The following is a 144,179-nucleotide window of genomic DNA, read 5'->3' on the forward strand; positions in this document are numbered from 1 at the left end:
CCATTTTTTTGGTCTTTATTAAAATGAAAAGGTTGATCGAAAAGTTTGAGGGATCTAAGAGTGTGGCAACCCAGTAGTCATGATTACTTCGAATTCTGACAATATGAGGGTCATGCTGCAGGTAGTGCAGCAAGAAGCCACTTATGTGTCTTGCGCATCTCGGAGCCCCAAAATTATTTTCCGGGCTAGATGCAGCTAAAAATTATTTTTAATTTTAAATCTGGTGAAGCTTTAGTATAGATGGCCTAATAGGATCAGTGCTGCACACTGCTACAAAGCCCAAATTATTTTCCAGTCAAGATACAGATAAACATGATTAGTAATTTGAAAGCTTAAAACGGTTGGTAGGGTGATTTTAACCAATCATCAAGCTTTTACTCTCCCCAGGATGACACAGGGGTAGAAAAGTCGTTTCGGATCCATGAACGTGAGTCTGTCTACATTATCAGTGGAGAGCCGCGTGCGCTTATCTGTCAGCACACCACCAGCAGCGCTGAACACACGTTCAGACAGAACGCTGGCTGCGGGGCATGACAAGATCTCCAAGGCGTAAGTGGCTAGCTCCGGCCATTTATCCAGATTGGAAGCCCAAAAAGAGCAAGGGTCCAGTGACACAGTCGTGGCTTCAATGTTTACTTGGAGATACTCCTGTACCATCGTCTCTAGGCGTTGACTATGTGTCAGACTTCTTGTCTCCTGTGGCCTTGCAAAGGATGGGCTAAAAAAGTGGTGAAATGATTCCGCAAAATTGATGTTACCAGCAGATACTGTGGTTCTGTTACGGTTTGAGTGCTGAACACTTGACGGTCCCACGGTTGGCAAGTTGGAACTGTGAGATTCACTACGTGCACCACTGGTATTTTGTGGAAAAGCACATGTAAGATTCTGCAACAGTCTCTGCTGATACTCCTGCATGCGTGCATCCCTTTCTATGGCAGGAATAATTTCTGCAAATTTACTTTTGTACCGGGGATCTAACAGTGTGGCAACCCAGTAGTCAGGATTATTTCTAATTCTCACAATTCGAGGGTCATGTTGCAGGTAGTGCAGCAAGAAGGCACTCATGTGTGTTGCGCGTCCAGGAGCACCAAGTCCCTGTTGTGTTGGTGGCGAGGTAACAATCATGCTTCCTTCCTCTGTCCTCTCCCCCCAACCTCGCACAACAGAAATGTGATCAAGGTCTCCCTCATCTGATGAGTCTTCCATCAGTTCGTCCTCCACTTCTTCCTGGGCTCCTGCACCTTCCTCACTAGTTTGGCTGCTACCATGCGCCCTGGTAAAACCATCTCCCCCACCCTCACATGCCTGCCGCCTTGGTGCTGCCGACCGTCTGGACCTTGCAGATGTTAGCCCTTCCGCATACAACTCCTCCTCCTCTACTTCCTCCACCTCCTCTTGTGCCACCACCTGACTCCGAATTCTGTTTAACATGTGCTCCAGCATGTAAATCACCGGAATAGTCATGCTGATAATGGCATCGTCAGCACTAAACATCTTCGTCGCCATTTCAAAACTGTGCAGAAGGGTGCATAGGTACCTGATCTGAGACCACTCCTCCAGCGTGATTTGCCCCACCTCTGAATCTCGTTGGCCCAGGCTATACGTCAGAACGTATTGCACCAGGGCTTGTCGGTGCTGCCACAGTCGCTGCAACATGTGCAGAGTTGAATTCCACCGGGTAGGCACATCGCATTTTAGCCGGTGAAGTGGCAGGCCCAACGACTTCTGTAGAGATGTAAGTCGCTGAGCTGCGGGATGCGAACGGCGGAAGTGAGCACACAGCGACCATGCCCTCTGCAGAAGGCCATCTAGTCTGGGATAGTGGGCTAAAAATTGCTGGACAACCAGGTTCAACACGTGAGCCATACAATGCACGTGTGTGACATTGCCCCGGCGAAGGGCCGCACCCAGGTTTGCAGCATTGTCGCACACGGCCTTCCCTGGTTTCAGGTCCAGTGGAGACAACCATTCATGAAATTGGTTCTCCAGAGCTGACCACAACTCCTCAGCTGTGTGACTCACATTTCCCAGACATTTCAATGTAAAAACCGCTTGATGACGTTGAGCCCTACTGCCAGCATAGTAAGGAGGTGTGCAGGATCCCTTCTGCGCAGTTAGAAAGCTTGTGGCATGACCAGACAGGCTTTGGGTGCAGGTGGAAGACCGAGAGGAGGTTGAGGAGGCAGAAGCAGTGGAGGATCTTTGACATAAAGAGGATTGACGCACAACTCGTGGGGACGGCAAGACTTGGACAGCAGCCCCTTGTCCTGCTGTCACCATAGTTACCCAGTGCCCAGTCAGCGACATGTAACGCCCCTGTCCATGCCTACTCGTCCAAGTGTCTGTGGTGAAATGCACCCTGTCACACACAGAGTTTCTCAAAGAAGCGGTGATGTTGTGTGTGACATGCTGGTGGAGCGCAGGCACACCTTTCTTTGAGAAGTAGTGCCGACTGGGCATCTGGTACTGGGGCACTGCGACGGACATAAGGTCTCGAAAATCCTCTGTGTCCACCAGGCGGAAAGGCAGCATTTCTGTAGCCAAGAGCTTGCAGATGGTGAAATTCAACCTCTTAGCTTTCTCATGGCTAGGAGGAAATGGTCTTTTACTTGTCCACATCTGAGGGACCGAGGGCTGGCTATTGTGCTTAGACGGGGTTGATAAGGGTGTCCCCGGCAAACTGCCGGTCTGTGAGGAAGATGCAGGCGGACATGTTAGGTTGCCTTGATCCAAAGGTGGTGCTATCGATGTCGGACAGCGCTCAACACCAGCTGTTGTTACCACCTCCAAAGAAAATGATGACCTGCCAATCACGCTGGCTGTTGCGGGTAAAGAGGTGGCAGGTCTGCGCCCCAAAACAGGTGTGACTGCTGTCCCCCCAGTCACAGAGGATGAAGAGGCCGTGGATGCACAAGATATGGCAGACGGCGGTTGGCCCGGCCGGCTAGGCCGCATTGTAGCACACTGATCTTCCCACTGCAACTTATGCTTCATGTCCATGTGCCGGTTCATGCATGAAGTACTCAAACTATGTATTTTTTGGCCTCTACTTAGCTTTTGCTGACAAATGTTACAGATAACACGAGTTGGGTCATCTTTATCGATCTGAAAAAATGCCCAGGCTATGCAAGGCTTAGCACCCATGCGACCTGAAGAGCCACCACGACTTGTGGTGAGAGGCAGAGTTGTGTTTGAGGATGCAGTTGTTGACGTGCTTCCAGTACTACGTCTCTGTCCAGGAAGGCGCAACCTGACCTCGTCGTCACTAGCATCTTCCTCCACCTCCTCTGCTGACCTCATCTCTTGGCTGACTGTGGGTTGACAGTAAGTGGGATCTCCAACCTCATCATCATCACCCTGTGTGTTATCACACCCGTCGTCCTCAGAGCCAACCTGTTCCTGCCCTGACAAAAAACTAAAGTTGTCGCTCCAATCAGGTATTTGAGTCTTATCATCGTCTTCCTCATTGTCTCCACCAACAGGAGTTACAGTTTGGGAATGAGGGTCTACATTATGGTCAGAACCTTCTGCGTCTGGTCCTGGATCCGACTCATAAAGATTCTGGGCATCAGTGCAGATCATTTCCTCGTCTGGATTCACAGAAGCGCTGGAGTCGACCTCTGATTCCCAGGCTATAGTATGAGTAAACAGCTCTGCAGACTCAACCATCTGTTCTACCTCATACTCAGACGGGCAGCTGGAGATTTGGGAGCTGTGAGGAAGCAAGTGCGATTTGGGTGACACCTTTGAGGACTGGAGTATTTGTGATGTTGAAGTTGATGTGGAGGAGAGCCCACTTAAAGGAGCACTTGATATCCGTTGAAGCACCTGCTGTTTTTGTGCCTCATCTGGAATTTGTAGCGATTGGCGTGGCCGTAAGAAAGGGATCTTATCACATTGTCCGCTAAAAGAAGTAGACATTTTAGTTTGGCTGGAAGATGGTCTTTCTTCTGCAGATGTTACTGTTGCTTTAACACCTACCCCACGGACACAACCTTTTTTCCCCTTCCCAACACGCCTATTCCCCTTTCCACCAGCAGCAGGCCTTTTTCCACTCATTTTGGTGGTTAACTAATTCACAACTCTGGAGTTGTTTGCACAAAAAAACAATGGATGGTAACCGAGCAGAGCTGAGTGGCCAAACTGTGGTATTAGGCCAAAACTATTGGCTGGGTTAGATGCAGAAAAAAATATATTCAGTTTGCAACCTGATGGAGGTCAGTATAGATGGACTAATACAACAAGTCCCACACACAGCTAGAAGCACAAATATTTTTTCAGAGGTAGATGCAGAAAAAAATATATTCAGTTTGCAACCTGATGGAGGTCAGTATAGATGGACTAATACAACAAGTCCCACACACAGCTAGAAGCCCAAATATTTTTTCAGAGGTACTGTAGATGCAGATAAAAATTATTTTTAATTTGCAACCTGATGGAGGTCAGTATAGATGGACTAATACAACAAGTCCCACACACAGCTAGAAGCCCAAATATTTTTTCAGAGGTACTGTAGATGCAGATAAAAATTAGTTTTAATTTGCAACCTGATGGAGGTCAGTATAGATGGACTAATAGAGAAAGTCCGACACACTGCTAGAAGGCCAAATATTTTTTCAGAGCTAGATGCAGAAAAAAATTATATTCAGTTTGCAACCTGATGGAGGTCAGTATAGATGGACTAATACAACAAGTCCCACACACAGCTAGAAGCCCAATATTTTTTCAGAGGTAGATGCAGAAAAAAATATATTCAGTTTGCAACCTGATGGAGGTCAGTATAGATGGACTAATACAACAAGTCCCACATACAGCTAGAAGCCCAAATATTTTTTCAGAGGTAGATGCAGAAAAAAATATATTCAGTTTGCAACCTGATGGAGGTCAGTATAGATGGACTAATACAACAAGTCCCACACACAGCTAGAAGCCCAAATATTTTTTCAGAGGTACTGTAGATGCAGATAAAAATTAGTTTTAATTTGCAACCTGATGGAGGTCAGTATAGATGGACTAATAGAGAAAGTCCGACACACTGCTAGAAGGCCAAATATTTTTTCAGAGCTAGATGCAGAAAAAAATTATATTCAGTTTGCAACCTGATGGAGGTCAGTATAGATGGATTAATAGAACAAGACCCACACACAGCTAGAAGCCCAATATTTTTTCAGAGGTAGATGCAGAAAAAAATATATTCAGTTTGCAACCTGATGGAGGTCAGTATAGATGGACTAATACAACAAGTCCCACACACAGCTAGAAGCCCAAATATTTTTTCAGAGGTACTGTAGATGCAGATAAAAATTAGTTTTAATTTGCAACCTGATGGAGGTCAGTATAGATTCACTAATACAACAAGTCCCACACACAGCTAGAAGCCCAAATATTTTTTCAGAGGTACTGTAGATGCAGATAAAAATTAGTTTTAATTTGCAACCTGATGGAGGTCAGTATAGATGGACTAATAGAGAAAGTCCGACACACTGCTAGAAGGCCAAATATTTTTTCAGAGCTAGATTCAGAAAAAAATTATATTCAGTTTGCAACCTGATGGAGGTCAGTATAGATGGATTAATAGAACAAGACCCACACACAGCTAGAAGCCCAAAATTTTTTCAGAGGTAGATGCAGAAAAAAATATATTCAGTTTGCAACCTGATGGAGGTCAGTATAGATGGACTAATACAACAAGTCCCACACACAGCTAGAAGCCCAAATATTTTTTCAGAGGTACTGTAGATGCAGATAAAATTAGTTTTAATTTGCAACCTGATGGAGGTCAGTATAGATGGACTAATAGAATGATGCTATGCCCAAAAGATTTTACTTCACTAGGTGCAGTAAAAAAATTGGTATTCTATACACAGGTGGTATATCTTGCAACACAGATAGGCTACTCCACTGACTAACACACTCTGCAATAGGCCAAAAAGGATTAGCTTTGCTAGATTCAGCCAAATGCTGTGAAAAAAACTTGCACAGCACTGGCACAGACCTGCCTGGCAAAAACTGATAGGAACTGATGTAACCTAGTCCTGAAAAGGACTCCAATTACAATTAGTCTTTACTCCCACAACCTATCTATTTAAGAGCACAGACCTCCCTGATAAAAGTCGTAGGAAATGCTGTAACCTAGTCCTTAAAAGGACTGCAATCACAACTATTCCCTACTCCCAAGCTATCTGTATATTTGTGCGAAAATTGGCTTGAAATTAACAAGGTATAGCGCACACAGCAACAGCGGTGCCGTCTAACACGCAGCTGCAGCAGTGAGAAAATGGTGGCGACGGGGAAAATGGCTTGGTCTTATAGGGCAAGGACATGTGACATACACTGCCAATGACACATGCCCTTGCTTGTGTGAAAAAAAGCACTTCGCTCCGTGTGTGCGCTGCTGATAGGCTGACAGATTGCACCTCCCCACTGCAAATGCGGGAAAGAGAAAAAAAAATGGAGATCTTCATTGTTCCTGCAGAGATCCATCCCCTGCCCCTCCCCCCACCCCGCTGTACACTCAAACTGCGTATTAACATTAATTTTCATCATTACTGAGAAAAAATCCAGTTATGATTTTGGTGCACGAACAGTTATCGAACATAACCTCGAACAGCCAAATTTTTATCAAATTGTTTGTGTTCGCCGAACGGCTCGAACACCGCCCAAAACAGCTCGAATTTGAGATTGGCGAACAGTTCGAGTAGAACAACGCTCATCTCTACTCAGGACATCCACGCTGAACAGACAGTATGACAGTTCTGCAGGTAGTACTGTCTATAGCGCAGGAAACTATCTCCTGTTCTTTCTCCTCCTCCTCTTCTTCCTCATTGTCATCCAATCCATGTGAGGATGAGATGAGGCTGGGCTGTGTGGAATCACCCTGTATGGTCCCTTGCTCCATCTTATCATGCTCCGCCTGCAATACATCCTCTTTGATTGTGAGCAGAGAGCGTTTCGGAAGACAGAGAAGCGGGATGGTGACGCTAATTATGGCGTCATCGCTGCTCACCATCTTGGTGGAGTCCTCAAAGTTTTGGAGGATGGTACATATGTCTGACATCCATGTCCACTCTTGAGATCTTATGTGTGGAGTCTGAACTGAATACCGACGGCTTTGTTGATGCTGGTACTCAACAACTGCCCTCTTCTGCTCACAAATCCTTCCCAAGATCTGCAATATTGAGTTCCAACACATGGGGATATCCCAGATCAGTCATTGAACTGGAATCTGCAAACGCTGCTGAAGCACGGCAAGGGCGGCGGAAGCTATAGCTGACTTTCTAAATGGGCACACAGGTGGCGTACTTTAACAAGCAGAACCATCAGATCATGTTAGTTTTTGAGAAACCGCTAAACAACGAGGTTAATCACATGGGCCAGGCATGGTATGTGTGTGAGCTCACCTCGCCTCAGAGCCACCACCAGGTTCCGGCCATTGTCACACATGACCATGCCTGGCTGTAGGGTCAGCGGTGTCAGACACAGATCTGCCTGCTCTTTCAGAGCTGTCCACAACTCTTCAGCATTGTGCCGTTTTTCACCTAAGCATATTAGCTTCAGCACAGCCTGTTGCCGCTTGGCCGAGCCAGTGCTGCAGTGCTTCCAGCTTGCGACTAATGTGGTTATTTCAGAGATGGAGGCTGAAAAGGATAAGGAGGTGCAGGAGCAGTAGAATGTGCGGGCAACCCTGATTGACGCAGGGCCCGCAATCCTCGGCGTCGTGGGGACGTGTTCCGTCCCAAGGTCTGACTGGGTCCCAGCTTCCACTATATTAACCCAGTGTGACGTCAGCGAGTTGTACCGTCCCTGCCAAAAAGCACTTGTCCACGTGTCCGTGGTTAGATGGATTTTCCCAATAACTGCGTTGTTGAGGGCTTGTCTAATATTGTGGGACACAAGCTCGTGTAATGCGGAGACGACACAAGGGGAGAAATAGTGGCGGCTGGGTCCCGAGTATCGATGGACGGCTGCCGCCATCAGGTTGCGGAAAGCTTCCATCTCCATGAGCCTGAAAGGCATTATTTTGAGCGCAAGCATTTGCGAAATGTGTGAAGTTAGCAGTGTGGCCTGTGGGGCGTTGGCTGTGCATTTGTGCTTGTGTTCCAAGGACTGGGGTAGGGACAACTGAAAGCTGCACTGGGACAAGTAAGTGGATGTGCTTGCTGATGGTGCCCACTTAGTCGGGTGCTTTGCTTCCATGTGCCTGATCATGCTGGTGGTGGTCAGGCTGCTAGTTTTGCTACCCTTGCTGATGCTGGCCTGGCAGGTGGTGCAAATGGCCTTTTTTGGGTTATCTGCAGAGTCTTTAAAAAATAACCAGACTCTGGAAGACCTAACAGTTGTACTGGCAACTTCCTTCGTGTTGGGGTTACAAGGAATGCTTTCCCAACTACTGTCTGCTGTCACCACACTGCTTCTTCCTGCCTGTTGTGGTGCTACGCATCCCTCCCACTGTGTGCTGCTGTCCTCACTCTGTATGTCCCCCTGCCAGGTTGGGTCAGTTACTATATCGTCCACCACCTCGTCTTCCACTTCCGCTCCCTGATCCTCCTCCTGACTTTCTGGCAATTGTGTGTCATCATCATCATCCACCTCTTGCAAAAGTAATTGCACTTTTCCGCCGTTGCTTTTGTGACCGTGGATGCTCCAATATTTGGGCATCACTACATGCGTTCTCCTCTTGACTCGCTTGAAGCTGGCTGGGTGAGAGGCCCGAATCTACAAATGGAAAAGTGAACAGCTCTTCTGAGTGTCCAAGTGTGGAATCAGATGTCTCCGGGCATTCGGCATGGTGGGAGGAAGGAGGATCAGGGTGAGGAATATGTGGTCCAGACTCATGGCTACTGAGACTTGACCATGTGGAAGCAAGGGTGGTGGTGGTGGCTAAGTGACTGGAAGCATTATCTGCTATCCAACCAACAACCTTTGGGTGTTTGTTGTGGCACAATTTCAGCTTGCCCACGTCCACGTCCTCAGCCTTGGCCTCTGCAAGCACTATCACCATCACGTCCACTTCCCCGTCCCTTGCCACGCACCTTGCCCATTTTTAATGGAGGACAATATTTTTCACGTTCACGAGAAATGGCTGATTTTGGAACGCAGTTATATGTGTGAATAGCTTGACCAACACACTGCAACAGAATGGAAATGAAAGAAAGGTCTGATTTTGGAACAGTCTTATAGGTGATATGTCTGACAGAGAACCACGGTTTTAAATAGCAGACCTGTAATTTACTAATGCTATTCTTCACAGACACCTAGTGTGAATAACTTGACCGACACACTGCAACAGGTTCCATGTTCAGTTTAAATTTCTGGATTTTTATCGCTGAAATATGGAACAGATCTGGCTTTATTCTGCACTGAGAACAAGCAAATGGAGCAGAAAAATTGTGTACTCTTGATTGCTTTTTAAGCAAATAACCAGGATTAAGATAAAAAAAAAATTGCACTGGACCCTGATATCTGGGGCTATGTCTACAAATAGCTGTAATTATTACAGCAGCAGCAGCCAGGATGTTCAATGGACCCTCTTGTGCGGTATCATACACTGCAGTATGCCACATACACTGCCTGCCTGCTTAGCACTGATTATATGCAGCCTGATTAGTCCTCATTAGGACTGTTAGTTCAGATAAATATATATATATATATATATATATATATATATATTTATGTTGTGGAATACCTATACTAACAGGACGTTCAATGGACCCTCTTGCACTATATGCACTGTAGTTTGCCACATTCCCTGCCTGCCTGCCTAACTCCTGCTATCACCACTGAATATAAGCAGCTGGATTAGTCTTCAGAAGGACTGTTAGTTCAGTTGGATATATATATACAGTGGTGGGCAAAAGTATTGGCACCCCCTGCAATTCTGTCAGATAATACTCACTTTCTGCCTGAAAATGATTGCAATCACTAATTTTTTGGTATTATTATCTTCATTTAATTAGCTTGCAAGGAAAAAACACAAGAGAATAAAGCAAAAATCAAATCATTGATCATTTCACACAAAACTCCAAAAATGGGCCAGACAAAAGTATTGGCACCCTCAGCCTAATACTTGGTTGCACAACCTTTAGCCAAAATAACTGCGAACAACCGCTTCTGGTAACCATCAATGAGTTTCTTACAATGCTCTGCTGGAATTGTAGACCATTCTTCTTTGGCAAACTGCTCCAGGTACCTGATATTTGAAGGGTGCCTTCTCCAAACGGCCATTTTGAGATCTCTCCACAGGTGTTCTATGGGATTCAGGTCTGGATTCATTGCTGGCCACCTTAGAAGTCTCCAGTGCTCTCTCTCAAACCATTTTATAGTGCTTTTGGAAGTGTGTTTTGGGTCATTGTCCTGCTGGAAGACCCATGACCTCTGAGGGAGACCCAGCTTTCTCACACTGGGCTCTATATTATGCTGCAAAATTTGTTGGTAGTCTTCAGACTTCATAATGCCATGCACACGGTCAAGCAGTCCAGTGCCAGAGGCAGCAAAGCAACCCCAAAACATCAGGGAACCTCCGCCATGTTTGACTGTAGGGACCGTATTCTTTTCTTTGAATGCCTCTTTTTTTTTCCTGTACACTCTATGTTGGTACTTTTTCCCAAAAAGCTCTACTTTTGTCTCATCTGACCAGAGAACATTCTTCCAAAACATTTTAGGCTTTCTCAGGTAAGTTTTGGCAAACTCCAGCCTGGCTTTTTTATGTCTCGGGGTAAGAAATTGGGTCTTGCTGGGTATCCTACCATACAGTCCCTTTTCATTCAGACGCCGACGGATAGTACGGGTTGACACTGTTGTACCCTCGGACTGCAGGGCAGCTTGAACTTGTTTGGATGTTAGTCGAGGTTCTTTATACACCATCCGCACAATCTTGCGTTGAAATCTCTCGTCAATTTTTCTTTTCCGTCCACATCTTGGGAGGTTAGCCACAGTGCCATGGGCTTTAAACTTCTTGATGACACTGCGCACGGAAGACACAGGAACATTCAGGTCTTTGGAGATGGACTTGTAGCCTTGAGATTGGTCATTCTTCCTCACAGTTTGGTTTCTCAAGTCCTCAGACAGTTCTTTGGTCTTCTTTCTTTTCTCCATGCTCAATGTGGTACACACAAGGACACAGGACAGAGGTTGAGTCAACTTTAATCCATGTTAACTGGCTGCAAGTGTGATTTAGTTATTGCCAATACCTGTTAGGTGCCACAGGTAAGTTACAGGTGCTGTAAATTACACGAATTAGAGAAGCATCACATGATTTTTCAAACAGTGCCAATACATTTGTCCACCCCCTTTTTTAGGTTTGGTTTGGAATTGTATCCAATTTGGCTTTAGGACAATTCTTTTTGTGTTTTTTCATTGAAGACAAATTAAATGAAGATAATAATACCAAAGAATTTGTGTTTGCAATCATTTTCAGGAAGAAACTGAATATTATCTGACAGAATTGCAGGGGTGCCAATACTTTTGGCCACCACTGTATGTATGTATGTATGTATATGTATATATATATATAAATATATATATATATACAGTACAGACCAAAAGTTTGGACACACCTTCTCATTTAAAGATTTTTCTGTATTTTCATGACTTTGAAAATTGTACATTCACACTGAAGGCATCAAAACTATGAATTAACACATGTGGAATTATATGCTTAATAAAAAAGTGTGAAACAACTGAAAATATGTCTTATATTCTAGGTTCTTCAAAGTAGTCACCTTTTGCTTTCATGACTGCTTTGCACACTCTTGGCATTCTGTTGAAGAACTTCAAGATGTAGCCACAAGAAATGGTTTTCACTTCACAGGTGTGCCCTGTCAGGTTTAATAAGTGGGATTTTTTGCCTTATAAATGGGGTTGGGACCATCAGTTGTGTTGTGCAGAAGTCTGGTGGATACAAAGCTGATAGTCGTACTGAATAGACTGTTAGAATTTGTATTATGGCAAGAAAAAAGCAGCTAAGTAAAGAAAAACGAGTGGTCATCGTTACTTTAAGAAATGAAGGTTAGTCAGTCCAAAAAATTGGGAAAACTTTGAAAGTGTCCCCAAGTGCAGTTGCGAAAACCATCAAGCGCTACAAAGAAACGGGCTCACATGAGGACCACCCCAGGAAAGGAAGACCAAGAGTCACCTCTGCTTCTGAGGATAAGTTTATCCGAGTCACCAGCCTCAGAAATCGCAGGTTAATAGCAGCTCAGATTAGAGACCAGGTCAATGCCACACAGAGTTCAAGCAGCAGACACATCTCTACAACAACTGTTAAGAGGAGACTTTGTGCAGCAGGCCTTCATGGTAAAATAGCTGTTAGGAAACCACAGCTAAGGACAGGCAACAAGCAAAAGAGACTTGTTTGGGCTAAAGAACACAAGGAATGGACATTAGACCAGTGGAAATCTGTGCTTTGGTCTGATGAGTCCATATTTGAGATCTTTGGTTCCAACCACTGTGTCTTTGTGCGACGCAGAAAAGGTGAACTGATGGACTCTACATGCCTGGTTCCCATCGTGAAGCATGGAGGAGGAGGTGTGATGGTGTGGGGGTGCTTTGCTGGTGACACTGTTGGGGATTTATTCAAAATTGAAGGCATACTGAACCAGCATGGCTACCACAGCATCTTGCAGCGGCATGCTATTCCATCCGGTTTGCGTTTAGTTGGACCATCATTTATTTTTCAACAGGATAATGACCCCAAACACACCTCCAGGCTGTGTAAGGGCTATTTGACCTAGGAGGAGAGTGATGGGGTGCTACGCAAGATGACCTGGCCTCCACAGTCACCAGACCTGAACCCAATCGAGATGGTTTGGGTGAGCTGGACCGCAGAGTGAAGGCAAAAGGGCCAACAAGTGCTAAACATCTCTGGGAACTCTTTCAATATTGTTGGAAGACCATTTCTGGTGACTACCTCTTGAAGCTCATCAAGAGAATGCCAAGAGTGTGCAAAGCAGTCATCAAAGCAAAAGGTGGCTACTGTGAAGAACCTAGAATATAAGACATATTTTCAGTTGATTCACACTTTTTTGTTAAGTATATAATTCCACATGTGTTAATTCATAGTTTTGATGCCTTCAGTGTGAATGTACAATTTTCAAAGTCATGAAAATACAGAAAAATCTTTAAATGAGAAGGTGTGTCCAAACTTTTGGTCTGTACTGTATATCTTGTGGAATACCTATGTAAACTATAAAGAAGCAAATCTCTCCCTACTCTGACTGATTCTGGGGTACACCGTAACGAGCATAGCCGCGCCAGGCCTTACATAGACCTGATGACGCTGAGCGGCCAGCCAATCACTGTAATGCCCACAACCAACATGGCTACGGCTTTACAGTGCATGGCAGGCAATCCCTGCATGTTCATTGGCTCTCTAAAGAGCGCAAACATGCAGGGAGGGGACCTGACTTCCCCTCCGAGCATGCCAGAAATATTGAGTGCCGATATTGTCGAGCACCGTGATACTCGGGCGAGTACCAAGCAGTGGCGAGCACGTTCGCTCATTACTAATAATTAGTTTTGAGCGAGCATGCTTGACACTGCTCTGTACTCGCCCGAGCATCTCACTACTCAGGATGTTCGGCGAGCACTGACCATTTCCGGGTTACTTGGGCGGGAGCTCGGGTCTCCACCCTGCATGTTTGGCGCTCTTTACAGAGCCAATGAACATGCAGGGATTGCCAGTCAGTCACAGTAATGCCGCAGCCATGTTGGTTGTGGGCATTACAGTGATTGGCTGGCCGCACAGCGTCACCTCGAGTATTTAAAACCGGGCGCCGCCATCTTGGACACAGTCGCTCCGGATCAGACAGTGTAGGGAGAGTGCTGCTGAGCTAGGGAGAGATTTATACCGCAAAATAGGTAGTGTAGGGTCTCTAAAGCCTGCAAAATAAAACAAACAGTCCTTCTGAGGACTAATATCCATCCCAGATATCAGGCAGGCAGGCTGTATAGGAGATGCAGTGGTTATACCAACAAACACTGCATTACAGTCCTGTGTGCTGCTGCTGCTCAAATTGCAAGACTTAGCCCCAGGTGCACACTTTTAGGCAGTGACCTGGGGGTCAGAGATGCTTCCAGGGGTCTTTCCCATGCTGTTCCCATGTCTTTTCAGCACTGTATGCATGTGTCACACAGCACATGGCCAGATAAGGTTGTAAAATGTTAAAATGACATTTCCGGGTGAACGCATTTGTCACGGTTGAAAGCAATACAGAAGTGCAAAAACGCATAAAAAATGCTACTTGTGAACATAGCCCAAGGTTTGGCGGAGTATTTTTGTTTTTGGTTATTTATTTTACCTTATACACAAGTCTTTACCCTGGAAAGGATGTTCCTTAACATATTTCACAGGAAAGCAGTTTCAGTTTCGTTTCTGTATGTTTTATTGTAAGCCCGTAAAAGTGGCTTAATATCTCTGACCACGTTGTTTACAGCAGTGACCTGGGGGTCAAAAATGCTTCCTGGGGTGATCCCCATGCTGTCCCCATGTCATGTGAACACTGTCACTATCGTTTTGGGCACGTTTTAGGCTTTCTACAGACTGCCGGGGGTGCCGCCGCAAAAATGCTCGGGTCTCCCATAGAATAACATTGGGCTCGTTGCTCGGGTCGACCACCCGAGTATCACGGTGAGCTCGGCCCGAGCTTTGAGCACCCGAGCACTTTAGTGCTTGCTCAACACTACTAATAATGTAATGAAAAAAAAATCTAATTCTAGTTAAAATCCAAATTTACTCATTTATTTAATCATTTATTATACAGACTTTTCTTTCCATGTAATAAAAAAAAATTCATTACTACAAATCACCATTTGGTCTCTTCTGTCAAGTTAATAAAAATGCGTCTATTCTAAATCTAGGGGCCGATCATGCAGGATCCCATCATTGGCCATGAGAAGTGAGGACATGTCAACTCCTCCTTTCTCTCCAAGCATAGTTGCCAATGCATTGCCATAAAGAATGTCCAAGGCACAGCCATGTAAGTTGTGGGCATTTTTCCGATTGAAGTTTTTTTCAAGTTTCTTCTACATATCAAAAATCATTGCAACTACTCTAAAAAAATAAAAACTATGCTATCATGCTTATTTTTAAAGGAAAAAAAAAGTAATTTGATTAACATGTCCAAAGATTTAAAATTTTAAATAGTGGATTGTTGAAGTGCCATGACAATTGCCTCATTTACTTCTCTCTAGGTCCTGTATGTGTCCAACTTTAATTTTTATTACTCCTGTGGAACTTTTCTGAGTCATTGTTATTCTGTAAACTCTTTGTTGGGTCATAGGCATTTTGATTCTGTATGTGACATTCAGAACTGTTCCTTTCGTTTGCTGGTGGTTTATATATTTCAGTTTTTTTAGCCATCAGCTCATTTCAGGAAATTTGTACAAAACCGACTGACACTGACTGCAGACCAATATCTTGTATTGAATTCTGCTGCTTCTTTTAAGACATCAGCTCAAGCTAGTCATAGAGAAAGAGTCCACTGTGTCTCCCCCCCCAGTCAAAGGTAGCTCTAAAATGTCCGTGTACAATATAACTTGCACAAAGTGAAGAGTATGACATGTTTTATTCATCCGCCTTAAATAATTCAGCTGCTTCAGCTGGATGTGATTTCAATAATTCTGGGAAACTTCACTACATGAGCCTTCATATATAGTAGATGTGCTGGAAGAAAAAGAGAAACATGTGGAACTTATAATTGGGAAGACATGTGATATCACTGTCACTCAGGTAGCTAGAGGTTTAAAAGAGGTAGCAAAAAACCCCTGAATATCTGTGACTGTCGGAATTCACTACTTATGAGTTTGGCTGAAAATCAAGCATTATGGCAAACTTCCAAAATTAGTACATCTGTCAGTGGCGCACAAAGTTTTGAAAACTTTTTTTTTGCAAAATGAACACAACTGATGAAAATGACAAGTGAGAGAAAATAAAACTAGACTTGTATCTGATGACATATCACACCATATTCTTGTGTTTCTTGCTGTCTCAAAAAAAAGTTACGTGATAACAAGATGTAAACTTAGGGATTTTTTTAATTAATTGATAGTTGGTTCCATGATGGAAGGTGCAGGGTGAGAGATTTGACTACAGCTTGCATTGGCAAATATAAGGTAGTAATGGATTATACATGTGGCAAAAATCTTTAATAATGCAAAGTTCATTCTATTCTCTCTGTTTTCTTTTTGCAGGTCTTGAATATTCTGGAGAAATGGGATTTTGTTGCTCGTTTTCATAATTTATTTGTATCTATCTCAATCCATATATCTGTACTGTCTATCTATCTGTCTACAAAAAAAACAAAACAAAGACTGATCAATCAGCATCTCGTAACAGAATAAATCAAATGTGAACAGGTGCAAGCTGCTATGACTGCATTATACACAGCCCAAAGAATGCAGCAGCCACTAGGTGTCTTCCTGTTACTCCCACTGCAATGCCAAAATAAAATGTAAGTCATGCAAGATGTAAATCTAATACTAGTTGAAATCCAAATTGACTCATTTAATCATTTTTATACAGACTTTTTTTTCCAAGTAATAAAAAAAATCTATTACTGCAAATTATCATTTTATGCACATATTGAATATATGAAATTTAAACCGTATTACTGCTATAAAGACTATACTTAGTATCTTCATTTTATAAGTGCTCAAATTCACAAATTTGATTGTTTCCTTGTCTTGGTTGGTTAATTTGTGCTCTTAATACCCTAATTTTACAAGTATAATCTATGTATCAGTATTGCAGCCAAAACTTCATACATTCAATTTATTGCATACATCTTAGCACATAAAATCTGCTGCTGTATTCTTGGTTTGTGTCTATTTATTTTCTAAATCTTTATTCCATATCTTGTGTGGTAGGTCAACTCGCTCGGCTGCTTCCGGAACAAAACTCAGGAACTGGGTTTTCTCTGCAGGCTTTATTATAAGGCATAAAGCCCTGCAACACCAGCAGAAGTAAACACGGCCTTACTGGCAAAACAACAAAACAAAATATAAACGATAGCACAGTCCAAATATGTGTGTGTGTGCGGTTCGCTCACATAGGTTACGTCCAGCCTTCAGCTCCTCTCTGAGTTATGGCTATCCAGTCTGGAGACCTTGCCTCTCCAAACACAACAAAAAAACAGGACTGAACACTTAAAGCTTGCTCAGCCACACCCTGAGGTGAAGGTATGGGGAATGACTTCCCTCCCATCTCTACGTCATTCCCATAAAACCACACCCTTTCAAAGAGGTAACCCCCAGCATATAACATGCTGGCAGAAATTCAGTAGGTTTCAGTTCACACAGGAAAGCATCCTGAGTGACATATACGTCCCCTTGCATATAACACGAGTGACTCTGTCACACTTGTTATTTCATACCTAGCTATTTTGTCTATGTTTCATGTTTTCTTTTTAATTGTTATCTTCCTTTCTTCTATCCAATCTTTTCTTTCATATTTATGCCAATCCTTCATACTTCCTTTCCTTCATATTTCCTTTCCTTCATATTTCCCCTTCTTCCATCCTCCATTCTCTTACTTGTTACCTCATTTCATTCATTTTCCCTTCCTTCCTTTTTCCTTCTCTTCCTTCCTTCCTTCCTCCCTCACTTTCTTCCCTCTTTCCTCAAGTCCCTCCTTTTCTCTTTCTTCTTTCTTTCTTGTCTATTCTAACTTCATAACTAGGCTGCGAGGATGGGACTCTTGAGACATTGTTTCTATGGTTGTCTGTATTAACAAGCACTCACACCAAGAACTTCGTCAGACATTGACAACTTGACTACAGAGGCATGTATGAAAAATCCAGAATAAGTTTATTCTCATGCTGATATATGTACTTATGCACAATTACAGTAGGTGAGAAAACTATTCTGAACCAGAGCTGTATAGATATGAACATGCAACATGGCTGACATACACTATCTGAGGAAGAAGGGAAGAGTTATTGACATCAGTGAACATGGAACACCGTCCTTCTTTCCTCACTTTCTAATTCCCTCTCTTCCTTTATTCTTCTTTCATCACATTGTTCCCTCCCTTATTTCCTTTACCCACTTTTTCTTCTTCTTCACCTATATTCCTCCTTCATTTTTCCCTATCTTTCTTCCTCTATCCCTTCCTTTCTATTTCCTCAATTTTTTTTCATCGCTTCCTTCTTTCTCCCTTTATTTCTCACTTTGATTTTCAATCTCTTCCTTTCCTCCTTCCTTCTTCGATCCTCTCTCCCTTTTTTCTTTCTTTCTTCCTTTATTCCTTTCTTCTTCTTAACTCCCTTCTATCTTTCCTCCATCTCTTCCTTCTTCATCTTTCTTCTTCACTACCTTCCTTCCTTTTTTCTTTCACTAACATTTTTTCTCTTTCTCATATCTGTATCTCTTTAGCAAATTTTCCTGCAGTGTGTCACTCCTCTCAAAGGGCTTCAGGGTTGAGGTACACTTTCATAAAGAAAACAAAGGTATCCCGAGTAGAGATGAGCGAACCTTTCAAGGTTCGGTTCTGATCGGCGAACGTCCCAATGCTCGCCGAACAGTTCGCTGAACACGTCCGAACCACATTGAATTCAATAGAAGGCAAAACCAAATACATAGACAACACCTTCAGGGAGGCCTAAAAGCTTCCAAAACAGCTCAAATTAGGGGCAGACACCAGGAAAAGTGGCATCAATTGACCCAGAGTACAAATAGTATAATTGCACAGCATGAATGCATGGGACAGGGCCTGGGACAAGACTTGAACCAGCATTTCTAGCTTAAACATTGATCAGTAACAGGTAGATGAGTGACAGGTGTAGGCCTGGTTCTCTGAGAGTCCTACCAAATTCAGGCAACACACATGAAGGAGACCCAAATTGGAGTCCAAATATTTCCAAAATGGGAAGACACCAGGAAAAGTAGCATCAATTGACCAACAGTAGAAATTTTATAATGGCACAGCAGCAGTCAGGCATGGGCCATGCATGAGGTATCAGGGTCGGGGGCCAGCATTTACAGCTTTGAATTTAAGTTCAAATTAAGATGAGGTGGGTGAGGGACCGGTGTAGGCCTGCTGTGCTGAAAGCCTCATGCAACAGTTCCAACTGCTTTTCTGCTCAGACACACTCAGGTGGCACAAATATTTGCTTTGAAGACTACTGTAAGAAATATTTAAGGATAGTAACACAGGTAATTGTCTGATAAATTGACCAGCAGTAGAAATTTTGTAAGGGCACAGCAGCAGTCAGGGATGGGCCATGTGTCATTGAAATATGTGTCGTAGAATATATTAACATCTCTATGCCACATGAAATTGAAGGGGCAAAGATAGCTGACTCATAGTAACAGAGGTCCTGATACTAAACCCCTCTCCCTCCTCCCCTATCCCATTTGCAGTAAGGAAACAGGAGCTAGCAATCTAAAATCTGCCTTTATAGAAAATGGCAGTATACAAAGTGTAGCATCGGCGTCTCTGCCTCCTGCCCGGCAGAGACGCCGTCCCCCTTACCACCGCGGTCCTGCTCTGGCGTCTTCTGGCCACCCTGCAGCTGCTGCTGGTGCACACAGCTTCCCGGGCCCTGTGCTTAGGGCGCACGCACGCTCCCGCCATCTTAAAGGGGCCGCCCGCGCCGTCCTAAAAAGTCCCCGGCCAATGACCGGAGGACTTCCTCTATAAGAGGCACCTCCTCCAATATGGAGGTGCCCATGCAAGGTTGTAGCTTTGTGTGTAATACTCTGCTTCAGCCCTCAGGTCCTGCTGCTAGCCAGACTACAAGTCCAGCCCGCCAGCCGGACTACAAGTCCAGCCCGCCAGCCAGACTACAAGTCCAGCCCACCAGCCGGACTACAAGTCCAGCCCGCCAGCCGGACTACAAGTCCAGTCTGCCATCCGGACTACTAGTCCAGTCCGTCTGCTTGTCTACTCTCCAGCCCGACAGTCTGCCTACTGCCAGACCGCCAGTCTGTCTATGGGCTCTGCCCGCCTGCTTACCTGGAAGCACCTGCCTGTTACCTACCGTGCCTACCAACTAGCCTACCTGGAGGCTCCTGCCTCTTACCTGCCGTGCCAGCCAGCCCGCTTACCTAGAAGCACCTGCCTGTTACCTGCCATGCCTACCAGCCAGCCTACCTGGAGGCTCCTGCCTGTTACCTGCCGTGCCTGCCAGTCCGTCTGCCCGGATCACCCGTCAGCCTGCCTGCCGTGCTCATCTGCTGTACCGGTCAGTCCCTGCCTTCTGACCCGTGGGAGTCACCTGCTCTCATACAAGGTCGGTCCCCAGAGTAGCACCTGGTCCCTCTGCTCGGTCCATCCCTGGTCACGGAGTCGATTGAGCCGGCATACGACCTTGGTCGGTCCGAGTTGATACCTAGTTACGCCCCTCTGGTCCCTCCTTGCACAGCAGCACAGAGGTTCCACCACCCGGATCCGTAACACAAAGAGCATTGCCAACCCTAATTAATTAACATGCAAGACCTTCTTGTAGGATGAAGACCATGAGGATGTATATTATGTGTATTTAAAGAGGTAATTGAGGCAGGAGAAGTCTTTTCTGAGACTTGGACTGTTAGAACCCTCCTGTTAGTTTTTTTTCTATTTTGTTGGTCACATGACTTTCTGCCTATATAATCCAGCTCCGCCCTTCTGGCCTTGCTGGAATTCAGTGTTTCATTTACTCTTAAGCTAGCCAGGTGCCTTGTACCTAACTCAGTAGTTTGCTTGGTCCTTGGACCACTAGTACTTTTGTTTGTTTGTCTTTGCTCTGCTACAATTTCTGCTAGGAGGTGTCCATCTATATCCCAGTCCTTAGTTCTTGCAGGGACCCCTCCCTTATATCTATAGGTCTGCGTTCAGACTAGCCGAGGACTTAGGCGGGTCTGTTCACAAGGAACAGGTCCCCCGCTGCATCGAAGGGAATCAACTTAGTCCTATTGTAGTGACAGTTTTCCTATCTTTCCTTAGTGCTTGTAGCAGTTCATAACAGTAAGTCCAGCCCAAAACTAAAATAAAACACTCTAAGGAAAGAAATCCAGATATCAGCATGGTGTCGGTTCAGGACTTGGCTCATCGTCTACAGGGACTGTCTTTGGAGGTGGCCGAGCTCCAGCAACACGTGAGTAGCTGTCCTGGAGCGCATTTTGTCGAACCGAAGGTAGGACTGCCAGATTTTTTTTATGGTAAACAGCAAGATTTTTTTTCCTTTAAAAACGCTTGTTTATTATATTTTCATTTAAGACCCAGATCCTCTGGGAATGAATGACAGCGCATTGGGTTTATAATGTCACTTTTGCGCAAAGAACCACAGGGATGGGCATTTTCTCTCCAACCTAATGATCCGTGTTTTAGATCAGTGGAAGATTTTTTTTCTGCTATGGGGTTGTTGTATGATGATCCTGATCGAGTCTCATCTGCTGAAACTGAATTAAGACGTTTGAAGCAGGGATCAGGTGATGTGGAAAATTATTGTACATACTTCAGAAGATGGTTGGCAGAAGTGGAATGGAATGACTCAGCATTAAAATGTCTGTTTCTTGCTGGTCTAGGTGAAAGGGTTAAGGATCTGCTGATTGCCTTCCCAAAACCTAGAACCCTGCAGGAGGTAATGCAATTAGCTATACGTGTGGACAGGAGACTGCTTGGTAGGATTAATGAAGAGAAATCTACTGCTATGGCAGCTCCTAGTTTTCAGAGGGTCTGCTTGGAAGGTGGAGAACCCATGGAGATTGGGGCGATGTCACCCCATTCTCAGGAAAAAGACCGCAGGTTTGCAAAGGGATTATGTTTTTATTGCGGTAAATCTGACCACTTTATTAAGAACTGTGTGCTTCATTTGAACAAAGAAAAAAAAAAGGTCAGTTACACCCATATAGCCTGTTTAAACTCAAAGGGAGTATTTCTTTCTGGGAGCACCTCGTTTCAGGAGTTTATGCTCGAATTTCGGGTATTTTTGGATTGTGGTTCTTCACTCAATGTGATTGATAAGGGATTTTTGGAAAAACTTAAATTAGAATCCAAACCTTTGTCATCTTCTATTTCTGTGGTTGCTGTTGATGGCTCTCCTTTGAAATGTATTACTCACAAGGTTTTTGAATTTCCCCTCACCATTAATGGTATTCACCAAGAGAATTTGGATTTGGCGGTATTAAATAATTTGCCTTCTCCAGTGGTTTTGGGGTTACCTTGGTTAAAATTGCACAATCCTGTACTGGACTGGTCTACCCATGAAATTAAGTCTTGGAGTCCTAAGTGTTATGATAAATGTTGTAACGGTCGCATTGCTGCTGTGGAAAGAGGGGAATTACCTGTACCTATTCAGGATTTTTGAAAGGTTTTTTCTGAGCAGGAGTCGCAAGTTTTGCCTCCTCATAGGGACTATGATTGCACCATTGAGTTTGTCCCTGGAGCTACTCTTCCCAAGAGTCGCTTATTTAATCTGACTATCCCTGAGAGAAAGGCCTTGGAGGAATACATACAGACAAGCTTGGCCGCCGGTCACATTAGATCTTCTAAGTCTCCTGTGGCTGTTGGATATTTTTTTGTAAAAAAAAAGGACGGCGGTTTACGTCCATGTCTGGACTTTTGCGAAATTAATAAAATTACCGTACGCAATTCCTACCCACTGCCATTAATTCCTGACTTGTTCAACCAGTTATTGGGGGCCAAGTTGTTCTCTAAAATTGATCTCCGGGGGGCATATAATTTGTTTTGAATGAAGGAAGGTGATGAATGGAAAACTGCTTTTAACACTCCAGTGGGTCAATTTGAGAATCTGGTTAAGCCTTTTGGTCTTACCAATGCACCAGCGTTTTTTCAGAACCTTATTAATCACATCCTAAGACCATTGATCGGTAAGAATGTGGTGGTATATTTGGATGACATTTTGATTTATTCGCCGGATCTTGAGTCTCATTGGCAGAGCATACGTGAGGTATTGCAGTTGTTAAGTGACAATTCACTTTTTGCTAAGCTAGAGAAATGTTAGTTCGCTGTGCAGAGAATTAGTTTTTTGGGCTACATTATCTCCAGCGAGGGCTTTGAGATGGACCCTGTGAAGGTTCAGGTGGTGCAGGAATGGCCTAGGCCTATTGGCTTGAAACCAATACAGAGATTTTTGGGTTTCGCCAATTATTACAGAAAATTCATTAAGAATTTTTCTATACTTGTTAAGCTGCTGACCGATCTCACCAGGAAAGGTGCGAATACGGTTCAGTGGACTACTGAGGCCATTGAAGCTTTTGTGTATCTCAAGGAGAGGTTCAGTTCTGCCCCCATCCTTATGCAGCCTGATGAGACCAAGCCTTTTTTGGTCGAGGTTGATGCCTCTTCGAGGGGGGTCAGTGCTGTTTTGTCTCAGAAAAACAAGGATGGAGTACATCCCTGTGCTTTTTTTTAAAAAAAAAATTCTGAGTCCGAACTTAATTACGATGTTGGTAATCGGGAATTGCTGGCTATTAAACTCGCATTTGAACATTGGCGTCATCTCTTGGAAGGTGCTAAATTTCCCATTCAGGTTTTCACTGATCATAAGAATCTGATCTATCTTGATGCTGCCAAGCGCTTGAATGCCATTCAGTCTATGTGGGCACTTTTTAAAGCTGATGCTTTATCTCGCAGCTTTTCTCCCATGGTTGGTACCGAGGAGGATGAGACCATTTAACGGGAAGGTGTTGTGATAGCACCATTGAACTCCGTTTTGGAAGATGGGATTCTGAAAGCCCAAGAGGATGCCCCGTCTAACACTCCCCACGGGAGGTTGTTTGTGCCTAGGAACTTTAGGAGAGATTTGTTTGTGGAGTGTCATGAGTCTCGGTTGGCAGGTCATCCAGGAATTTCGGAGACTAAGAGACTTATAGGTCGCAGTTTTTGGTGGCCTGGGTGACAAAGAAAGAACCAGGATGTTGAACAGTTTTTGTGTTGTTTTGTGGCTGACAATCAGGAGGGGTGGTCTGAGTATCTGCCACTTGCTGAATTTGCTCTTAACAAACATCATCTTCTGCTGGGTGTTCTCCTTTTTTTTGTTGTACTGGGAGACATCCGTAGTTTGGGTCATTCTCCAAATTGGTATCGGCTGTGCCGGAGGAAGAGAATTTTTCTGGTGATTTGGAGAGAGTTTGGACTGATGTACATTGTAACCTTCAAAAGGCTAACAAAAAATCTAAGAGGTACTTTGACAGGAAACGTCAAGAGGTCTTGTTTACGGTTGGTGACATTGTTTGGTTGTCCTCTAAGAATCTGCGGTTGAGGATTCCTTCTAAGAAATTGGGCCCGAAGTTTGTACGGCCGTTTAAGGTACTTCAGGTAGTTAACCAATCTGCTGTTAGGTTGGAGGTTCCCACCTCCTGGAAGAATAATCCGGTGTTTCATGTTTCCTTATTGAAAAAAGCTGATATTTCGGATACGGACGCCACTGTCTCTGTTCCTCCGGTGGTGGAAGACGGTGAATATGAAATTTCTTGCATTCTTAATTCTAGATGGCATAGAGGGGGATTGCAGTATCTCGTCGCTTGGAAAGGTTTCGGTCCCGAGGATAACTGCTGGGTAAAGGCGGATGATGTCTCTGCTCCTAGACTTGTCGGAGCGTTTCACAAGAGGTTTCCTGATAGACCTGGGCCTGGAGGATTCGGAGGATTCTCATAGAATAGGGGGTACTGTTAGAACCCTCCTGTTAGTTTTTTTTCTATTTTGTTGGTCACATGACTTTCTGCCTATATAATCCAGCTCCGCCCTTCTGGCCTTGCTGGACTTCAGTGTTTCATTTACTCTTAAGCTAGCCAGGTGCCTTGTACCTAACTCAGTAGTTTGCTTGGTCCTTGGACCACTAGTACTTTTGTTTGTTTGTCTTTGCTCTGTTACAATTTCTGCTAGGAGGTGTCCATCTATATCCCAGTCCTTAGTTCTTGTAGGGACCCCTCCCTTATATCTATATGTCTGCGTTCAGACTAGCCGAGGACTTAGGCGGGTCTGTTCACAAGGAACAGGTCCCCCCCTGCATCGTAGGGAATCAACTTAGTCCTATTCTAGTGACAGTTTTCCTATCTTTCCTTAGTGCTTGTAGCAGTTCATAACAGGACAGCCATAGAGACCTGTGTTGACTGACTCATAGACACAGTTTAACATATGGGCCAGATGACTGAACAAGAATGTGTATTGCATATAGACAGAGAGTATAGATTGAATAGATAGGAAACAGCTTATTAAGGATCAAAGGGAATATATCACACTCTTTAGAATAGATATTGTCCTTCGCAGGTGCATATTCCTTTCATCTACACATATTTGCTGGACACTGAGGCACTGAAAGTAAATATGGAATAGGGGAATTTCTATTAATCCGATTGTGATGAGACATATATTTTAAGCGGCAGGGCTAATTGGGGAACAATAAGCATATTTTTTTTCATATCTGTAGCCCTGCTGTAAATCAACAGTGACAAAATAACTGACAACTGCTATGTCATGCTTGGTCTATAAGTAAAGATAAAATCTGATAAAAAAATATGGCATCAATCTCCAACTTCTAAGACCATCCAGGGAGAAGTTGTCACATAAGTTGGGAATTTCATAAAATCATGAAGGGCTGAGACCAACCCACAAACTGGACCATGTGAGGTCACCATAGGGGTGGTGTGGGTGGGACTCAGGGGCTGATAAAAGATCAAGCTGAGTTATGATCTTTGTTCGTGCAGAGAGCTACATATGCATGTATGTATGTAGGGACCCCATTCATGAAACAGCCAATAGAAGTGCTCTCCTTCGGCTAACCTGAATTGTCTCTGCGATTGGTATAGTAAGTTTTTCTGTTAATCCTTTTTATTTTCTGTGACTGTATCTTCTGTATTGTTTTGTCCCCTTTGGAAAAATTTTGTATATTTTTTCATAAACACTGCCTCCCTTAGGATTAAATATAAAATGTAATAGTTCTGTTTCTTTTGTTCTGTAATCGTGCCTCGCCCCAAAGTCATCACTACCAGAAATCGGCCTGTATTTTAAGAGCGGATTGGTGGTGTCGGCGAGTAGTGTGGGGTTATCATGGAGTTAGCAGTGATTGTATGCAGGTATATACACATATTTAATGCGTTGGAATCCAGAGGTGTATATGCCATACTCTCACTGTTAGTTTTATAATAACTAATTAGTGGGAACAGCCTGCGGCCTCCTCGGTTGATCGTCGGCCAACCGGGTAATTGTCCAGATGATAGGCAGCAGCAGAGAGCTGTTCAATCCTAAGATCACAATGGTTGGTGGCTGTGATAATTGGATCTAAATACCTGACAAATTAGTGGAAGCAGTGGGATTCTGCATGATATTTCCAGTGTCGCCTTGACACCATGCATGAGGTATCAGGGTCTGGGCCAGCATTTACAGATTTGAATTTAAGTTCAAATTAAGATGAGGTGAGTGAGGGACCGGTGTAGGCCTGCCGTGCTGGGAGTCCTGATACCCCATGTATCAGCTCTATCTGCTTTTCTGCTCAGCCACACTCAGGTGACACAAATACCAGCTTCGTAGACTATTATTGTAAGAAAAATTTAAGGATAGTAACAAAGATAGTTGACTGATCAATTGACCCACAGTAGAAATTTTATAATGACACAGCAGCAGTCAGGCATGGGCTATTCATGAGGTATCAGGGTTTGGGCCAGGATTTACAGCTTTGAATTTAAGTTCAAATTAAGATGAGGTGGGTGAGGGACTGGTGTAGGACTGCTGTGCTGGGAGAGGGTAGAGTAGGGTCAACATGACAAACTGCTGGACTGTGAGTGAGGTGCAGGCGGAGGTGTTATGGTGGATTGAGAAAGATGTGGTGTGCTCTGTCTGAGATCGGTCAAAAAGGAGGCATGTCCACTTCCGTAACAGCTGGGTTCTCACTCACCCTGACTGTAGGGGGGAAACAAGTGAAGGTTCTGCGGCCAGAGACCTGTGTGAGAAGACTTGCCACGATGATGGAGGAGGAAGAAGCAGCAGATGCGGTTGATGGGGTGGCCGGTGGTTGGCGAGGCCCGCTAGTCCGTATTTTAGTGCAGTGAGATTCCCAAACTAACACATGTTGATCGCGCATGTGCCGGTTCATGCATGTAGTAGTCAAATTATTGCAATTTTTGCCTCTACTGAGTCGTTTTATACAAAATGGGCATATAAAGTGAGTTGGGTCATCCTTTCTCAAAAAAAGCCCAGGCTAGGCAACCACTTCTGCCCCTGCGAACTGCAGACACATAGCCACTGCTGGCCACAGTCAGAGTTGTGCCTGGGATGCAGTGCTTGTTGTGGTTGCATCAATCTGTGTCTGTGCAGGAAGCCTCAACGTAACTTCCTCATCTTCCTCTTGCTCCACCTCCTGAGATGAGCTACTCAGCTGCGTGCCTCTGGGTTCACACCAAGTGGGATCTACAACCTCATAGTCATCCTCTCTGTTGTCCCTCTGCTCGTCCTGAGAGTCACCCTCCTCCTCTTCCTGCTCTGACAGCACAGTAGAGTCTGTGTATGCCTCGGGTATCTCAGTCTCAGGATCAACTCCACCCCCGATAGTTAATGTCTGGTGATGAGGGTCTGGATTCTGCTCGGACCATACCTCATCTAGCCCCGGATCCAACTGCAAAAAATTTGGGCATTGGTGCTGACGCTTTCCTCCTTTTGAGTCTGTGAATATTTGAAGCAGACCTCTGATGCCCATGGAATAGAATGTGTGAACAGTTCTGCATACTCACCCATCTGTCGTTCCCCACAGTCAGTTGGGTGGTTGAAGAGTTGTGATGCGGAGGAAACAAGGGTAATTGGGGTGCCACCTCTGAGAACTGTACTGTGTGTAATGTTAAGGTGGAGGAAGAGGAAGAAAGGCCACTTGATGTAATGCTTGCCATCCACTGGGGCACATCCTCTTTCTGGCCCTCATCTACAAGGCATACTGTTGTGTGGCTGCCAAAGATAGGGAGTGGAGTAGCCCATTCAGCAACAGAAGTTGTCAGTTGTCTTTGGATAGAACAAGCTGGTGTTTGTTCAGTAGAGGTTTCAGTAACATTACCACCTACCCCACTTAAACCAAGCTTATTCCCCCTTCCCCCATGACCTCACTTTTTCCCACTCATGTCGGATGTACCATTAACCTCTTTTAACCAGCTGTTTCACAACCATAGGCCCTGATCTGTCAGTCAACTAAATGAACAATCAGTATTTATTTGCTGAGATAGTGTGGCTGGACCACAGAATTAGCTCAAAAGATTTAGATGCTGAACTGTGGACTGGTGCCTGGACCACACAATTAGCACAAAGGATTTAAATGCTGAAATGTTGACTGGTGTCTGGACCACATAATTAGCACAAAAGATTTAGATGCTGAAATGTGGACTCCTGGCTGAACCACACAATTAGCACAATGGATTTAGATGCTGAAATGTGGACTGGTCTCTGGACCACAGAATTAGAAAAAAAAACTAATTGTTTAAATGTGGACTGCTGGCTGGACCAGTCAATTAACACAAAGGATTTAGATGGTGGATTTAGATGCTGAAATGTCAACAGGTGTTTGAACCATACAATTTGCACAAAGGATTTAGGTGCTCAAATGTGGGCTGGTGTCTGGACCACACAATTAGCAATAAAAATATAGATGTTGAAATGTGGACTGGTGCCTGGACCACACAATTTGCTCAAAGGATTAAGTGCACAAATGTGGACTGGTGTCTGGATAACACGATTCGCAAAAAATTTAGATGTTAAAATGTGGACTGCTGGCTGAACCACACAATTAGCACAAAGGATTTAGATTCTGAAATGTGGACTGGTCTCTGGACCACACAATTAGCACAAAGGATTTAGATGCTGAAATGTGGACTGCTGGCTGGACTACACAATTAGCAGAAAGGTTTAGATGTTGAAATGTGGATTGCTGGCTGGACAACACAATTAGCACAAAGGTTTAGATGTTGAAATATGGACTGGTGTCTGTGCTAAATAATTTGCACAAAGGATATAGTTGTTGAATTGTGGACTGCTGGCTGGACCAGTCAATTAGAACAAAGGATTTAGATGCTGAAATGTCGATAGGTGTCTGGGCCACACAATTTGCACAAAGGATTTAGGTGCTCAAATTTGGACTGGTGTCTGTGTGGCACCCCGAGGGCTCGGTTGCTACAGAGGTATTGCACCTCAACCATAGGTGTGATATCTCACTCTCAGGTAAGGATGGAGTGTGGATGAGGACCCCGACACCTGCATGCATTACACCACATTTCCGGGGGGGCAGGGCGACCGATATGCCCCTGAGATGGGCACGACAGTCCCTGTCCCTGGCCGAAGTGAGGGGAGGGAACATCGAGGAAGGGGGAACCCTGTAGTGCAGGAGCAGGGAGGAAGCAGTTTCTGGGTGCACTAAGAAGAAGGTATAAAAGATGGGCAACATGTTGGGAGTAGAGAGTGAAAAGAGGTGACAGGGAGCAGGGGCTCTGCACGAGCTCTGCTCCAGAGGCGTGCCTGGCAACTGATGCCCACACCTGGAGGAAGGAGAAGGAAGGAAGCGGAGTGGAGGAGCTCCAGGAGCAAGGAAAGAGGGGACCCTAGGGGTGTGGACCAGCTGGTAGCGACCACACGCCCGAATCTACCTGAGTGTAGGGGTCAGGCCAAAGGGAGAGACCGGTCCCCGAAACTAGTGGAGGCGGGGAACTACCCTCAGCTAGAAACCGGAGGCTGTGACACTTTATGTGGCACAGCCCCTTGCCATACCCGTTAGGGTAACGGAGGCCAACGTTACCCACCAGGGCCCGAGGCAGCCGGACAGAAGCGTGGTCACTGGTGGGGTATGATAGGCCAGAGAAAGGACACACGAAAGGGGGTCCTGTGAAATGCTCCAAAGTTATCTGGGAGTTGGCCGAGCCCCTTACCTAGTGAGCACAGTGCGACGTGGGAAGTTACAGCCGGCCGGAGTAACGTGGAGTAACGAACTGTGAGTAAAGATCCTGGACTGCATTACAGAGACTCTGAGTCATTATTCCCGCACACCATCAACCCCATCATCTGCCCTCACTGCTCTGAGGCTATACTCCTCCCATGGGGAGTTATACTGCACTCTGCTACACCCACAACACCAGCCTCAGCGGTCTGCCCTGCAGCGGCGGTTCACTCTGACCGCAATCCACGGGTGGCATAGTCGGACATTCAGCATATACACTATCCCTTTGGTTTGACCGCCCTGGGCACGGACCGGGTCCCCGCCACGCAAAGACTACAACCCCCAGCATCCACAACGGGTCCGGTTCCGGGTATCCCCACACACACAGCCCAGGGGGCGCGTCATCTGGACCACACAATTAGCAATAAAAATATAGATGTTGAAATGTGGACTGCTGGCTGGACCACATAATTTGCACAAAGGATTTAGGTGCTCAAATGTGGACTGGTGTCTGGACCACTCAATTAGCAAAAATAATATAGATGTTGAAATGTGAACTGCTTGCTGGACCACACAATTAGCACCAAGGATTTAGATGCTGCAATATAGACTACTGGCTGGACCACACAATTAGCACAAAGGATTTAGATGCTGAAATGTGTACTGGTCTTTGGTTCATACAATTTGCACAAAGGATTTAGGTGCTCAAATGTGGACTGGTGTCTGGATAACACAATTAGCAAAAAAAAAATATAGATGTTGAAATGTGGACAGCTGGCTGGACAACACAATTAGCACAAAGGATTAAGATGTTGAAATGTGTACTGGTGTCTGGACCACACAATTAGAACAAAGTATTTAGATGCTGAAATGTGGACTGCAGGCTGAACCACACAATTAGCACAAAGGTTTTAGATGCTGAAATGTGGACTGGTCTCTGGACCACACAATTAGCAAAAAGGATTTAGGTGCTCAAATGTGGACTGCTGGCTGGACAGCACAATTAGCACAAAGTATTTAGATGTTGAAATGTGTACTGGTGTCTGGACTACACAATTAGAACAAATGATTTAGATGCTGGAATGTGGACTGCAGGCTGAACCACACAATTAGCACAAAGGATTTAGATGCTCAAATGTAGATTGCTGGCTGGACCACACAAGTAGCACAAAGGATTTAGATGCTGAAATGTGGACTGCTGGCTGAACAACACAATTAGCACAAAGGATTTAGATGTTGAAATGTGGACTGCTGGCTGGACCACACAATTAGCACAAATGATTTAGATGCTAAAATGTAGATTGCTGGCTGGACCACACAAGTAGCACAAAGGATTTAGATGCTGAAATGGGGACTTCTGGCTGGACAACACAATTAGCACAAAGGATTTAGATGTTGAAATGTGGACTGCTGGCTGGACCACACAATTAGCACAAATGATTTAGATGCTAAAATGTAGATTGCTGGCTGGACCACACAAGTAGCACAAAGGATTTAGATGCTGAAATGGGGACTTCTGGCTGGACAACACAATTAGCACAAAGGATTTAGATGTTGAAATGTGGACTGGTGTCTGGACCACACAATTAGCACAAAGTTTTAGATTCTGAAATGTGGACTGCTGGCTGAACCACATAATTTGCACAAAGGATTTAGATGCTGAAATGTGGACTGGTGTCTGGACCACATAATTAGCACAAAGGATTTAGATGCTGAAATGTGGACTGGTGTCTTGACCACAACAATTAGCACAAAGGTTTAGATGCTGAAACGTGGACTGCTGGCTTAACCACATAATTTGCACAAAGGATTTAGATGCTCAAATGTGGACTGGTGTTTGGATAAAACAATTAGCAAAAAAAATATAGATGTTGAAATGTGGACAGCTGGCTGGACAACACAATTAGCACAAAGGATTAAGATGTTGAAATGTTTACTGGTGTCTGGACCACACAATTAGAACAAAGTATTTAGATGCTGAAATGTGGACTGCAGGCTGAACCACACAATTAGCACAAAGGATTTAGATGCTGAAATGTGGACTGGTCTCTCGACCACACAATTAGCAAAAAGGATTTAGGTGCTCAAATGTGGACTGCTGGCTGGACAACAAAGGATTTAGATGCTGAAATGTGGACTGCAGGCTGAACCACACAATTAGCACAAAGGATTTAGATGCTAAAATGTAGATTGCTGGCTGGACCACACAAGTAGCAAAAAGGATTTAGATGCTGAAATGTGGACTGCTGGCTGGACAGCACAATTAGCACAAAGGATTTAGATGTTGAAATGTGGACTGCTGGCTGGACCACACAATTAGCACAAAGGATTTAGATGCTAAAATGTAGATTGCTGGCTGGACCACACAAGTAGCACAAAGGATTTAGATGCTGAAATGGGGACTGCTGGCTGGGCAACACAATTAGCACAAAGGATTTAGATATTGAAATGTGTACTGGTGTCTGGACCACACAATTAGCACAAAGTATTTAGATGCTGAATTGTGGACCTGTGTCTGGACCACACAATTAGCACAAAGGATTTAGATGCTGAAATGTGGACTGGTGTCTGGACCACACAATTAGCACAAAGGTTTAGATGCTGAAATGTGGACTGCTGGCTGAACCACATAATTTGCACAAAGGATTTAGATGCTGAAATGTGGACTGGTGTCTGGACCACATAATTAGCACAAAGGATTTAGATGCTGAAATGTGGACTCCTGGCTGAACCACACAATTAGCACAATGGATTTAGATGCTGAAATGTGGACTGGTCTCTGGACCACACAATTAACACAAAGGATTTAGATGCAGAAATGTGGACTGCTGGCTGGACAACACAATTAGCACAAAGCATTTAGATGCTGAAATGTGGACTGGTGTCTGGACCACACAATTAGCACAAAGGTTTAGATGCTGAAATGTGGACTGCTGGCTGAACCACATAATTTGCACAAAGGATTTAGATGCTGAAATGTGGACTGGTGTCTGGACCACATAATTAGCACAAAGGATTTAGATGCTGAAATGTGGACTGGTGTCTGGACCACAACAATTAGCACAAAGGTTTAGATGCTGAAATGTGGACTGCTGGCTAAAGCACATAATTTGCACAAAGGATTTAGATGCTGAAATGTGGACTGGTGTCTGGACCACATAATTAGCACAAAGGATTTAGATGCTGAAATGTGGACTGGTGTGTGGACCACACAATTACAAAAAAAATGAAATTGTTGAAATGTGGATTGCTTGTTGGACCAGTTATTTAGCACAAAGGATTTAGATGCTGAAATGTCGACAGGTATCTGGACCACACAATTTGCACAAAGGATTTAGGTGCTCAAATGTGGACTGGTGCCTGGACCATACAATTAGTAATAAAATATAGATGTTGAAATGTGGACTGCTGGCTGGACCACATAATTTGCCCAAAGGATTTAGGTGCTCAAATGTGGACTGGTGTCTGGACCACACAATTAGCAAAAAGAATATAGATGTTGAAATGTGGACTGCTGGCTGGACCACACAATTAGCACAAAGTATGGCTGGACGACATATGTAGCACAAAGGATTTAGATTCTATAATATGGACTGCTGTCTGGACCACATACGTAGCACAAAGGATTTAGATGCTGAAATGTGGACTGGTGGCTGGACTACACAATTAGCATAAAGGATTGATATGCTGGAAGGTTAATTTGACACAGGATCCTACCTATCTGAATTAGCTGATAATAAACCGTCAAACTGTAGTACTGCAGGGATCTTGCCTTTCCTTAAAGAGGTGGTATATACTGTAAGTTGTGTAGGATATTACAGGTTAGTTCCTTTTATAGTGGTTGCAAAGTCAGAGAACAGAAGTTGTGTTGTGATCAAATGATTGAGGTATACATGAGAGAAAAAAAATAAAGAATTGGAGTCCTTTTTAACTATAAGGCCCAACAGAAAGGGGTCTACTGAAGGGCTCTTCAAAGAAGTTCTTCTCATCAAAGCCACGAGAGAGCATATTGTCACTGTACACTGAAAAGCTCCTACTGAGCATACGTCGGAATTGACAACCGATGCATGCTCAGTAGATCAGGGAGTAGGACAGCCCCAGAAATGAAGGTCATTGATGACACTTCGTTTTCAGGAGGGGGCAGAGACTGTGGCAGTGACTGCCGCCTCTGCCCCTGATGATGACTTTTAGCATCCCAACATGCACTAGGGATTCTCAAAGCAGCTTAACACACATTTTCATTTTGGATCATTCCTTTAACTCTATCCAATATATTTTTGACACATGGAACATAGACTGTGAACAAAACCTTCAAACAGAAGAACAATGCCTAACGCCACAACATTTTTTGGGGGTGAATGGGCACTAATTTTCCAGATATCCTCCACAATCTCATGAAAAGCCTTCCTAGAAGACAGGAGGCATTTGAAATAAAAGAGGAAGCCAAGTTCATTGAAATAAGTATGGTTTTGGCCTTATGGTGTTATGCAAAAGTGCGTTTTGTATGCCACTATATAAAAATCATTAAAACAAAAACACATTTTTAAAAATAAATACAAATGTGAAATAAATAAATTGACAAATTTCCAAAAACATATTTTTTTATGAGAAATATCACTATACTTGTTTGTGCAAAGTATGATAGAAAACCATAGCCATCATAACAGGGGTCAGTCATTCTATATACTGTGTTCACAATTATTAATCAGTTATGTATTTTTTATGATTATTTTTATCATTGAACAACTTCATTGTTGTCGGTCAATCCAAAAGGTTAATAAACCGGAAGTGTGAGTATTTAAGAAAGTAAAAGTAAGGTTTTGTCTTTCTTAGGAGAATACCTCATGAACAACTTTTTGAGCAGCATCAACCACAGCCTCCCAGAAACTGATCAGAGAGGTGATTGTTTTCCTTCATCAGAAATCTATTTAAGAAAGCCCCACAAGTTCTCAATAGGGTTTAGGTAACAAATAAAGCAGCACTCTGCAAAGATAAGTATGGGAATATGAAATATATTAAATTTTAATTGGATTACTGTTCTAGTTAATAGAAAAAACTGAGAAATCTTAGCGCATCAATCGGCCAATTCTTGTGTCCGTGGTATCCACGGAAAGGCGTTTCTCGATACCAGTACCCTGCCAGTCTGAACTCCTCTCTAAGAGACCAAAGTCTGCATATGTATGGGAAGGCAAGATCCTGCTGCAATTGGATGTGCGGGTCAGTTTTTTCTGTCTCTTTAGGGTTTAGATCCGATGAGGAAAGGGCCATGTCATTATTTTTTCATCTTTAAGGTCTTTACTGACAGCCGAGCACTGGAGACTTCGATGCTGCAATGAAGTATTGTCCTGCATAAAAATCATGGCTTTCTTGAAAGATGCTGACTTTTTCCTGTACACTGCTTGAAGAAAGTCTTCTAAAAACTGAAAGTACGTTTGGGAGTTGATTTTGAGTCCATTTCAACCCAAAAAGGTCCAACTAGCTCATCTTTAATAATACCAGCCCATAGCACCTCCACCTTGCTGGTGTCTGAGTAAAGTGGAAGTCTGTGACTGTTACTGATCCAGCCACTGGCCCATACAGCTGGTCCATCAAGAGTCACTCTTATCTCATCAGTGCATAAAACCTTTGCACAATCTGTCTTCAGATATTTCTTAGCCCAGTCTTGATGTTTCAAATTCTGTGTCTTGCTCAGTGGTGGTCGTATTTCAGCCTCCCTTACATCGTCCATGCCTCAGAGCACTGAACACCTTGAACTTCTGGGCCCTCCATCCCAAGTTGCAGTTCTGGAATATAATCGCACTGGAGGATAATGGCTTCCTGGTCACTTCACATTTGATTATTCTCATATCTTTGGCAGTTAATGTGTGGCTTTTATTTCAACAAGTTTTTTGTGACCCTGTTGACTATTTGCAGCAAAACTTTTTAGAGTTCTGTGACTATGTCGCAATAGCTTAGCAAATGCAAGTGTGGCACCCCAGGGGTCTGGTTGCCACAGTAATAGAAATATTATGTCTGAGAGCAAGTGGGAGGTTTCTCTGGTCAGGAGCCCTAAGCATGCAACACGGCCCACCCAGACCTGGGAGGGGAGGAATCTGCCCTTATAAACTGGGTCTGGGGCGGGATTAGGACAGACAGAGCCTGCAGAACAAGCAAAGCAGTCAGAGCCTAGAGTGAAGTCCCAGACAGAGACGCAGTCAGGTCTGGAGGACAGCAGACAGAGGGAAAGCAAGAACTAGGAGCTCTGTAGGAGCAGGAGCGAGTGCCAGAGGCTGGAAGCTAGATAGCTCGCCTTGGCTGAAGACACTAAACCCGGACACGGAGTCCGAGGCTGTGGGGACATCCAGGTCCAGCAGCAGAATCCAACCGGCAGGGGATTCCATGTCCTCTGGCCTTAGAAGTCCGGAGGCACGGTCACAAGCAAGGGACCAGCACCGCCATCGTGAAGCGGAGGCTAACGGAAGGCCCCAAGTCAGCGGCCATACGGGTGAGCACCACACGGTATACTCAGGGACGTGGGCTACTTCTACCCGCATAAAGCAAGGTAGCAAGGAAAGAGTGCAGATAGTCGGGGAGGCCTACAACTCCACCTGGCCAGGGGAGATCCTACTTGCTTACAGACTGACCAGGCCCTTACTGCTAACCAGTACTCCCGGGAGGGTCTGCGTTATACCATCAGTAAAGACCCTGAACTGCACCACACGTCTCTGTGTTTCATCGCCGCACCAGCACCATCAGTACTGGGACGCTCACACCATCACTCCCATCATCTACACTAGCTGCCCTGAGGCAATACTTCTCCCGTGGGGAGTCATCCCATACTTGGCTGCGCATACAACATCAGCCTCAGCGGTCTGCAGCGCAGCGGCGGTCCCCACTGACCGCAATCCACGGGTGGCGTAGTCGGACATTTGTCACATTACTAATACTACCACTGGTTTGACCGCCCTGGGCACGGACCGTGTCACAGCCACGGAGGACTACAACCCCCAGCGATCTGGCTCCGGGTATCCCCTGCACAGCACAGGCCCAGGGGGCGCGTCACAAGCGTGCTATATCCCTCTGTAAGACCTGTTATAATTTTTGACTTTTCAGAATCAGTTAAATCTCTTTTTTTGGTCCATTTTGCCTGAGGAAGACAAGATGCCTAATAATTTTGACTACCCTGATAAAGGATATTGTATCCTTAGCGCCAATCCACAATCTGCATAAAATGACGATATGGCCAAACTACTCAATAGCCTAATAATTGTTCACACAGTGTACCTGTTCCCAACAATTTTTCTATCATATGAAGGGGGAACTGCTAAAAAACATAGGATAGAACATGCTGAGAAGGTTGGAAAACAAGAAAACGAAAAATCTCTGCGGGGGCTAAAAGAGCACAGAGGACTATTACACCGTGCACATTAAAAATTCATAAAGTCCCATTCACTCATGTATAACATCTGACCAGAGCAATATTTGATATGTCAATGCACACAAAAAAACAACTTCCAAATGCCCTGTGTGAACTTAGCCGTTTGTCCTTTTGTAATTTCAATTTTCCTTGTTGCTTTTCCAGAGAATGAGATCTAAAGTTTTTTATATAGAAAAAAAAGGGACTATACAATGTAAACAAAAATACTAACTGTATTATTTTTTTTGCCGCGTAATAGCAAAAATATCAAAACAGTTTGGAAAAAAAAATCATAAAAATCTTTGCATGATGCGCTCAGCTATAAAGGAGCTGTTCCAATAGGACAACTCTTGTTTCATATGGGTGCCTCAGAGAATTTTATACCATTGGGCGGTGAAGAAATAATAATTAGATTTTTACCACTAAAACGTTGTTTAAGCCCCAAATTTTTTAATAGGAAAAAATGGACTGCACAGTTTGTTGTGCAATTTCTCCTGAGTATGCCAATACCCTAAATGCAATCAGGAAATACTTTTCAGGCACAGTGGAAAGCTCAGAAGGGAAGGCACACCATATTATAGTGCAGATTTTACTGTTATGGTTTGTGAGTGACTTGACCCACTAGAAGAGCCCCTGAGGTGAGAGAACAGCAGAATCCCCCCATAAGTGACCCATTTTTCAAACTATACCTCTCAATGAATTCATGTATGGGTGTAGTGATTATATTGACACCGCAGGTGTGTCACAGAATTTTATACCATTGGGCGGTGAAGAAAAAATAATTACATTTTTGAGACAAAAATTTTTTATAGCCCCAAATTTTACATTTTCACATGGGGATATAGATAAAAATGGCACCAAAATTTGTCACACTATTTCTGCTGAACATGGAAATACCCAATATGTGGCTGTACAGTACTGCTTAGCCACAGGGCGAGTCTCAGGAGTGAGGGAGTGCTATTTAACTCTTGTAGTACAAATTTTCCAAGAATAGTTTGCGGACTCCATATACAGAGCCCCTACAGTGCTGGCCAAAAGTATTGGCACCCCTGCAATTCTGTCAGATAATACTCAGTTTCTTCCTGAAAATGATTGCAATCACAAATTCTTTGGTATTATTATCTTCATTTAATTTGTCTTCAATGAAAAAAACACAAAAAGAATTGTCCTAAAGCCAAATTGGATATAATTCCACACCAAACCTAAAAAAGGGGGTGGACAAAAGTATTGGCACCGTTTGAAAAATTATGTGATGCTTCTCTAATTCGTGTAATTAACAGCACCTGTAACTTACCTGTGGCACCTAACAGGTGTTGGCAATAACTAAATCACACTTGCAGCCAGTTAACATGGATTAAAGTTGACTCAACCTCTGTCCTGTGTCCTTGTGTGTACCACATTGAGCATGGAGAAAAGAAAGAAGACCAAAGAACTGTCTGAGGACTTGAGAAACCAAATTGTGAGGAAGCATGAGCAATCTCAAGGCTACAAGTCCATCTCCAAAGACCTGAATGTTCCTGTGTCTTCCGTGCGCAGTGTCATCAAGAAGTTTAAAGCCCATGGCACTGTGGCTAACCTCCCTAGATGTGGACGGAAAAGAAAAACTGACGAGAGATTTCAACGCAAGATTGTGCGGATGGTGGATAAAGAACCTCGACTAACATCCAAACAAGTTCAAGCTGCCCTGCAGGCCGAGGGTACAACAGTGTCAACCCGTACTATCCGTCGGCGTCTGAATGAAAAGGGACTGTATGGTAGGATACCCAGGAAGACCCCACTTCTTACCCCGAGACATAAAAAAGCCAGGCTGGAGTTTGCCAAAACTTACCTGAGAAAGCCTAAAACATTTTGGAAGAATGTTCTCTGGTCAGATGAGACAAAAGTAGAGCTTTTTGGGAAAAAGCATCAACATAGAGTGTACAGGAAAAAAAAGAGGCATTCAAAGAAAAGAACACGGTCCCTACAGTCAAACATGGCGGAGGTTCCCTGATGTTTTGGGGTTGCTTTGCTGCATCTGGCACTGGACTGCTTGACCGTGTGCATGGCATTATGAAGTCTGAAGACTACCAACAAATTTTGCAGCATAATGTAGGGCCCAGTGTGAGAAAGCTGAGTCTCCCTCAGAGGTCATGGGTCTTCCAGCAGGACAATGACCCAAAACACACTTCCAAAAGCACTATAAAATGGTTTGAGAGAAAGCACTGGAGACTTCTAAGGTGGCCAGCATGAGTCCAGACCTGAATCCCATAGAACACCTGTGGAGAGATCTCAAAATGGCAGTTTGGAGAAGGCACCCTTCAAATATCAGGGACCTGGAGCAGTTTGCCAAAGAAGAATGGTCTACAATTCCAGCAGAGCATTGTAAGAAACTCATTGATGGTTACCGGAAGTGGTTGTTCGCAGTTATTTTGGCTAAAGGTTGTGCAACCAAGTATTAGGCTGAGGGTGCCAATACTTTTGTCCGGCCCTTTTTTGGAGTTTTGTGTGAAATGATCTATGATTTGATTTTTGCTTCATTCTCTTTTGTGTTTTTTCCTTGCAAGCAAATTAAATGAAGAGAATAATACCAAAGAATTTGTGATTGCAATCATTTTCAGGAAGAAACTGAGCATTATCTGACAAAATTGCAGGGGTGCCAATACTTTTGGCCAGCACTGTAAGTGCTAGAAGAGCAGAATCCCTCCTCAAGTGACCACATTTTGAAAATATACTCCTTTGGAAATTTATCTACAGGTGTAGTGATGATTTGACTCCATGGGTGTTCTCCAGAAACAAGCAGCAGTAGATGTAGTTGAGTGAAAATTGCAAATCTTCCATTGTAGTGCCCATACATTGTAGTGCCCAGTACATTGTAGTTCCCCTATATTGTGTCCAGCTCGTGCTTCTGGAGACATGAACCTGTAAATTAAGAGGGCTCCCATCGCTACAGAAATGCCAAACATGTAGATGCTAAATGTGGTTTAGGTCACACTGGGGCTCAGAAGGGATGGAATGACGTCGGAGCGCAGAATTTGGAGCACAGGACATGGGAGTGCAGAATTTGCTGGATTTCTTTTGGGAGGCGAGGAACCATTTCATTTTTACAGTGCCTTTGTGTTCCCAGTAATTAGATTAACAGATGAAGAACCTGAGTGGGGACTTGTTTTTTTTGTGGATTTGAAGCTTTTATTGGGAACATTTTACATAAATTTTGGATCACGTCTATCCTGATCTCATCAGGGTTTCCATCTAAATCTCAGAGTGACATGATTCAGATAAACTCCCAAGGGATCCATTCACTATAATGAGGCAGCAGAGTTACTCGGTCTCCCTCTGGCCTCTGTTCATCAGTGTCATTCTTTCCAGAAGTGCCCAAAAATGTGGCCTACCACGCTTTTATGCATGCTTAAAAAGATGGACACAGCAGGCTTATAGGCTAGACGGCGTCCACAGTGTCTCCATCTGCCTCATTATAGGGAACCTTCTGCCGTCTGAATCACGTATTTCAGAGATTTACACAGAAACCCCGGTGTAAGCGCTCAACGTAGAGCGCAGGATATATGTCAGCTGAGACTTACCATGATCTTTGGGAAGGAGAATTAACAAATCAACAGCAGGTCAAGGATTTGCTGTATTTATTTTTTACGCCATTCCTCATGCGGTATAAGTGATTAGACGACTTTATTCTTCGAGTCAGGGAGATTGCAGCGATACCAGATTTATATCCTGTTTTTATGTTTGGCTGATATCACACATTTAAAGACGCTTTATACAGTATTTGCAAAAACAAGTTTTTGCATCGCCATATTTTGAGATCTATAATTTTTCTATATTTCTGCCGACAGAGTCATGTGAGGGTTTTTTTTTGCGGGACGAGTTGACGCTTCAATTGGTTCCATTTTCAGGCACATGACATTTTTTGGGGGGGATAGGGGTTTTATGCCATTCCCCTTATGGTAAAATTGATAAGGCCACTTTATTCATCGGATCAGTATGATTACAGTAATACCACATTTATATAATTTTTTTATGTTTTGCCGCTTTTACAAAATCAAAACTATTTTATAGAAAAAATAATTGGTTTTGTATCGCTTTATTATTGGAGCTATAGCATTTTTATATTTCCATTGATGGAACCGTGTGGAAGCTTGTTTTTTTGCGGGACAAGATTATGTTTTCAGCGGTACCATTTTTATTTATATTCATCTTTTTTATTGCGTTTTTTTCCACTTTTTGTTCGGCGGTATGATGAAAAAGCAGTTATTTCCATCATTTTTTTTCAGTGTTTTCTGAAGGGGTTAACTAGTGTGACAGTTTTGTGGATCAGGTCATTCCGAATGCAACCATATTAAATATGTGTACTTTTTTTGTTTATTTTTATTTTTACATAAAATACCTATTTATGGGTATATTATTTTTTTCATTTTGTTTTAATTATTTTGTGATTTTTTAAAAAATATACATTTTTAATTTTTTTTTTACTTTTTTTTAACTTTTTTTACTTAGTCCCTCTAAGTGATTTTAACTTTTATTACTTTGATTGCTGGTATAATTCATTGCAATGTTTTATTCCTGCCAGGGTTTGCTCACATCTGCGTATAAATACGCCGAGAGCAATATGATAAAAAAATCGCATTGCACTCTAACCAGTGTTATTCAATGAGGAAGTGTTCATCTGCGAGTTTTTCCTCAGCTTCAATCAGGCTAAGGCTATGGCCCCACTATCAGTATTTGGTCAGTATTCGGTCAATATTTTTTCTCAGGAGTGGGAGACAAAACCAGGAGTGGGTGATAAATGCAGAATTGGTGACTTGTTTCTATTATACCTTTTCTCTGATTGCTCCTCACCTGGTTTTGACTCCCACTCCTGAAAAAAATAGTGACTGAATACTGAACAAATACTGATAGTGCGCCTGTGGCCTAAAGAGAAAATCGCACCATACTGCAAATGGCCTCGTAAAACGGCCAAGACTCGCCAATGCAAGTTGATGGGTGCTGAAAGAAAAATGGACCGCATACGGACCATGTGTATGCCATCCATTTTTTTTTCTCGCACACATCTAAAAGGAACCATGAAATTTCATCAGCCAAGTACAGTAAATTTACAGCCAGAACCCTAAGGATAGATAGATAGATAGATAGATAGATAGATAGTTAGATAGATAAGCTCTAGAGGCAATCATTGTCCACTGGACAGTTATAGTAAGCATGTGCCATCTAAACCAGAAGAAAAAGGTAGGAGACTGTTTCTCCCAGAGCAGTCCTCATATAACTGCTGCATCCATTAAGTGGCCTGCTGCAGAAAAGGAAGCAAAGAGACCAACATTGGACATGAGCTGCAGTGCGAGGGTATGGTGGGGGTCCAATCGCTGTATTTAGATTTTTTTTTTTAAAATGCAAAATTTAGTGGATAAACCACTTGGAAAAAAATGTTAGCAATCATTGATGGCTTCTGTAGCTTCTGAATTACTAGTGTGTATATATTGTGGTAGAGCGGCTCACTCAGCTGTGCATGTAGGTAGACACGGGAACACTGTCTCTTTAAGCTCTTCCCAGGTTTAATATACAGATGGCATAAACCGTGGTGAAGCAAAAACAAACTCGGCCCTTTGGGCAAAAACAGGAAAGCAGACAAACTAAGTGGTAATACAACACACAGTCTTTGTGGTAGCGGGGATCTACCTGCTCAGGGTTCAGCAAACACACTGTTCAGGTTTAGCTCAAAACAACTGAGTATATAATTCAGCATGTGTTAATTCATAGTCTTGATGCCTTCAGTGTGAATGTACAATTTTCATAGTCATGAAATTACAGAAAAATCTTTAAATGAGAAGGTGTGTCCAAACTTTTGGTCTGTACTGTATATATATATATATATATATATATATATGTATATATATATATATATATACACACAATACTGACCGAAAGTTTGGACACACCTTCTCATTTAAAGATTTTTCTGTAATTTCATGACTATGAAAATTGTACATTCACACTGAAGGCATCAAGACTATGAATTAACACATGCTGAATTATATACTTAGCAAAAAAGTGTGAAACAACTGAAAATATGTCTTATATTCTACGTTCTTCAAAGTAGCCACCTTTTGCTTTGATGACTGCTTTGCACACTCTTGGCATTATCTTGATGAGCTTCAAGAGCTAGTCACCGGAAATGGTTTTCACTTCACAGGTGTGCCCTGTCAGGTTTAATAAGTGGGATTTCTTGCCTTATAAAAGGGGTTGGGACCATCAGTTGCGTTGGGCAGAAGTCTGGTGGATACACAGCTGATAGTCCTACTGAAAAGACTGTTAGAATTTGTATTATGGAAAGAAAAAAGCAGCTAAGTAAAGAAAAACGAGTGGCCATCATTACTTTAAAAAATGAAGGTCAGTCAGTCCGAAAAATTGGGAAAACTTTGAAAGTGTTCCCAAGTGCAGCTGCAAAAACCATCAAGCGCTACAAAGAAACTGGCTCACATGAGGACTGCCCCAGGAAAGGAAGACCAAGCGTCACCTCTGCTTCTGAGGATACATTTATCCGAGTCACCAGCCTCAGAAATCGCAGGTTAACAGCAGCTCAGATTAGAGACCAGGTCAATGCCACACAGAGTTCTAGCAGCAGACAAATCTCTACAACAACTGTTAAGAGGAGACTTTGTGCAACAGGCCTTCATGGTAAAATAGCTGCGAGGAAACCACTGCCAAGGACAGGCAACCAGCAGAAGAGACTTGTTTGGGCTAAAGAACACAAGGAATAAACATTAGACCAGTGGAAATTTGTGCTTTGGTCTGATGAGTCCAAATTTGAGATCTTTGGTTCCAACCACCGTGTCTTTGTGCGATGCAGAAAAGGTGAACGGATGGACTCTACATGCCTGGTTCCTACCGTGAAGCATGGAGGAGGTGTGATGGTGTGGGGGTGCTTTGCTGGTGACACTGCTTGGGATTTATTCAAAATTGAAGGCAAACTGAACCAGCATGGCTACCACAGCATCTTGCAGTGGCATGCTATTCCATCCGGTTTGCGTTTAGTTGGACCATCATTTAATTTTCAACAGGACAATGACCCCAAACACACCTCCAGGCTGTGTAAGGGCTATTTGACCAAGAGGGAGAGTGATGGGGTGCTACGCCAGATGACCTGGCCTCCACAGTCACCAGACCTGAACCCAATCGAAATGGTTTGGGGTGAGCTGGACCGCAGATTGAAGGCAAGAGGGCCAACAAGTGCTAAGCATCTCTGGGAACTCCTTCAAGATTGTTGGAAGACCATTTCCGGTGACTACCTCTTGAAGCTCATCAAGAGAATGCCAAGAGTGTGCAAAGCAGTCATGAAAGCAAAAGGTGGCTACTTTGAAGAAACTAGAATATAAGATGTATGCAGTACAGACCAAAAGTTTGGACACACCTTCTCATTTAAACATTTTTCTGTACTTTCATGACTATGAAAAATGTACATTCACACTGAAGGCATCAAGACTATGAATTAACACATGTGGAATTATATACTTAAAAAAAAAGTTTGAAACAACTGAAAATATGTCTTATATTCACCTTTTCTGCGTCGCACAAAGACACGGTGGTTGGAACCAAAGATCTCAAATTTGGACTCATCAGACAAAAGCACAGATTTCCACTGGTCTAATGTCCATTCCTTGTGTTCTTTAGCCCAAACAAGTCTCTTCTGCTTGTTGCCTGTCCTTAGCAGTGGTTTCCTAGCAGCTATTTTACCATGAAGGCCTGCTGCACAAAGTCTCCTCTTAACAGTTGTTGTAGAGATGTGTCTGCTGCTAGAACTCTGTGTGGCATTGACCTGGTCTCTAATCTGAGCTGCTGTTAACCTGCGATTTCTGAGGCAGGTGACTCGGATAAACTTATCCTCAGAAGAAGAGGTGACTCTTGGTCTTCCTTTCCTGGGGCGGTGCTCATGTGAGCCAGTTTCTTTGTAGCGCTTGATTGTTTTTGCAACTGCACTTGGGGACACTTTCAAAGTTTGCCCAATTTTTCGGACTGACTGACCCTCATTTCTTAAAGTAATGATGGCCACTCGTTTTTCTTTACTTAGCTGCTTTTTTCTTGCCATAATACAAATTCTAACAGTCTATTCAGTAGGACTATCAGCTGTGTATCCACCTGACTTCTGCACGACACAACTGATGGTCCCAACCCCATTTATAAGGCAAGAAATCCCATTTATTAAACCTGACAGGGCACACCTGTGAAGTGAAAACCATTTCCAGTAACTACCTCTTGAAGCTCATCAAGAGACTGCCAATAGTGTGCAAAGCAGTCATCAAAGCTAAAGGTGGCTACTTTGAAGAACCTAGAATATAAGACATATTTTCAGTTGTTTCACACTTTTTTGTTAAGTATATAATTCCACATGTGTTATTTCATAGTTTTGATGCCTTCAGTGAGAATGTACAATTTTCATAGTCATGAAAATGCAGAAAAATCTTTAAATGAGAAGGTGTGTCCAAACTTTTGGTCTGTCCTGTATATATGTACATATAGTCATTCTCATCATTAATGGCACCCATGAAGTTTATATACATAATGTGGAATATCATCTGAAAAGAATGAATCAATTGAAACAGTTTTTTTGTATAGAGCATGCTATACAAAAGAGCAAATGATAAACAATAATTTAAAAGCAAAAACAATGTGAGGTAAAAATAGAAAAACCTAAACCTTGCTGTGACACTGGTATTGGCACTCTTTACATTAATTTAGTATTGAAACACATTTTGACTCGCCTGTGGTAAAGCACAAACGAAATTCTCCTGTGATTAATTGTCAGTGCTCATGTGGCATGAATTAGTCAATGAATGATGACTACGCTGTTTTAAAAAGCCACTTGGTAGGCCCTGATCTTTTGTCACAATGGTGAAGACAAAGGAGCTCTCTGAGGATATCAGAACTGTTATTATTAACAAACACAAGACTTCCAAAGGGTTTAATGCCATCTCTAAACACCTTGGTATCCCAGTTTTAACAATGCGCAATCTTATTAAGAAGTTTGCCAAGCATGGAACCGTCAAGAACTTCCCTGGACGTAGGGGAAGAGGAAAATTGTCAAGAGATGACTTTGAAGGTTGGAGCGAATGGTGGAAAAAATACCCCGTTAAACATCCAGAGACCTGAAGGCCAACCTGGAACAGTTTGGGATCATGATTTCAACAAGTACCATATGCCGCACACTAAACCAAGCAGAGCTTTATGGGTAAAGGCCAAGGAAGAAATCATTGTAGAAGAAAAGACATAAAAAGGAACGACTGATTTTTGCCAAGGAGTACCTTGACAAACAACAATCCTTCTGGGAAAATGTTCTGACAGATTAAACACAAATAGAGCTTTTTGGCAATGCAAAGCAACAGTTTGTTTTCAGACGGTGCAATGAAGCTTATGGGGAAAAGAACACCTTACCAACAGTTAAGCATGGTAGAGGATCAATAATGCTGTGGGGTTTCTTTGCTGCATCTGGTACTAGAGGCTTTGGCCATCTCACAGGAATCATGAAATCAGAGAATTATCAAGAGATTGTAGAGCGAAATGTGCTACCGAGTGTAAGAAAACTTGGTTTGAGTTGAAGATCATTGGTCTGCTAGCAAAACAATGACCCAAAGCACACATCCAAAAGTACACAGGAATGGTTCAAAAAGAAAAAATGGACTGTTTTAAAATGGCCAGCAATGAGTCCTGACCTCAATCCCATTGAAAATCTTTGGGGTGAGCTGAAATCTGCCATTGGGAAAAAGAACCCTGCAAACATTCAAGAGCTTGAACAAACTGCAAAGGAAGACTGGGAGAAAATTCCAGCTGAGAAGTGCAAGAAGCTTATAGATGGCTACAAGAAATGTTTGGAGGCTGTCATCAATGTCAAAAGGTGTGCAACCAAGTATTAATTAGGGAAGCCTTTATTGCTGCACATGCTGTTTATTCTGTTTCTTCTTTAAAATTGCAACATGGAAGTTGAAAAACAATGTTTTATTGTTGTATTAACTAATTAAAACATCCTGAGGATATAACTTTAGTACATTTCCATTTATTTCTGAAAATATTGTACAATCTATGAAGAAAAATTAAGGGGTACCAATAATGAGGACCAGCGCTGTATATACATACAGTATGCAGTATTTGACCATTTTATACATTTTGGGCTGAATCCTCTTATAGAATTTTCAGTCCCTGTCATTCATTATTGAAAATAATACTCTTCAGGTTATATTGTGTGAAATGACACTGTAAAAGTTGAAATCATCTTAAAAGCAAAGCAATCAAGATAAATTTTCTCTATCAGGAATTTATTTCAGAATAAAGCACCATCCACTATGAAGCTCAAATACTTTTGAGTTTGACATTTTAACAATCTCATTTTTTACCATTATCTGTTGTACTTCAGCTTGAATAGCTAAAATGCGCTTTACATGAGGTGCTTCTAGAACGTGTCATACCTTATTCAGCGATCTCATCCATGTACTTCATCTGATAACATTGATTTTCTTAAAATGATTTTGTTTTAATTCCTCCTTCAGACACCTACAGTTTCTGCAAGAAACACAAAAAAGGGTCTGAAGACTCCAGAAGTAACAAGTGTGCAGTGCAATGTAAAAAAAAAAAAAGTTTAAAAAGAAAATTGTTCATAAAAATGTAAGATGGACCAATGGTGAACTTAAGCTAAAAAACACCAACTTACCTATCAGACCTCTGCCATTCCAGTGCACCTCTGCCAACTTCCTTTTGCTTTCATTTTGGATATCATATGTCTAGTGAGTGACTGTTGCAGTCAATCATTAAAGGGCTTGTCCACTACTTTATATGATCCCCCAATGTATTCCCCCAGGGCCCATAAGTGTTTCTCTAAATACCTTGTGGTGCCTTTCCTGCCTGTGAGTGGCGCTATCACTGGCCGCTCACAGGCATCACGTGACCCCCAGCTGCAGCCGGCTCTGACATCCGCTGATGTCACGACAAGTCCAGGCTGCAGCCGAGGGTCCCTCTTCCGTGTTCCACCGGTGGATGCTGCGCTGTGGGCAGGGTTACCCCGCGCGTCACACCTGGTATTCACCACGCGCTCTCCCTCTCCTCATTCTCTGGGAAAACGCGCGGTGGATACGCCTTGACGTACACTTTGCCAAGCTTACTGGATGAAGTGGGCGGAGTACCAGGTAAAGGTTGCAGAAAAGTCTCTCTCCATCTGTTATCAGATTGCACCCCGGAGGATTCAGGAGGCAACTGGAGGTCCTCCGCCTGGTTTGAGGGGTGCAGGGACTTGGAGGTAGCCTCCGCCTTGATGTACTTATTGCCAGATTTGTTAGAGATGGAGGATCCTTGCCTAGGGACCAACTTCAGTCTGGTATCCAAGATGACACGTCTGCGAGGCGGGGCGGTGCCTAAAGCCAGATCATTGGTACAATCGTCGAGACTGTGTGGGGACAATGCCTCTGCTTCCCTTCCTTCAGAGACTTCAGCGCACAGCGAGTCAGCGACTAGCAGATCTGGTGAAGAAGAAGAAGAAACTGCTGACTGTCCTGAAGATATGGGGACTGGACACCCCTTGCACCTCAGCAGTCCCCCAGGAAACACCATGCAGGATCTCCAGACCTGAGCGGGCACTAGATCTCTTGGCTCTGGATTACCTGTGGGTAAACAAGACAGGACCTGGAATGTGAACTTCTTCATGTGTAATGCTCCAATCTGGAGCTTTATTTGTACAGACATATTTTGACTGTTTCTGAGTAGTGCTCGTCCTTCTGCTGACAATGCCCAAACCTGCTTCTGGAGTTGCCGGACGGGAATCAGACACCGACTCTTCAAGGCTTTAAGCCCATAACTTCCGGTTAATCCGAGGCCTTCACTTGCCACGGAGACAGTCATGGTCATGTGTGGAGAGGAAACACTAACGCCAAGGGCAGCATCTCCTACAGGCCTAATGTCTTGGGATTCTCCAACCTTCGCTGGACAAAGACCGTCAGGGGGTCCCAAACAACTGCAGCAGGACCGCAATCCGATTTTGTGACTGAGTTCTGGCCTCTGCTTTGCCTGACGAACATAGTCATCCTTCATGGATTCTGTTCGGATAGCTGCCTCTACAGGCCGGGGAACAGGAGGTCTTTGGGAGGACAGAACCTGGCATGACGGTTTACCTCTACGCCTTGCACGTCTGGACTGCCTCTTGAGGTTGGGAAGGGAAGTATTCTGTGGAGCATTGTTATCCTGTGTGGATTCTGTGTGGGCAGCAGTCTCTTCAGGCTGGAGAACTGGTAGGCTACCTACACATATCACCCATCGGGGCTGCTCCAGGATATTGGGAAGGGAAGCTTTAGCAGAAGCTTCAGGATTAGGGTCATTGAAGACCATTAAAAAGGCCACCAGGAAGGCCTGCAGGTCAGAGACGATAGGATCCCATGCTTCCCATAGGGGGGTGATCCATTTCAAGCCATCACCCGCTAGGTAGGACATCAGAAATGCTACTTTAACCCGATCGGTAGGAAAATAGTGAGCATAGAATTTTAAATGCAGCATGCATTGCTCCACAAATGCACGGCTTCGTTTTGGATCCCCATAGTATCGTGGTGGATCCGCAGGAACGAGTGCTGATAGCTCCATTTGGGCTGGTGAATAAATCGCCTGGACCTCAGCTTGCGAAAAAAAAATTCCTTGGTGCACGTATTCGCCAGACAAGGATTCAAATGTCTCTGAGAGCGAAGGGCCGTGGGGCTCAACAGGAACCATGGCCTGAGTAAACTGTTACGCACACGCCCGGACTGACTGGCGTGAGCATGATTAATGATCCCACTGTACCATGAACCCATGAGTGCCTGGAGGGGCGTAACTAAGTATCAATCCGATCCAACCAAGGTCGCATGGCGGCTCAGTCGACTCCGTGAACCAGGGAGGAACCGAACAGAGGGACCAGGTGCTACTCCAGGTCAGACCCCGGTCACAGCTGTTGACCCACACCGGGGAATGCAGGAACAGGCAGGTAAGACTGACATATTGACCGGTGGGTACTAGCAGGCACGGCTGGTATGCAGACAGGTGCATATTAACAGGCACAGCTGGTATGCAGACAGGTGGGCACTGACAGGCACGGCTGGTATCCAGACAGGTGGGCACAGGCAGGCACGGCTGACATGCAGACAGGCGGGTACTGGCAGGTAGGAACGTAGGCAGGATAGGGACCAGTACAGACTGGGGTACAGGAACAGAGCCGCAGGTGCGGTAGACAAGCAGAGCGGAGCAAGACCCGCAGGTGCGGTAGACAAGTGGAGCAGAGCAAAGCCGCAAGTGCGGTGAACAAGCAGAGCAAAGCAAAACCACAAGTGCGATGAACAAGCAGAGCAAAGGAAAACCCGCAGATGCACAGAACAAGCAAAGCAGAGCAAAACCGCAGATGCGGTGAACAAGCAGAGCAGAGCAAAACCCGCAGATGCGGTGAACAAGCAATGCAGAGCAAAACCGCAGATGCGGTGAACTAGCAGAGCAAAGCAAAACCCGCAGATGCGGTGAACAAGCAAAGCAGAGCAAAACCGCAGATGCGGTGAACTAGCAGAGCAAAGCAAAACCCGCAGATGCGGTAGACAGGACAGGGCTATGTTCACATGGAACAGACAGGAAAACACAAGAAGATAGCTGGAAAACAGGAGATAGATACAGAGGAAGGGAAACAGAACGAGCAGAGCCAAATACACACAAGGTACTTGCAATGAAGTAGCAAGTGGACACAAAACTCACAAACAGAAGTACAGAGACAATGAGTTGGAGTTAGGTGCAGGTTCAGATACTGCAGGAAAAAGGGAAGATACAGACATAGAGACCAACAAGTAACGGACTAGGACACTGTTCAGACAGGATCTGAACCAGGAACAAGATACAGGAACGAGCCTGGGAACTCAGCCCCCACGGAGGCAGAAACTGACTAGAAGTCACAGGTACAGGTAGCGGCCCTGGTTACTCAGCCCCCAGGTTGGCGGAAAAAGACTAGAAGTCAGAGATACAGGAAGCGGCCCTGGGTACTCAGCCCCCAGGGTGGCGGAAACAGACTAGAGTCAGGACAGGACCTGGCAACTCACAGTTGCACAGAACAAACTGTAAGAAAGTGTTGCTAAGGTGCCTCCTACTGGGTGGAGGGGGTTTAAGTATCCAGTGACTCACAACAATAGGCTGGAGACGCATTAGGACAGCGCACACTGTAGCTTTAAGAATCAGAAATCAACAGCGCTGACGCCCTAAGCCAGCAGACAAGAGACATACAAACAGCAGGTACTGGAGCAAAGTGTGCAGCCTGGCCTGATAGGTAAGATTGCAGTCTTGCATGGTGGGAGATGGTAAGCCATGCAAGCACGCCGCCAGGGATGTTACAAAATGTATCTATTTTATTTACTGGGTAGCTCACTTCCTTATTATCCTGGGGTTTACCTTACTACCAGGCTTTGTGTTTGTTGTCTCATGTATGTGGAAGTGCTATGATGTAGTGTTTTCGCTCATGAAAAGGACTTTGCATTGCTTTTTGTCAATCACTGCCAACTGATTGGCTGAAGGAGTAATACAACTGTGATGATGGTGGGTGTTGACCCACTGAGCCACTGGCCGGGCATACCCTGGAGGGGCATAACTAAGTGATTACCTGGTCTTCATCAGAGCATCTGATGGTGAGGATAGGCTTGGGCCATTAGTGTAGTCATCAGGTGCCACTTCAAGGCAGTCCCTGGGCCTGCAGCAGCTGACCAACGGGTCAAAGGCAGAAATACGAAGCATATAGGGTATAGACAAAGATGCTGTCAGAAATTCTGAGGTTGGGGCAGGCAGCACAGGTTCAAAATATGAAGCCGAGGTCTGGAGCAGAGAGATCAGACAAAATGAGTGAAGAAGCCGGGTCGGTAACAGGAGAGACAAAACAATAAAACACCTTAACAGGGAACTAGTAATGAACTGCAACTAAGACCTAAGCTCAGGCAAGTTGTGGAGGGAGGAGTTGCCTAATATATCCACTGCTTGCAGAGGATAGGTCAGGGAAGCAATTCCCCTTCAACACACAGTGTTTTTTAAATTTATTTTAAATTTTAGTCTCGTCGTGCCTCCCTAAAGCTGGGTGGAGACTCTCCAGCAACATGAGCATGTAGCAGTGCTGGAAGTATTGCAAGAGACATCTCAGTGAGATGATCTGTCACTGAGAGGAGCAGAGCAGTGCACACAATGAGTAGGACGGCACTAACAAACCATGCAAGTCACTGGCATGACAGCAGTGCCAGAACCTAAAATGAACTATTGCTCGTACACAGTAAATTGGGGACGGAATTGTTAAGAAGACCATGGTATAAGGCTTTGCCTGAGAGAAAAGAACTTTGGTGAGTGGTGGTCCTTGAAGCAAAGAGCATATACGCACTTGAGAGTAGATTCAGTAAGAGATTTGCAGTTGTAAAATGTATATCGGTCATAGAAGCCACATGAAAACCTATGGGAGCACTAGCTAGTCCTTGTCCGACTAGGAGTTAGAATCAAAATCTAGTGTTTGAGACTTTTCCATATATTTTGTGATGTATGCTATGTATTAATCATTACTGAGTGTGCTCCAGAAAATTTGTGTTTGCATCAGATTTACAAGCAACAATTAAGTGGACACGCCACCTGTTATATATTTTTACAGACAAAAAACTGACATAATGTCACTAAATAGATGTGTGCACAACAAAATATTGTTTGTTTCCCAAAGAGAAAACTGTTAATTGTAAAGAAAATAAGAAGGAAATGATTTGCAAATCTCTTATAGCCATATTTTATTTACCATAGAACATAAAACACTGATCAAAAGTTGATTAAACATTTTTATATAGGGAAAATATATTTATTCTTGTACCGTGTTAGCCAATAGATAGAAAAATACGACAGGGAAAAAACTTAGGACAAGGATGAATCATCATCGCCACACAATTAAAGAAAAAAGAATAGATCTACCAGTAGCTAAGCATTTTTGTTCCCCTGATCACATCATAAAAGAAATTACTGCTATTAAAAGGTAACTTCAAATCTCAAAGAGAAAGAAGAATCTTAGAATATAAACTGATGATGACCTTTAACACTTTCAGAGCAGGAATGAATGTGGCGCATGGATTTATGTCATTCTACATCAACTAAGGAATGTTCCCCTCAGACTTGTGAGGCCATCACAACACTGGACCTAGTCACAGGACAATAAAACCTTCACACTCCTTATCTATTAACTGCTAAAATATTTATAGCCAAACCTGTTTATCTCTTCCATAATAACTTTGCTTTTCATCACCTGTCTTATCTATTGCATTATTTTTGTGTCTTATTGTGTATAAATATGTGACTCTTCAGATTTTGTGGTATACTAGCCTGATGAAGCGACCATGGTAGTCTCGAAAGCTTGCAATTTTTTACCATCTTTTCAGTTAGCCATTAAAAGGTATCAACCACTGAGGACTCTCAAATCTAAATATTAAACATTTTTCCATTTTTTTAAAAAGTAACATTGAAAATTACATTGCAGCAACAAATGTCAAAAAAGTTGTGACAGGATTAACAAAAGGCTGGAAAATTAAAATATAGTCTCATGAGTATGTATAAAAATCGTGTTAGAGAGGCAAAGTCTCGCAGAAACAAAGATGGTCAGAGGTTCACCAATCTGTGAGGAACTGCCATTAAATATTGTGGAGCAATTTGAGAAAAATGTTCCTCAAGATAAAATTGACTATGAATATATCACCATCTGCAGTAAACAATATCATGAAAAAATTAAGAGATTAAGGAGAAATCCATGTACACAAGGGACAAAGCCAATGGTCAATATTGGATGCTCATGATCTCTAGGCCCTCAGATGCATTGCATTAAAAACAGACATGATTTGGTCATACAAATCACTACATGGGCTCAGGAATACTTTCAGAAATCAGGGGCATAACAATTGCAATCATAGAGGGTGCAACCACAACCGGGCCCATGTAGAAGGGGGCCCGACATCACTAGCACTTATTTCAACTGGATGTGCAACCAACACATTGCAATATAGAATGTCGTCAATCAGAGGCAGCAGCAAACGTCAGCGTGCCTGTCACAGGGGGGCGCATGGCAGTGGCATCATCCACCCATGGCAGGCATGGCGAAGTCAGCTGCTGGCATCTGCATCAGCTATGGAAGAGGACACTGTGCATCGTAGGAGCGGGGGAAGATAAGAAGAAATTTTATTCTTTTTAAATGTGTTGGAGACGAGCGGCCAAACAGGGGACATTATTACTGGAACGTGCTCAGGATGGGGTACATTTTATAGGAAGTGGCTCAGAATGAGGGACATTATACCAGGAAGGGACCCAGGATAGGGGACATTATACCAGGGAGAGGCTCAGGATGTAGGACATTTTACAAGGAAGAGGCCCAGGATGGGAGATATTATTTCTGGAAGAGTCAGAATGGGGGACATTAATACAGGAAGAGGCCCATGAAGGGGGGCATTATTACAAGAAGGGGCCCATGATGGGGAGATTATTACAGGAAGGGGCCAAGGATGAATGACATTATTACTGAATGGGGCCAGATTGGGGGACATTATTACATGGGGGGCAAACACATATGTCTTTATAGGATGCTACAAGGACCCATATATTATTATTATTATTTATTTATATAGCGCCATTGATTCCATGGTGCTGTACATGAGAAGGGGTTACATACAAAATAAAGATATCACTTACAGTAACAAATAAACAATGATAGACTGGTAAGGAGGGAAGAAGACCCTGCCCTTGCGGACTTACATTCTACAGGATGGTGGGGAAGGAGACAGTAGGTGGGGGGTTGCAGCAGCTCCGGTGTTGGTGAGGCGCAGGTCCGGTGTTGGAAAGGCAGCAGCTCCAGTGGTGTTGAGGAGGCAGTGGGGTCATGACAGGCTGTAGGCTTTCTTGAAGAGATGGGTTTTCAGGTTCCATCTGAAGCATCCGAATGTAGTGAATAGTCAGACTTTTTGGGGCACAAAATTCCAGAGGATGAGGGATATTCAGGAGATGTCTTGGAGGTGATTGGGTGAGGAACAAATAAGTGTGGAGGAGAGAAGGAGGTCTTAGGAGGACCGGAGATTACGTGAGGGAATATATCGGGAGATTAGTTCAGATATGTACAGAGGAGAAAGGTTATGGACTGCTTTGTAGTAGTTTGAACTGGATACGCTGGGCAATTGGGAGTCAGTGAAGAGATTTGCAAAGGGGGGTAGCAGAGGAGTAGCAAGGCGAGAGATGAACTAGTCATGCAGCAGAGTTAAGGATGGATTGGAGGGATGCGAGAGAGTTAGCAGGTAGGCCACAGAGGAGGATGTTGCAGTAGTCGAGGCGGGAGATGATGAGGGCATGAACAAGCAGTTTAGTAGATTGAGGGTTGAGGAAAGGATGGATTCTGGAAATATTTTTGAGCTGGAGGTGACAGGAGGTGGCGAGAGCTTGGATACAGGGTTTGAAGGACACGGCCGAGTCAAGAGTTACTCCAAGGCAGTGGATTGCCGGTACAGGGAAAAGTGTGATGTCATTTATTGTGATAGAAAGATCAGGTGAGGAAGATATGTGAGATGGAGGAAAGATGATGAGTTCAGTTTTGTCCACATTAAGCTTGAGAAAGCGAGAGGAGAAGAAGGAGAGTATGGCTGATAGACAGTCTGGGACTCTGGACAGCAGAGAGGTGATGTCTGGGCCAGAGAGGTAGATCTGAGTGTCATCAGCTTATAGGTAGTACTGGAAGCCATGGGAATTTATGAGTTGTCCTAGGCCAAGTGTATAGATGGAGAAGAGTATGGGTCCTAGGACAGAGACTTGAGGGACTCCAACAGAGAGAGGGCGAGATAAGGAGGTAGTGTAGGAGTGGGAGACGCTAAATGTGCTGTTGAAAAGGTATGAGGAGATCCAGGATAGGGCAAGGTCTTTGACGCCAAAGGAAGAGAGTTAGTGATGAGCCAGTATGTTCAGTTAACCCTTTCGGCGAGTATGCTCTCGCGAGGACCGATTATCTTCAGCGTACTCGGTGATATGTTTGAATCACTCCCATGTGCATGATTTGCGGCTGTTTGACAGCTTTAATACTTGTGAGGAATGCTGCTTTCTTAAGAATTCCTCATGTGTATTAAAGCTGTCAAACTGTCACAAATCATGCACACGGGAGTGATTCAAACATATCACCGGGTACGCTGAAGATACTCGGTACTCGCCCGAGCATACTCGCCGAAAAGGTTAACCGAACATACTCGCTCATCGCTAAAAAGAGTATCTGTAGTAGGAGGCATATATCTGTCAAACATTCAGATGGGAGCCCATGTCCTAATGTTCCATTGTAGTCCAACGGATTCTAGTTATGCTGTTTACTGTGCCATCCATTAATGCAAGTTAAAGCTCTATCATACAAAGAAGAAGCCATATATCAACACAATTCAGAAATGCTGCTATCTTCTCTGGACCAAAGCTCATTTTACATGGACTGAGGAAAAATGAAAAACTGTTCTGCAGTCAGATGGATCAAAATATAAAATTCTGTATGTAAACCTTGGACACTGTGTTCTGTGGACTCAGGAGCAGAGGGACAATCCAGCTTGTTATCAGCGCACAGTAACAGCATCTCCGATGGTTTGGGTTGCATTAGTGCCTATGGCATTGGCAGCTTACACATCTGGAAAGACGATATCAATGCTGAGAATTATTTAGAGATTTTAAAACAACTATGCTCCATCCAGACAATGTCTATTTCAGGTAAGGCCTTGCATATTACAGCAAGACAATGGTAAACCACATACTGCATCCAACACAACAGCATGGCTTCACAAAAGAAGAGTTCGGGTGATGAACCAGCCGCCTCTAGTCCCTACCTTTCATCAAAAGAAAGCATTATGAAACAAAAAAATCTGACAAAGAATCAGGAATAGAAACAGAGAGAATTCTACATCAGACTAAAATGGGAAAACATTAGAGATGAGCGTTTCAGTCTGCTGAGGATCACGTTCACATTCAATTTCCTGAAATTCAAAGTTTCATGCAAATTCAAACACTTTAAGATTTGATTTGCCGTTCACAAAACAGAAATAAAAATTTTTCCTGTCACCATTTCCCACATTGTTGAAACATCCGAGACCAGGTAAACGTTGTGTGTTCCTCCCCATAATGCCCTGCAGCTACAACATTTAGTGGTTTATCATACCTTGTACAGTGGATCATCAGAAATCAGCGGTTTCCAGTGGAGTATAATTTTGTATGGCAGAGTCATTTTCCATCTCAGGACACACAAACAGCAGTCAGGGCAAACACACCAGAACCAAAAACCGCAGTGCAATAGCATAAGCTAAGGTGAACAGTGATAAACCAAGCACAGGCACCACAGCATGAACCACCTCAGAAGCACACCAACCTTAACCACCCACCAGAACTGTAAATAATCACACACACCTGACCACGCTGAGGCAACACCCCATCTCCACCTCCAGACCACAGAGACACCGGAGGAGAAGAGAGAAGACTGGAGGGAACCTTCCACCATCTGACTGCAACCAGCAGGTATGGCATCCCGCACCCGCTGGAAGCAGCCAACACCAGGGGACCCGGCATCCCAAGGTCCCCGCACAGCATAATCACTGGGAGCTGCGATGTATCTCCTAGAATGCGATTTCTAGACTAAGCGAGCACCCCTGTTAGCGCCGCCCCCGGAGGTGACACCTCACCCCATGGCCAGTGAAGGCTGATGGGTGACCCGCCAGAGAGTCAGAACCCGTCCAGAAGCATGAGAGGCCCACTCAGGTACGAAGCTAGCATTCCTGACAACATTTCCTAATAAGTGACACATCCCTGAAAGCTGAGTCTCAGCCCTTACCTCATACTGTCCTCAGATTACATAGAAAAAACCTGCTGACAGATTCCCTTTAATAGGGGTTTTGGGGCTAATTCATCAAGACTTGCTGGAGTATATGGCGCCAAATTCATTAAGAGGTACAGGCTACTTAATGAATTAAGTGCATCTCCTTTGTGGGGGGCAACTCCTTGTGCAATGCCAAAAATCCTACTCTAGTAGCATTTTGTACCATACAAAATTCTAGTATTTTTTTTATTAATTTGATGAGTGGAAGTGGCCCATTTATGCAGAGCTGATTTAAACTGGCATGAAGACTTGAAAAATTGCACAATTTTTGCACAACTCCGCATTGAGGAAAAATGTTGCAACTTTTCAAAGCTTTTACGGCACTTTTAATTAATATACATATATATGTATATTTACATGGACAAAATTGTTGGTACTCTTAAAGTAAGCCGAACCCACAATGGCATGACTAACGTAATTTTTAATCTAAATTTACTTGTTATCTACTAATGAAAATCAGACATTTCTTTTCGATTGTGTTTCTAAAGAATTTTTCACAAAAGAATGAAAATAAGTTGGAAAGCAGTGATGATACCCCTAGAAAATATTGAAAATATTTTAAACATACGGGCAAGTTAAACTAACGTGCCCTTTATTTATGACCACAGATGTCTAAAAACTTGCAATCAGTCAGTTTGCCTATTTAAAGGATGAAAAGTAGTCATTGTGCTGTTTGATATCAAGGTATATACCACAATGAACATGGCCCAAAGAAAGCAAAGGTTGTCTCAGGAGATTAGAAATAAAATTATAGACAATGATGTTAAAGGTAAAGGCTGTAAAACCATCTCCAAACAGCCTGATGTTCCTATTACTAAAGCTGCCCATATTATCCAGATGTTCAAGGTGTATGGGACTGTAGCCAAGCTCCCTGGGATGGTCGAAAGTGGAAAAATGATCATAAACTGAAGAAACGGATTACACAAATGGTAACCAAAGAGCCTGGAACAAATTCCAAAGAGATTAGAGGTGAACTCCAAGATAAAGGTACATCCGTGTCAGATAATAACATCCATCGCTGTCTTGGCCAAAGTGGACTTCATGGAAGACGACAGAGAAGAGAACCACAGTTAAAAGCAAATCATAAAAAAGGGATACTGGAATTTGCCAAAATGCATATTGACAAGCTACAAAGTTACTCGAAGAAGTTCATTGGACAGCTGAGACAAAACTAGAGCTTTTCGTCAATTACACATCAGTTCAATGTTCACAGATGCAAACATGAAGCTTCCAAAGAAAGGAACATTGTACTTACTATGAAACATGGAGGATGATTGGTTATGTTTTGGGGCTGCTTACTACATCTGGAACAGAGTGTCTTGTATCTGTGCAGGATAGAATGAAATCTTAGGAATATCAAGGCATTCTGAAGCGAAATGTGCTATCCTGTGTCTGATAGCTTAACTGAGTCGAAGGTCATGGGTCTTCCAACAGGATAATGACCCAAAACACTCAGCTAAAAACATTCAAGAATGGCTAAGAGCAAAGCATTGGACTATTCTGAAGTGGTTTCCATGAAAAATGCCACTCATTCCACTATTTATCCATTCTATGCTGCAAGTTAATTTAGACATCACATACCAAGCCTAAGGTGTAAACCAGTGTCTACACAAACCATCAGAAGGTGTTTGCATGACATTGTGCTACAAACAAAACCTCCACCTATCGGTTGAGCATTGACCTCATGACACTGCAGATGAAGATAACAATGGAGGTCTATCCTCTTCATCCATAAGTTCCCCTTTTGTCTTGGCATAACAATAACCAGAGATTAGTCTGGAGACCACATGGGCAGTGCCATGAAGAGGGCTTCACAAGATAATATCACACCGATCCTAGTCATGGGATTATGATGTGGTTTGGCATAATATACAGAAGCTGGACCATTCAAATCTTTATTCCTGGTACACTAACAGCACAATGTTGCATTAATTTGGTTGTAGTATTAGGGTATGGCCACTTTTACAGAATTTCCCAGGAGTCAATTTTCAATGCAACTCCCGGCCGCATGTTGCTTGTGTTACTGTGAGCAGTCATGTGGCCTAATCGTGCTGCCATGACCTGCAACGTCTCCAAACTTGTCTCTTATCGGGCACACCTGGGATGTCATTTTTTGGCATTTTCAAAGGAGCTGCAAGCAGAGAATCTTGATGATTTGCCCAGAGGCATTCAGCGCAGCAGGACCTTACTTGGACAACCATTAATAACCTCATTGATAGCAGCCAAGGCTGTAAGTGTGGGGATTTCAGCATGTTTTGCTCAGACTCCATACTGAAAAAGAGAAATGCTTTGAAAATATAGTTTCACTTTTTTATCATTTGCATATCATTAATATGCCTATCTATCCCACGATTTCCATATTTCCACAACTTTTCTTTCTTGTTGTTGCAATTTCAATGTTGAGGAGTGTACAGTATGTAAATATGTATGATACAAACATCAACTATCATATAGCGTATTCATACACACACCACCTACATCATATCAAATTAGCTCATACTTCTGCTTTCATTTCTTTTCTTCCTTCCACCTTTTTACATTTACACTTCAGCTCACTGTTCATTTTCCCACTGACCAATTATGTAAATTCTGCTCTAATTCTCCTCCATGTGAATCTGGAATTCCTGTGTAGATATAACAAATCACATAAGGTTCAGTTCAGAACTTTATCTATTATAACCGCCCGAGGATCCTAAATTCATATGGAGAGGAATTAAAGCAGGATTTGCATAATTGGACAATGGGGACGTGTGCAGTTTAGTGACAGAACTGGGCTGGTGCTATGACTGTAGAAAAACAACTTGTAGTACCATTTTCACTGCAGCTTTAAAAGACCGACTAATTATTTAAATTACTTTTTTATGTAAAACAAGAGTTTCAAAACATTTCAGAAATTTTAGAGCTTTAAATTTTCTCAGTCGTTTCCTATTAAAATTCCTGAAATCTTCCAGTTTTGCCTTTGATTACTGAGCCTCATAACAAGTTGATACTTCCTGATCTGAGCTCACTTTTCAGTGTTCAGCCCATTATCATCCCAGGCAGGAAAGAAAGGTGACAGCTATATATAATATAGATAACACAGGATCCACAGTATGTGATAGGTGATGTCAATAGTTAACATCCTCCCCCTCTCTGCACAGTGAACTCTGCACAGATCATATAGCATGCCCACAATATAAGTCAAAGAGTCATTTTCTTATGTTTATATGATTCGTCTAAAAGCCCTGGGGCCATGAAGAAGGACAATTATCCAAGAATTCTCCCTATTCATGCTCCAATTTTCATATGCATATTCTATTTTTTTTTGTGGATCTAACTCTTACCTTTGAGTTATATCCCATACCCATTTTTATCTGACATATCCAATGATTCACAAAAAAAAACAAAGACAAGTCTGATTTTGATCCGATTTGCGAATCAAACTCACCCAATTCAAGGGAATAGTTTGGCTAAAATGACAGACAGCGCAGGAATGTCATCCCTGATAAATGCTAGGAAAAGATAGGAAACCTCTATTAATATTTTTTCAAGAAAAACTGGATGCCACATGAGTGGTAAAAATAGACACACGGGTAAAAAATTAATGAAAATTGGATCCACTACACTGATGAAAAATAATCACTTTTTTTTTGGTTGCAGAAAAAAAATTGACTTGTGAATTCACACACTGACTGTCCTTCATTTCTTAAAGTAATGATGGCCACTCGTTTTTCTTTACTTAGCTGCTTTTTTCTTGCCATAATACAAATTCTAACAGTCTATTCAGTAGGACTATCAGCTGTGTATCCACCAGACTTCTGCACAACACAACTGATGGTCCCAACCCCATTTATAAGGCAAGAAATCCCGCTTATTAAACCTGACAGGGCACACCTGTGAAGTGAAAACCATTTCCGGTGACTACTTCTTGAAGCTCATCAAGAGAATGCCAAGAGTGTGCAAAGCAGTCATCAAAGCAAAAGGTGGCTACTTTGAAGAACCTAGAATATAAGACATATTTTCAGTTGTTTCACACTTTTTTGTTAAGTATATAATTCCACATGTGTTAATTCATAGTCTTGATGCCTTCAGTGTGAATGTACAATTTTCATAGTCATGAAAATATAGAAAAATCTTTAAATGAGAAGGTGTGTCCAAACTTTTGGTCTGTACTGTATATATATGAGGCATTTTGCTCAGGTCTGGAGTCACGGTGGTCAGGCCAGGTTTTCCCACATGGACATGAACCATGTGAAGTCTTCGAAGAATTACTGTACATAAGCAAAAATTATGAGAAGAGTTTTGTGCTTCCCCTGGCAACTTTACAGTTAATTCCTCTCCTAACGCTATCTCAGTATTCTGACTTATTCATCTCTTCTGAGATTATTTTTTTCTTAATCGCCCCACGGCTATTCCTTAACGCTGAAGCAATTCTCTTGAACTGTTCCTCAGCAGCTCAGGTGAGACGGTCTACTCCGTAATCGTATAAAGAACACAGAATAAAAAGATACACGGTCAGAAAAAAAAAACAAATTGTAAAAATACAATATGATTCTGAGTGTATTTTCAGTTATTAATGGGAATGGTCTAAATGTAAAAAATTATCTACTGTATTGTTTAAAGAGGTTGCCCAGAACTTTAACATTGATGCCCTAACCTTAGGATACATCATCAATGTCTGATTGGTAGGGGACACCTAGCACCCCCGCCGATCAGCTGTTCCCGGTGTCGGTGGAAGTTGGAACTGCTCAGTTGTGGAGATGTACAACACAGCTCTGTCGACAGAATAGTGGCCGCGGCCGAGTACTGCACATCCGCCCCTATGGATTTGAATAGGTGGCGAATGTGCAGTACCCAACTTAGACCACTATACAGTCGACGGAGCTGTGCTGTGCAGCTCCACAACTGAGCAGTTCTGACCGCCGCCAACAGCGGGAACAGCTGATCGGCAGGAGTTGCAGGGTTTCGCACCCCTAACAATCAGACATTGATGACCTATCTTAAGGAGAGCCCATCAATGTTGAAGTCCCGCACAACCCGTTTAAATCACTTTTTTATGTTAAGCAGATTTTATTTTATTTTTTGGCAAAGGTATTTTTTTTATTCAATTCCCCATATCACTTCTTATGGCATATAAAAATGTTATTGAACTATTGCCATGCTCCCCATTTTCCTGATAAAATAACAATTCTGAAAGATCTTTTATTAGAACTCGCTGGCTGTTCCTCTATTATTATGTCTGGAAAGGAATAAATGAATAAATAAATTGAAAGTCGGGCACTACCGTTCACGTTATCAATTGAATATCAAGATAAACAGCATCGCCCAGTTGTCCATTTAGTCATACATTTCCAGGAGGAATAAAAGAGGAATATAGAGCTCTAGAAAAATATTATACATCACTTTTATCTTAAGAAAATGTTTGCTACCCCTTTAAGAAGATATTATACATTATATCTATATCACAAAAAAAGTTAATAATCACAGCTAGTAAGCAATATCTCAGTTTACAAGACTAATATAAAAGTTTAGAGGAAGTAATCATAAAATCAATGTACAATGAGATGACTATTAACACAATTTACTGTTTATATGAAAAAAGCGAATGATGCGATTTTTTACCTCCAGAATGACGTTCAGCCGCCTATAGCTGCTATAAGTTAATCACTGCATGTGAAAAATGTAAAATAATGAATTTTACAGTAATGTTTTATCTTCATATTATATTATTTTGATTTTTAATACTTTTTTTATTTTATTATTTTACATATCTTTTTTTTATATTATTATTTTGGTGTTCTGTTTTACTCAGCAGAATGATGACAGAAATCCCGAGACTGATGACTACGTCTTAAATCATATACTGTGACACAGCGCCATCTAGTGGACAACACAAAGTAAACACAGCACATGCTGTACAGCGCACAATCTATTTTTCATGAGCTTGTCATAACCTCATACATTTTTAATCTTATTATTTTATATTCTTTATATGATGGAATAGACAATGAGAAGACCAATTGTCATATTTTCCATAGATTGTGTTTTTTCCCCAGGGTAGTTTGAACATTTAGAGAAGCAATGGTTGTTAGAATGAATCCTATGTATGCTATGGACTCATTTACTTCATTATATTGTTATTCAATTAGTTGGAAATACCCATCATGCACTGCTCATGTAGTAATAAGGGATGTTTCCATTTTTATACACAGGTTTTTTCCTCTTGAGTTCACTCAATTTGATGTTTTATTGCATAAGTATCTTCTCTAGTCATTGCTTCCAGGGAGGAATATCTCAGTAATTCAGTACTGGATTGCGGCACTATATGGTGACACTATATGGCAATGTATGAAATGCCAATGGCTCAAAACTACAGACCTATAGGGGAAAAAAGTACTTTACAGGTTCTGTGCACATGACTATGCTTTGTATAACACCTTAAAGTGTTACCAAATTTCCATAAAAATACAAGTGCTTCTCACTAAATTAGAATATCATCAAAAAGTTAATTTATTTCAGTTCTTCAATACAAAAAGTGAAGCTCATATATTATATAGAGTCATTACAAACAGAGTGATCTATTTCAACTGTTTATTTCTGTTAATGTTGATGATTATGGCTTACAGCCAATGAAAACACAAAAGTCATTATCTCAGTAAATTCGAATAATTAACAAAAACACCTGCAAAGGCTTCCGAATCGTTTAAAAAGGTTTTTACAAACTCACAATATGTACTCTTTTTTTGAGGATTTAGCATTCCTATGAATCACTAACCTAATATTTAGTTGTACGAGGGTCAGTCAATAAGTAATGCCTCCTATTTTTTTCTTCTTTTAATTGGCAAGAAATTCAAATGCAATTACATAGGTTGAAAACCACAACATTAACGATTAATTTGTCACTTTTCAATATAATCTCCATCCATTTCCACAGTCTTGGTCCACCGTTTAACAAGGGCATGTATTCCAGCATGGTAAAAAGCATTCTTGGGACCCACCGTGCACAAACTTTTCTGTATCCCAGTTGTCCAATAATTTTCATCACACTGCCTTTACTGAGGCAGATAATGGCACACAATTCATCTGCAGTCACCCGGCGGTCACCACGAATGATGTCATCGACTCGCTGAATGTTGCTTGGAGTCACTGCGGTTACTGGCCTGCCACTCCGCATTTTGTCAGCCAATGGTGATGGCCCTTCAGCTGTGTTACAGCGACGAACCCATCGTCTAACAGTACTGACATCCACTGTTGCATCACCGTACACATTTTTCAGTCTCTCATGAATTCGAATGGGAGTTTCACCTTCTGCATGCAAGAATTCAATCACAGAACGTTGTCTAATACGAATATCGATGTCAGCCATTTTGCAAACGGATACAGTCCTGCCTCCTGTTGGTGCAGGAAGTTGCAATTGCTGTGGATTGGAGAAGAAGGTTTGAGGAATTGTGCCAAATTTGAATATTTAACATAACTACCTTATTTAAGGAAAAAAAAAATAGGAAATAGGACCCTCGTATACCCACAGTATTTTAGAACCGCTTCACATCTTTGTTGCACAGAGTCAACCAACTTCTGGCATCTGTTAACTGTTATTCCAGCCAAGGATGCTTTGACTACATCCCACAATTTTTTGACATTTGTTGACTTTGCCTCAGAAATGGCATTTTTGATGTCACCCCACAGGTGTTCTATCGGATTAAGGTCCGGGAATTGGGCTGGCCACGCCATAACCTCAATTTTGTTGGATTGGAACCAAGATTTTGCTCGTTTACTGTTGTGTTTAATGTCGTTGTCTTTTTGAAACACCCATTTCAAGGGAATATCCTCTTCAGCATAAGGCAACATGACCTCTTCAAGTATTTTAATATATGCAAACTGATCCATGATCCCTGGTATGCGGTAAATAGGTCCGACACCATAGTAAGAGAAATATGCCCATATCATGATGCTTGCATCACCATGCTAACAGAATGGGCTGAAAAACTTTTACCCCTGGGGGTATACATGAATATACTGTATAACATACAAAATGTTAGAGGTAGGCCTGTAAAAAAAATGTGAAAAAATTATGTGGGTGTTGCTTCACCCTGGTGATATGGTGGTGAAGGATGAGGAGAAGTAGGAGGACAACAGAACATGGACAAAATCAGGAGGCATATACCCATGTCTGGGTGTAAAGTGGTGCATGGGAATAGACCCCCCAAAAAAAGCCACTGGATTTGATGAGCTCCTGTTCCTCCTCCTCCTCCTCATTATCACCCAATCCGCATTGGGATGGGATGTGGTTGGCCTGTGTGGCATCACCCTGTATGGTTCCTTGCTCCATCTCATCATGCTCCTCCTGCAATGCCTCTTCTTTAATTGTGAGCAACGATCATTTTAGTAGACAGAGAAGAGAAATGGTGACACTAATTATGGCGTCATCGCCGCTCACCATCTTTGAGAAGTCCTCAAAGTTTTGACGGATGGCATAGATGTCTGACATCCATGCCCACTCATCAGCTCTTATGTGCGGACCCTGACCTGAATAACGACGGGCGTGTTGAAGCTCGTACTCAACAACTGCCATCTGCTGCTCACAAATCCTTCCCAACATCTGAAAAGTTGAATTCCAATATGTGGTGACATCGCACACCAGTCGGTGAGCTGGTAGCTGCAAACGCTGCTGAAGCACGGTGAGCTGTAGGTGATTTTCGAAAATTGGCACACACGCGGCGTACTTTGACAAGCAGCTCAGGCAAATCCAGGTATATTTTGAGAAACCACTGAACCACTAGGTTGAGCACATGGGCCAGGCATGGTACATGTGCAAGCTCACCTAGCTCTAGAGCCGCCATCAGGTTCCGACCAGTGTCACACACTACCATACCTAGCTGTAGGTTTAGTGGTGGCAGCTACAGATCTGCCTGCTCTTTTACAGCTGTCAACAACTCTGCAGCGGGGGGCGTTTTGTCACCTAACAATATTAGCTTCAGCACAGCCTGTTTCCACTTGGCCAAGGCAGTGCTGCAGTGCTTCCAGCTTCCGACTAATGTGGTCACTGATGTTGGTGTTCCGGGGAACAGTTGCCCGCCTTGTGTCTGTGGCCACCCCACTGCTTGTTCCTGTCTGTTTTGGTGCTATGCCTCCCTCCCCCTGTATGCTGCTGTCCTCGCTATGCATGTCACCTTGTCAGGTTGGGTCAGTGACTTCATTGTCCACCACCTCGTTTTCCACGTACGCACCCTGGGCCTCCTCCTGACTTGCTGGTAATTGCATCTCATCATCATCATCCCATCGTCGCCTTTGTGTGACCGTGGCTGCTCAAATATTTGGGCATCACTACATTCAATATCCTCTTGCCCCATTTGAAATGGGCCGGGCGAGAGGCCCGAATCTATAAATGTAAAAGTGAACAGCTTTTCGGAGTGTCGAAGTGTGGGATCAGTTGTCTCTGGGCACTCAGCATGGTGGGAGGTAGGAGGATCACAGTGAGGAATATGTGGTCCAGACTCACGACTTACTGAGTCTTGACCATGTGGAAGACAGGGTGGTGGTGGTGGCAAACTGACTGGAAGCATTATCTGCTATCCAACCAACAACCTTTTAATACTGCTCTGGCTTCAAGAGTGGTGTTCGCGGCCCCCTAGTAATTGTGACAGGAAGGTAGTTTGACATGATGTGGGTGTTTGTTGTGCTCCCTCAGCAGGCACAGCTACATCTTGCTCATGGCCTCGGCCTCTGCGTGCACCATCACCATCACGCCCACTTCCCCATCCCTTGCCAAGCACCTTGCCCATTTTAAATGGAGTGTAATATTTGGCCCGCTCCAAAAAATGTGACAAATATTACCACAGTAATATGGGATCATGTCTGATGACCACGGTTTTAGGAAGTGGCCTTATAGATGTGGTATTGGTCAGCGACCAAGTGTGAATAGGTTCAACAAAACACAGCTGACTGAATTTTAAATGTAGTGTAATATTTGGCATGCTCCGCAAAATGTTTGTATTATTACCGCAGTAATTTGGGATCATGTGTGATGACCATGGTTTTAGCCAGTGGCCTTGTAGCACAGTATTGGTCAGCAAAAAAGTGTGAATAGGTTCAACAAAACACAGCTGGCTGACTTTAAATGGAGTGTAATATTTGGCACGCTCAACAAAATGTCTGTATTATTACCGCAGTAATATGGGATCACGTCTGATGATGGAAAAGTTTCTCTGCTTCCACAATACAGCTATGTGAATAAAATCACAAAAAAACTGGCTGTATTCTGCAAGCAAGCAAATGATGCAGTAAAATGGTGTACTGTATTGCTTTTTAAGCAAATAATCAGGATTAAGAGCAAAAAGAAAATAGCCCTATTATGTAGGACTATGGATATCTGTAACAGCAGCAGTAGACAGAACATGCAATGGACCCTATTGTGCTGTATACACTGTCCACAAACCCTGCCTGCCTAACTCCTGCTATCACCAGTAATATATGCAGCTGGATTAGTCCTCAAAAAAAATGTTAGTTCAGATAAACATATATCTTGCTGTGGAATACCTATATCTAACTATTAAACTGCCAATTCTGTCCATCACTCAGCAGCACCTCTACCTATTCTGCCTGTTTCCGGGGTAGACTGTGACGAGCATAGGGTCCCCGGGTCTTATATAGACCCGATGTCACTATGCGGCCAGCCAATCACTGTAATGCCACAACCAACATACAGTTCAAATCATTTTAGATTTTGATAGATTGAACTTTTTTGGACATAACAATACCACATATTTAAAATATATACTGTAAGTACACACGTGGTCAAAATTGTTGGTAGCCCTCGTTTAATGAAAGAAAAACCCACAACGGTCACAGAAATAACTTGAATCTGACAAAAGTAATAAAAAATTAAAAATCTATGAAAATGACAAATGAAAGTCAGAAATTGTTTTTCAACCCTGCTTCCACAGAATTTAAAAAAAAATTAAACTCATGAAAGAGGCCTGGACAGAAATGATGGTACTCTTAACTTAATATTTTGTTGAGCAACCTTTTGAGGCAATCACTGCAATCAAATGATTCCTGTAACTGTCAATGAGACTTCTGCACCTCTCAAGGTGTTTTGGCCCACTCCTCATTAGCAAACTGTTCCAGTTGTCTTGTGTTTGAAGGTTGCCTTTTCCAGACGGCATGTTTCAGCTCTTTCCAAAGAAGCTCAATAGGATTTAGGTCAGGGCTCATAGTAGGCCACTTCAGAATAGTCCAATGTTTTCCTCTTAGCCATTCTTGGGTGTTTTTAGCTGTGTGTTTTGGGTCATTATCCTGTTGCAAGACCCACGACCTGCGACTGAGACCAAGCTTTCTGACACTGGGAAGCATATTTCTCTCTAAAATCCCTTCATAGTTTGGAGATTTCATTGTACCCTGCACAGATTCAAGACACCCTTTGCCAGATGCAGGAAAGCAGCCCCAGAACATAAAAGAGCCTCCTTCTTTGGATCAAACAACGACGGATGGTGCCATCTGACACTGATGTTGCTTGAGCTTGAAGTTCACCTTTAATCTCTTTAGAAGTTATCCTGGGTTCTTTTGTTATCATTCGTATTATCCATCTCTTTGATTTCTCATCAATTTTCTTCTTGCGGCCACATCCAGGGAGGTTGGCTACAGTCCCATGGATCTTAAATTTCTGAATTATATGTGCAACTGTAGTCACAGGAACATCAAGCTGCTTGGAGATGGTCTTATAACCTTTACCTTTAACATGCTTGTCTATAATTTTCTTTCTAATCTCCTGAGACAACTCTTTCCTTTGCTTCCTCTGGTCCATGTTGAGTGTGGCACACACCATGTCACCAAACAGCACAGTGAGTATCTGTAGCCCTATATACAGGTCCACTGACTGATTACAAGATTGTAGACACATGTGATGCTAATTAGTGGACACAACTTGATTAAACATGTCCCTTTTGTCGCATTATTTTCAGGGGTACTATCATTTCTGTCCAGGCCTATTTCATGAGTTTAATTTTTTTTTTTAATTCTGTGGAAGCAGGGTTGAAAAGCAATGTCTGACTTTCATTTGTTCATTTTCATAGATTTTTTATTTATTATTACTTTTGTCAGATTCAAGTTATTTCTGTGACCATTGTGGGTTTTTCTTTCATTAAAGAGGGGTACCAACAATTTTGATCACATGTGTATATCTACATATAATATAATTATTTTTTAATTTGTAAAATTCTTTGTTTTGGAAGTAGGTTATTTAAACTCGTACCTTTTTAATTTTTTCAAACATTTTGATTTTAATCTTTATTTTTTTATTCCCCTAGGGTTCTTGAACCTGCAATCATTTGATTGCTTATACCATATATAGAGTAGCACATAGCGAAATCATGGTTCTTATATGAAGCCCAGACTGTGGTTGAGCTTCACAAGTGGACTAACATGGCACTTATGGTGGCCTTCTGCAGGTCCATGGCTGCCAGGATAATCCATTGAGATAATGTCATGAAGGCCAATGATAGCAGATGAGCGCGCAATACTACTGTCAGAGAATGACAGCGGCATTTATATGGTTAAACTTCAGTGATTGGAGCTGGTTTTGTTGCTGCAGTTGTAAGGTTCACATGGGCCAAGATGTTCTGATGTTCTTTCGTGACCCTAAGTACAAGTGACATGGGTTTATCTTGGTGTGTGATATTATTTGATACTTTATTCTGTGGTAGAAAAACTAGCACCAAAACTCGCCTTGTTATAGAAAATCTTGGGACAACCTTCCAAGCAGCAGGGATCCCGGGTACCAGTGAAAACAAACAAATATTTCGGAATGTGAGAGAAGAAAAAAATGGCACTTACTGTCCCTTAAAATTTTCCTTTATTCATGAAGTTTAAAACATGGCAGCAGACTGAGAATGCAACTCCTTTCGTGCGAAACAGCCTTCGTCCTTAGATAGTTGCATTCTCAGCCTAGTTGCATTCTCAGCCTGCTGCCATGTTTTAAACTTCATGAAAAAAAGAAAGATTTTAAGGGATGGTAAGTACCAGTTTTTTCTTCTCTCACATTCCACAATATTATTTGATACCATTTAGAGATGAGTGGACCGCTTCGCACAACTCTAATCCACAATCCAGGTCAGTGATCTCTGAGAGCACTGACCTGGACCGTGGACCTTGGTTGTGCAAAGTCATCCACACATGTCATATGCTGTTGTTTCCCAATCTGGTCATATACCCTTAGATGTAATAGGAACCTTTAATGTAAAACATTAGCAAGTTAGGATATAGTTCATTTTATAGAAATACAGTGAACTTAACCAGTGGAACTGGTGGACCATATATACAGTAGGTAGAAGGTATAAAGTTTGTTCTTCACATCTTTGATATATAGAGGCATCGTCATATCAGTTTCATGTGGCGGCACTGCACTTGCAAATAACATTTCAGCAATATAACATTGATATCTCGGATCCTCCATTTCACCTACAGTATCTCTCCTTCTCCAACTACAGCCCACTTACGTGAAGTACCTGTGCCCCAGTCTGGCAAGTTTAGTCTCCTTTCATTAACACTTTAGAGTCCTGCCTTCACGTTGCCTCTTCAACCCACTCCTTCAACTCTCCTTCAACCGCAGTATTCAGTCCAGATTTTGGCCATATAAATGTTAGCAAGTATGCAAAAGAAACAAAACAAAACAATAAATATTACAGTTCCTAAATGAAATAGTACATAGTATTCCCAAGCTAAAATAATCAAGATGTGTATGCATCACCGGAGCCAAGTACCGGGGCCAGCAGCTTCTGGTGAGCCTACTTTGCTCAGGTTTAAAATTGTAACATATGTCGTATCAGCCACTCTATAGAGAATGGGTGGAAGCAGTGTAATACAACAGGCACCTGAATCTAATTGCTGTGATTGGGGCTAGATCTGATGCCAGCAGTTGAATCTCTTAGATGCCACTGTCAATTGTCACAACAGCATTTAAGAGGTTATAAATGGGAGGTGTCATGGGTTTATCGTGACAGAGAGGTGCCAGAAGACCGCATCTTCTGATTTTCCACACTCCTGCACTCATTAGAAGTACCTCACCATCATATAAAATGGTGTAGGTTTCTGCTAGCAGTGCAGGAGTTAAACTGTTCAGTTTAGAGTTTCAAGAGCTTTTAGTGTTGGCCACTTCCCTCTTCTATATATACTCGACTGTGGCTATCAGGGGTGCCAATGTTAGTTTCATGCTGCCTGGCTCTGGTGCTGGAGAAATTAGTTGTTTTAGGAGGCATTTGGACTGTTTGTCTAAAGACTGTACCTTGGTTATTCAGTTGTACGCAAATCCTCATCCTCTCCTTTTTGTTTTTTCCTTCCTTCACTCCCTGGTGTTCCGTGCTGTTGTTTGTGAGTTCATATTTGTGTGATTGGTATTTTCCTTTATCCCTGTACATGTTCCATTGTTAGTGTGGCACCCCTGCGGGGGATTACCACAGGATCTATAGGTGCAGGGAGAGATGTACACTTGGGCACACACAACACCTTCCACCACAGGTCTGAGGGGAGGAGTCAGTTTCCAGAGAGACAGCAAAGTGGCAGTTAGTCTAGAGACGGGTGAAGGAGGGAGAGACACAGGGAGCTGTTGGCTGAGGACCAGTTAAGCCCTGAACTAGGAAACAGGTCTGTGTTGTGAAGCGCCCTAGAGAGAGGGACGGAAGAGAGATAAAACTATTATCCCTTCCGCTCACCCGGACACCGGAGTCCGAGATTACTATTAATTCAGGAATAGCATAGAAAACCCGGACAGATCAGGAGGATCTACTCCCCCTGAAGAAGAAAGGGAAAGAGTTGCCAAACTTGACCAAGTATAGGACCAGGGGCCCAGAAAGAGAATTGGCAGCCCCAATGAAAGGTCCTCATTGTCAGTTGTGGAGTAGGACCCCAAAGAAAGTAAAAGGTGGCAGGTTCAGCTTAAGGCAGGACTGATCCCAAACAACACACACATTGTTAGAGGAGGCCTCACAAATCTCCAGAGTGAATATCTCTACCTGCATCGAAAACTTGATTACCCTCCTGAACTGTACCTGTTACCGGACATCAGTGAAAGAAAGGTACTGAAACAAAGACTTAATGTGTGTGCCTACTTTGACATTACTGCCTATAGCGTTCGTACAAGCCGTATGCCGATCAACTCAGCAACCATACATAGCGCTGGTAACCGATTTTACCAGTTACCACAGGAGGCGACAGGACACAATACTCCCATCATCCTCACCCCTATCCCTTTACTGACGGTCCAGGGCACAGAACCGGGAACCGACCAACCGTGATCCCCACAGAAGTAACCCATCCATCCCGGTATCCGAGTACCCCTAACCCTGTCGACCGAAACAGTTTGGCGTCACGAACAGGATACCGGGCCTGGTAGGACCGGGTACTGTGTGCTTAAATTAGACTTTATTGAAAGTTTGTGTACTGTAAAACGGGCCATCATTACTGCTTCATAGAGAAATTGAGCTGCGTCACAGAGTGGGGAGAGAGTCGCGGTTGCGCGGCTAAAGAAGCGCGAGGATAGCCCCGCTATTTTTTTTGTTTGTTTTGTTTGTCCTCTTTCTTCTTCGCTCTGCCGGAGATTGACGAAGGGGAATGGCTGGTTCTGAAAAGACTCGAAGTGCTCGACCTTCTCTCATAGAGTCACCGATTACTGAAGGAGTTGATCGTAGCGGCTGGCAACGGTTAACTAGGGGGGCACCGTCATGAGTGAAACAGATGATGTCCGAGACCTTGAGGGAGGGGATGCCCAAGACGCAGCAGCAGCCGGTTCCTCAGCTGGTGAAGGAGCCGTAGCATCTGGAGCGATGGCCCCGATAATGCCCATTGCCTTGCCGTATGTACCGGGGGGCAAATGGTTACCGACGTATGAAGGCAAACCCGGTACCTTAGCAGCTTTCAAACGTAAAATGTGTGCGATGCTGGACATGTATGCAATGACAGGAAAGCAGCGAGCCTCCGTTGTGCAGGGACAATTAATAGGTGCAGCGGAGCTAGAAGCTGAGACTTGGAGTGATGCTGATGGAGACTCTATAGAAAATGTGTTTGATAAGCTCAAAGCTGCTTTTGAAAAATGCACACAGTCTGAACTAAGGATGCTATTCTACCAATGCAAGCAGAGACCGCAAGTTACCATCAGAGACTTTGCCCTACGTTTACAAGTGGCACTCCGGTCCATAAAACAGGCAGATCCAGCAAGTGTGCAAGACGAAGATAAATTGCTTGCAGAACAGTTTATGAATGGGTTGAGATCAGACTTTCACCATCAGCAGGTGCACATGTGGGTCCTAGATCATCCAGATGTGGATTTTAATACCTTAAAGGACCATGCTATAACTGTATTACGAGACCCATTACCTGCAAAACCTGCAATCCCATCCTGGCAGGTTAATACTTCTCACATGAATTTAGAGCCTACCCCTAAAGACTCTGTAAAAGCGGTAGGACAAGCTGTCGCACCCGAATCTGCTGATAACCTATGCAATCAGGTGTTACAACTAACCAAAAACATGGACTATGTGTTAAAACTCTTGCAAGCCAGACCGGAGGCACAACCACCAAGCAAAATCCACTTAGCTGAATTGTTATGATCTGCTACAAGAACTAAGGAAAGGTAGGAAAACTGTCCCTACAATAGGACTAAGCTGATTCCCTACGATGCAGCGGGCAACCTGTTCCTTGTGAACAGACCCGCCTTCGTCCTGAAAACCTGAATGGGAAATTTAGCACCTTCCAAGAAATGACGCCAATGTTCAAATGCGAGTTTGATAGCCAGCAATTCCTGATTACCAACATCGTAATTAAGCTCGGTTTCAGAAATTTTTTTCGAAAAAAAAGCACAGGGATGAACCCCATCCTTGTTCTCCTGAGACAAAACCGCACCGACCCCCACCGAAGAAGCATCAACCTCGACCAAAAAAGGCTTGGTCTCATCAGGCTGCATAAGGATAGGGGCAGAACTGAACCTCTCCTTGAGATACACAAAAGCTTCAATGGCCTCAGTAGTCCACTGGACCGTAATCGCACCTTTCCTGGAGAGATCGGTCAGCGGCTTAACAATTATAGAAAAATTCTTAATGAATTTTCTGTAATAATTGGCGAAACCCCAAAATCTCTGTATCGATCTTAAACCAATAGGCCAAGGCCACTCTTGCACAGCCTGAACCTTCACCGGGTCCATCTCAAAGCCCTCGCTGGAGATAATGTAGCCCAAAAAACGAATTCTCTGCACAGCGAACTCGCATTTCTCCAGCTTAGCAAAAAGTGAATTGTCACTTAATAACTGCAATATCTCACGTACACTCTGCCAATGAGACTCCAGATCTGGCGAATAAATCAAAATGTCATCCAAATACACCACCACATTCTTACCAGTCAAAGGTCTCAGGATGTCATTAATAAGGTTCTGAAAAAACGCTGGTGCATTGGTAAGACCAAAAGGCATAACCAGATTCTCAAAATGACCCACCGGGGTGTTAAAAGCAGTCTTCCATTCATCACCCTCCTTCATTCGCAACAAATTGTATGCCCCCCGGAGATCAATTTTAGAGAACCACTTGGCCCCCACTAACTCGTTAAACAAGTCAGGAATTAACGGCAGTGGGTAGGAATTGTGTACGGTAATTTTATTAATTTCGTGAAAGTCCAGACATGGACGTAAACCGCCGTCCTTTTTTTTTACAAAAAAAAATCCAACAGCCACAGGTGACTTAGAAGGTCTAATGTGACCTGCAGCCAAGCTCGTCTGTATGTATTCCTCCAAGGCCTTTCTTTCAGGGATAGTAAGATTAAATAAGCAACTCTTGGGAAGAGTAGCTCCAGGAACAAACTCAATGGTGCAATCATAGTCCATATGAGGAGGTAGAATTTGCGACTCCTCCTCTGAAAAAAACTTCCAAAAATCCTGAATAGGTACAGGTAATTCCCCTCTTTCCACAGCAGCAATGCGACAGTTACAACATTTATCATAACACTTAGGACGCCAAGATTTAATCTCATTAGTAGACCAGTCCAGTAAAGGATTGTGCAGTTTTAACCAAGGAAAACCTAAAACTACTGGAGAAGGTAAATTATTTAATACCACTAAATCCAAATTCTCTTGGTGAATACCAATAATAGTGAGGGGAAATTCAGCAACCTTGTGAGTAATACATTTCAAAGGAGTGTTATCAACAGCAACCACAGAAATAGGAGATGACAAAGGTTTGGGTTCCAATTTAAGTTTTTCCAAAAATCCCTTATCAATCACATTCAGTGTAGAACCACAATCCACAAATACCTGAAATTCAATCAACTCCTGCAATGATGTACTCCCTGAAAGAAATACTCCCTTAGAGTTTAAACAAGCAATACGGGCGAAACTGACCTTTTTTTTTTCTTTGTTTAACAGAAGCCCACAGTTCTTAATAAAAAGGTCAGATTTACCACAATAAAAACACAATCCCTTAGAAAACCTGCGGTCTTTTTCCTGAGAGCGGAGTGACATCGCCCCAATCTCCATCGGTTCTCCGGCGTCCGAGCAGACCCTCTGATGAATAGGGTCTGATTTTCAACATCACCCCACCCCTGCTTTAAACGTCTCAGCTGTGTCTCAGCAGAAGAGACTCGATCAGGATCGTCATACATCAACCCCATAGTAGAAAAAAAATCTTCCACTGATCTAAAACACGGATCATTAGGTTGGAGAGAAAAGGCCCATCCCTGTGGCTCCTTGCACAAAAGTGACATGATAAACCCAGTGCGCTGTGATTCATTCCCAGAGGACCTGGGTCTCAAACGAAAGTATAATAAACAAGCATTTTTAAAGGAAAAAAAATCTTGTTGTTTACCATAAAAAAAATCAGGCAGTCCTACCTTCGGTTCAACAAAATGCGCTCCAGGACAGCTACTCACGTGTTGCTGGAGGTCGGCCACCTCAAGAGACAATCCCTGCAGGCGTTGAGCCAACTCCTGAATAGACACCATGCTGATCTCCAGATCTCTTTCCTTATGATTTTTTTTTTTTTTTAGATTTTGGGCTGGACTTACTGTTATGATCTGCTACAAGAACTAAGGAAAGGTAGGAAAACTGTCCCTACAATAGGACTAAGCTGATTCCCTATGATGCAGCGGGCAACCTGTTCCTTGTGAACAGACCCGTCTTCGTCCTCAGCTAGTCTGAACGCAGACCTATAGATATAAGGGAGGGGTCCCTAAAAGTACTAAGGACTGGGACAAAATTGGACACCTCCTAGCAGAAGTTGTAGCGGAGCAAAAATACAAACAGACACAAATACTTAGAGGTCCCAGGACCAAGCAAACTATAGAGATAGGTACAAAGCACCTGGCTAGATTAAGAGTCAAAGTAACACTGAAGTCCAGCAAAGCCAGAAGGGCGGAGCTGGAATAAATAGGCAGCAGGTCACGTGACCACAAAATAGAAAAACTAACAGGAGGGTTCTAACATGAATTCCCTGAGGATGTTCTGTAGATGAGGAGAAAGCTCATGTCGCCCATGCAGGGGACCAACGCACCATTCCGACGCAGAGCCATGTCGCCCGTGGAGGGGATCAGCAAGTCGACCTTTCAGGGGACCAACGCACCATTCCGACACAGAGCCACCGACCACACGGATTCTTCAGGACAACCCGTTTGCCTTCGTTGCAACAAACCGGGCCACTTTGCAAGAAGATGTCGTTTAAACCCGAGATTCCTGGGTCCCAGGGCCAACCCCCAGGAATAAAACGGCAGGGCCCATATGACTGGCGTAGTCGGTATGTGGGAGGCCGCCCATACCTCAACATTACGCTAGAAGGAATCCCCACATCGGCCCTATTGGACACTGGGTCACAAGTCAGCACCATCCCACATATCCTTTACAAGCAATTTTGGTCTGATGCTGATTTTAGCCCCCCAGACTCTAGTCTTGTCATTTTAGCAGCTAATGGTTAACCACTGAATCAGGTGGGGTTTAGGGAGGTGACAATAAAGCTGGGGAGGGTGGAGTTGAGAGGTCAAGGGTTATGTGTGGTAGAAGATGACCACAATAACAAATGTCCTTACATGGTGCTTGGTACTAATGTGATTGAAAACTGCCTTGAAGAAGTGATGTTTTTACTCCAACAGATTACAGAGACTGCTGGCATTGGGCGGAGGAGAGTCCTTCAAAGAGAAATCCGTGCCTTAATTCACAAGCAACAGGTAAATCTGTCTGGGGGCGAGATTGGCAGTGCGTGGGTAACAGACCCGTTTCCCATTGTATTACCACCAAACAGTGAAATGATGGTATGGTGTCGAGCAGCTATGGGTATCAGAAGAAAGGAATACCAGGCAATTGTTGAACCGGTATATTCATAGCATAGACCTACACTGCTGACAGCTAGAGGGGTGGTGGATGTACGCAGGGGAAGAGTATCAATCCGTGTGTTGAATTGTGGTGAGGAAGAAGTGAAACTACCCCGGTATGCTACTGTAGCAGAGCTGTACACTGTCAGTAATAACAACATACAGACATTAGAGCCCTTGCCCCCGTCAAGTCAGGCGGAGGACAACAACCCCAAGGGACAGCTGGTGGAGTGGTGTCAGCAGCTGCACATAGGGACTGATGCCACTCCCGACCACCAGAAGCAAGGAGTTTACCGGGTAGTACAAGAGTTTAGCCAAGTATTCAGTAAGCATCCATTAGATTTTGGGAGGATAAAAGGGGTACACCATCACATACCCACAGGAGATCATCCCCCGATTAAAGTGAGACATAGACCCATCCCACCAAACCACTACCAGTGTGCTAAAGAGATGCTGCAGGACATGAAGGAGGCCGGGGTTATAAGAGATAGCTGTAGTCCCTGGGCGGCCCCCTTAGTCTTAGTCAGAAAGAAGGATGGCACTATGAGGATGTGTGTGGATTACAGGGAGGTCAATAAGATCACTCACAAAGATGCTTACCCATTACCCCGGATGGAGGAGTCTCTTGCTGCATTAAAGACTGCTAAGTATTTCTCCACATTAGATCTCACTAGTGGGTATTGGCAGGTCTCCGTTGCAGAAGAAGACCGGGAGAAAACAGCATTCACAACACCAATGGGCCTATGCGAATTCAATAGCATGCCATTTGGGTTATGCAATGCACCGGGGACGTTTCAGAGACTCATGGAGTGCTGCCTGGGACACCGGAATTTTGAGACAGTACTTTTATACCTGGATGATGTCGTAATGTATTCCAAAACCTATGAAGAACATCTGGAACACTTAGGGGAGGTATTTACTAACAAAGTATGGAATGAAGCTCAAACCATCTAAATGTTACCTGCTGAAGCCAAAAGTCCAATACTTAGGGCATGTGGTCAGCGCGGATGGCGTAGCAGCAGATCCGGAAAAAGTGACAGTTATCCAGGACTGGCAGAGGCCGACCACCGTCAGAGAGGTACATCAGCTCTTAGGTTTGGTTGGGTATTACAGAAGATTTATTAAGGGCTACACGAAGATGGCAGCACCCCTACAAGATTTTCTAGTAGGCCAAGCTAAGAAGAGAAGGTCTTCAGAGCCGCCATTGGAATGGGGAAAGAAACAAGAAGACTCCTTCCAACAAATGAAACAGGCCCTGACCGGTGAGGAAATCTTGGTGTACCCAGATTATAACCTACCATTTGTCCTCTACACGGATGCAAGTAATGTAGGCCTGGGAGCAGTACTGTCCAAATACAAGAAGACAAGGAAAGAGTAATTGCCTATGCCAATAGAAGACTTCGACCTACCGAGAGGAACCTGGAAAATTACAGTTCCTTTAAGTTGGAGTTCCTGGCCTTGGTCTGGGCAGTAACGGAGAGGTTCAAGCATTACTTAGCAGCTTCAAAATTTACCATCTTTACCGACAATAATCCGCTAACACACTTGGATACTGCAAAGCTTGGTGCATTGGAGCAGCGCTGGATGGCCCGGCTATCGAACTAAGACTTTACCATCAAGTACCGAACAGGCCGTGGAAATGCAAATGCTGATGCCCTCTCCAGAAACCCTCAAGTACATTTGCAAGGGCTTGAAGAAGAAACAGATAACTTGGAGGAAATAGAACTTCCAGCTTTCCATAAAAGTAGAAAATGGAAAATGACAGAAACCCATATCTACCAGAACCGTCAGAATGTGGCACTAAACCCGCTGCCTCATTATGGATGGAAAGAAACCCAAGACAGCAATCCGGCAGAGAGCCTAGTGAAGAGGCTGGTAACCCAACCGGATTCCAAAATTGAGAAGAATGCTCCCCCAGAGGCCAAATACCTGTGGAAAGAAAGAATCAGGTTATTTATCTATAAAAACCAATTGTGCAGACGGTATATCAATCCAAGGACACATGAAATTGTATGACAAGTTGTGGTTCCAAAGAGAGACGTCCAAATGGTATTGGAAGCGTACCATAATGGAGCAGGACATTTTGGATGGAGAAAACTGGAAATACTGTTACGTGAGAGGTTTTATTGGATTGGCATGAGTTCTTCCATAGAAAAATGGTGTAAAAATTGTGGCCCATGCTCATTAAGAAGAGGAGATCGTAACAACCAGAAAGCACCACTCCAGCCTATCATAACCCAACAGCCCTAGGAACTAGTAGCCTTGGATCATGTCAAACTCACACCCAATAGATCATGCTATACTTATGCTCTTACCATGGTGGACCACTATTCCAGATTCCTAGTGGTAGCTCCTGTGAAGGATTTGACAGCTCAGACAGCAGCAATAACCTTTCAAGCTTATTTCTGCAGGCCACATGGATATCCAGAACAGGTATTGACAGATCAGGGTCCTGCCTTTGAAGCAGAAATATTTCAAGAGTTCTGTAGCTTGTATGGATGCAAGATAATTCGTACCACGCCTTACCATCCCCAAACTAACGGAATGTGCGAAAAAATGAATCACGTGGTAATAGAATTGCTGAAGACTCTACCCTTGGAAGACAGAAATAGATGGGCAGAGAAATTACCAGATCTTATTGACATCTATAACAACATCCCAGTAAGCTCAACTAATTGTACCCCGGCATACTTGATGAGAGCGAGATCAGGAAAATTACCAGTGGACTTTGAAATGGGCATTGTAGTTCCTGAGGAAGACCACTCAAGTGCCGATTGGGATACTAGGAGAAAAGTCTAGCAAAATCCAGAGAAAGACAAGAAACCAATTTTAATAAAAATGCACAAAGAATCCCGTTAAGCCCCGGAGAATTGGTTTTGAAAAGGAAAAAGAGACTTCATAAGCTAGATAATCAATGGGAAGAAGAACCATACACTGTATTACCATCCAATTTTGACAACCAGAAAACCTGTCTAATCAGCAAGGATAACGGAAAAACAACAGCAACAGTGTCCCAAGACCACTTAAAGAAGTGTCCTCAACCCTTACAACAAAAAGAATATATCCCTTGTCCCATACCAGAAGAAGAGACGCCAAGGACAATTAAGACAGTCTTAGGAGAGTTACCCGCAGATTGGCCCCAAATAGAAGGAGCCTATTTAATTCCCATGTTGACATTCCCACAACCAGTAAAAGGATCAAGAGCAGAAGAACCACCTGCTGCAGCCGAGCTAGGGAATCCTGCAATATGTGTACCTGCCATTCCCACTAGGGGAGCAATCATATATTAATTTTGGACACCCACCACTTAGATACAGGGCGTAAACCATAACAAAAGGGAAATGTAAATAGGTTCAAAAATGTAAATATGTAGTTAAAGTCAGTATATAGAAGGGTGATGAGTAGACCAAAACAGGTTACACCAGGTACACAACATAAAAAAGGGATGAGTAGAGTTGGCGTAAGAAGCTGTCTAGGGAGATCAAAATCTTGGCCAATAGGTGACCCCAGGGCCAAAGGGTCTACAGTGCTTATGACCGGAAGAAGCCACTGCAGTAACTAGGACCCTTGCGCCGAGGCACACGTAGTAAATGTTTTGTTGTGTATTGTGAATTATTAAGTCTATTTGAATCTTTAAGCCTAAAGAGATGTAACATACCTGGCAGCGTCCTTGCATAGTGGTCCATCTCCCACTGTGCAAGAGCGCGCACTTGATCTCCAGTCCAGTCTGCTAGCCTGGCTTCCCTCCATGCTGTCTGTTTGCCTCTGTTTCTGCTGCTTAAGGGCGGCACCCGATCACTTCCTGTTTCTTGTACCTGCTGCGGGCACACCCCTTGTGCGTCCTCAGCCTATTGCTGTCTGTCATCTGGTATTTAACCCAGCTCCTCCCAAGAAACCCTGCCTGAGCATTGTGTTCTGTCAGTTGGCTTCTGGTCACTGATATGCCAGGTTCCGTTTATGTTTCCTGCCTTCGGTATCAGTTCCCGTGTCTGAACTGTGTCCTGTCTGTATTATCTTCTAGCCTGTTGTCTTCTGCCTATCCTGGAGGCTGTATTTCCAGGCCTGTGTGAACACGCTCCTAGCCTGTTCTTTCTGCCTTCTAGGGGCCGCATACCTAGACCCGCTCCTGTATCTTGCTGCTGTGTCTGTTCTTATCTGAATACTCTCCTAGTCTGTATCCTGTTTTTCTCTATGTCCGTACCTTCCCTTTTTCTGCAGAGTGTGAACTCGTACCTAACTCCTGCTCGTTGTCACTGTACTTCCGTTTGTGAGTTTGTGGTCCACTTGCTATTTCACTGCAAGTACCCTGTGGGTATCTGGTTCTGCCTTTCCCTTCCTGTCTGTTCCGTGTGTACAGAGCCCTGTCCCTCCTGCTCTGCCTTGCTCACCGCTCCGGCGGCTCTTGCCCGCTCAGCCCTGTCCACCGTATCTGCGGTTTCGCTTTGCTCAGCCCTGTCCACCGCGTCTGCGGTTTCGCTTTGCTCAGCCCTGTCCACCGCGTCTGCGGTTTCGCTTTGCTCAGCCCTGTCCACCGCGTCTGCGGCTTCGCTTTGCTCAGCCCTGTCCACCGCGTCTGCGGTTTCGCTTTGCTCAGCCCTGTCCACCGCGTCTGCGGTTTCGCTTTGCTCAGCCCTGTCCACCGCGTCTGTGGTTTCGCTTTGCTCAGCCCTGTCCACCGCGTCTGTGGTTTCGCTTTGCTCAGCCCTGTCCACCGCGTCTGCGGTTTCGCTTTGCTCAGCCCTGTCCACCGCGTCTGTGGTTTCGCTTTGCTCAGCCCTGTCCACCGCGTCTGTGGTTTCGCTTTGCTCAGTCCTGTCTACCGCGTCTGCTGTTTCGCTTTGCTCAGCCCTGTCTATCGCGTCTGCGGTTTTTCTTTGCTCAGCCTTGTCTACCGCGTCTGCGGTTCTGCTCTGCTCAGCCTTGTCTACCGCACCTGCAGATTCGCTTTACTCTGTTTGTTTACAGCATCTGCGGCTCTGAATTTGTCTCCCAGTCTGTACTGGACCCTACCCAGCCTGCGCTCTAGTTTGCCTGTTCCTGTATTCCCCGGTGTGGGTCAACAGCCGTGTCCGGAGTCTGACCTGGAGTAGACCCTGGTCCCTCTGCTCGGTTCCTCCCTGGTACACTGGCGTCGTATGCCGTCGTGCGACCTTGGTCGGATCGGGCAGATACTTAGCTACGCCCCTCCAGGCACTCTCCGGTTCATGGCACAGTGGAACCACTAAACACGCACATGCCAGTCAGTCCGTGCGTGTGCATTACAGCATGCTCAGGCCATGGTTCCCATTGAGCCCCACGGCCTTCGCTCTCTGAGACGTTTTCCAGCGAATACGTGCTTCTAGAAGAAATTATTTTTTTTTGCTACCAGCTGAGTTTCAGGCGTATTACGCACCCGTCCAGATGGATCTATCAGCACTCGTTCCTGCGGATCCGCCACGGTATTATGGGGATCCAAAACAAAGCCGTGCATTTGTGGAGCAATGCTTGCTACACTTGAAGCTCTACCCTCTTTGTTTTCCCACCGATCGGGTTAAGGTGGGATTCATTATGTCTAAACTAGCGGGTGATGCCTTGGAATGGATCAACCCCCTATGGGAAACACAGGATCCTATCCTCCTGGACCTTCAGGCCTTCCTGGTGGCCTTTCTAATGGTCTTCGATGACCCTAACCCGGAGACCCCTGCTGAAGCTTCACTTCCCAAAATCCCGGAGCAGCCCCGATGAGTAATGTGTGTGGGTAGCGCACTAGTCCTCCTGCCCGAAGAGACTACTGCCCACCCAGAATCCACACAGGATGAATACGCTCTCCGAAATACTTCTCCCAACCTCAAGAGGCAGTCCAGACGTGCTAGCCGTAGAGGCAAGCCATCACGCCAGGGTCTGTCCTCCCAAAGACCTCCTGATTCCAACCTTGAGGTTCCTACTGAAGCTTCATTTTCCGGTATCCCGGAGCAGCCCCGACGGGTAATGTGCGTGGGTAGCGCACCAGTTCTCCTGCCCGAAGAGACTACTGCCCACCCAGAATCCACACAGGAGGACTGCCTGCACCCGGTATCTGATACTTCACCCACTTTAACTGGTGAGCCTGTCCAAGGGTGCTCCGAAGCAGTGATTACCTCCGAGTCTGTGCACCTCTTCTACCTGGTGGAGGACCCCCTGTTACCTCCTGAATCCTCCGGGATACCACTTGATGACAAATGGAGAGAGACTTCCCTACACCCGGTACCCGATACTTCGTCCGCTCCGTCTTGTGAGCTTGACAATGGGTACCTTAAAGCGGTAGTTACCCCCGAGTCTCTACATTCCTCCGACCAGGCGGAGGACCTCCAGTTGTCTCCAGAACCCTTCGGGGTGCTAATTGGTAGCGAATGGACAGAGTCTTCGCAATACTCTGTAACTGATACCTCGACCGCTTCGTCCAGTGAGTCCGACCTAGTGTACTCCGAAGCAGAGGTTATCCCCGAGTCTCTACACCCCTCCGACCAGGCGGAGGACCTCCAGTTGTCTGCTGAACCCTTCTGGGTGCTACCTGATAGCGAATCGACAGAGACTCTCCTATACTCGGTACCTGATACCTCGGCCGCTTCTTCCAGTGAGTCCGACCTAGTGTACTCCGAAGCAGAGGATATCCCCGGGTCTCTACACCCCTCTAACCAGGCGGAGGACCTCCAGTCTTCTCCTGAACCCTTCGGGGTGCTACCTGATAGCGAATGGACAGGGACTCTCCTATACTCAGTACCTGATTCCTCGCCCGCTTCTTCCAGCAAGTCCGACCTAGTGTACTCCGAAGCACAGGTTATCCCAGAGTCTCTGCACCCCTCCAACCCGGCGGAGGACTTCCAGTTGTCTCCTGAACCCTCTGGGGTGCTACCTGATAATAAGTGGAGAGAGACTTCCTTGTGTGCTGTTCCTGGTACTCCACCCGTTTCGTCTGTTGCTGAGGATGGCTGGATAGGAGGTAGCATCCTAGCTACCCTGATGAGACCAGTTTTTCCTTTGGACAGTGGAAGTGATCTCCTTGAAGTGAAGGATTGGCCCTCGAATTCCCTACGTAACATTCTGGCAGGCCTGAAGAAGAGGGGGCGTAAGGGGTGGGTACTGTAACATACCTGGCGGCGTCCTTGCATATTGGTCCATCTCCCACTGTGCAAGAGCGCGCACTTGATCTTCAGTCCAGTCTGCTAGCCTGGCTTCCCTCCATGCTGTCTGTTTGCCTCTGTTTCTGCTGCTTAAGGGCGGCGCCCGATCACTTCCTGTTTCTTGTACCTGCTGCGGGCACACCCCTTGTGCGTCCTCAGCCTATTGCTGTCTGTCATCTGGTATTTAACCAAGCTCCTCCCAAGAAACCCTGCCTGAGCATTGTGTTCTGTCAGTTGGCTTCTGGTCACTGATATGCCAGGTTCCATTTATGTTTCCTGCCTTCGGTATCAGTTCCCGTGTCTGAACTGTGTCCTGTCTGTATTATCTTCTAGCCTGTTGTCTTCTGCCTATCCTGGAGGCTGTATTTCCAAGCCTGTGTGAACACGCTCCTATCCTGTTCTTTCTGCCTTCTAGGGGCCGCATACCTAGACTCGCTCCTGTATCTTGCTGCTGTGTCTGTTCTTGTCTGAATACTCTCCTAGTCTGTTTCCTGTTTTTCTCTATGTCCGTACCTTCCCTTTTTCTGCAGAGTCTGAACTCGTACCTAACTCCTGCTCGTTGTCACTGTACTTCCGTTTGTGAGTTTGTGGTCCACTCGCTACTTCATTGCAAGTTCCCTGTGGGTATCTGGTTCTGCCTTTCCCTTCCTGTCTGTTCCGTGTGTACAGAGCCCTGTCCCTCCTGCTCTGCCTTGCTCACCGCTCCGGCGGCTCTTGCCCGCTCAGCCCTGTCCACCGCGTCTGCGGCTTCGCTTTGCTCAGCCCTGTCCACCGCGTCTGCGGTTTCGCTTTGCTCAGCCCTGTCCACCGCGTCTGCGGTTTCGCTTTGCTCAGCCCTGTCCACCGCGTCTGCGGTTTCGCTTTGCTCAGCCCTGTCCACCGCGTCTGCGGTTTCGCTTTGCTCAGCCCTGTCCACCGCGTCTGTGGTTTCGCTTTGCTCAGCCCTGTCTACAGCGTCTGCGGTTTCGCTTTGCTCAGCCCTGTCTACCACGTCTGCGGTTTCGCTTTGCTCAGCCCTGTCCACCGCGTCTGCGGTTTCGCTTTGCTCAGCCCTGTCTACCGCGTCTGTGGTTTCGCTTTGCTCAGCCCTGTCTACCGCGTCTGCGGTTTCGCTTTGCTCAGCTTTGTCTACCGCGTCTGTGGTTCTGCTCTGCTCAGCCTTGTCTACCGCGTCTGCGGTTCTGCTCTGCTCAGCCTTGTCTACCGCGTCTGCGGTTCTGCTCTGCTCAGCCTTGTCTACCGCGTCTGTGGTTCTGCTCTGCTCAGCCTTGTCTACCGCACCTACGGTTTCGCTTTACTCTGTTTGTTTACCGCATCTGCGGCTCTGAATTTGTCTCCCAGTCTGTACTGGACCCTACCCAGCCTGCGCTCTAGTCTGCCTGTTCCTGTATTCCCCGGTGTGGGTCAACAGCCGTGTCCGGAGTCTGACCAGCAGTAGACCCTGGTCCCTCTGCTCGGTTCCTCCCTGGTGCACTGGCGTCGCATGCCGTCGTGCGACCTTGGTCGGATCGGGCAGATACTTAGTTACGCCCCTCCAGGCACTCTCCGGTTCATGGCACAGTGGAACCACTAAACACGCACACGCCAGTCAGTCCGGGCGTGCGCATTACAAGAGACTTTAACTGTTTGGACGTCTGAAACTTTTTGAAAATTTTTTAAGAATGGACCGAAGCCACAAGACTGGTGGTGGAAAAAAGACTTTCCCTTTAACAGCCTGCAGCAGATCGACTAGCGTCGCATGGACTGGTTATCCGTTTTTCACATTTTCCAAGGTTATTGTAAATTTTATTTTTGAGACTCAAAATTACAAATATAAATGTTAATGTTATGTTATCTTTGTTAAAAAAAAATGTTTCAGTCCCGGAGGACAGAAGTTAACTAGGGGGGAATGTGGCACCCCTGTGGGGGATTACCACAGGATCCATAGGTGCAGGGAGAGATGTACACTTGGGCACACACAACACCTTCCACCCCAAGTCTGAGGGGAGGAGTCAGTTTCCAGGGAGACAGCAAAGCGGCAGTTAGTCTAGAGACGGGTGAAGGAGGAGAGATGGAGAGCTGTTGGCTGAGGACCAGTTAAGCCCTGAACTAGGAAACAGGTCTGTGTTGTGAAGCGCCCTAGAGAGAGGGACGGAGGCTAGAAGGAGAAAGAAAGAGATAAAACTATGATCCCTTTAGCTCACCCGGACACCGGAGACCGAGATTGCTATTAATTCAGGAATAGCATAGAAAACCCGGACAGATCAGGAGGATCTACTCCCCCTGAAGAAGAAGGGGAAAAAGTTGCCAAAATTGACTAAGTATAGGACCAGGGGCCCAGAAAGAGAATTGGTAACCCCAAGGAAAGGTCCTCATTGTCAGTTGTGGAGAAGGACCCCAAAGAAAGTAAAAGGTGGCAGGTTCAGCTTAAGGCAGAACTGACCCCAAACAATGCACACATTGTTAGAGGAGGCCTCACAAATCTCCAGGGTGAATATCTCTACCTGCACCGAAAACCTGGTTACCCTCCTGAACTGTACCTGTTACCGGACATCAGTGAAAGAAAGGTACTGAAACAAAGACTTAATGTGTGTGTGTGCCTACTTTGACATTACTGCCTATAGCATTCGTACAAGCCATATGCCGATCACCTCAGCAACCATACACAGCGCTGGTAACCGATTTTACCAGTTACCACAGGAGGCGTCAGGACACAATACTCCCATCATCCTCACCCCCATCCCTTTACTGACTGTCCAGGGCACGGAACCGGGAACCGACCAACCATGATCCCCACAGAAGTAACCCATCCATCCCGGTATCCGAGTACCCCTACCCCTGTCGACCGAATCATTAGTATGGTTTGTGTATTAACATACATTACTACTCCCCACCACCCTGGGTGTGGGACGGAAAAGATTAAGGGCAGATTAAGGAGCTCAGAATGGTACGTGGCCCTGGCGTCTACACCATTAGAACTTATCTGGGGAGCAGGGATAGCTAGGGCTCCCCTCGTGCTAGGAACAGGTAAGGAGCCCCCGGTTCCGGGATATCCGACAACAGATTCGTGACAGTAGGAATCCTTTCCTACTCCCATCACCCCTTCCACTTCCTGGTGGGGTGCCAATATCATTGTCATGTCAGCCGAAGGTGTAAAATGAAGGCCCCATGGCTGCCAAGTTTATATTCCTGTGAAGTTATAGCAATGTAATATTTCAACACTCTGCAATTTTACTGTATTGCAGTGTAACATATAAGCAATCTACTGATCCCTGCTTCAACAAACAAATAAACGGAAAAAAAAATGTTTAAATATTAAATGAAAAAAAACTTAAGTACTTATCACCACCCTTTTGTTGAAACAAAAATAAAATCTAAACAAATAAATAAAATTAACATATTTGTTATAGCAATGTGTAAACCTGTCCAAATGAATAAAATTGATTTATTTACTTTACTCACTTATATAGCGCCATTAATTCCACAGCACTTTACAGACATCATAATCACTGTCCACATTGGGGCTCACAATCTAAGTTTCCTATCAGTATGTCTTTGGAGTGTGGGAGGAAACCGGAGAACCTGGAGGAAAACAAAGCAAACACAGGGAGAACATACAAACTCCTTGCAGATGTTGTCCTTGGTGGGATTTGAACACAGGACCTTAGCGTTGCACTGAGCCACCGTGCTGCCCTGTCATGTGTCATAATATAAAATGTCATAATATATGTGCCGTACTGTAAACATCAAAAAGGAATGGAAAAATTGCTGTTTTTTTGTGACTTTGTCTCCCCAAAATACTGAATATAAGGAGATCAGCAAGTCATATGGACCCCAAAATGGTATTGACAAAAACTTCAGCTCAAATCGCAAAAAAAATACAAGCCCTGATATAACTCTACCGACTCAACATAAAAAAAGTTATAGCTCTTGAAAAGCAATGAGGAAAAGCGATGCATAATTTTAAAATTCTCAGTGCAAATGCTGTTTATGTCACACATTACAAATAATATGAGAGTATCTTTGCTAACAAGCCACCGGAGGGCAGCAGCAGTACACTGTTCTCCCAACGCTGGTGCAACATTATTCAATGCAGCTTGTGTTAAGAAGACACTTTGCAAGTATGATGTACTGTAGTAAGCAAGAACTATTTCATCACGCTAAAATATAAGATTGACAGCTTGTCAACTTTTCATAAAGAAAATGGGTTAAGGGAAAGGCTGTGTCTGATTTGGAGACGTGATCTGCTTACATTTTCAGGCACGCAATCTATGGTAAATAGTTTGTAGATAATTCACAGGATTGTTATTCCAGGTCCTGGGAGTAATTTACAATGGTATTTTCAAATTTATTATGACAAGTGGTCAAATTCAATGATGTATTTGCCATTCACAGTTGTCATTTAGAATTGACACTGACTTTATTTATTTTAACACATTCCAGTCTTCAGAAACTTCCATGAAATAGATTTCTGTAATTCCATCTGTCCTATTAGTTCATTTGAAATCCTTAGAAAATCTGATATATCCCACCCTACCCATAACTTTTTCCTATGTCTTGCCCTCCATCCTCTTCCCAAATATTATAAAATAAATTTATGATATAAAAATTAAACCAATAAAAATATTTTGATGAAAATCTGAAATAGACTGAACTAGGATTTTCCTTCCCTAAAAACCTCCGGTAAAATATTCTCTTATAGAGGACCTTTAACAAGTTTGGGCACGTTAAACTGGCCGCATCATGGATTAGTGGCTGCAGAGCTGAGTAAGGCTATGTGCCCACGATGCAGAAATGCTCCGAATTTTTCCTGAGCGTTTCTGCATCTCCCTGGCAGAAAAAACGCATGCGGATTGTACATGCGGATTGTACATGCGGATTGTACATGCGTTTTTCCTGCCACGGACAGCGGAAATGAAGCGGTCTTCACATGCATTTCCGCATGCGGGTTGACAAGCGCTTTCCAAGCGATTTTAGCATCACTTGGAAAGTGCTTGACAACTCGGTCACATTATATAAATCCATGCAACCGGCATTGATTTATATAGTGTGACCGAAAGAATGGTAAAAAATAAAAAAACAAATCTATACTTACCTTCCGATGGCCCCCGGTGTCTTGCTTCCCTCCGTTCTCCCTTGCCGGCAGATCACAGTACACTGCACTGAAGGACCTGCCGTCACATAACTATGACGTCAGCGCAGGTCCTTCAGTCCACCGCGAGCTGCCGGCATGAGAGGACGAGCGCAGCGGGAGCCGTCAGAAGGTAAATATAACATTTATTTTTTATTTTATTCTTTTTTTACAGGTTCTATGGTGCCCGGGTCCAGAGGAGAGTCTCCTGTCCTCCACACCCGGGTACCATCCGCACATTGGAACGCATGGATTCCGCATCTACATATGCAGTGATGCGTAATCGATGCGTTCCAATGCAAGTCAATGGCGGCGAAAACACAGCACTTCTGCAAAATAATTGGTAGTGCTGCGTTTTTTTCCACAATGATAATCCGCAGCGGAAATTTCCGCAGCATGTGCACAGCACATGCGGATTATCATTGGAGACCATGGCAGGCCTTCTACCATGCGTTTTTTAAGCATTTCTGCAGCGTTTTTTCCGCTGCGGAAACACTTAAAAAACGCATCGTGGGCACACAGCCTAAAAGTTAGTTTTCATTTTTTAATTTCTCCTCTCCATTGCAGAGGTATTAGCTAGTAATGTTTAGAATCTAATTTTCACAAAGACCAAAAGGGCGTTAGCAGAAATTCTAGTCTGGGGAAGGTTACTTTTCAACTTGCAAGATGTTGACCAATCAGAAACTGTAGACATCATACAGGGGGAAAACAAAACATGCTCCCAGAGAATGTGAGACATGTAAAGACACACAGCCATGTTCTCCTCACTGATCTCATTGCATGCACTTACTCTAATTAAAAGCAGAGAAGAGTCGTAGAGCAATGCTATGTGTCATTACAAAAACCTCTTTGTGCTCTCTTCTCACAGCACTGTCAGCTCTATTCTACCTCCCTTCACACTGACAGTGCCGTGAGATGAGAGATGCAGATGTATTTGTAATGACACAAGTAAAAGGAAACTGGCCTATGGAAAAGATTTGCTGAACAGAAAACAACCACTAAGATAAAACATCAATAAGATTCCAGAGATCAGAAAGAAAGTCCCAAATCATTCTATATTCCCCACCCTATTATGCCCCAACCTGAGCCATTAGAATCACAAGTGGTGCAAACATAGTTTGTGACAAATTTTATGCTTTATCGCCGTCAAAATAATGGCACAAAGCTGTATATAAATTTCTTCCAATGACCCTCAACCTAGCTCTTTATACAGACACCAGACCAAACATGTATGCAGACCAGACATTTAGCTTTTCACCTCTCCTTATTCCTATCCCTCCCGCCACTCATGGAGCACCACAACAGACAACATCCTGACACCAGGAGTACAATGATGTTCAGAAACATCAAGAGGTAGGTAACTGCAGTACCCAGGAAATCCTCAAGGAGATCTCACTTGTATTCCAACATCTCTTGGACTTTTCAAAGAGTTGGCAATTATCTTCTGCTCTCTGTACACCATTGATGAAAATATTTAAAGGGATTGTCCATGCTTGAAAAAAAAGTTTGCAGTTATTCTATGTGACTAAAGAATTCTGAATTGTGACAGCATGTGGTGAACATGTATTGCCAATGCAATTTGCCTATTTGTGATCATGTGCCGACTAGTCGTGTCAAACTTCTCTCAATTCATTTTTATGGAACCAGAGTGTGTCTAGTAGATACATGACCACAAGTATGCAATTTGCATTGGCAATGCTTGAAAATCATTGCAGTGTGTGCACCATCCACAATCATGTGATCGCCCACTTAATACCATGGAATTGTGACAGCGTGCACACAGCACACTGTCATGATTCAGCAGTCTGCAGTCACATAGAATGACTGCAGATTTTTGTCCCGAGGCTGGACAACCTATTTAAAGGGGTTATTCTAGTATGACATAGTTAAAGGTGATATTTGTTGCACAATAAAAAAGAAATATCACCTATCCACAGGATAGATGATAAATATATGGTGGCTTTGGGTACAGCTGCTGAGACCCTCACCGATCCCGAGAATGAGAGGCCATGGAGATGTTAGGCGAAAATCACTTGAGGAACGTGGAGAACGGGTAAACAGAAATGAGGGAGGAGTTGTAAGGGGGTGCCGCTCTGTGGAGAGCTTTGTGGGTGAGAACAAGGAATTTAAATTGGCTCCTACAATGTATGGGCAGCCAGTGCAATATTCACCCTGCGGGAAGCGCAGCCCAGTCAGAGATACAGGTGTGGCTGGAACATGTTGTGTATGCTATCCAGCAACTCAGCAGAAGTTACCAGCTTCCTGCTGGGGCCAATGAAGCAGAAATACCTCCGACTTATACTCCGAGCGTACTGCTGGAAGTTATGCGTTATTGTGGTTGAATTAATGCCGGTGCTCAGGTTCTTTTTCCAAGTTCTGTTAATCCTGAACTTGACCTGATTTATTTCTAACTACGTCTTTCTCTGTAAACCCTCCTAACATTGACCCCAGCCTGTCTGACTTAGATTTTGACTGACTTTCTGGTATCTAACCTATTCCTCCCACTATTATTTTTCCTACTGTATCTTTCCCTGGGTGTATCTCTTCTGATATTAACCTGTTTTCATTTTGACTACCATTGCCTTAGGCTCATTCCTCTAGACAGCATCTACTCTTTAGACACAACCAATAGGGCCCCTTTGTAAGTCCAAATCCATGTATAGGGGTTAATGGGTGAAGGATGGAATTTCTTTGGGAGCTGTTGGACACATTGGCTATTGCCAAGTCTGTCCAAGATAGCCTCTTTGAGCTAACGGCGTCTGGCAGACTTTATACATTTAGTTTATGAAAATATTTGAGGTCAAGAAACTCAAAGTATGATGGCAGTTGACTACCTTTCTATAGTAATTTATCAAAAAATGTATCTGCTCAATAAATGCCTGGCCCAGATTTATTCTTGGGGGATCATCTTAGGTGGCAATCCTGGAGATCCAAGATCTGCTCCATTTTTTGTGTGAAACTTTAATTATTATTATTATTATTTTATTTTTTTATAGAAGGTCCAAACAAGAATGATGGTTCCTGGTTATGAAAACAATTTTTTTTTCTTCTATCAGTGTTATCATTGAATCAGCTTTTCCTAGTTTTTGCTACACAAAGTAATATTGGAGACAGGAGGAGGAAGAATTGCATGAGTGTTAATAATTTGCTGCAAAACACTCATGGAAGACATCGTCTTGTGTTTCTAAGAAGCTGACTCAGAGGAATGCATTGTGCCTGAGGCAACTATTCTCTGTTAAATAATATCTTCTCATCAGAAGTCTTTATTTAGGGCCATGATAATTTTGCAGAAGTAGTATTACTCGGGTTACATTATGTACTGGCATTCATTGTCACTAGTTTTCAGCCGGTCAAAGCAAGATCATGGCCACTGGGTTCTATAAACTGGTTATTTTACAGATTGGAGAGATCTGTAAATTACAATCATTGACTTGCCCTTGTCTAGTATTCATTATCCTGAGCTCTTTCCCATGAGCCATCCAAGTTGTGATGATGCCAGGGGCAAGCTGACAAATTGAAACTAGGACATATCGTTAAACAACAGAAGTTACATCACTGCCCTTGTATCGGTCATCCAATTCCTACACCCCATATAACATTAGATAACTTACCCTTACCACTAGACTCCCAAAAACCAATAAGCCACTTTCAATGCAAACCAGTTATATATATATTTTTTTTCATATTTACTCTTTATCTCATTACAATTACGTTTCTATATCACTATAGACGTCAGCAGAAATCTCTCGCTCCAAGGGATTCCTACAATTCACAGTAGAGATTTAGAGGCTTAATTGCCATGGATTCTAGTTGTTCAAAAAGTAACAACTGAAAGTGAACATGGAAATATGACATACTAATACATTGATAACATAATAAAAACATATTAACATACTAAGAACAAAGTGGCATCTTAAGTTGTGATGAGCGAACGTGCTTGCCACTGCTCGATGCTCGCCCGAGCATCACGGTGCTCGACAATCTTGGCAAGTATTTCCGGGTTGCTCGGGCGGGAACTCGGGTTTCCTCCCTGCATGCTGGTGCTCTTTAGAGAGCCAATGACCATGCAGGGACTACCTGTCACGCACTGTAAAGCCGTAGCCATGTTGGTTGTGGGCATTACAGTGATTGGCTGGCCGCACAGCGTCATCAGGTCTATATAAGACCTGGCGCCGCTATGCTCGTCACAGCCTACCCCGGAAACAGGCAGAGTAGGACGAGATGCTGCTGAGTCAGGGAGAGATTTGCTTCTTCATAGTTAGCATAGGTATGCCACAACATATATATATATATATATATATATATATATATACAATACAGACCAAAAGTTTGGACACACCTTCTCATTTAAAGATTTTTCTGTATTTTCATGACTTTGAAAATTGTACATTCACACTGAAGGCATCAAAACTATGAATTAACACATGTGGAATTATATACTTAACAAAAAAGTGTGAAACAACTGAAAATATGTCTTATATTCTAGGTTCTTCAAAGTAGCCACCTTTTGCTTTGATGACTGCTTTGCACACTCGTGGCATTCTCTTGATGCGCTTCAAGAGGTAGTCACCGGAAATGGTCTTCTAACAATCTTGAAGGAGTTCCCAGAGATGCTTAGCACTTGTTGGCCCTTTTGCCTTCACTCTGTGGTCCAGCTCACCCCCAACCATCTCGATTGGGTTCAGGTCTGGTGACTGTGGAGGTCAGATCATCTGGCGTAGCACCCCATCACTCTCATTCTTGGTCAAATAGCCCTTACACAGCCTGGAGGTGTGTTTGGGGTCATTGTCTTGTTGAAAAACAAATGATGGTCCAACTAAACGCAAACTGGATGGAATAGCATGCCGCTGCAAGATGCTGTGGTAGCAATGCTGGTTCAGTATGCCTTCAATTTTGAATAAATCCCCAACAGTGTCACCAGCAAAGCACCCCCACACCATCACACCTCCTCCTCCATGCTTCACAGTGGGAACCAGGCATGTAGAGTCCATCCGTTCACCTTTTCTGTGTCGTACAAAGACACGGTGGTTGGAACCAAAGATCTCAAATTTGGACTCATCAGACCAAAGCACAGATTTCCACTGGTCTAAAGTCCATTCCTTGTGTTCTTTAGCCCAAACAAGTCTCTTCTGCTTGTTGCCTGTCCTTAGCTGTGGTTTCCTAGCAGCTATTTTACCATGAAGGCCTGCTGCACAAAGTCTCCTCTTAACAGTTGTTGTAGAGATGTGTCTGCTGCTAGAACTCTGTGTGGCATTGACCTGGTCTCTAATCTGAACTGCTGTTAACCTGCGATTTCTGAGGCTGGTGACTCGGATAAACTTATCCTCAGAAGCAGAGGTGAAACTTGGTCTTCCTTTCCTGCGGCGGTCCTCATGTGAGCCAGTTTCTTTGTAGCGCTTGATGGTTTTTGCAACTGCACTTGGGGACACTTTCAAAGTTTTCCCAATTTTTCGCACTGTCTGACCTTCATTTCTTAAAGTAATGATGGCCACTCATTTTTCTTTACTTAGCTGTTTTTTATTGCCATAATACAAATTCTAACAGTCTATTCAGTAGGACTATCAGCTGTGTATCCACCTGACTTCTGCACAACACAACTGATGGTCCCAACCCCATTTATAAGGCAAGAAATCCCACTTATTAAACCTGACAGGGCACACCTGTGAAGTGAAAACCATTTCCGGTGACTACCTCTTGAAGCTCATCAAGAGAATGCCAAGAGTGTGCAAAGCAGTCATCAAAGCAAAAGGTGGCTACTTTGAAGAACCTAGAATATAAGACATATTTTCAGTTGTTTCACACTTTTTTGTTAAGTATATAATTCCACATGTGTTAATTCATAGGTTTGATGCCTTCAGTGTGAATGTACAATTTTCATAGTCTTGAAAATACAGAAAAATCTTTAAATGAGAATGTGTGTCCAAACTTTTGGTCTGTACTGTATATATATATATATATATATATATATATATATATATATATATATATATATATATATATATGTATATATCCAACTGAACTAACAGTCCTTCTGAGGACTAATCCAGCTGCATATATTCAGTGGTGATAGCAGGAGTTAGGCAGGCAGGCAGTGTATGTGGCAGACTGCAGTGCATATAGTGCAAGAGGGTCCATTGAACGTCCTGTCTGCTGCTGCTACTGTAATAATTACAGCTATTTGTAGACATAGCCCCAGATATCAGGGGCCAGGGCAATTTTTTTTTATCTTAATCCTGGTTATTTTCTTAAAAAGCAATCCAGAGTACACAATTTTTCTGCTCCATTTGCTTGTTAGCACTGCAGAATACAGCCAGATCCGTTCTATATTTCAGCAATAAAAATCCATAAATTTGAACTAAACGTGGAAAATATTGGCCTCCTTTTCCATTCTGTTGCAGTGTGTCGGTCAAGCTATTCACACTAGGTGTCTGTGAAGAAGAGTATTAGTAAATTACAGGCCTGCTATTTAAAATCGTGGTTCTCTGTTAGACATATCATCTATAGGAGTGTTCCAAAATCAGCCATTTCTTACATTTTCATTTCATTGCAGTGTGTCAGTCAAGCTACTCACAGTAGGCGTCTGTGAAGAATAGTATTAGTAAATTACAGGCCAACGTGGAAAATATTGTCCTCCATAGCATTTGTTTGTTCGCAGAATACAGCCAGATTTTTTTTAGTTCTATTCATATTACTGTATTGTGGAAGCAAAGGAACTTTTTTCAATGATCAGAAGCACGTGATCCATATGACTGCCGCAATAATACAGAAATTTTGTGGAGCGTACCAAATATTCCACTCCTTTTAAAGTCAGCCATCTGTGTTTTGTTGAACCAACTGACACTTGGTCGCTGACAAATACCATACTATTAAGCGACTGCCTGAAACCGTGGCCATCAGACATTATCCCATATGACTGCCCTAATAATACAGCAATTATTGTGAGTGTGTCAGATATTACACTTCGTTTAAAGTATTGCAGTTGAGGGTTCAAACCTTTTCTCAGTTGGCCGCTGACAAATAGCATATCTGTGAACAATGTTGCCAGAGTATTACGCCACTTTTGCGGACTGACAAAAAAAAACATACAAAAAACAAGCTAAAATGGAAAATATGTTAAGAAACATTCTTTCCAGGGTAATGACTTGTATATAAGGCCAAAGAGATAAAAAAAATAAAGTTATGGACTGTGGAAGACATTTATGCGACCAGAATGAATATTCATGTGTAGCTGGTGATGAAACCACCTAGCAGCAGCACCTATTCCTATTAGATGCATCTGACAGCGTTATCGATAGAGAATAGAATAGATTAAATTTTTTTTGGGCAGCACCAGCAGCACGCAGTATAAGGTAATAATACCTAGCAGGATTGGTGTAATACGCTATCGATACTGCGATACCTCACCCGTGAAAGAATTTCAGATAAGACAGTTAATATTCTAGAGCATAGAATCTATTTGAATTGTCCTTCCCATTATTAAAGAGTGTGTCTCCTGTACTGTTATTGCATATGCAACAATTTCAAGATCTGCCAAAAATTAGGACGCACTCCAATACACAATTAAAGAGACGTAAAAAAAACTAAAATGAAAGCACAGTGGGATCTTTCCTTAGTATAAAAACCAGACTCGCCAATGTAACCTCAATGTAATCACATTGTTCAGCTCCTGCACCCCCTCCTCCTGTTCGGCCTTCATCTCCAAAATGACTACATCAGTCAAAAGCTGGAAGCACTGCAGCACTGCCTTGGCCACGCGGCAACATGCTGTGCTGAAGATAATATGCTTAATGCTTAAGTAACATACCGCCCAGCGCTGCAGAGTTGTTGAAAGCTGTAACGCAGCAGCCTGATCTGTGGCTCTCACCACTGAACATACAGCCAGGCATGGTCATGTGTGACAATGGGCAGAACCTGGTGGCAGAGAAATGACAGCTGGCCAAATAAGGTTTCCTTCTATGCCAGTCCTTTCACCGAGCTAAAGAATATGGCTGTGGTGAAATACAACTCTCATCGAGAAGCAGTGTTAGACTGAAAACCATTGGGTCCACCAAAGGATTTGATTCCGAGGACCCACCTTTCTCCCCCGCTCAAGAGCCCCATAGCAGCTGCAAAGTTTGCGCTATCATGAACTCTCCTGATGGAGAAGCCAGGGTCCACCCGAGGATTCTCTGGTGGGCCCGTAAAACCCTGCCGAGAAGCAGCCCTGGCTAAGAAAAGAGTGTGGGAAGCTTCCTGGACACTCTATAGCTGCTTTTTTACTGTGGACTGACTCCAGCAATCTATAAGATTGCAATCTACGATCCTTTCACTGACTCCCCATTGGCCAGAGACTTCAGTTCAAAACCGTAACCATGACATGCAAAGCCATCCACAACCTGTCTGCTCCATATATCTGTGACCCAGTCTCCCGGTACATATCTGCACGCAACCTCCGATCCTCACAAGATCTTTTTCTCTACACCCATCTTCTCTCCTATTCCCACAATCACATACAAGATTTTTCCCGTGCATCCCTTCTCCTCTTGAACTGTGTACCCCAACATATTAGACTCTCGCCTACTGTTGAAACCTTTAAAAAGAAGCTGAAGACCCACCTCTTCCGACAAGCCTACAATCTGCAGTAACCCTCGCTCCACCATACAGCTGCACGTCCAGCTGTACCCACACCTACTATATCCTCATCCATCCCTTATAGACTGTTTGTGTGCCCTCACAGGCAGGGTCATCTCTGCTCTTGTACCAGTCAGTGACATCTTTTCACATGTAAAGTGCAATGAATTAAATGGCGCCAGCTTTTGGTCCCGTCTGATGGTGTTGTATATACGTTTGACTTTGGCACCCATTGAATCCAATGGCGTTCGGCAATGTTCAGTGAATATTCGACAATTACATTGGCGAATATTGCAAAAACGGCGATTGTAATCCGTAACGAATATTGAAATATTTGCTCATCTCTAATAAGAAACACCCTTTAAAAAATGATGTGGGTGTTGCATCATGAACTCCCTGGTGATATGATGGTGGAGGTGGTGTTTTATCAGTTATAATGCCCCCGGTGGCACTAAAAACTATCTCTGACAAAATTCTAGCGGCCAGAACCTCCAAGGCGTAGGAAGACAGTTCATGCCACGTGTCCAGCTTGCATGTTCCAAAACTTTTTCCGTCTTGTCAGAGTACCCTGTGTATCAGGGCCTGGGCACTGGGAGGGCCTGAGAAAACTGTCCCAGACCTTTGACCACGTTCTCCTTCCTCTGCCGCATTTGGTTTGTGTCTTCCTCACTTGTATGTGTAGCACCCTGAGGATTCGGCTGCTACAGGGGTATTGCACCTCAACCCAGAGGTGTGATATTCCACTCCCGGGTAAGGAAGGAGTGTGGAACTGAGCTCAGATAGACTGCATGCACTACATACATCCCATTCCAGAGGAGCAGGCCGACGGTACTCCCACTTAGAAATGTGCAGGTACAACCGAGCCTGTTCCTGGCTGGAGTGGGAGGGGGGTGGTACATCCCATGTAGTGTAGGGGCAGATAGGGGGAGCAGTCTGGGTAGTGATAGGAGCTCATTGGGTGCTGGTCACCTGAGCTCACACATAGAGGGATATATAAGGAGGGCACCAACTTAGATCAGGGTCAGACGCTGAGAACAAGTCAGTTGGAGAGGAGAGAGAAGGAAACAGCAGCCCTGGAGAGAGAGAGAGTGGAGCAGAGAAAGACCCAGAGGGGGAAGACTGAAGGGACCCAAGAACCCAAATTAGAGCATCGGGTGAGGAGTCAGCAAGAGGGTACCGGAACCCAAGCTGGTGGGGGCAAAGACATTCCCCAGCCAGAGACCGGAGACCGTGGGCAGTGTCTGTCACGGTCACCCACCACATTCACCCTGAAGGCACACCACGTGGAGGGTCAGGGAACCCAAGGCCAAGGGTGTCCCAAAAGAAGGCCCGAGGGAGCTGGACCTAGGTGAATCCCTGGTGGGGACGGCTGAAGAAAGGACAGAGGGAGAGCTCAGGGCCACGCTCCGGACTTGTTTGGGGGTTGGCCGGATCCAGGACCTGGTGGACGCAGCACGGCTCGGGTGGTCACTAGCAGCTGGAGTGACCGAAACATCAGCAGTAAGTAAACTCCCTTAACTGCACAACCCGAGTCTGTCTTCATTGCCGGCTGCACCGCACCACCACAACCCCCATCCTCTGCGCCTGTCCCCTCTGAGGCTATACCCCTCCCGTTGGGGGTTATCCCACCAAGCTGCACATCCATCATCAGCCTCAGCGGACCCTGCTGCAGCGGCGGCCACAGTGACCGCATCACAACGGGTGGCGTAGTCGACACAAAAGAACTCTTATAACATCAGTAAGGACTGCCACATAACACTTAGCTTGACGCCCTGGGCACGGGACCGGGTCACAGCCGCTCGGAGACTACAACCCCCCCATCTGATCCGGTGCCGGGTATTCCCCTCAAAAAGGAATATGTCCCAGGGGGCGCGTCAACTTTGGCGTAGTCGGCAGGATTACGTGCCCGCAACACCCGGGTACTGCGTGCCTGAAGAAAAGTGCAAGTTTACCTCAGAAAGAAGTCTCCTGCCGGTTCCGGAGGGTCCACGCCATCGGACTCCATCACCAGTCGTTTCCCGCCGATTGTCCGCCATTTCCAGCTTGTTCCCGCCATCTGCCGAGTTTCCCGCCACTGGGAAGCGATTCCCGCCAAAACCGCAGATTTCCCGCCTTGGAAGAGCAGCGGACGCCATTATGGGCGTGCCAAAGGAGGGCAAGAGGCCACCTCCCATCGTGGGCCGGGACAGAAAATGGCGCCAAAAGTGGAAACCGCCCCCACCAACAAAGACTGTGATGCTGGAGGTGTCTGTCAGCGTGAAAGAACTCCCCCTGGAGCTGACAGTCACCGAGTTGCCCCGGGACCGCCCTCGAGGTGGGAGGAGACGAAAGAGAAGAGAAAAGATGGGTGTCGCTTGGAGCAGTCTGGAGCGAGCGCACCCGGAGGCAAGAGGTCTAACAAGGAGTAGCGGAGAAGCTCACCCGGAGATGGAAAGAAAGCAGAACAGCACCGGCCCGCTGGCCAGGAGTCTGCTAGAGACCGAGGAAGGAGGGCAGAGCAGCACCGGCCCGCTGGCCAGGAGCCTGCCGGAAGCCGAGCAGAGCAGCACCGACCCGATGGTCAGGAGCCTGCTAGAGTCCACAACCCCGCTAGGTCTAGCGGAGATCCTAGCGCAGCTCCCCCGAGACCGGGAGTGTGCACAAACTGCCCTGGAGGGCCTCGCAAGGAGGATGGCCCGGGTACAGCGTGAGATACTGGCGGAGTGGAGCCGGGAGATGGCCCAGCAAGTAGAGACCAGTCAACGGAGCACGCTACCCTGGAAGAGGAAACAGACCGCCTCTGAGGATGGCGCGGGAGGACCCAAGGCCGGAGACGGCGCCGAGAAGGGAGCCGAACGCATGGAGGCAGGTAAAGGGGACGCCTATACCCCAAGCCGTGACACCGCTTACCTGCCCCAGCTCCCCGTCGCAGAGCCCGAAAGTCCCCCTGCTGTGCCCGTAGCCGCCAGGTCACCGCCATGGACTAGGCCCCGACCGGAAGCCGCCGCCGCGACCCCTGTGACGTCACGCGCCCCGACCCGGAGCGTGACAAAGCAGGAAGTACCACCAGTCTGGTCGCAAGGCCTAGTACCCCCGGGCGCCGCACCACCAACAGCGCCCCCTACCTCCGCGGAGCCTCCGGCCTGGTCGCAAGGCCAGGTAGCCCAGGGCGCCGCCGTCCTAACGGTGCCCTTCACCTTCCAGGTGCCCCAGGCCTGGCCGCAAGGCCTGGGCAACCCGGGCGCCACCACCACCGCGCCCGCGCCCGCAATACCTAGGGTGCCACACCTGGGGGAGGACCTCTTCGGCCAGCTCACATGGCCGGACGGGCGGCCCTTCATCTGGCCCGAAGGGTACCCTGAGCTGGAGCGGCAGCAAAGACTAGGGCCCTTGTGTGAGCCCCTAATCCCGGCTCCGAAGCCCGTGGCTTGGGTCTCGCCTCCTCTAGCAGAAGCCCAATTCGTGTGGGACCCCACGGGAGAAGATTTGATGGGGTTCACCGGAGAAACTCGGGCAGCCGCAGCTGAACGTACCGAGTGTTGCCGTCAACAGCTGGCAGAGTTTAAGAGAGAACGGGAGGAGAGGCGGGTCAGAGAACAACAGGCCCAAATCCAGAGCGCGGAGCAGAAGAGCCGGACTAGGAGGAACCCCCATGCAGCGCATTGTCCCCGCACCATCGGGACAGTGATAAAGTTCAACCCGCAGCATGGGTGGGGCTTTATTCGGGACCGTAACAACCGCGGTGACGTTTTTGTGACCCGCAGAGACGTCGAGTCCCACCTGCCGGAAGGTCACAAAGGCCGTGACCTCTACGTCGGAGACGAGGTCACTTTCACCCGGCACAAGTGTGCCAAAGGACCTTACGCCCTCCACGTACACCGCTTGACGGAGGAGGAGTTGTGGTATGGGGAGGAGGAGCCAGAGGACCCGGACGGGTCTGAAGAAACATCATATCAAGAAAGAGCAGGAGGAAGACGCCGTTGAGTGCGGCAGAGCAGGAGCTGTAAATAGTTACCCAATCGGGGTATATAGAAACTGAAACTGTTGCTGCTAAAATAGTCCCCGTTGGGACCAGGGAACTGTTTACCCGTTAACCCCTTCATCCTACAGGCTGAGGACTGTGAGCAGCCATTCCCTTTCCTCTAACTGGCCGAGGACTGAGAGCGGCCAACTTTCAACTTTCCCTGTATATAGTTGCGCGTCCTAAAGCGCCCCCTACCGGTTTTATAAGAAAACTAGATTTTTCTAAGAGACTGTCGCACTTTTCCCGGACACACGTTGCACAGTGTCCGGAGGAGGAGGAACCAGAGACAAGAGAAGTCTACGAGAATGTTTATATAAAAAGTTTTATATATATATAATGTTTATATGTTTTATATGTTCATATAAAGATTTTGTATGTTTTGGTGTTTTATGTCTTACAGCCCGAGGACGTGCTGTGATTTACCAGGGGGGAATGTAGCACCCTGAGGATTCGGCTGCTACAGGGGTATTGCACCTCAACCCAGAGGTGTGATATTCCACTCCCGGGTAAGGAAGGAGTGTGGAACTGAGCTCAGATAGACTGCATGCACTACATATATCCCATTCCAGAGGAGCAGGCCGACGGTACTCCCACTTAGAAATGTGCAGGTACAACCGAGCCTGTTCCTGGCTGGAGTGGGAGGGGGGTGGTACATCCCATGTAGTGTAGGGGCAGATAGGGGGAGCAGTCTGGGTAGTGATAGGAGCTCATTGGGTGCTGGTCACCTGAGCTCACACATAGAGGGATATATAAGGAGGGCACCAACTTAGATCAGGGTCAGACGCTGAGAACAAGTCAGTTGGAGAGGAGAGAGAAGGAAACAGCAGCCCTGGAGAGAGAGAGAGTGGAGCAGAGAAAGACCCAGAGGGGGAAGACTGAAGGGACCCAAGAACCCAAATTAGAGCATCGGGTGAGGAGTCAGCAAGAGGGTACCGGAACCCAAGCTGGTGGGGGCAAAGACATTCCCCAGCCAGAGACCGGAGACCGTGGGCAGTGTCTGTCACGGTCACCCACCACATTCACCCTGAAGGCACACCACGTGGAGGGTCAGGGAACCCAAGGCCAAGGGTGTCCCAAAAGAAGGCCCGAGGGAGCTGGACCTAGGTGAATCCCTGGTGGGGACGGCTGAAGAAAGGACAGAGGGAGAGCTCAGGGCCACGCTCCGGACTTGTTTGGGGGTTGGCCGGATCCAGGACCTGGTGGACGCAGCACGGCTCGGGTGGTCACTAGCAGCTGGAGTGACCGAAACATCAGCAGTAAGTAAACTCCCTTAACTGCACAACCCGAGTCTGTCTTCATTGCCGGCTGCACCGCACCACCACAACCCCCATCCTCTGCGCCTGTCCCCTCTGAGGCTATACCCCTCCCGTTGGGGGTTATCCCACCAAGCTGCACATCCATCATCAGCCTCAGCGGACCCTGCTGCAGCGGCGGCCACAGTGACCGCATCACAACGGGTGGCGTAGTCGACACAAAAGAACTCTTATAACATCAGTAAGGACTGCCACATAACACTTAGCTTGACGCCCTGGGCACGGGACCGGGTCACAGCCGCTCGGAGACTACAACCCCCCCATCTGATCCGGTGCCGGGTATTCCCCTCAAAAAGGAATATGTCCCAGGGGGCGCGTCATATGTCTTGGCTCTCCAATGAACTGTCTGACTGTGACCTCTGCCGCCAGCTTTGTCAGATGGGAATTTTTTTTTTTGTTATGATTCTTCAACAAGAGCCTGAACTTAATATCTCCCCAAATGAGCTCATTTGGCTTCCTCCCTCTACTAACCTACCTATACCTGACTTTGCAATTTCCTTTAGGTGCTGCAACCATAAATCACAATCGACACAACTGCTATCTTGAAGTCATATTTGATACACAACTTTCCTTTATTCAATGTGGAAAATCACTCACTCGCTCATATCACCTGCACCTTAAAAACTTCTCCAGAAGTCGACCTTTTCTCACCTTTGATCCTGCAAAATCTCTTACTTTCGCTCTTATTCACTAGTGCAACTCTCTTCTAATCGGTCTCCCTCTAAACAAACTGTCTGCTCTCCAATCCCTTCCGAATGCAGCAGCCAGGGTCGTATTTCTATCAAGCCGCTTCACCGACGTCTCTTCCGTGTGCCAGACATTGCACGGGTTAGGTTAAACAATAACTACAGAATACAATACAAACTCATCTCTCTCACCCACCAAGCGGTCCACAGTTCTTCACCGGCCTATATCTCTTCCCTCATTTCTGTGTATCACCCCTCCTGTGCCTTCCATTTTGCAACTGATCTAAGACAGACATCATCCTTAATCAGAACCTCACACCTCCGTTTCCAAGAATTCTCTCGTGCAGTGCCAGTTTTCTGTAATGCCCAAAATGCGTACAATGAGATGGTCACGGTAAAGGCAGGGGAACATAAAGTCGGCCTTGTGTGCCAGACTGCCAACAGCCAAGACTTCCCTGTTCTCACCAAGAGTATGACTGTCTATGTTTTCTTCCTCCTTCTCCTCATTATCACCCAATCCGCGTTGACATGAGATGAGGCTGGGCTGGGTAGCATCACCCTGTACAGTTCCTTGCTCTGCCTGCAATGCCTCCTCTTTAATTGTGAGCAGCGAGCATTTCAGTGGACAGAGAAGCGGGATGGTAATGCTAATTATGGCATCATCACCGCTCACCATCTTGGTGGAGTCCTCAAAGTTTTGGAGGAGGGCACAGATGTCAGACATCCATGCACACTCATCAGCTCTTATGTGCGGAGGCTGACTTGAATGCCAATGGATGTGTTGAAGCTGGTACTCAACAACCGCTCTCTGCTGCTCAAAATCATTCCGAACATCTGCAACATTGATTTCCAACGCGTAGTCACATTGCACACTGGTCGGTGAGCTGGAAGCTGCAAACACTGCTGAAGCCCTGCCAGGGCGGCGGAAACTGTAGCTGGCTTTCTGAAATGGGCACACACGTGGCATACTTTCACAAGCAGCTCTGGCAAATCTGTGTAGATTTGGAGAAAATGCAGAACCACTAAGTTGAGAACATAGGCCAGGCATGGTACATGTGCGAGATTTCTTAGCTTCAGAGTCGACACCAGGTTCTCTGATACAGCTTTCAACAACTCTGCAACGGTGTGCGGTTTGTCGTCTAAGCATACAGTCCTGCTTATGTTATTGCCATACACGAAGTTTAAGTAAATAATCTGGAATATGTCCTGAAAAAATGAGTCAAGAAATGGAGATGAAGGCTGAAGAGGAGGAGTAGGTGGTGCAGGAGCTGTAGAATATAGGGGTAACCCTGATTGACCCAGGGCCCGCAATCCTTTGCGTCGGGAGGATGTGTTCCTTCCCAGGGTCCCACTGATTCCCGGCTTCTACAATATTAACCCAGTGGAATGTGTCAGTGAGATGAACCGTCCCTGGCCACATTCACTTGTTCAAGTGTTTGTGGTTAGGCGGTCCTTTCCACTTAAGTGCACTGGGGAGGGCATGGGTAATGTTCTAGGACTCGTGCTTGTGGAAGGCAGAGGCGATACCGGGAGAAATAGTGGTGGCTGGGGACCGAGTATGAACACCTGGCCACCAACGCCATGAGGTTGTGGAAAGCTTCTGCCTCCAGGAGCCTAAAAGGCAACATTTCAAGTGCAAGCAGTCCATAAATGTGGCATTTTAGGATTGCAGCCCGTGGGTGGGTGGGTGGTTGGCTGCATACTTGCGCTTGCATTCCAAGTAACACAAAGCTAAGGAGATGGATGATCCAACCATCATGAATAATTTGGTCGTTGTCTACTACTACTTGCGCTTTCATTCCAAGTACTGTGATAGGGACAACTGAATGCTGCAAAGGGACAAGGACATGGACGGTGATGGTTGCAAGTCTGCAATGACATGTGCAGGGCAGGAGGCATCTTCACATGTGCCATGGACAGGGGATTGGTTTGCACGCACAGCAGCGGAAGAGGCAGTGGTGTCACCCGCAGACACTGTTTCTGGACCTTGGTGTTCAGCCAGCTAGTCAGGTGCTTTGCTGTCATGTGCCTGAGCATGCTAGTGGTGGTCAGGCTGGTAGTTTTGGCGCTCTTGCTGATGCTGGCCAGGCAGATGTTGCAAATGGTCTTTTTGGGGCTATCTAAATGGTCTTTTAAAAAGAATTAGACTCGGGAAGACCTAACAGTTGCACTGGCAAATTCCGTCATGATGCTGTTCCGGGGAGCTGTTGCCCGCCTTGTGTCTGTGGCAATCACACTGATTGCACACTAGTGCACATGCTCATCATCTCCCTTCTCGATGACTGCAACCTCCTGGTCTGTGGCCTCCCTTCTAACACTCTCGCATTCCTCCAATCTATCCTAAACTCTGTTGCCCAACTAATCCACCGGTCCCCTCGCTAATCCCTGGCCTCTCCTCTCTGTCAATCCCTTCACTGGCTCCCCATTACCCAGAGACTCCAGTTCAAAACCCTAACCTTGGAATGCAAACCTATCCATAACCTGTCTCCTTCATACATCTGTGACGTAGTCTCCCGCTACTTACCTGCACGCAACCTCCGATACTCACATGAGTACTCTACTCCCCTCTTATCTCCTCTTCCCACAATCGCATGCAAGATTTTTCCCATGCATCCCCCCTTCTCTGGAACTCTTTACCCCACCATTTCTGACTCATTTCTGACTCTCACCTACTGTTGAAACCTTTAAAAGAAAGCTGAAGACCCACCTCTTGCGACATGCATGCAATCTGCAGTTACCCTCGCTCCACCATACCGCTGCAAGACAAGCTCTCTCTTCACCTACTGTATCCTCTCCCATGCCTTGTAGGCTGAGCCCTCACGGGCAGGGTCCTCTCCTCTCCTGTACTAGTCGCTGGCACATATTTGTTCAAGATTATTGTAATTGTTTTTGCAATGTATACCCCTTTTTCACATGTAAAGTGCCATGCAATAAATGGCGATAAAGTAATAATAATAATGTGATCCAGACTCACATCTACTGAGACTGGACTATGTGGATCACAGGGTGGTGGTGGTGGCAAACTGACTGGAAATTGTATCTGCTATCCAACCAACAACCTTTTCACACTGCTCTGGCTTCAATAGTGGTGTTCCGCGGCCCCCTAGAAATTGGGACAGGAAGGTAGTTCGACATGACGTGGGTGTTTGTTGTGCTCCCTCAGCAGGCACAGTTTCATCTTGCCCACGGCCTCTACGTGCACTATCACCATCACCATAACGTCCACTTCCCCATCCCTTGTCACACACCTTGTCCATTTTAAATGGAGTTTAAGATTTGTCACGTTGCCAAAAATGTCTGTATTATTACCACAGTAATATAGGATCACGTCTGATGAGATGACCACAGTTTTAGGCAGTGCCCTGGGAGTCAGAGATGCTTCCAGCCCCAGGGGTCTTCCTCATGCTGTTTCCATGTCACACACCACATGGCCAGATAGATAAGGTTGTAAAATCTTAAAATGACATTTCCCGGTGAATGTATTTGTCTTGGTTGAAAGCAATGCAAAAGTGCAAAAATGCATCAAAAACGCTACGTGTGAATATGCTTCCAGGTGGCTTCCCCATGTTGTTTCCATGACATTTGAGCACTGTTCCCATCGATTTGGGCAATTTTTAGGCCCTCTGCAGATCGCCGGGGGGGCCGCCATGAAAATGCTAGAGTTTCCCATAGGCTTACATTGGGCTCGATACTTGGACCGAGAACTCTAGCATTCCAATTTCTTCGACCCGAGTAACGAGTACCCGAGCATTTTAGTGCTCGCTCATCACTAATCTTAACATAAAGATACACGTTCTTCCACACAAATCCTCTTCAAATTCTGAAGGTTCTGTGGGCTCCATCTATGAACTCTGAGATTTAGTCCCATCCATATATTTTCTATTGGATTCAGGTAAGGTGATTGACTGGGCAATTCTAGCAGCTTTATTTTCTTTCTCTGAAACCAATTGAGAGTTTCCTTGACTGTGTGTTTGGGATCATTGTCTTGCTGAAATGTGCACTCTCATTTCATCTTCATTATCCTGGTAGATGTCAGATTTTTATCAAGAATGTCTTGGTACATTTGCCCATTCATCCTTCCTTCAATAATATGAAGTTTTCCAGTGGTGCTGTATGTTGAAAAACAGCCTCATACCATGATTTTCCCACCTCCAAACTTCACTGTTGGTATGGTATTTTTGGGGTGATATGCAGTGCCCTTATGCCTCCAAACATGGTGTGTATTAAATAGTGTTGAGCGATACCTTCCGATATCGGGAAATATCGGATCGGATTGGATCGGACCGATACCGAAAAAGTATCGGATATCGCCGATTCCGATACCGGAAACCAATGCAAGTCAATGGGACAGAAATATCGGAATGAAAATAAACCCTTTCTTTCCTTGTAGGTTAATTCTACATGAAGGAAAACAACTAAGAATAATGTAGAATGTATTGGGGGAGGTGGGGGAGACAATAAAGGCATAGAGGTTTAGCCCAATCAAATGGAATAGCAGGAATTAATATTTTTTTTTAAGACGTTCTGAGTTACGGAAATATTGACTATGTTAAGTATTTTTATATTTTGTCAGATATTTATGTTTCACTACTTCCATGCTCTTCACCTTCTTTTTTACTTCTCCCACACTTTCTCCTTCATCATCCTCAGCATCTTTTTCATCCACTTCTTCTTCACCTTCTTCATCTTCTTCTTCTTCACCTTCTTCGTATTATTCTTTTTTTTTACATTCTTCATATTCTACTTCTTCATCTTCTTCATCTTCTTCTTCTTCATCATATTCTTATTTGTGGCAGGCATTCCTGTAGTTGTTATCTATAAAAGGTTGGACATTACACCTTTCGTTCTGCCCGTCACAAAAGATTTACAACAGGATTTGTCCGCGTTCAGTTTGGCCAGCAGCAGCAGGTCTTTTCCAGGGGCACCACGAGGAGGAACGGACTCACCCCCATACACTGCTTAGTCATCTTCTGCTTATAATTTAGATATTATCTTTTGCTCTGATTTTTAGTCTTATGCTTAATGTTCTTCCGCTTTTTGTTCTGCAGCTTCTTGTATTTCTGCTTCTTGGTTTTCTGTCTCTTGTTCTTCTGTATCTTGGTGCTTGTCTTCTCTGCTTTGTCCTCTTGGTCAACTTGTTCAGGGTCATCTTCTTGGTCTTCTTCGGGGTGGTCTTCAGGGTCGTCGTCTTCGGGGGTCCTCGTCTTCGGGGTCCTCGTCTTCTTCGGGTTGGTCTTCTGGGTCCTCGTCTTCGGGGTCCTCGTCTTCTTCGGGGTGGTCTTCAGGGTCCTCGTATTCTTCGGGGTGGTCTTCAGTGTCCTCATCTTCTTCGGGGTGGTCTTCAGGGTCCTCGTCTTCAGGGTCGTCGTCTTCGGGGTCCTCGTCTTCTTAGGGTTGGTCTTCAGGGTCCTCGTCTTCAGGGTCCTCGTCAGGGAGATCCAGAGTGATTACCAAGAACCATTTCAAAAAGCTTGAACTTGGAAATGTAGCAGAAGGTACAAGAAAGCTGAGGAACTACCGAGCACCAGCTGACGGTACTGGAACCCGGATGGGTAGCAGAAGGTACAAGAGCCAATGGAACTGCCGAAGACCAGCTGACGGTACTGGAACTCGGTTACTAAGCAGGAGGTACCTGTGCCAGAAAGCACTACCAAGGACCAGCAGACGTTGGTGGAACTTGGATACCGAGAAGGAGGCACCTAATCCAAAGGCACTGCCGAGAACCAGCTGACGGTACTGGAACCCGGATGGGTAGCAGAAGGTACCCATGTAAAAAAAAGTTCAAGGCCGCGAGCCGGCGCGCAGTTACCAAAACCCACAGTCCTACAGAGGGTGCTTGTCCTATTGGCACTATGGAACCAGCCTTCATTGCCAGATCCCGCAGCCCACATAGGAGTCACCTAAACTGCAGGCACCATAGAGTCGGCTAACCCGACCGCAACACGACAGGACAACGCATTGGAGGCAAAGTGACGTTGACACTACCCGGAAACAGCTGGCGTGCTGGAACCAGGCTGGGCAGGAGGGAGTACCCGTGCCAAAGTCACTGCCGAGAACCAGCTGACGGTACTGGAACCCGGATGGGTAGTAGAAGGTACAAGAGCAAATGGAACTACCGAGGACCAGCTGACGGTACTGGAACCCGGATGGGTAGCAGAAGGTACAAGAGCCAATGGAACTGCCGAAGACCAGCTGACAGTACTGGAACTCGGTTACTAAGCAGGAGGCACCTGTGCCAGAAAGCACTACCAAGGACCAGCAGACGTTGGTGGAACTTGGATACCGAGAAGGAGGCACCTAATCCAAAGGCACTGCCGAGAACCAGCTGACGGTACTGGAACCCGGATGGGTAGCAGAAGGTACCCATGTAAAAAAAAGTTCAAGGCCGCGAGCCGGCCGCAGTTACCAAAGCCCACAGTCCTACAGGGGGTGCTTGTCCTATTGGCACTATGGAACCAGCCTTCATTGCCAGATCCCGCAGCCCACATAGGAGTCACCTAAACTGCAGGCACCATAGAGTCGGCTAACCCGACCGCAACACGACAGGACAACGCATTGGAGGCAAAGTGACGTTGACACTACCCGGAAACAGCTGGCGTGCTGGAACCAGGCTGGGCAGGAGGGAGTACCCGTGCCAAAGTCACTGCCGAGAACCAGCTGACGGTACTGGAACCCGGATGGGTAGTAGAAGGTACAAGAGCAAATGGAACTACCGAGGACCAGCTGACGGTACTGGAACCCGGATGGGTAGCAGAAGGTACAAGAGCCAATGGAACTGCCGAAGACCAGCTGACGGTACTGGAACTCGGTTACTAAGCAGGAGGCACCTGTGCCAGAAAGCACTACCAAGGACCAGCAGACGTTGGTGGAACTTGGATACCGAGAAGGAGGCACCTAATCTAAAGGCACTGCCGAGAACCAGCTGACGGTACTGGAACCCGGATGGGTAGCAGAAGGTACCCATGTAAAAAAAAGTTCAAGGCCGCGAGCCGGCCGCAGTTACCAAAGCCCACAGTCCTACAGGGGGTGCTTGTCCTATTGGCACTATGGAACCAGCCTTCATTGCCAGATCCCGCAGCCCACATAGGAGTCACCTAAACTGCAGGCACCATAGAGTCGGCTAACCCGACCGCAACACGACAGGACAACGCATTGGAGGCAAAGTGACGTTGACACTACCCGGAAACAGCTGGCGTGCTGGAACCAGGCTGGGCAGGAGGGAGTACCCGTGCCAAAGTCACTGCCGAGAACCAGCTGACGGTACTGGAACCCGGATGGGTAGTAGAAGGTACAAGAGCAAATGGAACTACCGAGGACCAGCTGACGGTACTGGAACCCGGATGGGTAGCAGAAGGTACAAGAGCCAATGGAACTGCCGAAGACCAGCTGATGGTACTGGAACTCGGTTACTAAGCAGGAGGTACCTGTGCCAGAAAGCACTACCAAGGACCAGCAGATGTTGGTGGAACTTGGATACCGAGAAGGAGGCACCTAATCCAAAGGCACTGCCGAGAACCAGCTGACGGTACTGGAACCCGGATGGGTAGCAGAAGGTACCCATGTAAAAAAAAGTTCAAGGCCGCGAGCCGGCCGCAGTTACCAAAACCCACAGTCCTACAGGGGGTGCTTGTCCTATTGGCACTATGGAACCAGCCTTCATTGCCAGATCCCGCAGCCCACATAGGAGTCACCTAAACTGCAGGCACCATAGAGTCGGCTAACCCGACCGCAACATGACAGGACAACGCATTGGAGGCAAAGTGACGTTGACACTACCCGGAAACAACTGGCGTGCTGGAACCAGGCTGGGCAGGAGGGAGTACCCGTGCCAAAGTCACTGCCGAGAACCAGCTGACGGTACTGGAACCCGGATGGGTAGTAGAAGGTACAAGAGCAAATGGAACTACCGAGAACCAGCTGGCGGTGCTGGAACCCAGGGTGAATACTAAAAACAGAGTGGAGCCAGAGGTGTAATTGGAGTAAGTTTTAAATCCGTAGTACAGTGGATGTGGACAAAGCAGGAGAATTTGCCGGACACACAGCTGGGGATCAGCTGACGTTACTGAACCCCAATAACACTGGAGCAGGCGTTGACTGTGCAGACGGCACTTCTGAGCAGCAACTAGCGGTATTGGAGCCCAGGGTAAATACTAAAAACAGAGGAGCCAGAGGTGTATTTGGAGGAGGTTTTAAATCCATAGTACAGTGGATGTGGACAAAGCAGGAGAATTTGCCGGACAGACAGCAGGGGAACAGCTGACGTTACTGAACCCCAATAACACGGCAGCAAGTGTTGACTGTGCAGACGGCACTTCCGAGCGCCAACTGGCAGTGTTGGAGCTCAGGGATAATACTGAAAACAGAGGAGCCAGAGGTGTAATTGGAGCAACTTTAAAATCTGTAGTAGTGAGAATGTGGACAGAGCAGGAGAAATTGCCGTACGCACAGCAGGGGAACAGCTGACGTTACTGAACCCCAATAACACGGCAGCAAGTGTTGACTGTGCAGACGGCACTTCCGAGCGCCAACTGGTGGTGTTGGAGCTCAGGGATAATACTGAAAATAGAGGAGCCAGAGGTGTAATTGGAGCAACTTTAAAATCTGTAGTAGTGAGAATGTGGACAGAGCAGGAGAAATTGCCGTCCGCACAGCAGAGGAACAGCTGACGTTACTGAACCCCAATAACACGGCAGCAAGTGTTGACTGTGCAGACGGCACTTCCGAGCGCCAACTAGCGGTGTTGGAGCTCAGGGATAATACTGAAAACAGAGGAGCCAGAGGTGTAATTGGAGCAACTTTAAAATCTGTAGTAGTGAGAATGTGGACAGAGCAGGAGAAATTGCCATCCGCACAGCAGGGGAACAGCTGACGTTACTGAACCCCAATAACACGGCAGCAAGTGTTGACTGTGCAGACGGCAATTCCAAGCGCCAACTGGCGGTGTTGGAGCTCAGGGATTACAGTTCAGGTGGTAGAAACATGAACACAACAGGAGACCTGGATACTGTTGCCAACCAATTATTTATTCTGGAAGAGGACTGGCAAATTCATGAGAGATCCAGGCCTTGTTCATTTTGAGAAAAGTAAGCCGGTCAACGTTATCGGAGGATAGTCGCATGCGACGGTCTGTTAGTACACCACCTGCGGCACTAAAGACGCGTTCCGATAATACACTAGCAGCAGGGCAAGCTAGCACCTCCAATGCATACTGACTAAGCTCTGGCCATGTATCCAGCTTACAGACCCAAAACTTGAAGGGAGAAGAGCCGTCTGGGAGTACACTAAGAGGGCAAGACATGTAGTCTGTCACCATCTGACGGAAACGTTGCCTCCTGCTGACTGGAGCCGTCTGTGATGGTGTAGACATTTGTGGCGGCGGGGACACAAAACTTTGCCACATTTCGGCCATACTGGTCTTGCCTTGTGCTGAGGCGCTGCTTCTGCTCCCTCTTTGTGCAGAGCTTCCTCCACTGCCTCGACGCACTGAGCTGCTTTGTAAAGCACTAGCAGCACTGCTCTCGATTGGAATGGAGAACATGATGGAATGCACCAGGGCGTCTTGGTACTCCCGCATTTTACGCTCCCGGTTCAACGGTGTTATGAGGCTTTGTAAGTTGTCCCGGTAGCGAGGATCTAGGAGGGTGGACACCCAATAATCAGCCGTGATGAGAATGTGGGCGATGCGGCGGTCGTTTCTCAGGCACTGCAGCATGAAATCAACCATGTGCTGCAGACTGCCAACTGGCCAAGAAACGCTGTCCCCTGCTTGAGGCGTGATCTCTGCCTGCTCTGCATCACCCCACCCTCGCTCTAGATACTGACTACTAGAGCATTGTGTACCTCCCTCCTCTGGACAGATGTCTTCCTCATCCATTGACTCCTCCTCATCCTCCTCACAAAGTGTCCCCTGCCTAGGCCTTTGTGAGGAACCACGTTGCGCAGACTGTAGAGAAGCAGATGGCATTTGTGACTCCTCATCCTCCACCTCTTCCAAAACCTCGTCCCTTAGTGCTTGCAGTGTTTTTCCAAGCAGGCAGAGAAGGGGGATAGTCATGCTGACTAGTGCATCATCTGCACTCGCCATCCGCGTGGAATAATCGAAGGCACGCAAAACGTGGCAAATGTCCTTCATAGAGGCCCACTCAGTGGTGGTGAAGTGTGAACGGCGCGCACTGCGACTTGTTTGCGCCTGCTGCAGCTGGTACTCCATTACTGCTGCCTGCTGCTCACACAACCTCTCCAACATATGTAACGTTGAATTCCACCTGGTGGGTAGGTCACATATGATGCGATGTTCCGGAAGACGTAATCGGCGCTGCAGAGCTGCAATGTGTGATCTTGCATTGCTGGAACGCCGCAAGTGAGCGCACTCTATGCGGACCTTGTGAAGCAGTGCATCAAGATCCGGATAGTCCCTCAAAAAACTCTGCACGACCAAGTTGAGCACATGTGCCAGACATGGGATGTGAGTGAGGTTGCCTAGGCCCAGAGCTGCCACCAGATTTTGGCCATTGTCACACACTACCATGCCTGGCTGGAGATTCGTTGGCACAAACCACACGTCGCTCTGCTGCTTGATGGCATTCCAGAGCTCCTGCGCTGTGTGGCTTCGATTCCCCAAAGAAATTAATTTTAATACGGCCTGTTGACGTTTGGCCACGGCTGTGCTCATATTGGTCACCATAACAGGTAACCGTTCACGGGTCGATGTGGAGGTAGACCGTGACGGCTCCTGCAGCGCTGATTCAGAGGAACTGGAGTATGAGGAGGAGTCAATGTGTACAGACTGGATTCCTGCAATCCTTGGAGTTGGCAGAACACGTACAGCGCCACTCTCAAGATCTGTACCCGGCTCCACAACATTTACCCAATGGGCAGTGAGGGAAAGGTATCGTCCCTGTCCATGCTTACTGGTCCACGCATCGGTGGTCAGGTGGACCTTGCTACTGACGGCGTTTTGTAGCGCATGTTTAATTTTTCCCTCCACATGATGTTGCAGGGCAGGGACGGCTTGCCTGCTGAAATAAAATCGGCTGGGCACATTGTATTGTGGGACTGCCAATGCCATAAAGTTACGGAATGTGTCAGTCTCCACCAGCCTGAATGATAGCATTTCAAGGGCCAGTAGTTTAGCAATGCCAGCATTCAGAGCCTGTGCTCGGGGGTGGTTTGCCGAGTATGGGCGCCTTTTCTCCCATGCCTGTGCTAACGATGGCTGTAGACTGGCCTGGGAGTGTGAGGATGACTGGGAAAGTGGTGCTGTGGGTGGAATTACACTGTGTCTCTGTACAACAGTGCCAGAGATTCTTCCATGGCGATCCTGTGAGAAAGCCGAACCAGCTGTGTGTTAGCTGGAGGAAGAGGCTACAACACGAGCTGAAGAGGTGGTAGGTGGCGCTGTAGGTTGGCCTAGGTCTTCAGTGTGTTTTTGTAACTCCACCACGTGCTTGGTCCGCACATGTTTCCACATATTTGTGGTATTGAGGTTGCTGACACTTTTCCCTCTTTTCACCTTCTGATTACACAGCTTGCATTTGACAAAGCAAATGTCATCTGCAACTGTGTCAAAAAAGGACCAGGCACTGCAAGTCTTGGGAGCGCCCGCTTTGGATTTTGGAAGAGCCATGCTCCTAATGGGTGCCGAAGTGGAGGCTACAGGCAACCAAGTCTGCCCCCTCCCTCTCCCTCCTTTTTGGGCTGTTCGGGGAATCTCTTCCTCAGAGCTGCTCCCACCACCTTCCTGTCCCACACGCCATGATGGGTCAAGGACCTCATCATCTACACCACCCTCTTCAAACAACTGCTTCTCCTGGGTAGTCTCGACAGCACAGTACGCACCAGAAAGTGGCACATGAGTCTCATCATCAGATGCGTACTGAGGTGTGCTGCTGACCATAGGCACTGGCCCACCCGCCTCTTCAGATTCAGAGAGACAAAACGGTTGCGCATCACTGCATACTACCTCTTCTTCAAATTCTCGAATTCTGCTTGGCTGGCCCCCTCTTTCCAAGCCAAGAGATTCAGAGAACAGAAGTAGAGATGGCTCCTGTCCAGTGCTCTCTGACTGCCTGGGCAATTTGGCAGGTGGTGAATAGACAGATGGGTGCTCTTCAGTGCTCAGGACCTGAGAGGATCTGGAACTAATTGAAGTCGATGCGTTAGCTGCCATCCATCCGACAACGGCTTCAATTTGGTCCTCGCGCAGCAGTGAGGTACGGCTAGCTCCTACAAAGCTGCACATAAAGGACTGTTCCCTGGTAAAACTGGGGGATGCTGAGTCACTGGTGCCCGCAGCAGGCACAGAATCCCCACGTCCTCTCCCTGCAGGCACAGAATCCTCATGTCCTCTCCCTGCAGAAACTCCACGCCCACGCCCACGCCCACGACCACATGCCTTACTCCCTGCCTTCTTCATCTTGGTAGACTGATAAAGATAGGCAGAAAAGTACTAAGGGCTTAGTGTGCTTATTCCTGAACAGCTGCTAACAGGTATAAGAAACACTAATTTTATAAAGTGTGGACTAGACTTTAATATGAGCTAATGTGGCCTACACAACTGTAAAGTGGAGTGTTTGGTGAACTTTATTTAGGTTTTTTTTGTCACAAAAAGACACTGGATGTGCCTAAAGATGTAATAACGATAGTATCACAAACTTTTTGTAGCTATTACAATGTAGGAAGGTAACCTACAATGCAATAGATGAGGCTGCAAAAAATAGGCTAATACTAATCTGGCTGGGGCTGCAGGGCCCAATGCTGCAGAAAGGCTCCTCTAACTACTCCTATATAATGTGTTTGGAACCAATTTAGCTGAATACGGATGGAACCACCACACTAATAGGAGAAATCAGGAAAAATTATGAATTGGCAAAAAAGGACAATGTATGAGGCAGTGACACACACTGAGTGCACTACAACCAGACGTGGTTGAAGCACACACTACAGGTTGAGCTGCACTCACACACACAGACCTTGCAGACAGCGGTGAACAGTACAGATGCAGAGCACTGTGCACTAGCGCTGCAAGACCAAAAAAATTTCTCTATCTACTCCTATATAGTGTGTTTGGAACCAATTTAGCTGAATACGGATGGAACCACCACACTAATAGGAGATATCAGGAAAAATTATGAATTGGCAAAAAAGGACAATGTATGAGGCAGTGACACACACTGAGTGCACTACAACCAAACGTGGTTGAAGCACACACTACAGGGTGAGCTGCACTCACACACACAGACCTTGCAGACAGCGGTGAACAGCACAGAGAACTGTGCACTAGCACTGCAAGGCACAGCGATTTATAAAGTAGCTTGGGTAAAGCAGAATAGACCAAATAGGTAGCTAAAACTGTCCCTCAGAACAACAGCGTCCTATCCCTAACTGAATTCACAGCAGAGTGAGCTCAAAATGGCGGTGGCGGCTTTTATAGTGCATCATGACATCATTTCAGCAGCCAATCACAGCCATGCCATTAGTTAAGATGCCTACATGCCTAACAGGATGTGCCCACACTTCTTAGGATCCTCATTGGCTGAATAAAATGAAAATGGCTCATTGCATTATGGGAACTTCCGATTCGGTATACGATATTGCAAAAGTATCGGAATTAAGTATCGGAATTCCGATACCGCGAATATCGGCCGATACCCGATATTTCAGTATCGGAATGCTCAACACTAGTATTAAAGCATCCAAAGAGTTTAATTTTGGTTTGATCTGACCAAACTATCTTCTCGCAGTATTTCACAGGCTTGTCTAAATGTTGTTGAGCAAACTTTAAACGTGGTTGGACATGCTTTTTCAGCAATGGAGTCTTGTGTGGTTACTGTTCATACAGGCCATAGGGGTTGAATGCATTACTTATAGTTTTCTTTGAAATGATTGTACCGTCTGATTCCATTTCTTTCTGTGGCTCTCCACTGGTGATCTTTGGCTTTTGGACAATAATTATTTTCCATCCTCTGTCTGAAATCTTGCGGGGACCACCTGGTCGTGGTCGGTTTCTGGTGAAATTATGTTCTTTCCACTTCTGGATTACAGCCCCAACAGTGCTCGCTGGAACCTTCACTAGTTTAGAAACTCTTCATGCAATCAATGCCATCAGTATGTTTTGCAACAAAAAGGCTGCGAAAGTCTTGAGACAGCTCACTGGTTTTTCCCATCATGAGATGTTTCTTTTGTGGCACCTTGGTATTGAGACACCTTTTTGAAGGCCATCAGTTGAACCAGCTGATATTATTTTTCATTAAGTGACAGAATTGCTTTTTAATTACTGATAGATTTCAGCTGGTGACATAACTTTCCATGGCTTTTTGCACCTCTCTATCTTTATGTGTTCAATACTTTTTCCCTGTGTCATTTCTCTTTATTACACATAACTTAATTTATTGACATCTAACTGGGCATGTTACAGGAATGGCTTATTCCATAGATAGAATATGTTTGGAAGATCTTCCTCTGTCAGAAAGATGGAAGCAGTTGTATCTGGGCACCAGCATACTTACCAACATGCTAATGGCCAAAATTTTAATATTTTTGCCACACCACTGACATTGCATGATACGGCCCCAAGTAGCTCAGGAATACTCACATTTTCGGGGCTTGTCCAAGCCCTGACCTCTTGTGCTCCAGTTTCTGTGACTGTCCTGGAAAAATTTAGACAATGGTTACTTTTCTGTGGAGCCAGAATGGCCCAGAAACACCGGTATTATAAACATCACAAGGTAGGTAATAGGCCCTGTTACAGATTTTAGCTCAGGAACTTCAGGTTATACCTGCACTCCTGCCTTCATAGGGGCTTTTTCTGCACTCAGTGAACAACTACAAGAATTTTTTTTTTTTTTACAATTCTAAGATGATTTTTTTGCCATTTTCTATTACTAAGCATATAGCTTATCCAGGTGGTAAAGACCTAGGGACTCTCATAACTCATCCCCACAATGCAACTACATCTGTGTGTTAAATCATTGTGGACAACCTATAATTACACTTTTCCCTAAGAAAGTTAACCAAGCAACAGATACTATTGGGGACATAGAAAATCTCACAGACGGGAAAATAGGATATAAACAAAATATGCCACACCTTTAGAACACATAACTGCCAGAAACAATGTCAAAGGAAAAAAGAAAGAAAGGAAGAAAGAAATCTGACCAGCATTAACTAACAACATAAAGCAAACTGCTGCAATTACAATATATACTGTACAAGAAGCCCACTGTGTGCGCCAATATATGGGAAAACATTGAATATATGAGTTTTAAAGGAAATTAACTTTTTCCCCCCTGACAACGTTTTGGCTTTAGTCAAGGGGGTGGCACCGCTCTGTGTATAGAGAGCGGCATCTGTAACAGCACCCCTCGCACTGACTGATATCCGGCCCTAATAAAGTTAATTTCCTCCCAGCAGTGGGAGCCTAATTGCCGGCGCTGGGCAGGTTCAGAACGATATCGATTACACCCATATCTGCAGGTTAATAGAATTTCTTCAGATGACAGGTTCCACTTGTATTACTTCTATATAGAATATTCTTTTAAAACAGAGTTTCTTAGTGCACAAATTGCCCGATTTGTCTGGACCCAGTAGCCAGCACAAGGCAACCTTTTTTGATGGGAACCTACTCTATCAGACATCCTTCTACTGGGCCAAGACAAATAAAATTTAAAGGACAGAAAGGGTCCAGTACACCCTGTCATGGCAGGTAAGTACACACAAATTGGTCAATTTGTGCTCTATATGATAGAATTGCAGTTTAAAGTTATATATTCATTATTTGTATACAACCCCTGGCAAAAATTATGGAATCACCGGGCTCGGAGGATGTTCATTCAGTTTTTTAATGTTGAAAAAAAGCAGATCACAGACATGGCACAAAACTAAAGTCATTTCAGATGGCAACTTTAGGGCTTTTAGAAACAGTAAAAGAAATCAAGATTAAAAATGTGGTACTCAGTAAGGGTAATTTTTTTCAGACCAAGAAGAGGGAAAAAATTATGAAATCACTCAATTCTGAGGAAAATATTATGGAATCATGAAGAACAAACACACAAAATAACACTCCAACACATCACTACTATTTTGTTGCACCACCTCTGGCTTTAATAACAGTTTGCAGTCTCTGAGGCAAGGCCTTAATGAGTGACAAACAGTATTCTTTATCAATCTGGCTCCAACTTTCTCTGATTGCTGTTGCCAGATCAGCTTTGCAGGTTGGGGCCTTGTCATTGACCATTTTCTTCAACTTCCACCAACGATTTTCAATTGGATTGAGATCTGGACTATTTGCAGGTCATGACATTGACCTTATGTGTTTTTGCTCTATGGCAGGATGCATTATCTTGAAAAATGATGTCATCATCCCCAAACATCCTTTCAATTGATGGGATAAGAAAACTGTCGAAAACTGTCCAAAATATCAATGTAAACTTGGGCAATTATTGAAGATGTAATGACAGTCATCTCCCCAGTGCCTTTACCTGACATGCAGCCCCATATCATCAATGGAAATTTGCATGTTCTCTTCATGCAGTCATCTTTATAAATCTCAATGGAACGGCACCAAACAAAAGTTCCAGCATCATCACCTTGCCCAATGCAGATTCACGATTCATCACAGAATATGACTTTTATCCAGTCATCCACAGTCCATGATTGCTTTTCCTTAGCCCATTGTAACTTTGTTTTTTTCTGTTTAGGTGTTAATGATGGCTTATGTTTAGCTTTTCTGTATGTAAATCCCATTTCCTTTAGGCGGTTTCTTACAGTTCGGTCACAGACATTGACTCCAGTTTCCTCCCATTCGTTCCTCATTTGTTTTGTTGTGCATTTCCTGTTTTGGAGACATATTGCTTTAAGTTTCCGGTCTTGACGCTTTGATGTGTTCCTTGGTCTACCAGTAAGTTTGCCTTTAACAACCTTCCCATGTTGTTTGTATTTGGTCCAGATTTTAGACACAGCTGACTGTGAACAACCAACATATTTTTCAACATTGTGTGATGATTTACCTTCTTTTAAAAGTTTGAAAATCCTCTCCTTTTTTCAATTGACATCTCTCGTGTTGGAGCCATGATTCATGTCAGTCCATTTGGTGCAACAGCTCTCCAAGGTGTGATCACTCCTTTTTAGTTGCAGACTAATGAGCAGATCTAATTTGATGCAGGTGTTAGTTTTAGAAATGAAAATTTACAGGGTGATTCCATAATTTTTCCCCCAGAATTGAGTGATTCCATAATTTTTTCCCTCTGCTTGGTCTGAAAAAAATTACCCTTACTGAGTACCACATTTTTAATCTTAATTTCTTTTAGTGTTTCTTAAAGCCCTAAAGTTGCCATTTGAAATGACTTTAGTTTTGTGCCATGTCTGTGATCTGCTTTTTTTCAACAACATTAAACAACTGAATGAACATCCTCCGAGCCCAGTGATTCCATAATTTTTGCCAGGGGTTGTATATCTTGGTGCACAGAGTGGTTGCTTCAGTTTTTGGTTTGTAGATAGACAGAAAATAAATGGATAGATAAACAGTAAATAGATAAATAGATGATAGATAGATAGATAGATAGGTAGATTGATAGATAGGTAGATTGATAGATAGGTAGATTTATATGAGATAGATAGATAGTGTACCGGGGTGTCAGGTTTGACAGACAGTCATACGGGGTCTGGCTGTAGAAGGTCGCTGCATTTGGCCTTGAAACATCTTCATGATCCCTCTCCCTTTAGGACCCAGCCGTGATCCTCACCTTGCTTGGGTACTCTACCTGTTGGACCCAGCGGTGATCCTCACCTTGCTTGGGGATTCTACCTTTAGGACTCAGCGGTGATCCTCACCTTCTGCTGCTAATTAGCATGCCCTTGTTGTATCCTTAAATACGCTCAGTTTCTCCAGAGAGTTGCTGGTGATAGAGTGATTCTTTTCTATTCAGGCCTGGAATTCTAGTAGTCGGCTAGAATTTTCTTGGAGTTCCTTTGCGGATGTGCTCTCGGGTGTCATCTTGAAGCTAAGTGTATTCCTTTATTCGTTTACCTTGTGTGTACTTTACTTTGCAGTGGGGCTGACTAGTGCTCACCCCTCCCCCTCCCTACCTAGGGCCTAGTTTTAGGGTTACTTGATCAGCGATAGGTGCAGAACCTATATAGGGTCCATAGGCGAGACAGGGTTTGTCGTTTGAGCTGTTTAGGGGTCTCCAGTCCCCCTTTGCCTACTTGTAGGGCATCCTTCCCTTTTCCTGCCGTTATACGCTGGGTTTTCCCCATACCCAGCATGACAGATAGATAGATATGAGATAGATACTGTAGATAGATAGATAGATAGATAGATAGATAGATAGATAGATAGATAGATAGATAGATAGATACTGTAGATAGCTAGATAGATAGATAGAGATAGATAGATAGATAGCTAGATAGATAGATAGAATTAGAATTTGCCCGATTCACTCAAGTTCAGGCAGAAAATTTGCTTTGCTTGTAATTTATTCAATTGAAATTGAATGTGCCCAATTGCCAGTAAAAACCATTATTATGCTCTTGGGTTTTTCCCAATCCCAAAGTATAATAATAATAACTTTTATTTCTATAGCACCAACATATTCTGCAGCGCTTTACATTTTAGAGGGGACTTGTACAATTAAAGACATTACAGAATAACAATAATCACATAAATCAACAGATACCAGGAGTAGGGCCCTGCAAGGAAAAAGAGGAGACATGAAAAGTGGATAGTAACAATTGCTTGTATTGTACGGTCCGGTCATCAGTATAATCAACAGGGTGTTCACACAATGCTGCGTGAACCGGTCACCAACCAGTATGTGTACGGACAGAGAGGGCTATTAAGTGCATGGAGGGTGTGTGAACAGATGATATGAGGGTCGTGGTTTTGAAGAAAAATTTGTATGGGCAAAACAGTGATAGTTAGATAAGTATGTTGAGGTGATAGTCCAGTGTAAAGAAATACGTTTTTAGGACACACTTAAAACTGTTGGTATTGGAAATTAATCAAAGTGTCCTGGGTAGTGTATTCCAAAGAATTAGCGCAGCTAACGAGAAGTCTTGGAGGTGGGAGTGGGAAGTACGGACTATTAAGGATGTTAGGATGTAGGGTTGTGCTGAAGTGTGGAGCGCTTTGTGGGTGAGCGTGAGAAGTTTATATTGAACTCCGTATTGGATGGGCAATCAGTGGAACGACTGGCTCAAATTAGAGGCATTGGTGTAGCGGTTGGCAAGGAATATGATCCTGGCTGCTGTATTAAAGATGGATTGGAGAGGGGACATCTTAGTAAGAAGGAGACCGATTAGTAGAGAGTTGTAATAGTCCAGACGAGAATGAATAAGAGCGACAGTAAGAGTTTTTGCTGAGTCAAAGGTTAGAAAAGGTCGAAATCTCGAAATGTTTTTGAGGTGTAGATGACATGAACAGGTGAGTGATTGGATGTGGGGAATGAAGGAAAGATCTGAATCAAGGATGACAACCAAGACAGAGGGCATGTTGTTGGGGAGTAATGGTGGAGCCACACACGGAAATCGCAATATTGGGCATTGGTAGGTTAGTGGAGTGAGGAAACACAAGGAGTTCAATATTTGACAGGTTCAATTTCAGATAGAGGGAGGACATAATGTTAGAGACAGTGGAAAGACAATCACTGGTGTTTTGTAATAATGCAGGCGTGATGTCAGGAGTAGAGGTGTATAATTGTGTGTCAACAGCATTGAAATTATACTGAAAACCAAATCTACTGATTATTTGTCCAATAGGGGCAGTATACAAGGAGGAGAGGAGGGGACCTAGGATGGAATCCTGAGGAACCCCAACAGTAAGGGGAAATGGAGAGGAAGAAGAGCCAGCAAAATATACAGTGAAGGAGTGGTCAGAGAGATAGGTGGAGAACCAGGAAAGAACGGTGTCCTTGAGGCCGATAGAGCATAGCACAGTGAGGAGAAACTGGTGATCCACAGTGACGAATTCTGCAGAGAGACCCAGGAGAATAAGCAGAGTAGTGACCATTAGATCTAGTTGTTAGTAGTAGTATAATAAAACAAGGAGTTCAAAAATATAAAAATGTTATTCTAATGTCGTACCTCACCTGTCCCGCAGCCGCAAGTCCTCCGTTGGCTTTCTCCACTGGCTCCGATCTTCTTATCTTCAGTCTATATTTTTTAGTGCTATAAAATTTATTTAGACCCCAGACCAGACCCCTAAACTAAAACTGAGGAGAGATCTTTTCTGTAAATACAGAATCAGACTAAACCCCTATATAAATTCAGACCCCAGATCAGAGCCTAGAATTAATTCAGACCCCATTTGAGGTCTCTTCCCCAAACAGCTACATGTGTGCACCCCTTATTAATGGTGTTCAGTACGCTTACTGGGTACATATGCTTTTTGGAATTGAGAACATATGGGCTTGGTGTACTTTTGTATGTTGCCATATGAAGTCTATGAGAGACATGTACTTTTGCATTAATTACACACAACATTCAGCAGGGGTACCATATGATTTCTGTGCTTCCAAAACCGGTTCTCCATGCTGGTAGTCTGGGGAACTTAGGGTACCACTACAGTGGAATACAAACAAAACCACCTCCGAACATACGGCAGCACACAGAGATACGGCATACGGCATAAAATAACATTAAGACCACAGTAAATATTCATGCCACTTGGAAGTAGTACAGAAGTTCCTGCCCATGAGCAATAAGAAGCAGCTGAATATGTTTTTTTTTAATAAAACTACGGAGTGATTAATATTTAATGGCTTTTTTTATTTCTATGTTCAGATCGTCTTACGTTTTTAGTAGAAGGAACATATTGTAGAACACACTGTATGCAAACATCATCTTGATGAGACTTTATGTCCCTGTCACGGTAATGTATGGAAGTCAATTAGTTAGATATATTTCACCCATCTCGACCTGTTTAGAAGGAATCAATGTGCCTATAATGTCACGTTACTGACTGCAATTTGCATGAAAAATTACACATTAGGAGTCCGGGAGATTCCAGGGTACATTACATTAGTGTACTGGCTGAATGGAAGTTGTAATCGTTCTTCTTTAGCGACAAGAGAGAACATAGGAGAGAAAGACGTGTAAAATGCATTTAAAGTAGACCTTTCACCAGTTTGAGCATATTAGACTGGCCACATGATGGAATAGTGACTGCAGAACTGGATAATCAGTCGTTTTTTGCTATTTTATCTTTGTTTTGGAGACATTAGCTTGAAAAATTTAGATTCTAATTTTTACGACGATCAAAAGAGCTTCCCCTCTGGGGGTGTTTATGCATGACACTGAACAATCATAAGGGGACATGACATTCTCTGGGTGCGAGTTCTTTTATTTCTCCTGCATAACGCCTCCTGCTTATGATTGGCCAATGTCGTAGAGGGTAAAAAGATACTGCCTCCATAGACAAATCTCTGTTAACATCCCCTGATCTTAGCAAATATTAGAAGCAAAACTTTATCTAGGGGGTAACTTTTCTCCTTGTGGAGAGTGACATGCCAGGTCTGGCATGCCAGTATGAGGAGACTTAAATACCTTGCATGCTCCTCTGGGAAATTAAATATGAAAATTCTCTCTTCAGAGAGGAAGAGGTATAGAACTCTAGCGCCACCTATTGGAAGTAGCAAACCTACAAGTCAATATCGACCCTTTAAAGAGCCTGGCAATATAATAATTTCAATAGGTAGCACTTAAGACAATTTGCATATTTAATCAAACTTTACAAACTAATATCTCTGCAATGGAGGTAAGAAATTAAAAACTACTTTATATTTAACTCTGCAGCCACTATTCCGTGATGTGGTCAGCTTAAACAAGCTGAAACTGATAAGAGGTCCTCTTTCAGGCCATTTTCACATGTTCAATATTTTACATCAGTATTTGTAAGCCAAAATCAGCAGTGGAACAATCAGTGGAAAAGTATAATAGAAACACATTTGTCATCCACTCCAGGTTTTGGTTTACAAATACTGATGTAAAATGCTGATCAAATGCTGAACGTATACTGAACATGTGAACATGGCCTAAAGTGAATATCAGAAAATGTTTAAAGCAAACCTGTCACCGGGTTTGACCGATATGCGATACGGCCATCACCTTTCAACCCTGAAGAGAGCAAAGTAAATACTGCGGTGCTCTTTGACCTTTCCCAGCACCTGCGCACTGCAGTACTTTGCTCTGCCCTCATCAGGTAGTAGGACAATGCCGGGGTGACTGTGTGGTTGACGTACAGAACGTGTCATCTACACGAAGTAAGAAGGAGGACGGCATCGCAAGGAGAATTATAGAATGCTGTATATGCAGGCTGAAAGGTGGTGGCCGTATCTCATATCAGGTTTTTATGTTAAATGTATATTGTTTTTAAATTGTTACTTTTTTTTATATCACTATCTACAGTTGAAACCAGAAGTTTACATACACAAAGTCAATGTTTTGTAGTGTCCATCACAGAGCCCTGATCTCAATCCTATTGAAAATTTATGGGCAAAGCTGAAAAGGCAGGTGCGAGCAAGGCGACCTACAAATCTGGATCAGTTACACCAGTTTTGTCAGGAGGAATGGGCCCAAATTCCCACCAACTATTGTGAGAAGCTTGTGGAAGGATATCCCAAACGTCTGACCCAAGTCGTTCAGTTTAAGGGCAATGGTACCAAATACTAATGAAATGTACAGTACAGACCAAAAGTTTGGACACACCTTCTCATTTAAAGGTATTTCTGTATTTTCTTGACCATGAAAATTGTACATTCACACTGAAGGCATCAAAACTATGAATTAACACATGTGGAATTATATACTTAACAAAAAAGTGTGAAACAACTGAAAATATGTCTTATATTCTAGGTTCTTCAAAGTAGCCACCTTTTGCTTTGATGACTGCTTTGCACACTCTTGGCATTCTCTTGATGAGTTTCAAGAGGTAGTCACTGGAAATGGTCTTCCAACAATCTTGAAGAAGTTCCCAGAGATGCTTAGCACTTGTTGGCCCTTTTGCCTTCACTCTGCGGTCCAGCTCACCCCAAACCATCTCGATTGGGTTCAGGTCTGGTGATTGTGGAGGCCAGGTCATCTGGCTTAGCACCCCATCACTCTTATTATTCGTCAAATAGCCCTTACACAGCCTGGAGTTGTGTTTGGGGTCATTGTCCTGTTGAAAAATAAATGATGGCCCAACTAAACGCAAACCGGATGGAATAGCATGCCGCTGCAAGATGCTGTGGTAGCCATGCTGGTTCAGTATGCCTTCAATTTTGAATAAATCCCCAACAGTGTCACCAGCAAAGCACCCCCACACCATCACACCTCCTCCTCCATGCTTCACGGTGGGAACCAGGCATGTAGAGTCCATCCGTTCACCTTCTCTGCATCGCACAAAGACATGGTTGTTGGAACCAAAGATCTCAAATTTGGACTCATCAGACCAAAGCACAGATTTCCACTGGTCTAATGTCCATTCCTTGTGTTCTTAAGCCCAAACAAGTCTCTTCTGCTTATTGCCTGCCCTTAGCAGTGGTTTCCTAGCAGCTATTTTACCATGAAGGCCTGCTGCACAAAGTCTCCTCTTAACAGTTGTTGAAGAGATGTGTCTGCTGCTAGAACTCTGTGTGGCATTGACCTGGTCTCTAATCTGAGCTGCTGTTAACCTGCGATTTCTGAGGCTGGTGACTCGGATAAACTTATCCTCAGAAGCAGAGGTGACTCTTGGTCTTCCTTTCCTCGGGCGGTCCTCATGTGAGCCAGTTTCTTTGTAGCGCTTGATGGTTTTTGCAACTGCACTTGGGGACACTTTCAAAGTTTTCCCAATTTTTCGTACTGACTGACCTTCATTTCTTAAAGTAATGATGGCCACTCGTTTTTCTTTACTTAGCTGCTTTTTTCTTGCCATAATACAAATTCTAACAATCTATTCAATAGGACTATCAGTTGTGCATCCACCAGACTTCTGCACAACACAACTGATGGTCCCAACCCCATTTATAAGGCAAGAAATCCCACTTATTAAACCTGACAGGGCACACCTGTGAAGTGAAAGCCATTTCCGGTGACTACCTCTTGAAGCTCATCAAGAGAATGCCAAGAGTGTGCAAAGCAGTCATCAAAGCAAAAGGTGGCTACTTTGAAGAACCTAGAATATAAGACATATTTTCAGTTGTTTAACACTTTTTGTTAAGTATATAATTCCACATGTGTTAATTCATAGTTTTGATGCCTTCAGTGTGAATGTACAATTTTCATAGTCATGAAAATACAGAAAAATCTTTAAATGAGAAGGTGTGTCCAAACTTTTGGTCTGTACTGTATGTAAACTTCTGACTTTGTAGTAAGTAATAAAAATGCCTTAAAACATTCTCTCTCTCATTATTCTGGCATTTGGCAAATATTAAAAATTATGGTAATCCTAATTGACCTAAAACGGGAAAGGTTTATTCTGATTTCATGTCAGATATTTAGAAAAACATGAAAAAGTGTCTTTTTATATAGTGTATGTAAACTTCCGGTTTCAACTGTTTTTTAATTATTTTGTGACTTTTTAAAAAATATTTTTAGAAATTTTTTTTCACTGTTTTTTACTTAGTCCCATTATGGGACTTTCACTTTTTGCAGTCTGGTCGCAGAATCACTGCTATACCTCATAACCTGTCAGTGCTGAGCTCAGGACTCGTTGAAGCGCACGTCAGCGCGAAACGGCCGTCGTCCTCCAGGGTGCTTTCTCCTTCTTTGCTGGCGATTTTTAAATACTGTAAATAAAAACGTTGGATTATAAAGGACCGGTGAGTGCCACTTTTCTTCTTTCCCATATAATAGTTGTGCGTATGCAGCTCCTTTACAGACCGATGTGATCCAATTTTACAGGCTACAAAGTCTCATCCTACAGTCACATATTATGTAACAGTGTTTGTTTTTTGTTTGTAATCTGTATCTATATCGGAAGTCCATGAGAAGTCTGTTTTACTGCTAGGAGTTCGGATGCTTAATAAAGGTTGTTGAAAGGCTGCAGCGCAGCCAATCAACAAGCCTTCAGGCTGTGGGCACTTCTGCAGCCATCACAGCCATGCCTATATAACAACCAGATCATGTTATCGAGTCTGCATAGATCACTCGCAGTCATTTCTTACAGGCAAATGATATTACTGACGTTATAGCCTGTGAGAAATGACCACGAGTAACCTATGCAGCCTCAAGAACGAGGTTGCATAAGTCACTGCTGGTCATGTCTCACGGGCGATGACATTAAAAAAAAGGGGGACCCACGTCTGTTTTTTTTATGGTCCCCCAATTTTTAATAACCAGCAAAGGCAAAGCGGATAGCTGGGGGCTGATATTAATAGGTGGAAAGATCCATGGATATTGGCCCTTTCACAGCATAATAAGACCAGCTCACAGCTGCCTGCTTTCCCTTGGCTGGTTATAAAAATAGAGGGAACCCCACGTCCTTTTTTTCATTTATTTATTAACAAGTAAAGTAAACTACACATGCTCTACTCCTCCACTTGGACCCCCACCTCCTGGTTCAAGATTATTATCTTTTATTTTTTTTTATTCTATGTTATTTTAAGTCATTTCCTATCCACATTTTTTTTGCAGAGCAATTGTCCTGCTCTCACCCCTATTTTGCTTCCTTTTGCAGCCCCCTAGCCCTTACTAAGACCATTTAACAACCATTTTACAGAACCAAAGTTCTCTTTGACTTATATGGGGTTCAGGTAAGGGGTCAAGTTTGGGTCAAGTTCTGGTACCCGAATTGAACTTTGGATTAAAGTTTGGCCGAACCCAAACTTCAACGGGTCCTCTTATCCCTATTCAGGAGTAGAAGTTTCTTTTTTTTCTGAGCAAGCAAAGAAATTTAAAATGATGAAGATTTGAAACACAAATATAACATTTTTTTTCATTGTAAAGTGATTAAATGGATTATTCACAATAAGAAAGTGGTTTTCCCCAGAAACAACGTTATTCTTGTTTATAGGCTGTGTTTGGTATTGCAGTTCATCACTATTCAGTGCACTGCTTATAAACTCCTTATGGGCCCTTAAAGTTGTTAGAAACTTTATAGGAGTTATTTTGCATTGTAAGTGAGCGGTACCAATGACGCCACAACCCCATATACCAGCAGAGAAGTATGTATTGTATCGGCAGATAACAAGCACTTGTCTTATTTTAAGGCCACGGCTCCACTATAAGTATTTGGTCAGTATTCGGTCAGTATTTTTTCTCAGGAGTGGGAGCCAAAACCAGGAGTGGGTGATAAATGCAAAATTAGTGCACTTCTTTCTATTATTGTTGCTCACCTGGTTTTGTGTCCCATTCCTGAGAAAAAATACTGACCGAATACTGAACAAATACTGATAGTGGCGCCGTGGCTTAACAGTGCAATTTGCCTCTTCAGAGAGGAAGAGGACTTGAACTCTGAGAGAGAAATGCCTGTGTAAGGAGACATATAGGCCATGAAGTGCTCCTCTGTTAAATTAAATTTGCAAATTGCCACATTACAGAAGAAGAGGACTAGAAATCTAGTGCTACCTACTGGAAGTTGCAATCCTAAAAGTCAATATCGACCATTTAATGTGCCTTGCCACAAGACTTAGGATAAGCTGTGGACATCTCCAAAAAAGCCCTTTAAGTGTTTATTTAAAAAAAAAACCTGCAAATCCTAGCATGCCCAGATGGGCAGTACATTGGTCATCTGTCTCAGCATCATGCCTGAGCATTTTTAGCATTCATGGCTGTCTTATCTGCTTCATACATGTCAGATTGATCCTGACAGCTCTTAGTACATCACACGGTGTAATATCAGAGTATATCCGTAAAAATAAGCACAATCACCAGGGGGTTTAGTGCATTGTGTGTTTTGTCATTACAGGTTGCTTCGGTTGCGGAAAAGATAACAGCATCCATAGTGAGTTGTTAGGCAACAGTAATATGTAACTAGGCGACCATCAAGCAGGGCACATCTGCATTTTTTACCATAATTTCTCATGATTAGGCAAAGCATATTTACTGAGATGTGCTACGTACTGAAATTAAACAAATATGTGCACATTAATCATTGTAAGTCTACGGCATCGTGCGTCCACCATAATAATTGTCCTACTCTCTGGAAAGGATCGAGAACATTAAGATAAACAAAATGCATTGCAAATCCAACCGGTTACAGTCCATAATCACCCAGAAGAGAAGTACAGCATTTTACCATTAATCTAATCCAAATTACAGATGAAAACAATAAAAGACAGTGGGGCATGAAGTGGAAAGTAAGCAAATCAAACGTGGGTTTTAGGAGATCTTTACTACGGCAAAGGAACCTATTTACAGTTATAAGTTTATACATTTTTTGATGGTGTATCATAGGTTGTTTGTCTTTTTCCACAATACACAGTATATACTGAATGTACGGCATATTTGAGGGCTTGGGGAGGGTTTCAGGTGGAACTGAAATGTTGCTGCTGTCATGGATAAAATAAAGGCATATTCGTGTTAAGTTCCTGGACTTCGGAGTGTTGTCATTTTTTGAGCATTATATACATATATATACAGTTAGGTCCATATATATTTGGACAGAGACAACATTTTTCTAATTTTGGTTCTAGACATTACCACAATGAATTTTAAACAAAACAATTCAGATGCAGTCGAAGTTCAGACTTTCAGCTTTCATTTGAAAGCAGTGTATAGCGTCAGTGTACAGGTAATGCAGTTATCACCAGTGATATTACACACAGGAGCTCTGTATATAGTGTCAGTGTACAGATAATACTGTGATCACCAGTGAAATTACAGCAAATACAGAGCTCCTGTGTATATATATTATATAGGTGATACAGTGATCACCAGTGCCATTATACACAGGAGCTCTGTATATAGTGTACAGGTAATACAGTGACCACCGGTTATATTATACACAGGAGCTCTGTACATAGTATACAGTGTATAGTGTCAGTGTACCGGTAACACACTGTGCCACCAGTGACGTCTGTAGTTGAAGTCCTTCATCTTCGCTTCTCTTCTTCATCCATTGCAGACCACCATCACTTCTTCCAGCCAGGACTCATCTCCGCAGAAAATAAGACAGTTATCTATAGCTGATCGCTTCCAGAATACATTCTCCACTATTTCTCTGACTTCTACACTATGTCAGATGAAGAAAAAAAGCAACATAGTGCCACCCTGCACAGTAACAGGACCCCCCTTTTGTTTCCGCCATGGAAGACAGTATCTTCAAAGGCAAATTAAATTACAGCAGTAATAATGTCCTCTGATTGGCCCCTACAGTAATTATGTCCCCACTTGCCACCATAAACCAATAATGTATGTTCCTCATCCTGATCCCAATCCAGTAATTATGTCACCCCTTTATTTAATAAGGTCCCAGATCCTGGGCCTCTTTATTTAGTGTCCCCACCCTAGGCACCTATGTTGTCCTCATCTATGTCCACTTTAATAAGGTCCCCATCCTGGGCCCCTTTATTTAATAATGTCCCCATCCTGGGTCCCTTCCAGTAATAATTTCCCCATTCTGGACCCCTTCCAGTAATAATGTCCTCATCAGGGGCCCCTTCAAGTAATAATATCCCCATCCTGATCCTCTTCCTGTAATAATGTCCCCATGCTGGGCCACTTCCAGTAATAAAGTCCCCATCCTGGGACCCTTCCAGTAATAATGTCCCCATCATGGGCTGCTTTCAGTAATAATGTCCCCATCCTGGGCCCCTTCCAGTAATAATATCCCCATCCTGGGCCCTTTCCAGTAATAATGCCCCCATTCTGGGCCCCTTTCAGTAATAATGTCCCAATCCTAGGCCCCTATGTATACTTTAATTATGTCCCCATCCTGGGCCCCTATGTCAGCCTGTATGTCCACTAACCTGCCCAATCAATGAGGGAAAAAAAAAAGATTCTTCTTACTTTCCTGCGCTCCCCCGACATCCTCTTGTGGCTTCATATTTGGTGTGGTCGTTAAAATGGCCGCCGACTGCAGGAGTGACAGGGCGCTCTGCTCTGTGACCTGCCATGCACTGACATCAAATAGCAGTAACATTGAAAGGCCTATCAAAGGCTGCAGGCATCAGCGTGGGGCCTCTGATAGACTGGCAGCTATTTAATGTGTGGCACCCTGCTGTTCACAGGTACCACAGGACCCAGGGTGCATGGATGGACTTTTCCACAAGAGGCCCTCACTACATACAAACACCTCCACCCTTCCACCTCATACCACCAGAGGGAGCCCGTTAGGGATATATATATGGAGGGTGGAGCCAGGCAGTTCAGTCAGAAGAGAGAGTCAGTCAGACAGAGTCAGAGAGTCTGAGAGCGTGCTGACGCTGAGAGCAGCGAAGACGCAGCACGTCTGCTGCCGTATTGAGGGCCCCGAGTTAGGCCGATGGCGAGGAGGAGAGGAGAGAGGAGTTGAGGGGGCAGAGGAGCATCATAGGCTCACCCCGAATATACAAACCGGACACCGGGTCCACGCCTACAGGGTCCTTTATACCCAGTAGGGAACACCGGCATACCAGGAGGACTACAAGTCCCTGGCCGACCTGAAGCTAAAGCCTTAACAGGATCAGGAACCATGAAGGCCCCAGTGTTACCAGGGATAGTGGTTGCCAGCAGAAGGTCCTACTACCAAGCGACAGGCGAAGGAACAGCACGACACATAAGCTAGGCCCAGTTGCAGGCTGGCCAGGAGCATACAGAGAGGCAGACACGGACCAGGAGGCCTTATACCCGCTCACTGTGGAGAAGTCCTGAAGTCCACCCATCCTACTGAGTACCCTGGGCCGTACCTGACTTCCGCACCAGTAAAGGTATTGAAGCGAATCCCCTGTCTCTGTCAGTTACTCCTGCTGCGCCATTCCGCCTGCACTACAGGTCCCAGCATCACCACCCACCATCAAACTCTACCCTGCCCTGAGGCCCGCTCCACCTGTGGGGAGCTGTTCCATCCCAGCTGCCTTATCAACTGCCTCAGAGGTCTGCAGCAGCGCTGGTAGAAATGACCAGAAACCACAAGTGGCATCACGATAGAACTATAAACCCCCTATAAACTTTCCCCCCTTTTAGTTGACCGCCCTGGGCCACGGACTGGGCCAGCCACTGTGACATCTCCCTTTCCCCCAGCATCTATCGGCCCGGACTCCGAGTACCCCATTGCCCTCGGGGCGCGACAACTTCTGGCGTCACAAACAGGATTGCGTGCCCGTTGCCACCGGGTTCTGTGCGCCTTAAAGAACTGAAACCGCATACCGTGGTGAAGTTTTCCCGCCAATTGCCGCTGTTTCCCGCCATTGTCCGCCATTTTCGAGTCGCCGCGCGGGAAGAAGAGGGGCGCAACCACGGGAATCGGAGAGGCGTGACTGCTAGAAGCGTGTGAAGCTCTGACGCAGCACCAGGAAGCGTCAGGTCCTGGAAGGAGACCGTCGTCTGCGGAGATGCGGCCTACCCAATTAAAGAAACAGGAGGTAGGCTACGGTTCACTAGGAGGGCGCAACCATGGCTGATGACCAGCAAGCCGCCGAAGCACCGGATAACGCTCCCGATGCCTAACTTGCGCCCGGCGCCGCTCAGGCCAGAGCGGCCGCCCCACCAGCAGGAGTCGTGACTCCATTGATACCCATGGACTGTCTTTGAAAACCGCACTGAGACAGACCTCTGGTTGAGGTTCTACCACTGTACCCAGAAAACTGAGGACAGTATCCGGGACAATGCCTAGCGCTTACAGGAAGCCCTGCTTGCCCTGAAACAGCTTAGTCCAGCCAGCATACAAGATGAGAATAAAATGCTGACAGAACAATTCATCCGGGGGTTGAGGTCCCAGGAGGAGAGCAGAACCGTACGGTGGTGGGCCTTAGATCATCCAAATGCCACCTTTGACACCCTGAAGGACATGGCTATTAAGGGCCTTCAGCCCCTGGAAACATCAGGGACTGCTATCCAGCGTTACCAGGGTGGGGCCACCCCAATGCCCGCAGAACCCACAGCTCCTTCATTGACGGCTGAAACAAAGATGCAGACAGTGCCCCCTAGCAAGCTGGACAGCCTGCGCTCTGAAGTGCGTCAGCTGAGTAAAACCCTGGCCACTGTCCTGAGCACCCTGCAGCTACAGGCAGAGCCCGAGCCGGAAGGAAGGATCCTACTCGCCGACAGTCCTGAGGATGTCCCCTGGATGAGGAGAAGAAGGAGGATGACACCACCCCGTAGGAAGATGACACCACCCCGTAGGAGGACAACGCCACTCCGTGGGAGGACGAACGACCAACGTCGCCCTCCAGGAGACTTCATCTGCTACCGCTGCCACAAGGCAGGCCACACTGCGCGGAACTGTCCTTTAAACGGGCAAACCCTGGGGCCGAGGGCTGACACCCAGAAGTAAATCAACCAGGCCCATCAAGCTGGTACCACCGGTTCGTAGGAGGAAGGCCTTTCCTGTCCATCGTGCTGGATGGCATAGCAACACCTGCGTTACTGGACACCGGCTCACAGGTAACCATCATACCTGATGTCCTCTACAAAAGGTACTGGTCCATAGATGAACTCCACCCGCCAGCCCCGAACCTCTCTGTGTATGCCTCTAACGGCCTTCCTCTTAACCTTGTAGGGGTTAAGGACGTGACAGTGAAGGTGGGGGGAGTGGAACTAAAGGACCAAGGACTACCAATCCGTATATGATACTTGGTACAAATATTGTTGGTAACTGTTTGGAAGAAGTGTTGTTTTTACTCCAACAGATTGCTGACACTGCCAAACCAGGGCAGAGGAAGGTGCTCCAGAGAGAGATTCGAGCCCTCCTGTACCAGCAACAGGTAAAGCTAACAGGTGGTGAGATTGGTAATGTGCGGGTGACAGACCCGATACCCATTGTGATTCCCCCAATGAGTGAGATGCTGATTTGGTGTAGGGCAGCAATAGGTCTCAAGGGACAGAGCTACCAGGCGGTAGTGGAGCCCATTAGCTCAGAGCACAGACCTACACTCCTAACTGCTAGAGGGGTAGTTGACGTACGCAATCGGAGGATGCCCCTACGACTTCTAAATTGTGAGGAGGAGGAAGTCAAATTGCTAAGGTATGCCACTGTTGCTAGATTGTATACTGTGAATGATGATGCCATACACACGGTGGCATCCTTGACCCCACCAGATACAGTGGAGGACAATGACTCCGAAACTCAGCTGGAGGATTGGTGTGAACAGCTCCATGTTGGGACTGACGCCACTCCTGTCCATCAGAAACAGGGTGTTTACAGAGTGGTTCAGGAATATGAACAGGTGTTTAGTAAGCACCCACTTGATTTTGGAAGGGTTAAAGGGGTACAACATCACATACCCACCGGTAACCATCCACCCATTAAAGAGCGTTACAGACCCATACCACCAGCACATTACCAGAAAGCCAAGGAAATGTTGCGTGACATGAAAAAGGCAGGGGTAGTAAGGGATAGCGGTAGCTCTTGGGCAGCTCCCCTGGTCCTGGTCAGGAAAAAAGATGGTAGCATGAGGATGTATGTAGATTATAGACAGATTAATCGCATAACACATAAAGATGCATACCCTTTGCCCCGTATAGAGGAATCCCTGGCTGCACTAAAATCTGCCAATTACTTCTCTACACTGGATCTCACTAGCGGGTACTGGCAAGTCTCTGTTGCTGAGGAAGACCGGGAGAAGACGGCCTTCACCACCCCGATGGGACTGTGCGAGTTCAACAGTATGCCGTTTGGACTCTGCAATGCACCCGGAACGTTCCAGAGGCTGATGGAGTGTTGCTTGGGACATCGGAACTTCGAGACAGTGCTGCTGTACCTGGATGACCTTATCGTGTACTCGAGGACGTATGAGGACCATCTGAAGCATGTGGCGGAGGTATTTGAAGCATTGTCCCGGTATGGGATGAAACTAAAGCCTTCTAAATGCCACTTGCTCAAACAGAAGGTTCAGTACCTGGGGCATGTAGTCAGCTCGGAGGGAGTAGCACCAGACCCGGAGAAGGTCACTGCCATCCAGAAGTGGCCTGAACCGAGAAGCATTAAAGAGGTACGGCAATTCCTGGGACTGGTCAGGTACTACAGGAGGTTCATAAAGGACTATACCAAAAAGGTAGCACCTCTACAAGACCTCCTGGTAGGACAGTCCAAAAGAGGAAAGAGTCCCCCATTCCAGTGGGGCAAAGAACAGGCTGAATCCTTTGCAGTAATGAAGGAAATCCTAACTGGTGAAGAAATCCTGGCTTACCCTGACTACAGCCAGCCTTTCCTGCTGTACACCGACGCCAGCAACGAGGGACTGGGAGCTGTGTTGTCCCAGAAGCAAAATGGAAGAGAGAAGGTAATTGCGTATGCCAGCAGGAAGCTACGCCCTACCGAGAGGAACCCGGAGAACTACAGTTCCTTCAAGCTGGAGTTCCTGGCCTTGGTCTGGGCTATCACTGAAAGGTTCAAGCATTACCTAGCCTCAACTAAGTTTGCAGCTTTTACTGACAACAATCCCTTGACACACCTGGAAACAGCCAAGTTGGGAGCCATGGAACAGCGTTGGGTGGCCAGACTGTCAAATTATCAGTTCACCATCAAGTACCCGGCAGGTCACAAGAACACCAATGCTGATGCCCTGTCAAGGATACCTCACCAGTCAGACATCGAGGATGAAGTGGATGATTTAGAGGAAGTTGAATTACCTGCTTTCCACCAAAGCGGAGTGGTCCATAAGCAACAGGTCACCAGAAGACGTCAGGGAAGGACGCTGAATCCTCTACCCCACTACAGTTGGAAGGAGACCTAGGACAGTGACCCCATTGTCAACCTTATCAAAAGATAGGTTCTCACCTGGAGAAGGATGCTCCTCCACGAACCAAGCAACTGTAGAATGAAAGAAGCCGGCTGTTCATCTATAGAGAGAAGCTGTGCAGAAGATATGTCAACCCCAAGACCAATGAAATGGTGTGGCAGATTGTTGTACCCAGGACAAACATCCAGATGGTATTAGAGGCCTACCATGACCAAGCAGGTCACTTTGGCTGGAAGAAGATGGAAACCCAGCTGAAGGACCGGTTCTACTGGGTTGGAATGCGGAGCTCCATAGAGAGGTGGTGCCGGAATTGTGGGCCCTGTAGCCTCAGAAGAAAAGACTATGGCAGCCAGAAAGCACCCATGCAGTCCATCAAGACAACCCAGCCCGTGGAGATCGTCGCTCTGGATCACGTCCTATGCCCTGACCATGGTGGATCACTATTCCCGGTTCCTGGTGGTAGCCCCTGTCAAGGACCTGACAGCAGAGACTGCAGCAAGAACGTTCCAAGCATACTTCTGCAGGCCCCATGGATACCCGGACAAAGTGCTGACGGATCAAGGCCCTGCCTTTGAAGCCGAGCTGTTTAAAGAATTCTGTCTTCTGTATGGGTGCAAGAAGATCCGGACTACGCCGTACCACCCTCAGACCAATGGTTTGTGTGAGAAAATGAACAACATCGTCATAGAGCTGCTGCAAACTTTACCCTTGGAAGAAAGAAATCAGTGACCAGACAAACTACCTGACCTGGTAGATCTGTACAATCACATACCTGTGAGTTCTACAAATTGTACCCCAGCGTACCTCATGAGAGCAAGACCCGGAAAGTTGCCCATGGACCTGGAACTCGGAGTGGTAGAACCTGAAGCAGATATGTCCCCTGAAGACTGGGATGCAAATCGGCAAGAGCAATACAGGAGAGTACAGGCCTGTGTCGAAGACAGTCTGAACAGAGTAAGGGAAAGACAGGAAGAACAGTACAAAAAACATGCACCAGCAGAACCATTGGCACCTGGAGAGATAGTGCTAAAGCGGAAGAGAAGAGGTCACAAGCTCGATGACCAGTGGGAAAGAGAGCCCTACACAGTGTTGAACTCCAAGTTTGACAACAGTAAAACCTGCCTGATTAGCAAAGATGGAGGTAAAACGACCGCAACAGTCTGAAGAGACCATTTGAAAGTGTGCCCAAGTCTACTGAAGACAACGGAAGAAGAAGTACCTCCTATAGCACCGGAAGAACCCAAGGAAGAAGTGCTTCACACAGTTCTAGGAGATTTCCCTGCGGACTGGCCTCAACTTGATGGAGCAGTGATTATACCCGTAATACACTTCTATCAGACACAAGAAGAACCTGTGAGCGCTCTGGAAGAACCTGCTCAAGAGCAGGAAGAGTCCCCAGTAAGAGGAGGATCACCCGTTGAAACAGAGCCTGAAGGCCCAGTGGACAGTGTACTTGCCAGTCCCATAGAGAGATTAAGGCAGTTCTATAATCTACCAGCACGTACACCTGCTAGATTAACAGAAAGGGTACGCACAGACACTAGTGACACCCCAGTGCTACGAAGGTCCACACGCAGCACATAAGGACAAATCCCTGCCCGGTTTAGGGAATAAGCATGAAGTGACTAAATTGTAAATAGTTACCCAGTTGCCTATTGTTCGCTATGTAAACTGTCAGTAATATGTGTGCATTTAGTTACCCGTAACGGTACAAAGACTTGTAGGCTGAGGACTGTGAGCAGCCAAAAACTGTCCATGTATATAGTTTGCACTTAACAAAGTGCCCCTTGTTTGACCACAGAACAAAAACCCGTTTGGCGTGGCCGAAGACGTGGTCCAGCACCTGGATCACCTATGCCCTGTAGCCACGCCCAGGGCCTACGTTGAGGGTTTTCAGGCGGGTCCCTCATGTTACTCTTGTTACCTCATCGGTGAAATGGACACCTGGTTACGGGACATACTGTAACTCTATTATTATTGCTATTATAATTATTATTGCTATTGTTGTTAACCTATTTTGCAAAATGCTTCAGTCCTGGAGTACTGAATTGTACTAGGGGGGAATGTGGCACCCTGCTGTTCACAGGTACCACAGGACCCAGGGTGCATGGACACCGGGTACACGCCTACAGGGTCCTTTATACCCAGTAGGGATCACCGGCATACCAGGAGGACTACAAGTCCCTGTCCGACCTGAAGCTAAACCCTTAACAGGATCAGGAACCACGAAGGCCCCAGCGTTACCAAGGATAGTGGTTGCCAACAGAAGGTCCTACTACCAAGCGACAGGTGAAGGAACAGCACGACACATAAGCTAGGCCCAGTTGCAGGCTGGCCAGGAGCATTCAGAGAGGCAGACACGGACCAGGAGGCCTTATACCCGCTCACTGGGGAGAAGTCCTGAAGTGCACCCATCCTACCGAGTACCCTGGGCCGTACCTGACATACGCACCAGTAAAGGTATTGAAGCGAATCCCCTGTCTCTGTCAGTTACTCCTGCTGCGCCATTCCGCCTGCACTACAGGTCCCAGCATCACCACCCACCATCAAACTCTACCCTGCCCTGAGGCCCGCTCCACCTGTGGGGAGCCGTTCCATCCCAGCTGCCTTATTAACTGCCTCAGAGGTCTGCAGCAGCGCTGGTACAAATTACCAGAAACCACAGGTGGCGTCACGATCGAACTATAAACCCTATATAAACTTTCCCCCCTTTTAGTTGACCGCCCTGGGCCATGGATCGGGCCAGCCACTGTGACATCTCCCTTTCCCCCAGCATCTATTGGCCCGGACTCTGAGTACCCCATTGCCCTCGGGGCGTGACAAATGTAACTGCTATGTGACGTCAGCGCGTGGCATGTCACAGAGCAGATCGCCCTGTCACAGCTGCAGCTTGCGTTCATCTCAAGAGTCTCAGTGGGCCGCTTTAACACATACCACAATTCATGATGCACACATACAGCAGAGAAATATATATATAGTACAAAAAGGATTTCACTTACTTCTTACATTACATGAGTGATATCTATTGTAAATTCTACAATAGCTCATTATAGTTCAGAAACCAGTGAATTGTGGTAACTCACAGCACACAGTGACTGCAGACTTATAATTTTAGACTGGACAGTATAATTCTCCGTACAGTATTATGAGCATGACAAAGTCCTCCATACAGTATATAGCACCACATAGTCCTCCACGAAGATTTATGAGCACCACATAGTCCCATATACAGTATTATGGGCACCACATAGTCCTCTATACAGTATATTGCCACCACATAGTCCTCCATGCAGTTTTATGGGCAACACATAGTCCTCAATACAGAATAATGGGCCTCACATAGTTCTCCATATAGAATAATGGGCGCCACATAGTCCTCCATTCATAATAATGGCCCCACATAGTCCTCCATACAGAATTATGGGCACCACATAGTCCTCCATACAGAATTATGGGCACCACATTGTCATTTATACAGCATTATGGGCTCCATATATTGCTCCATACAAAAACCCAGCACATTTTAAGTGCTGGTTTGTAGCTTTTTCAAGGGAAGATATGTGGTCCCCAGTAGTGTTGAGCCACCCCCGTAGTGTTCAAGTTCGGTTTGGTTCGTCGAACACCCTTGTGTTCGCCGAACTGTTCGTCGAACTGTTCGTCGAACACCTTCGAACACCATTAAAACCAATGGCAGGCAAACAAAAACACATAGAAACACATAGAAAACACCTTCAAAGGTGTCCAAAAGCTGACAAACTGCTCAGAAGACATAACTAACACATGGAAAAGTGACAAGTACATATAGTCATGCGAAAAGAAAAGAGGTAAAAGGATGGGGGAGACACAGATATAGGCATGTCATGCCCTTCTAGAATCCAAAAAGTGAGAAGCCGACACGGCCAGTCCGTTCCTGCCCGTGCCACCTCCGTGTCGCCGGGTTTGTGCCAGAGCCGCGGTGGACACTGACGGCCAGCCCCCCTCTCCCAATACTGGTGCCTGTCCGCTGGTGGGTCGAGCGAGCCCCCTGTGGTGGAGGCAGGTCTAAGTTTTTTAATTTAAATTGTCTCTCTAATTTGAATGAATACACTTTAAATCCTTTTACAAGGATCTATTGGAGGGCAAGTCTCATGCCAGCAGCCACGTAATTCCAGCTCCAGTAGCGTCCACTAAAACTGCTGCAGTTAAAAAGCTTTTATAAGGACGAGCTCGGCGGTCCACCGCAAGGAGTCCTACCGCCAGTCCCAGCCCCTATGCCTTGGGGTGCCTCCTGATGCTCTTCACTGAGTATCCCAGGGTCCTGAAGCATTTCCTTTGAAAAAATTAAGTGTCCAAACTACAGGTGGTGTAGCTTGCTTAACAGCTGGGATAATCCGCTGACTAGCAGACACTGCTACTAGGCACAAAGTATTTCCTGGGCTAGATGCAGTTAAAAATTTGTAATTAGATACTCTCGTTGGATGCTGAGAAAGCATTCCATAGAGTCTCCTGGCACGCCATATATTATTCTCTTAAAAAGCTTGGGGTAGGGGTCTAGGGGACCCTTTTATAGCGAAAATAACGGCCCTGTATCGCAATGCCTCTGAGATGGGCACGACAGTCCCTGTCCCTGGCTGGAGTGGGGGGAGGGAACACTGAGGAAGGGGAACCCTGTAGTGCAGGAGCAGGGAGGAAGCAGTTCCTGGGTGCATTGAGAAGGAAGTATAAAAGGTGGGCACCATCTTAGTTCAGTGCAGAGAAGTCTGAGCAGAAGTGACAGGGAGCAGGGGCTCTGCATGAGCTCTGCTCAGGAGGCGGGCCTAGTAACAGAGGCCCAGGCCTGGAAGAGGGAGAAGGAAGGAAGAGGAGCAGAGAAGGCTCCAGGAATGAGGAACGAAGGGATCCCAGGGGTGCGGACGGGCGAGTCGCCACCGAACGCCCGAATCCACCTGCGTGGAGGGGTCAGGCCAAAGGGGGAGACCGGTCCCCGAAACTAGTGGAGGCGGGAAACAACCCTCAGATAGAAACCGGAGGATGTGACATTTTATGTGGCGCAGACCCTCGCTACACCCGCTAGGAAGGCACCACATAGGGTCAGGGAAACTGGCGCCAAGTTTACCAAGAGGAGGCCCG

This window comes from Phyllobates terribilis, unplaced genomic scaffold, assembly GCF_046119375.1.
Source record: "Phyllobates terribilis strain yellow unplaced genomic scaffold, ASM4611937v1 Scaffold_3__8_contigs__length_932513732, whole genome shotgun sequence".
In the NCBI taxonomy this organism is placed as follows: Eukaryota; Metazoa; Chordata; class Amphibia; order Anura; family Dendrobatidae; genus Phyllobates; species Phyllobates terribilis.